Source organism: Kogia breviceps, chromosome 3 (genome assembly GCF_026419965.1).
Source record: "Kogia breviceps isolate mKogBre1 chromosome 3, mKogBre1 haplotype 1, whole genome shotgun sequence".
In the NCBI taxonomy this organism is placed as follows: domain Eukaryota; kingdom Metazoa; phylum Chordata; class Mammalia; order Artiodactyla; family Physeteridae; genus Kogia; species Kogia breviceps.
This window is the reverse complement of record NC_081312.1, coordinates 135,012,094-135,129,406: the sequence shown is the minus strand read 5'-3', so window position 1 is coordinate 135,129,406 and position 117,313 is coordinate 135,012,094. Positions and strand designations below refer to the sequence as shown.

General features: G+C 50.9%; 1 protein-coding gene across 1 annotated transcript; it reads left to right on the top strand.

Annotated features, from left to right (window-relative positions):
* The first annotated feature begins 31,772 nt into the window (after positions 1-31,772).
* SMAD6 (SMAD family member 6) lies at positions 31,773-107,459 on the top strand. Its single transcript, XM_059057758.2, has 4 exons — positions 31,773-33,690; positions 41,366-41,422; positions 45,160-45,237; positions 106,669-107,459. The coding sequence occupies exons 1-4, from the start codon at positions 32,883-32,885 to the stop codon at positions 107,208-107,210; spliced, it is 1,485 nt and encodes a 494-aa protein (XP_058913741.1). The 5' UTR covers positions 31,773-32,882; the 3' UTR covers positions 107,211-107,459.
* Positions 107,460-117,313: the final 9,854 nt, after the last annotated feature.

The window sequence follows — 117,313 nt, the reverse complement described above, 5'->3', positions numbered from 1 at the left end:
ATGCCGTGTGGCCAAAACACCCCCCCCACCCCCGCCGCCACACACACACCATGCTAATACTAATCCAAAGAAAACTGAAGTGGCTATGTTAATATCAAACAAAGTAGATATCAGAGCAAAACAAATACCAGGGATAAGGAAGTTCACTTCATAATGATAAAGAGGTCAATTCATCACAGTAACATAACAGTCTTAAATGTTTAGGCATCTAATAACCACATTTCAAAATACATGAAGCAAATCGTAGAACTGCAAAAGATAAAGACAAATCCACAGTTATAGACAGATACCAACACTCCTCTTTCAATAATTCATAGAACAAGTTGACAGAAAATCAGTGATATAGAATGATACAGAAGTTTTTAACAGCACTACCAACTAACTTGACCTAATTGAGATTTCTAAAACAATATATCCAACAACTGCAGAATACACATTCGTTTCAATACATACAGGACATTTATCCAGACACACCACACCCTGGGCCATTAAACAAGACTCAATGAATTTAAAATAATTCAAGTCCTACCAAGTACATTCTCTGATCACAGTGGAAGTACAGGTGACCCTTGGACAACAGGGATTTGAATTGTGCGAGTCCACTTATAAATGGATGTTTTTCTTTTCTTTCTTTTTTTTTTTTTTTTTGTGGTATGTGGGCCTCTCACTGTTGTGGCCTCTCCCATTGCGGAGCACAGGCTCTGGACGCGCAGGCTCAGCGGCCATGGCTCACGGGCCCAGCCGCTCCGCGGCATGTGGGATCTTCCCGGACCGAGGCACGAACCCGTGTCGCCTGCATCGGCAGGTGGATTCTCAATCACTGCGCCACCAGGGAAGCCCATAAATGGATGTTTTTCAATGGTAAATGCTAAAGTACTACATGATCTGTGGTCAGTTGAATCTGTGGATGCAGAATTGTGGATACAGAGGGCTGACTGTATACTTACATGTAGATTTTTGACTATGTAGAGGATTGTCACCCCTTATCCCTGCATTGTTCAAGGGTTAACTGTAATTAGAAATCAATAACAGAAAGATTTCTGGAAAATCCAATTATTAGAAACTAAGTAACATACTTCTAAATGAACCATGGGTCAAAGAAGAAAGCAAAGGTAAATTTAAAAGTATTTTGAGGGCTTCCCTGGTGGCACAGTGGTTGAGAATCTGCCTGCCAATGCAGGGGACATGGGTTCGAGCCCTGGTCTGGGAAAATCCCACATGCTGCAGAGCAACAAGGCCTGTGAGCCAGAACTACTGAGCCTGTGCCTCTGGAGCCTGCGCTCCGCAACAAGAGAGGCCGTGATAGTGAGAGGCCCACGCACCGCAATGAAGAATGGCCCCTGCTTGCTGCAACTAGAGAAAACCCTCACACAGAAACGAAGACCCAATGCAGCCAAAAATAAATAAATATATATATATATTTTTAAAAAGTATTTTGAACTGAATGTAAATGAAAACACAACATATCCAAATTTGTGGGATGTATCTAAGGCAGTATATAGAGGAAATTTCATAGCACTAAAATGCCTCTATTAGGAAGAAAATGCCCTCAATCTATTACCTCAGTGTTTACCTTAAAGAACTAGAAGAGAAGAACAAATGAAACTCAAAGTAGAAGAAGGAAAATAATAAGATTTAGAACAAAAACCAATGAAATAAACAGAAAAACAATAGATTAAAAATGATCAATACTAGAAATGAGCATCACAAATTCTACAGATATTAAAAGGATAATAAGGGAATGTTATGTACAATATGTGACAATACACTTGACAATTTAGATGAAATGGACAAATTTTTTTGAGAGACACAAACTTCCAAAACTCATTCAAGAAGAAATAGATAACCTTAATAGCCCAGTATGTATTAAAGACATTGAATTTGTAGTGAAAAACCTCAAAAAGAAAACTCTAGGCCCAGGTGGCTTCACTGATGAATTCTACCAGACATTTAAGGAAGAAAGCATATAAGTATCCACAAAATATCCTAGGAAACTGAAGAGGAGGGCTTACTTCCTAACCCATTCTATTAGGCCAGTATTACTGTCTTACGAAAACCCAAGACATTACAAGAAAAAAAACTACAGACCAATATTCCTCATGAACATAGATGTAAAAATTAATAGCAAAATTTTAGCAATTGAATGTAGCAATATATGGAAAGGATAATACATTATATCAAGGGCAGTTTAATCCCAGGAATGTAAGGTTGGTGTACTATTAAGAAATCAACGTAATTCACCATATTAACAGACTAAAAGTGAAAAATTATGTGATCATTTTAATAAGTGCAGAAAAAGCATTTGACAAAATCTGACATCCACTCCTGATAAAAACTTAAATAAATTCGGAATAGATGGGAACTTCTTATCCTGATAAAGGGCATCTATGAAAAATCCACAGCTAACATCTTAATAGTGAAAGACTGAATGCTTTCTCCCTAATCCAGGATGAGGCTGTCTGCTGTCACCATTTCTATTCACTATTGTACTAGAGGTTCTAGCTACTGTTGTCACTCAAGAAAAAGAAATAAAAAGCATCCATATTGGAAAGGGAGAATCCAGTTGGCTGCAGTGGACCACAGGCTTTTCTGGGTCTCTTGGGAGGGTGGCTGTGTGTGTATGTGTGTGTGTGTGTGTGTGTGTGTACGTACATATATGTGCAAGCAGTGTTGTGTTGGCACATGTAGCACCTTGCTTCTCTGAAATACCCCTCAAGACTGGGGAGCTAAAAAGCGAACACCAAGATTTGGCAGACTTGACCCAGGCAAACCCCACAGTCTTTCTTGGTCTATCGTTTTAAAAATAATTCAAATGGCTTTTCCTTAATTTTATTTATTTTATTTTATTGATTTTACCTAATAATATTTGTGCTATTTTAATAAAGAAGGCATATTTTAGGTAACTTATGCTCAACAAAGCATTATAGTGGGGGAGAAGGGTCATATTTATCTGATTTCCAGAACCGTGGCCACCTGGATGAGGTAAATACCCCACTGCGAGAAGCAAGGTTGCAGAATGCGCACAGACTCAGAGCACGTGCATGTGTAGGTTGCATGTGAGATGCTGGGGCAGCCACCTTACTTTTCAAGGCTCACTTTCCTGCACTTTAAAATGGGGATGTGAATCTCTTCATGGCCTCCCACTGGGGATTAGTGAGCGATTGATAACAGGTGGAAATGCTCTGAGGGGCGGCTCTCTTCCTGTCACGTGGTCCACTGCAAGCCCTCAGCTGACCCCCATGTGTCTCCTCTTTGTGGGTTGTGAGGGGCTTCTCTGAGGGAGGCCCACGCCCCCCGCCCCATCACTGGAGACTTTGAAGGAACTGGGGCTCAGGCTGTCCCGCTGTGCAGACTTTGGGGGCTGCTCCAATAGTTTTACAGATATTTAGGGATGAGAAGTTTTTTTTTCTACCCTGCCTGTGCTCCATAAATGGAAAAAGAAAGCCATGAGAGCATGTCGGTTTACATGTTTTGTTTTTTAAAAAAATTATTTGTTTATTTATTTATTTGGCTGCGTTGGGTCTTCGTTGCTGCGGGTGGGCTTTTCTCTAGTTGTGGCGAGTGGGGCCTACTCTTTTTTTTTTTTTTTTTTTGTGGTACGCGGGCCTCTCACTGTTGTGGCCTCTCCCGTTGCGGAGCACAGGCTCCGGACGCGCAGGCTTAGCGGCCACGGCTCACGGGCCCAGCTGCTCCACGGCATGTGGGATCCTCCCGGACCGGGGCACGAACCCGCGCCCCCTGCATCGGCAGGCGGACTCTCAACCACTGCGCCACCAGGGAAGCCCAGGGGCCTACTCTTCATTGCGGTGCACAAGCTTCGGGGATGAGAAGTTTCGAGGAACAATCTGAGAAACACCTGTGAGGTAGGCAGAATAAACCCCCCTCTCCCACAAAATGTCCATGTCCTGATCCCCAGGACCTGTGAATTTGTTGGGTTACAAGGAAATGGGGAATTAAGGTTGCAGATGGAATTATGGTTACTAGCAGCTAACTTTAAGGTGGGAAGATTATTCTCAATTATCTGGATGGGCCCAGTGTTGTCACAAGAGTCCTTACAAGGGGAGGAGGGAGGCAGAAGAGAGTCAGAGAAAGAGATACGAAGAAGGAAGCAGAGTCAGGGTGGTGCAATGCCAGGAGGACTGGGTCTGCTGTTGCTGGCTTTGAACACGGAGGAAGAGGACATAAGCCAAGGAATACAGGAGGCCTCTAGAAGCTAGGAAAGGTATGGAAGTGACTTCTCCCGCAGTGTGCCCAGAAGGAACACCTTGAGTTTAGAGACCCGTGTCAGACTCCTGACCTACTGTAACATAATAATTTGTGTTATTTGAAGCCACTAAGTTTGCAGCAATTTGTCATGGCAGCAACAGGAAACTAATATATCCCAGAAGCTTCTGCCCTGCCAGTTCTCTCCCCTGTACTGGAAACCCCAGCGGACTCAGAGGCACGGGCTCCATGTACCAGGCTTCAAGTCCACGAGGGCTCCGTGTGCTTACTCTGAGACCCTGTAGGCCTGTGGGTAATTGGGAAGAGATTTCTGGCCAGCCCATGGGGAGGCCAGCATTCTACTCAGGGCCCCAGTGGGGAGCAGGCCTGCCAGCTGCTGCATGGGGAAAAGAGCACTGGCTTTGGAGTCTGGGGGACCTGAATCCAAATCCTGAATTTGCCTTTTACTAAGTGTGTGACTGTGGGCAAGACACTTAACCTTCTGCTGCTTCAGTTTCCTTATCTGTAAAATGGGGAGAGTGGTACATGCCTTATAAGATTATTAGAAAGATTAAATGAGTTCACACTCATTTAAATGCTTAGAACAGTGCCTGACACCTAATAAAAGCTCAAAAAAATGTGAGTTATTGGGACTTTCCTTGTAGCGCAGTGGATAGGACTCTGTCCTCCCAATGCAGGGGGCCTGGGCTCGATCCCTGGTCAGGGAACTAGATCCCACACGCATGCCACAACTAAGGAGCCCACCTGCCACAACTAAGACCTGGTGCAACCAAAAAAAGAAAAAGAAAACGTGAGTTATTATTAGTATTATTTTTGTTCAGATGACTATGACATAGTTGCTGTCTTTAGGTGGTGAACAATCCAGTGGCAAGACACACTTGTGTGAGCTAACAAGGCAAGGATGGGATGGGGAACACAAAGGAGGGAGGGATCCTTTCTCTTGGGATCGGGGGTTCAGGAAAGGATAGAGGTCCACGGAGGCTTGAGCTGAGTTTCTCTATCTCACATCCACACTTCTGTTCCTTTAGTCATTCAACAAACCTTTATTGAATTCCTACTATGTCCCAGGCACTGTGCTGGGAGAGAGGGTTACAGCTGTGAATGAGACAAAGTCCTGCCTTCACACAGCAGACCTCACAATCTGATGGACAACTCAGATAACAGAGACCAAGAAAGAAATGCAGAATGTCAAGGGGACACAAATGCCATGATGAAAACCACAGAGGGTAAGCATTGATGGGAGGTTTGCACAGAAAGCTTTTTTATACTGGATGGTGAAGGGATGGGCAAACCATCTTATTCCATTAGAATGGAATAAGAGTTGAATCCCAGAGTTTCATGTCCTAGCTCTGCCACTACCATGAGGCCTTGAACAAGCCACTTCTCTCTATGCCTCAGTTTGCTCACCTGCACAACAGGGATAAGAATAGTATCTACCTATAGGGTTGTGGAGAGGATTAAATGAGTTAATACATGTGAAGTGCCTAGAAAGTGCCTGGCACGTTAGTAAGGGCGGCAAGTGTTTGCGTCTTCTCCTTCTACTTTTCCAGCAAAGGGAACAGCAAGGGTAAAGCCCGTGAGGTGGGAAAGGGCTTGTAATGTTCCAAGAAGAGCAAGAAGGTCAGGAGTAAACAAGGGAAGTGTGGCAAGGGATGGAGTTACGAAGGCAGGGGTATGGGTAGGCTGAGGCAGCTTCCTGCCGCCCCTCCACAGCCGGTCATCGTCCAGGTTCAAGTTTGTCGACCCCCTTACTGCTCAGAAGCCTGCCATGGCTCCCCAGTTGGCCCTCCATTTCCATGGCACCCAGCGCTCTGCACAGAAACGTTCCTTGGGTACCTCCTCCCGGTCCACCCGGCCTAGACCCTTGAGAGAGCACAGACATTTGGGGTTGGAAGACAGGCTCCACATAACGGGGTCTCTTAGAGCGAGCGAGTGACAGCTGGCACTGCCGACAGAATAAGAAGACTGTGCTTTCCTGTCTGCTCAGGACCGTCCTGCCTCTGCCCGGCATCGGCGCAGCCCTCCTAACCCCGCCCACCCAGGTCCTGCACCACGTAGCCCCGCCCACTTCTGGCCCCGCCTCCCCTCAGCCTCTTCCTACGCGGCTCCCGCTCCGCTGGTCTGGCTGAGTCAGGCTTAGGCGGCCGCCGGTATACTGACCCAGGACGGCTGGGACTGGAGACTGCGAGGAGGAACAGGAGAGGGAGAAAGGGGTGAGGCCAGGTCGGGGAAGGAGCGCTGGACCGGAAGCCAGACAACCGGGCTCCCCATGGGGGCATAATCTTGAAGGGCTCTGCTGTGTGGCCTAAGGGAACTTGCTGAACCTCTCTGGGCTGTATGCATTCGACGAAAATTTACTATAGACCAGGTGCCAGGTGCTGGGGATGTGGTAGTGAACAGGAGCCATGTGGTAATACAAGCCTTAGTGAAGAGTGTGATGGATCCCTGAATTGCTGCTTTCCATCCTACTGACTGGGTGACTTTGGGCAAGATACTCAGCTTCTCTATATTTCCCTAACCTCATCTGTAACTGGGGAGTAAAACACCCACCTCCTAGGGTTGTGAGGGTTAAATGACTGTATATTTAGAAAGTCCTAGAAGTTGTGCCTATTAAGCACTCTTATTAAGAGCATAACAAGCTTCATTATTAGCTGTTGTTATCTGCACCCTCTTGAAGTTTTTTCACTGACTTTTTAAATTCACTTTTTAATTTAAAATTTCCTTTTCATTATGAACTATTTCAGACATATAAGAAAGAGTAGAAACAGTGTCCGCATCACCCTATTTAAGAAATAAAGCATTATAAATACATTTCCTCTGCTCGACTTTAATCAGACCTTCATATCCCATGCCCTGGAAGCCTCCACCCCATCCTCTACACTGCTCACAGTTTGTGAGAGATCCAGATAATATACAAGTCAGATCCTGCCATAACCCTGCTTGAAAACCTCCACTTAAGAAAATAAAATCAAACACATCTGCTTGACATCCAGGCCCTTTGTTTCTGACCCGCCCCCACTGACCCTTCCTGTTTGAACTCTGCCGCCCAAAACCAGAATTCCCCTTAGCATTTCTTAAGTGTCCCTGCTCTTTGTATATGTCGGCCCCTCTGCTGGGGTTCCTGTGTATTCCTTCTTCTCTCCTTCACTCATTCCAGGAGAAGCAGCATCCTTTGGTCCCCCAAGGCTCCCTGAGCACTGTCCCACTGGGATGTATGTGTGTCTCCCCTAGGCTGTAAGCTCCTGGCAGCAGGTCCATGGCTGACGCATTTTCATCTGCTCCTAGTAAGGGCAAGGCATGCACTGGACACCACAGTTGTAGTTGAGTGTGTTTGGGGCACTGTGCTAGGGTTCAGTTGGGGTGGTCATCCAGTGACTCCAGCCCCATGCTTTTCATGGAGAACTTACGGTCCATCAGCTTTGAAACCTCTGGGGAAGAATCCAGAGGTCCTTATTAAATGGGGGCCTAGTTTTAAAGAAACTGCCTCACAGTGTGATTTCCTGCAGTGCCCAGCTTCCCCCTCCTAAGCCCCTTCCTACTCCTTCCCTCTTCTCCCTCAGTCCCTGTCTCTTCTCTCTGAGGACGAAGTGTTCCTCATGATGAGTGGATCATCCCCAAGGACGAAGATGTGAACTATTCAGTGACCATGTCATGGATCCAAGAGGCTTGTGTGTTTGGGGAAACCAAGTGGATGCCAAGCCTGGCTCCAGACAACCTAGGTTCTAGGAGCAAAGAGGAGATGCTTCCAGAGTGGGGACTCCTGGCCTGTTTTCAGAATATCAGGTGTATGTGCAATGCAGATTCTCTTCACAGAGAGAGGAGAGCCAAAGTCTCCATTGGAAGTAAATTGGTAAGTGTACTCTGACTCTAGGGAGGAAGCTGTGTGCTGAGCAGGGGTGTGGGGGTGGCGGGGAGAAGAGGGACACTTGCCTCTGTGGACTTTTTGAATTTTGTACTATGTTCACATCTGACCTATTTTTTTGTTTTTTAAATGAAAAAATATATTGGATGGTAATCAGAAGAGCTGGGTTGCAGTATTGCCCATACCAGTGACAAGCCCGTTCACCTTGGTCTCTCTGAGCCTCACTTTTTTTAACCACCCACTTCTCAAGCTCAAAGAGTAGGCACAAGGGAGACCTTTGTAAATTAGATGGGGCTGGGTGTACTTAATTATGATTTCCTCTTCACTCAGTTCATCTCAATAGATAACCACTGAGGCCTTCTCTATTGGTATAGTGTGTGGATCTCTGTACACAAGTTTGGGTGTGTATGTCTGGGCATGAGGGTCTGGGTCTGGGTCTGTGTGTGTGTCTGGACATGTCAGGGTGGGGTCTGAGGTGACTGTGAACTTGACCGTTACAGGGTCCCTGCCCCAAGGAGCTCCTAGTACATCAGGACAGGTGGCCAAGTGAACAACTTCCCCTGATGCTCCTGAACTCTGCTCAGGGCCAAATAAAGGGGTGAAAAGTGTGGGTACACAGAAAAGGCAACATGAATTCAAAGAGGGGGCCTTCGCCCTGGCTGTTCCCTTTGCTTGGAATGCTCTTCCTCGGAATCCTTAGGGTCGACCCCCTTATCTCCTTCAACTCTTTGAGCAAATATCACCTTCTCAAGGGGGACTACATGACCACCCCATTTAAACAGCAACTCCACCCCACACTCCCCAAACCCATCCCTTTTTTTTCTTTAACCAAAGCCCTATTTTCAATGATAGTAAAGTTATCTATAATAAAGCTTACTTAAAATGCCCTATGGTTTACTCATTTGTTTTGTTTAATTGTCTGTTTCCCCCCTCGCTTCCTTCATTAGAGTGAAAGCCCCGTGAGGGAAGGGACCCTGTTTGTTTAGTTCACTGCTGTCCCCCCCCAGTGCCTGGAAGAGTACTTGGTGCAGAGAAGACACTCAATAAGTATCCGTGAGTAAGGTGGTGATAGGTTGGGTGTTCGGGGGAGGTGGCAGAGGGGCCACGGTCTTGCCTGGGGCAGTAGCCGGAGGTCTGAGGCTACAACAGTGGACTAAAGGGCCACCTGGTGATGTGGGATCTGGTGAATATGTGTGTGGTGGAGGCGGGACACTCCGGTGAGCACAGGGAGAAGACATGGCCTGGAGGAAACTTGAGACATCTGGGGAGCCATTCTGTATGTCCCAACTTCCAGCTCAGTGTCCATCCCTTTCCTCTGTCACCCTGAGAATCAGAGCCTGTTGATGTGGGGGAGGGGAGGTTCGAGGGCCCAGCTGGTTTGTGGGGAAGGTGATGGTGGACCCATTCATGAGAATCAAAGGCCACCTGGAGTTCCCTTGGCTAGGAGAGGGCACCTGTTGGGGTGCAGGGGGTGCCTTTAGAAGGGAGAAGGCAGCAGAAGTCCCTGTGATGGTGATGGTGGTGGCTGGATTGTAGACTCAGTGAGAGCGGAGATGTTTCTGTGAGTGTTGGGGAACAGAGAGCAAGGTCCAGGTAGAGGGCACTCTCGGGACCAGGGGCTAGAGAAGAGCCTGAGCAGGGACCGAGGCCAGGTTGGGAAGGGTCTTGAAGGCCAGGCCAAGGAGTCAGGATAGAATCCTGGGAGCCCCAGGGGACACAAGAGGATCTGGAGCTGAGAGTAGGAGGTGACAAAGGAAGGAAGCTGTACTTGAGAAGACTTGCCATTCAGGGGCCTTTAGCAGTGTGAGGTGCCCAAAGGGGAGGAGGAGACATGCTCTCTGAGCCTCACAGAGAAGGGGGACAGAGTGGCCATTTTACTTTGGTAGTCCTTTCATTTACTCATTCACTTTATTAAGCACTTAATGTGTGCTGGACTCCATGCTGGAATCTGGGGATGCCCCAAGGAATCAGTCCTGAACTTTGACTCCATGCGAGGGAGAGGGTACCCCAGGAGAGATGTGACAGCTCCAGGGAGGCTATGGTTATGCCTAACTGGGAGACCAGAGAGGGATTCCAGGAAGAGGAGGAAGCTGAACTGAAGGAAGGTCAGGGGTTTGAAAGTCATCTGATCAGGAAGAGAGGACATTTTAATCAGGAGCTCCAAACCCGGGGTTTTAATGTGTACTATCTCATTTAGTTCACCCAGCAACTCTTGGAGGAGATAGCCAAGGCAGAGGAGGTGACTTACATTACAGATAAGGAGATAAAGATCTGGGGACCAAACCCTGAGAGGTTAAGTGCCCAGTTCCAGGTCAGCACCCTGAAAACAGCAGAGTTGGGACTGGAACGCAGGGCTGTTGGGCCCCCAGCCAAGTGCTCATCCTGTGGGTTCACAACCGCACTGGTTGTTTGGGAGTTCCATTCACTGTTGCTTGCCAGTGCTATGGGTGCTGTGGAGGAGCTGTCAGCCTGTCCCCAGCCCCCAGGATCTTGATCTGCCTCTGCCTGACCTCAGAAAGGATCCAGGACATGGGCCAGTGACCCAGTTCAGGCTCCTCTGTGGTTGGCTGTGGGCAGGCAGTGGCCAGGATGGAAAGGGATTTGTCAGACTTTGAGTCTGAGGGCTTGGGGCTGGTCCCAGCTGTGCCATGTCCTGACTGTGCAGCTTAGGCAAATCACTTCACCTCTCTGGGCCCTTCAGTTCCCTCCTCTGTCAAATGGGAATGATGTTCATACCAGTGTTCCCCACGTCCAGTCAGTGGAGAAACTGAGGACATAATGGGTATGACTGTCCCGGATAAAATTAGCTGTTATTATTTTAAGGGACTGAGGGTTGCCTGAACCACAAGAACGCTACTACACTGTGCCTATGCAAGGTGACTTTCTCTGAGCCCTTACCAAGCCCAGTGCTAAGTGCTTTATGTGCGTTAATTCTTTGACTGGAGTGTGGATTGGAAAACATGGGGAAAACTATCATCAATATGTATGGTCTGTAAAGACAACGATGATGAGGGAGGAGGAGGAGGATAAAGATATCTTGCAAAGCAATGTAATTAACAGAGTCAGCAGTCTTGGAGCTCCTGGGGGCTTTGCAGACTGTGTGTCCTGGCCCCTTGGCAACTCTGGGCCTTTGCTTCCTTCCTCTGAGTGGCTAACATCCTCAGAGCAAAGGCATCCAGCCCCCCAGCCCCTGGACGAGGTGTTTAGGCCCCAAGCCAGGACAGCCCCAAGATTCCTATTCTGGCACAGCTCGGCTGCAGCCCCAGGAGGGCAGCCAACAAGGGGCCCAGCAGCTTATCGCTGCGCAGTGACTCTCCAGCGGGCAGACTGTCTCCGCTGCCGCTGAGCCAAGCTGATAAAGAGGACAGACCCTTGTGTTTACAGTGGCTGGGAGAGTGGGGCCTCCTGGGGGCGGCCCCATCTCCTCTGGGAACAGACTGTCTGTTTGCTGAGATACCATCGCATTCCTACAGCCCCAGGATGGATGAGGGCGGGATGGGGTGTGGAGATGGGAGGGAGGAGGACATATGACAGCTGCTGGCCCTCTGTTCCCCTGGGGCCCACACTGAGAAGGCTGACACTGAGTCTTCCGGTGGGTCTATGGTTTCCTGGTCTGATTGTTAAGCACTTCATAAAGGTCAATGATAGCCAACATGGGCATTTCTCTCTACAGTTTATAAAGTATTTTCTCAACATATATCTTTTTGGTCTTCCAGATAACCTTCCATTTAGGTAGTTTGGGGTCATAAAGTTTCACAGAAGAAAGATGCCTAACAAGACTGGAGCAGAGGACCAATGACATGACCAGACATTGGGGCAGGAGCTCTGTATGACCCTCAGCTGACCAGGTCACCCCACAATAAAAGCCACCACTTACATAGCACTAGCTGTGTGGCAGTGACTATCAAAGCACTTGAGATATGTTAACTCATTTAATCTTCACAACAGCCCTTATGAGGTAGGTACTATCATTATACGTTTTACAGGTGAGGAAATTGAGGCAGACACAGGTTAAGTGACTTGCATAAGTCACACAGGCAGAAAGTGGGAGGGCTGGGATTTGAACCCTGGCAGTATGACTCCAGCATCTCCAATTTAACCACTGGACTACACTGCCAGCTTAAAGCCAGCTAATGATATGTATATGTCTCTACCCTGCTTACAAAGGCAGCAGGCGTTTACAACTGCGAAGGTGGCCTGGCCGAGGCAGGAACTGGCTTTGGAATTAGGCCTGTGTTCAACTTCCAGAACTGACATTAATGACCCCTGAGGCTCACCCTCGCTTCTCTGAGTCTCAGCTTCCTTCTGTGGAAAGTGGAAACAGGACCGGCCTTAGCAGTGGGTGTCAGAGATGTTGTATGTGAAGGGTCTGAGACATGGTAGATTTTTGTTAAATGACTACTCTTATTACTGTGACAGCTGAGGGGGGGAGGTGGCCTGCCCAAAGTTGAAACTTTAGCAGAGTATCATTTAAAAAGAGAGGCCCGGCCACTCAGCTATGGGAACACAGAGGAGGGGATTGGGTGGCTTCACAGGACGCACATATGGTTGGGACTCTGGCTTCAGAGTTGGACAGACTTGAGTTCAAATTCCAATATCCAGCCCTTACTTGCTGGGTAGACTTGTGGAATTGCTTAAGTTCTTTGAGTCTGTAAAATGAGACCACTAATAGACCCTTCCTTATAGGGTTGTAAAGAGTGGATGAGATTGTTCAGGAAAAGAAGTGGTGGGTGCACTGACAGCTACATGGTAAGTGCTCAATAAAGACTGCTGCCGTTATTGCTCCTGGGGGTGGGAGAGGGAGTGGTAGACAGAATAATGCTCCCCCGGACCAAAGATGTCCATGTCCTAATCCCTGGAACCTGTGACTGTGTAAGGTTACGTGGCACAGGGGAATTCACGTTGCTGGTGGAATTAAGGTTGCTAATCAGCTGACCTTGAGTTGGGGAGATTATCTTGGATTATCACGGTAGGGCCAATGTCATCGCAGGGGTGCTTATAAGTGGAGGAAGGAGGGAGAGAGAGTCATTGTCAGAGTGATGTGAGTGGCAAAGACTCCACCAGCCATTCTTGGCTTTGAAGATGGATGAAGGGGCCATGAACCAAGGAATGTGGGCTGCCTCTAGAAGCTGGAAAAGGCAAGAAAATGGATTCTCCCTTAGAGCTTCCAGAAGGTATGCAGCCCTGCCAGTGCTCTGATTTTAGCCCAGTGACACCTGTTCTGGTTCAGACGTCCTGAACTATAAGGTAATAAAATTTGAGTCGTTTTTAAGCCACTAAGTTTGTGCTAATTTGTTATAGCAGCAAAAGGAAACTGATACAGGATGTGAGTTGGTCCTTGAAGACTGGCAGGATGTAATAGGCAGAGGTGGGGCTAGGACACACAGGAAGAGGAAACTGTACAAACAGTGGCCTTTAGGCTAGAAAGCACAAGGCATTTTTGTGTTCAGTGGGAAAACCTGTGTGGTTCTTTGCAAAAACAGACACAATTCTCCATCCTAGTCCATATCCCCTTGGAAGTGTAACTAGGCAGCTCTCCCCATCAAGAGACAGAGTCTACTTCCCCATCCCTTGAATCTGCGCTTGGCCTTATGACTCGCTTTGATCCAACATATGCAGGTTCCAAGCCTGGGCCTCGAGAAGGCTTGCACACTTCTGGACTCACCTTGCTGTCCTTGGAACCCTGCCACCAGTTTATGACCAAGCCCAGGTGTGACAGGCAGCCCCTAAAATGGCTCCCAAGAATCTCCACCTCCTGGGATTAATGCCCTGTGTAATCCCACAGTGTTGGCTGGGCCTAGTGCCTCACTTCTAATGAGTAGAATACAGCAAAAGAGACGGGTTGGCACTTCTGCTATTAGGTTATGAAAAGACTGTGTGACTTCCATCTTGCTCTCCTTTTCTTACTCTCTTGCTGGCTTGCTTTGAGGGAATCCAGCCACCATGCTGTGAGTGCCCTGTGGAGGAGCCCACACGGCATGGATATGATGTCTCTGGTCAATAGCCAGCGAGGACCTGAGAGCAGCCAAAGTCACGTGAGTGAGCTGAGAAGCAGATCCTCCCCTATTTGAGCCTTGAGATGACTGAAGTCCTAGTTGATACCTTGCCTGTAGCCTTGTGAGAGGCCCTGGGTCAAAGACACCCAGCTAAGTGGCACTTGGATTCCTGACCCACAGAAACTGAGAAAATAAAGGTTTGTTGGTTTTAGCTGTGTAATTTGTTATGCCGCAACAGATAACTAATATACCACTAGGCTAGTCTGCTGGATTGAGTGACATCAGGCCCAGTCACTTCCTTTCACCCAGCCAACAGCCATACAACCACCAGGCATGTGAGCGAGGCTGTCCCAGATCAGCTAGCCCCCAGCCAACCTGTTTGCTGCTTGCAGACATGTGAGTGAGCCAAGCCAAGATCAGCCAACCCTGCTCCAGATCAGCAGAAGTTCTGCTGACCTTAGACTTGTTAGCAATAATAGACATTGTTGTTTTAAGCTACTGAGTCTTGGGGTGATTTTTTTTTTTTTTTTTTTTTTTTACCCCGCAGTAGCTGACTGATGTAACCTGTATTGCCAGTAGGTTATGGATGTAGTAGGAACTGAGGCTGAGAAGCTGGGTAGGGACCTGAATGAGGAGGGATTTGATGTTAATTTGCAGGCAACAGGAGCAGGTTTTTGAGCAGAAGATTAAGATGATCAGAGCTGTGGTTAAGGAAGTTTCCTGTGGCAGCAGGGAATGGTATGAATCGGAGGCAGGGGGTCATTAGGAGGCTGCTGTCAGTGAGCAGATGAGCAGCGATAGGCCTGAAATTGGGTAGGGGTGAGGAATGGGAGACAGAAGAGGTAGAATCAATGGAACCTGTTCTGGATTAGGTTGGGGGCAGGGCAATGGGAAAGTGGGAGTCAACACCCAGGTTTTGACCCTGGGTGACTGAATGGTTGGTGGTGCTATTGACAGAGATGGGGAAGTCAGCATGGGGAGTAAGGAGATGCATGCTATTTGGGATGAACAGAGGGTCAAGTGCTAAAAAGACCTTCTGGTAAGAGGCCCAGAGACAGTGATTCAATACTGCAAAGGGAGATTTATCCCCAGCCCAGTGTATCATCAGCTCTAAGGAAAGGTAGAGGATAGCACATTCAGACTGGGCAATCAGGAGAGGTGGATAAAGGTCTGTTTACAAAGGTGCATGAAGGGTTTGGTATTGTGAGAGGAGTAGTGAAGTAGCCTGAGGATAGCAATGGTGGGGAGCTGTTATCACCCCCTAGGACTGAGAAGACCCCAAGGGAGGGAGCAGGAACCAGAACCAGGAGAGTGTGTGCTGTGGAGAGGGCTGCATTGCAGGAGCTGTGGGCTTTGGTAGAAGATGCAGATGACCGAGAAAGGAGGACACAGGGGATTAAATACCCTGACTGCTCCCCCTTCCTGTTCTGGGAGCACTTTCTGGTGTCCATTATTGGCTGGGTCCAACCTGAAGTCAGAGAGCAAGGTTGCCTGGTGATGCAGCCCAGACACATCAACCTTCCAGGACACAGAGAAGGTGGAGAAGGGGAAGGATGAATGGAAGATATCCAGCCACCTATCATTTGAAATTTCTTTCTTTTTAAAAAAAATTTGTTGAAGTATAGCAAATGAAATTTCTCTACTTTAAGTCAATCAGTGACTCCATTCTGGCAAATGAAATTTGAGGGGAATCTGCTAGGGAATTTCTGGAGAAAGGTTCTTTACTTTTAGGAAGGAGACAAGAAGAGAGCTGTTTCTCACTGTGTCTGATGTGATGCCTGGAACTGCAGCGGCTATCTTGCAACTGTGAGGGAAACCAGTCTAAGGCAAAACTGACCTACAGAGGGTAGAAAAGAAAAGAGATGGAAAGAACTGGGCCCTTGATGACGTTGCAGAGCTGCTGTGAGAATCTGTTCTCTGTTTTTTTTTTAATGAAATAATAAAGATTCTTATTGTTTGAACCACTTTGAGTTGGCTTTCCAGTTACTTGCAGCCCAAGGCTTCCTAATAGACACAGCTGCCATCTACCATCTCCAAGCCTGTGTGCAAGCATTCTTGGCTCCCACAGACTGCAGGCCAAAACCCTCCTGTTTTTGTCTGCTGACCACAGGCTTATACTGTGTGCATCAGATTCAATAGAGTTTCAAATGCTTTTCTTTTTTTGTTAAATAAATCTTATTTATTTATTTATTTGGCTGCATTGGGTCTTCACTGCTGCGCGCAGGCTTTCTCTAGTTGCGGCAAGCAGGGGCTACTCTTCGTTGTGGTGCATGGGCTTCTCATTGCGGTGTCTTCTCTTGTTGTGGAGCACAGGCTTTAGGTGTGGGCTTCAGTAGTTGTGGCACGTGGGCTCAGTAGTTGTGGCTTGCAGGCTCTAGAGTGCAGGCTCAGTAGTTGTGGTACACGGGCTTAGTTGCTCCGCGGCATGTGGGATCTTCCCAGACCAGGGCTCAAACCTGTGTCCCCTACATTGGCAGGCGGATTCTTAACCACTGAGCCACTATGGAAGCCCTCAAATGCTTTTCAGTCTGTGATGAAAGAAATAGTCAGAAGTGGGGAATGGGCTGTTATCTGCTATGCTGCCCTGTGGCTACAGATGGCTCCTGGTGGTAGCAGTGAACACAGTAGAGAGACTTCCATGGAGGCAGGTGGTATAGGGTAGCTGGACGGCATAGGCCTTGCAGGTTGTCAGAACTGGCTTCAGGTCTAGGTCTGCTGCTTTCTAACTGTGTGACTTTGGGCAAGTTAATTAACCTCTCTGAGACTTGGTTTTCTCACTGGATGTGTTAAGGTTTGAATTAGATAAAAGGAAAACAGAAAACACTAATGCAAATCCTAGACCTGAGAGGCTGCCTTCAAAGGACTTCATCTCTCTCCCTTCCTATCCCTTTCCACCTCTGGATTGTATGTGAGGGAGGTTGGGAAGGGTCCAAAGGGATATTGGCAAGAGAAGCAACCCAATCAAAGGAAGCATGTGAGTTCCCAGATAGCAGTGACTTGACTTGCCACATAGAGGGCATCCCCCCCACCCCACACCCAGTGTTTGATGTATAAATGTATGAATGAATGAAAGAATAAATGAAAGAAAAAGAATGAGTAAGAGGGCTAAAAAAACGGGGAAATTTCAGCCACAGGAAAAAAGGTTGAAGGAGGGCTTCGTAAAGTTCCACTGATCAATATCTATGGTGCAGATGGCAGATCAGTCAGGATAAGCTAGATAATGCTGTGGTAACAAACATCCCCCAAATTCTAGTGGCTTTACAACAACCTTGTTTAGGTACTACATGGTGAGTTATCAGGGTGGTCTGTTCTTCAAAGTCACTCAACCATCCAGCTGTGTAGGAAGCTCCATGTTGCTATGCTTCCATAATGACAGTAGCAGGGAAAAGAGAATATGGCAAACCACACACTCACTGGCTTTTAAATCATCTGCCCAGAAGTGTTGGCCAAAGGAAGTTACATGGACACATTTGAGTTCAATTGGGTCAAGAAGTACAATCCTACTATGTTCCCAGAAATGAAAGAACTGACTGTTTATCAACAGTTTTAATACCTACCATCAATGGTATAGGCCAGAGCGGGGCTTGGGCTGAATGCAGCTCAGACATGATTTGTTTGGCCTGTTCAGTATTTTAAATAATTTTATAAGGTTTCCAACAGGTATGACATCAATCTATGCCATACACAAATCTGTATAATCTGGCTAAATTTGAAAAGTTGAACTATCTGGTAACAGTGAGCCCAGGTGTATTAATTAGGATTAAGTTGGGCAGATTATAACAGAAAATGTCAAAATAACAGTAGCTTAAATAAGATACATGTTTCTTTCTTATATAAAAGGAGCCAGGAGATAAGTAGGTAGCCCAGGACTGGGTAGGTAGATTCAAAAAGCCATCAGGGGCTTAGGCTTCTCTCTCGGCTCTGTTGTTTTCAGTGTATAGCTCCCATTTGCAAAGTTGCTTTGTGGCCCATGGTGGCTTCCAGGGCTCCAGCCATCACATTCACACTCTAGGCCAGAGAAGGAAAAGTTGAAGGCAAAAAAGGAGTCAGCTCTCTTTATGCAGCCTTCCCAGAATTCCTGCACAAAGCTTCTACTTACAACTTATTGTCTAGATAGTCACATGGCTATACCAAGGGCAAGGGAGGATAGACATAGTCATGTGACTATGCTCAAGCCAAAGTAGTCTTTTTCCCCAGGATGAAATTTGCCCAGCTAAAAATAAATCATCTTTCTGCTATTAAAGAGAAAGGGGAAGAATCGAGGTTGCCATTGGCACTTAACAACCTCTGCCAAGAGCCTGCAGTCCTGCTTGTTTGGAATGGAGTAGCAGATGCCTCACTCACACTGGGCCTGAGCTCATGAGTTTCCCACAGACCCCACCACTCCCTGATGCCTCTCCAGCACTCCATGTCAATTACTATTTATCACTGGGCTTGTGTTGACTTTTTTTTTTTCTTAGTGGAATTAAGAGGAGAAAGAAATATTTCCTATACTATGTCTCTGTTAAAAATCAAAAGAGAAAAAAATATACCAAGAGAATCATGTTCTTCAAGAAAAATGAGAGTGGAAGCATATTTCTCTGGGGAAGAGAAAAATAGTCTTAGCTGTGTATCATGCAAACAAGGTATATTGAAAAAAATGCAACTTAATACACTCTTTTGAAACAGCTGACTTGCTTTACTCACCACTGTGGCCTGGCAGGCGTTTTACTGGTTGTACAGCTCCCTGGGAAGACAGTGGGCCTGAGATCTTCCTGGTTCTGTACAGCTCACCACTCTTCCTGGGAGGAGAACAGCCCCATCTTGTCCAATGTCTCTTACCCCTTATTTGGAATGATCTCACCCTTCTTTGTATTCAGGACTTATTTTGAGCAAGTTCAAAACCGTCTTGCAAAGTTCAAGATCATTATGACAGGCAAAAATGCAGTGAAATAGCACACCACTGGCAGTTAATTACTAAAAATCCTCTAATAGCTGACATTATTATAAATTATACCATTATAACAGGGACAGTTGGGCTCTCTGTTTTTCTTGCCTTCCACTGGAATCCCAAACAATTCCGTCTTGCTGGGGAGAATGACCTGGATGCACTTGGAGGCAAGTTGGGAGTTTACATGGGCTACCTATGCTGACCACAGCAGCCTGTGGGCCTCTAAGGACACCCTGTTGCTGGGTGGGGATGAGGCAGCTGCCTGAATAGGCCTCAGAAACAACCCTTTTCCCATTCCTGCCTGCCTCCCCCACTGCTGTGGCTACAAGAGTCTCTTCCCCAATGGGCCTCCCAACTCCCTCTGCTCTGTTCCCCTGTTCTTCTCCCTGCCTAGGCCTACCTCAAAGAGGCCCTCTTCCAGGCAGCCTCCCCCGATTTTTCTTCCTAAAGCTCCAGGCACATGGTAGGTTAGTTCCCTTTTGTTTTTGTTCTTGAGTTGGGCACATAAAGTACACACCTTAAGTGTAAAACTTGGTGATTTTTTACCTATGTGCGCACTGTGTAACCCTCTCCCAAATCAAGATATGAAATGTTTCTGAGTTTCTCTCTTAACTCAGAAACGTTCCTGTGCATGAGAATCCCCTCTGGAGAATGTGAAAAATGCAGCCTCTGGCCTAACCCAGAGATGCTGATTCAGTGGGTCTTGGGTGGCCCAGGAGGGCAGATGAACAGCACTCAGGTCTTCAGGTGGAGGAGGTCTGCAGCCCACCCTTGGAGAAACGCACTCAGTGCTTGCTGGGGTAGGTCCCCTGTCTTCTTTGTTATCCCCCTGTCAGATGGAGGCATGTTCTGCTCCCTTCGTCTCAGGACCCAGCAAGGTTCTGGGCCGACAGTGGCATCCACAGGGGTGGATCCCGGCTGGTGCAGCCGGAAGCTAGGTGATTTGGGAGGCTGTCCCAGAGAAAAAGAATACTCTGTTGAGTGAGGGGCCTTGGAAGGACCTCCTACAAGTGAATTTTACCCTACTTTTTCAATCCACCTCTGGCAACCACTGAGAGTTCGTGGTCTTAGATGTTGTCAGGGTGAGACGTCATCAGCCGGACGGGACAGATCATTCCCCAGCTCACTCCTTCCATCCGCAGAAATGGCCACGGGGATGCTCAGCCTTGTTCCGGATTAGAATCACCTGGGGATGCTTAAAAAACAATACCCAGCCCCACATCAGATACTCTGATTTAATTGATCTGGGGTAGGGATTGAGCTTTAGTATTTTTTAAGCTCCCAGGTGATTCTAATGCACAGTCAAGGCCGAGAATACCTGAGCAGAGGCCTGGCTCTGAATTTTAATCTTTCTTTATCTGCTCCAGACTTATACTAAAAGTACATATATACTAAGAGTGTATAAAAGGCCAGGTGGCTGCACCTCCTCCCACCGCCTTCCTTCTGCCTTTTCTTCTGAAGGGGCCAGGACTCCTGGCTGGGGTTGGTGGCATCCACACCAGCCATGTCCCTGGGGCACCTTCACAGCACCCGCTTCATCCCGGGGACAAATCAACTAATAATATTGGGCATTTATTAAGCATCTAAGGTTATTTCTAATCCTCATGGCAATACTGCATTTTAGCAGGAGGGAGGGAAACAGAACTCAGGAAGCCTTAGTGATTGCCTTCAGAGACTCAGTGGGTAAATGCTGGAGCTGGGATCACACCCAGACCTTTAGGGCTCCAAAGCCTATGTGCATTTCCCTGGCCAGGCTGCTCCTGGAAGCAGTGCCTGTTTACTGAGCACCGGCCATGCCCAGGGCACAGGCCTGGGGCCCATTTATCCATTAGGCACAGCAGACACAGTGTCTAGGACCCACGGTAATTTTAGGGGGCCTACAAAATGCTTTAATTTTCATTTTGTTTGAAATCAGAAGAAAAGAAATAATGATAAACATACAACAATGAATCCAGCCTGGATTACACTTGTCCTTATGCCAATATACTTGTAAAATATATTATTTAATATTTTTTTATAGAAGAAGGGACCCATGAAGACAAAAGTTTCTAGGAACCATGGAATTTGCAATGCAGCCCTGCACACAGTCCTGGGCCCTGGAAGGCGCTGACCATTGTGTTCCCCCAGCCCTTCCCAGAGCACAGCCAGTGCTAGTGGGGATTGAGGCAAGAAATGTTTATTACACACCTCTGCATGCCGAGAACTCTGGGAAGTAAACAAGAGCAACAGGTGTGTCCTGGTCTGGCTGGGAAGAGACAATGTACACACAGGAAACCAAGAGCAAGGACAAGACAGGATGTTTTTTCCCAGTGTGGCCAGTTCTTACTTCTATCTCTACTTATTCATTTTGGCTGCGTTGGGTCTTGGTTGCTGCACGCGGGCTTTCTCTAGTTGTGGCAAGTGGGGGCTCCTCTTCATTGCAGTGCTCGGGCTTCTCATTGCGGTGGCTTCTCGTTGCAGAGCATGGGCTCTAGATACGTGGGCTTCTGTAGATGCAGCACGTGGGCTCAGTAGTTGTGGCTCGCGGGCTCTAGAGCGCAAGCTCAGTAGTTGTGGAGCATGGGCTTAGTTGCTCAGCAGCACGGGGGATCTTCCCGGACCAGGGCTCGAACCCGTGTCCCCTGCATTGGCAGGCGGACTCCCAACTACTGCGCCACCAGGGAAGTCCCTTCTATCTCTTATTTTTGTCATTTCATTTGTCACTTAGTTGTGTCCTGCTTTGCAGGTTATTGAACTGTTTCATCTATTTAATGCTTCAATCAACTATTCTTTTGTGGATTTTTTTCCTTTCTTCAACAAAAAATTACTATTTTAATAATATATTTGTTATTTTAAAATATTGGATTTAATTGTCCAATTTAATTGAATAGGTAATTCAGCCTGTGGTGCAGAAATTCAGAAGGTACTGAAGAAGGCTGAAGGCAGGGGAGAGAGGGAGGTTTCTTTTGTGCTGAACCTTTGGTCCTGTTTAGTTTGTGCCATGTGCAAGCATTACCTATCTAATAGAACGGCTGAAAACAAACAAGCAAACAAAACTCCAAACAGGTATGTGTTGAAAAGTCAATTTCCCACTTACCCAGTTTCCAGCTTCCCTGTCACTCCCACCACCCCAGAGACAACCAACTTTCCCAGCTTACCATGTGTCTTTCCAAAGACATTTTATGCATGTTCAAGCATATATGTTTTTTAAAACTTTTACCCAAATTGTAGCACACTGTACACGTTGTTAGTCACTTAAGGTTGTTTTTTCCAGTTTTCTATATATATAAACATATATATATGTTTTTGAGATTATTTCCCTTTATAGGTTATTATAAGATATTTAATATATTGATAGTTCCCTGTGCTATACAGTAAATCCTTGTTGCTCATCTACTTTATGTACAGTAGTTTGTATCTGTTAATCCCATACTCCTAATTTATCCCTCCCCCCTCCCTTTCCCCTTTGGTAACTATGTTTGTTTTCTATGTCTGTGAGTCGGTTTCTGTTTTGTATATAGATTCATTTGTCTTATTTTTTAGACTCCACATATAAGTGATATCATATCAAATTTGTCTTTCTCTGTCTGACTGCACTTAGTAACATATTCTCTAGGTCTATCCATGTTGATATAAATGGCAATATTTCTTTCTTTTTTATGGCTGAGTAATATTCTTGTGTGTGTGTGTGTGTGTGTGTGTATACATACATCACATCTTAAACCAGCCGTCTGTTGATGGGCACTTGGGTTGCTTCCATGTCTTGGCTATTGTAAATAGTGCTGCTATGAACATTGGGGTGCATGCATCTTTTTGAATTAGAGTTTTCATCTTTTCCAAATATATGCCCAGGGATTGCTGGGTCATATGGTAGCTCTATTTTTAGTTTTTTAAGGAACCTCCATACTGTCCTTCACAGTGTCTGTACCAATTTACATTCCTGCCAACAGCGTAGGATGGCTCCCTTTTCTCCAGACCCTCTCCAGCATTTATTATTTGTAGATTTTTTGATGAAAGCCATTTGATGATAGTCTCTTTGTGGTTTTGATTTGCATTTCTCTAATAATTTGCGACGCTGAGCATCTTTTCGTGTGCCTGTTGGCCATCTGGATGTCTTCTTTGGAGAAATGTGTATTTAGGTCTTCTGCCCATTTTTTCACTGAGTTGTTTGTCTTTAGTCACTTAATATCTTGATCTTTTCATACTGAGGGCTGCCTCATTCTTTTTCAACAGCTGGATGATATACCATAATTGATTTAACTAGATCCTCTGTTGATAAGTTTGTTTCCAATCTCTGTTATAAAGTAACCTCATGGAGCATAACTCCCCACTCTTCCAGTTGTGCATTAAGTAACTGTATATATACTTTTTTCACTATGTGCAAGCACATCTGTATAATGGAATCACAGCGTCAAGAGATGTGCGCATTGTGCAGGGAGGGGAAATTGGTACAACCTCCATGGGGAGGCCAATGTGGCCATATTTATCTAAATTAAATCCCTCCTCTCCAAACAATTTCTGGACCACCTCCTGGGTGCTGGGCTAGGGGTACAGAGGTGAGGAGCACTCAGGCTTTGCTCTTCGGGGGCTCTCAGATTGGGATAGATCACTTGCAGCCCTGGGAAGGAGGGCTGTACAGATAGATGCCAGGACAGTGCAAGGAAGACAGCCATGGGCCTGTCACTCGGGAGAGAGGAAAAAAATGTTTGCTGGGAAGAAAAGAAGGAAGGGCACTGCAGGTAGGTGAACCAGCATGTGCAAAGGCCCGGTGTCACAGGGGAACTTTGGGGTGTTCTGGGGAGCAGGCCTTCTCTTGTTCAGGGTCCATGTGGTGGGAGGGGAGATGAGATGGAACCTGCACCTAACAGGGCTGGGAAGTGACTCTGATCTGTTGGTCATGGGGCTCCATTGAAGGGTTCTCAATCTGGTAGCCTCATGGTGAGAGAAATGCTAGAAGCCTCTCTCTGGCCGTGGTATGGAGGAATGACTGAATGCCAACGTTTCTTCCAGTAAACCCCCAGTCCCTGAAGGACAGGCTCCCTGCACTAAAGGCCTTTAGCCCATAGCAAGTGTAGAAACAGGCAGTTGAATTATAGCCAAGAACCAAAATAAGCCATATTCCCTGGCATTGTCTCTGAAATGACGGCTCCTGTATTCCCCTGAAGGCTGAGGGTTGTGAGCTTCCTCCAGGAGGCCTGGGCTCAGGCCGAGGGTCAGGTCTGGGGTCATGGTCTGATGCTGCTTACAGTGACTGTGACATTCTTTATAAGTCTCTCATCTCTGTTCAAAAAAACTCCTCCATTTTGCATACTATTCCCTGATATTATCTAGATTAGCTTTAACATTAAAATAGGATGTATTACAAATATAATATAAAGTAAGTTTCTCGGGACTTCCCTGGTGGCGCAGTGGTTAAGAATCCGCCTGCCAATGCAGAGGACACGGGAAGATCCCACACGCTGCAGAGCAACTAAGCCCATGTGCCACAACTACTGAGCCTGTGCTCTAGAGCCCGTGAACGACAACTACTGAGCCTGCGTGCCACAACTACTGAAGCCCATGTGCTCTAGGGCCTGCACTCTGCAACAAAGAGAAGCCACTGCAATGTGGAGCCTGTGCACCACAACCAAGAGTAGCCCCCGCTCGCCGCAACTAGAGAAAGCCCGCACACAGCAACGAAGACCCAACGCAGCCAAAAATAAATAATTGTTTTAAAGTAAGTTTTTCTAACATCTTTGAGTCAAATTAGCCCTCCAGAAAAATCCTTTGATTTCGAGGGGTCCGCCCAGTTTGAGAAGGATGGATGCAGGCAATCCAGTTTCACTGCAGCAAAGCTACAGTCCTCACCCTGGTCTCTGTGGAACTGCCTTCGGCCCTCTTAACAACCAGGAGACTTGCTGCACTTCACTCATTCATGCCTCTGTTCATTCATTCACCTGGTATTTCTGAAACCAGAAATGTGCAGGGTGTTGCCCTCTCCTATGACATCCACAAGGAGCAGAATAACAGTAGCGGCTCTAAATGCTTTGCATATATGATCTCAATCAATACAATGACCCTTTGAGGTACGTACTATTGTTATTAAACCCATTTTACAGACGGGGAAACTGAAACTCAGAGAGGAGTTAAAGGTAAAGTGACAGAGGCCACCCTAGAAGCAGCAGAGCCAGGATTAAGACTAGGCAGTCTGACCCCAAGGCTGCCCTTTTACCTCCTGTACTGTGTACACTGCGCAGTTGGGATGAGAAGCCTTAAGCACTGGGATAAGAGGCAAAGAGCCCTGGGAGCTGGAAAACCTCAGATCAACTTCCGGCTCCCTCCAAGCGGCACTGTGATCTTGGGCAAATCACCCTCCTTTCCTGGTTCTAGAATCTGCCCTGGCCCCCCTCCCTGCCCTATTCTGCTTTGAGCTATTTAGGCTATTTAGATAGTGGAGGGTTAAGTGCAGCCCGAGGGGTGTGACCAATAGCATGGAGAAGGGAAGTTTCTCTCGATTCTCTGGAGCTGCTGAGTCCTACAGTGTTCCAGAACCTTACTCATTTAACTCCCACCACGGTCGAGCAGGTCCTTTTTTAAAAAAATTTTTAAATATTTATTTTTAAAATTTTGGCCGGGCAGCATGTGGGATCTTAGTTCCCAAACCAGTGATTGAACTCACACCCCCTGCATTGGAAGCGTGGAGTCTTAACCACCGGACTGCCAGACAAGTCCCCAGGCAGGTCCATTTTATTGATGAGGAAACTGAGTCTCCCTGAGGTTAAATAGTTGGTTGTTAGTTGAGTGGCTTAACCTGGTAACAACTAACTCCTTGCTTATTTCAAATAATAGCTCCCATTTACTGAGCACTTATTAGGTGCCAGACACTGGGCTAAGCATTTGAATCTTCAAAACAATCTCCCAATATTATTATTACCTGTTAAGTCTCAGGCTCCCCATAACCTGGGAATAATAATAGGCCCCTATTGGGAGTTGTTGTAGGAAATTAAGGAAGTTGCCCAAGGTCACACAGCTAAGAGGTAGCTGAACAGAATTTGCACCAAGGTCTGTTTAGTTCAATAAAGTGATGGTTAAGAACCATTACTCTGTGCTACCCAAGCACAGGCTGCCTGGAGTGGCAATAGTAAAATTGGCATTTGATTCATAGGGGCTATGGTAATAGGTCCCATAATTATAGACAGGACCAGGAAAAATCCTTGTCTCTGCGAGAATGTAGGAAAAAGCAAACAAAAAAGCCTACAAGTGGGTGAGGTTACGTATTGGTTAAACTGGTGTTCCCAACATTGCATGTATCCAGGTGGATATTAGGATAATTTCAGGTGATACACAGATAAACTTCCTATTTTATGTATTTATTTAAAAGTGGTAAATATAACTAGCACATCTGTGACTCCATGGCTATTACTGCTTATGACAAGGCTAAATAAAAGTGAACTGATTTTAAAAATGAAGTAAATAAGTGTCAATAACATGTCTACACTGTTCAGATGTTCTTTCGCACTCTCAAATATGTAATGCAAGTCATGCTGGTTCTATCTTCAATATGTCCAGGATCTGACCTCTTCTCCCCATGCCAGCATGGCCTCTCCTGGGTCACTGCAACAGTCTCCCAGCAGGCCCCACTCCCCGCCCTGCCCCTGCAGTCTGTTTTCCATATGGCAACTAGGGGGAGCCAGTTAAAACAGAAGGCAGATATGTCCCTCCCCCTCTCAGAACCTCCAGGGGCTCCCAGCTCAGAGGACAAGCCAAAGACCCACCAATGGCCTGTGTGACCCTATAATCTGCATGCCCCCTCCCCCCAGTATTTCTCCCATCTCATCACCTCTCATGGTCCTGGGACATGCCAGGCACACTACCACCTCAGGACCCTTGCACTTGCTGTTCTCTGATCCTGGAACATTCTTCCCCCAGATAGTGTCAGAGAGGTTCCCTTCACCATCAAGACCTTGCTCAAATGTCACCTTCCCAGAGAAGCATTCCCTGACCACTTTTTCTGAACCACATCTACCCTCTCCTGGCATTTCTGTCTCCTCTTCTCTGTTCCATTTTTAACCTTAGCATTTTTATCTTCCAAGATGCTGGATACCTGATTATTTTGTTTATGGTCTGTCTGTCCTCCCACTGGACTCCTTGAGCTCGGGAGTTTTTGTGTTTTGCTTACTGCAGGATCCCTAGCACCTAGAACACGCCTTGGCACCCAATAGGAGCTCAATGAGTACATGTCATGTGGGTGAATACAAAGTTCCATTAATGCCCATGTGCATTTTTCAAGAGAGAAAGGGTCCAAAGCACTCATCAAAGTCTCAGAAGGGTTGTCTACCACCAAAGGGTACCCCAGCTCCCCCATTTGGGACCAAGTTGGCCAATTAGATTTACTTTCTAAAGGGGCAGACAATACCACTTAGCCAGTTGGGCCTATAGTTTTTCTCCTGAGAGTTAATAAGTGAAGTCTTGGTTTATCCGTTAGTTTTCTGTGAAGTGGGCTAGGATGAGTCAGTCTCCCTGCCAGTTCATCTCACCATAGCAAGAGGTGGCCCAGACTCCCTCTATAATGCCTCTGTTCATAAGCAGTGGCCCCTAGAGCCTGCCTCTTTCCACCACCAAGAAGCAAGCTCTGCCTTGTATTATTTCTGCTGTTTCATGCCTTGTGAATTCCCAGCTAATGTGGAAATATCCCAAGGGCAAAAGACCATGTTTTCTTTTCTAGGGCCAGATATTCAGAAGATGAACATTCAACTCAAGCAGCCTGGGGTTAAAGTCCCATCTCTGCCACTTGTTGGCTGTGTGACCAAAGACAAATTACTTAACCTCTCTGTTTCCTTCCCTAAAAAATGGATTTTTTTAATAGTACTTTTTTTAAATGCATTCTCTTTTTTCTTTAATTAAATAAATTAATTAATGGCTGCGTTGGGTGTTCGTTGCTGTGCATGGGCTTTCTCTAGTCGTGGCAAGCGGGGGCTACTCTTTGTTGAGATGCGCCGGCTTCTCATTGTGGTGGCTTCTCTTGTTGCAGAGCACAGACTCTAGGCACGCGGGCTTCAGTAATTGTGGTATGTGGGCTTAATAATTGTGGCTCAAGGTCTCTAGAGCACAGGCTCAGTAGCTGTAGCACACGGGCTTAGTTGCTCCGCAGCATGTGGGATCTTCCCAGACCAGGGCCCGAACCTGTGTCCCCTGCATTGGCAGGCGGATTCTTAACCACTGCGCCACCAGGGAAGTCCCTTAAAAAATGGATTTTTTAAGAATAAGAACTTCCTCATTATGCTGATGGGGAGATTTGGTGAGATAGTGCATATAAGTGTTTGGTATGGGATGATGATGAGCATGGAGCTTGGTGAAGTGAGGGGTTTTAATCCAATCATGTCACAAATATTAAGTGCCTGCTATGTGACAGGTGTTATGCTAGGGACTGGGGAGAAGAAATGGGGCAGGTGCTGTCTTGTGTGAATTAGCTTCTTTGATGGTACAGACAGAGTGGCATCAAATGGCCTGTTTTTGACTCGCTCAGTGGGTCTGTGGGTGGCCTGTCCCTGACAGTTTCACCATCTCTAACCATGTAGGGCTTACATTCCAGAGGCAGAGGAGAATGGACACGGGGTTGCATGGGTTTATGAACTGTGAGAAAACACAGGGTACTTTGGAGGAATATTAGAATAATGGGGAGGGGGCAGATTTAAATCTCAGGGGTTAGAGTTATTTCTTTGTGAGTTACTTTGTGAATAACCTGGCTGCAGAGACCTGAGGAGCAGTAGCTGGGACCCTACCTTTCTCCTTTCCTGCACCCTGAGGGAATTTGAGATTGTTCTCCAGAGGGGCAGTTTAGGAGGGTGCCCTAGGCTGAAGCTCTGAGGCCCTGCCCTCTGGGCACTGCCACACACACCCTCTAGTGGTCACAACAAAGGCAGGCGCTAGGCTGGATGGGCCCTGGAATCCAAGGACAGTGGGACTGACTGTCACCCTCCTTCTCTTCCTGATACTATCTCCATTGAGACTTGGTCTTCCTGGAATGAGGGATGACTCTGGGACCTCATGTCACTTAACTTTGGTAACCAACTGTAGCATGATTCCTATTCCCATTTTACAGATGAGAACCCTGAGGCTTATAGAGGTGAGGGAGGTTAAGCAGGGTCAGTACTGAACTCAGGCCTACTAGACTCTGGTTTCCATGCTCTTCAGGTGTCATCCAGCTGGCACCTAATGGCACCCCACCCTCAATGCCACATCTCTGGGTGAGCAGAAGGCAAACTTTGTGCAAATTACTGCCCCAGGAAGAAGGCAGCCCTCCCCAGGAAGGTTCCTACTTCCGTCTCTCCTCGGCCTGAGGCCCCAAGCACAGGCCTGACATCCCTCAGGGTGCTCCACCCGGAACCCTGCAGAAAGGGATGCCCTGGTACCTTAGGGAGGTATGGGGGAATGGAGGGGGAAGGAGTCACAGTTCACAGATTTGCATCCAGGGGTGCTAAGCATTTGTGGAAGCCCTGAGGGGTAATCCATCCACCTGCTATCCTTTTCCTTTTACTTCCCCTCACACACACATACCCCCTACCCCCAGCCAAATTGGCTGGGTTCAAATCCAACCTCTGCCACTAACTACAAGCTTGTGCAAGTTACTTAAGGTCTTTGTGCCTCAGTGTTCTTTAATGTAAATTAGTGGTGAATAACTATGCCTACCCCCAAAGTGTTGTTACATGGAGTCTGGGGCCTCACCCCACAACACTTCGATTCAGCAGGTCCAATGGACCACATTTTGGAAAGCACTGTCCTGAAGGGTGTGCTCTGGCAACACTTTCTAGCTGTTGGGGTGTACATACTGGTTTATGCCTCTCTGGTTTTATTATCTTAGCAGTTTCAAGACTATCTTCATTTCAATGGCAAATTAAATGAGTAAGTTTCTGTTCCTCAGTTTCCTCATCTGTGAAATGGAGGTAATAGTACTATCAGGATTGTTGTGAGAATGACTAAAATCTTTGTAATGCTTGCTTGGAACATGGCCTTGCCCATAGTAAGCACAAGCTATTATTGTAATCCACAGCCAAACCAGCAGATACCCGGATGAAAGAAAACACTTTACATCACATTAAGTTTCTCCTTGCATTTTAAGACGCATTCATTTCCCCAGGGGTCAGAAGTGACTGAAAAGGGGCCACAAGATCCGTTGTCCTCTAGGCGTTGCTTACACAGGTGTTTTGTTCACTTGTGAAAATTCACCCTGTTTGTTTACGATTTGTGCCCTTAAAAGGCACTGTCTCCTAGGATCCTCTTGGTTCTGTGAAGAACGCAGGGCAGGCATCATCATCTCCGTTTTTCAAACGGAGGCCAAGACAGCTATTTTGATTGGGCCAAAGAAGGGGATGAGGGTTGCAAAGCTTTTAAGTCCGGCCCTCCATTCGCGAGAGTAACCGCCTCTCCCAGAGGGCGCGGAGCGAACAGTACCTGGCTCCAGGTATAGCTCAGCAAAGGGTTCTAAGTCCTTCCTGCAAACACCGGCCCTCCCCCAGCGCACACACAACTCGGGCCCACACGAGGACTAGCACCGCAGCACGCTCACAAGGCCAGTCCCACACGTGGGAACTCCCGAGGGAGACCCACGCGCCTGCAGCCCCTCGGCCCCGGCGGGGGGAATGGCGTCCAGCCCCGGGCCAATGAGAGTAACGGAATTTCTTTCATTCAGTGCGGGTCTGGTTCTTGCCCGGAAAGGGGCGGGACACCACGCCGGGGGCGGGGCCGCCGCGCGCCGGGGAGAGGGCGGTGCCCGCTCAGTGGCCCGGCCAATCGGCGCCGCGCCCGGGGTGGGAGGGGGGACCAGGCCTTTTTTCCCTCCGCGCGGGGCCAATCCTGACTTTACAAGCTTGAACTTTTGCCACCCTCGGACTAGCAAGAGCGCCCGAGGAGGTACCCCGCCGCGCCGGCTCCAGGGGCAAGAGCGGCCTTAACCCTTCCCTTGCCGGGCGGCCCACTGCTGCCTCCGCGCTCCCACCAGCTCGCCCCGGATCAGGCGGGACCCGGCCCCCCAACCCACCCCCATTGCCATGGTGAAATGTCGCTGGGGAAATCACGAGCCCTACCCACATCCCTCTCCGTGGTGCAGAGAATAAACTGGGGAAGGGAAGGGGGTGGAGGGAGTCGCCCAGCCCCGGGACGGCTGGCGGCCCGCCTAGCTCCGAGGTAAAGAGACTCGGCGACGAGAGAAGCCCGAGAGAAGACCTTTCCCGCCTCTACCCCACCCTCTGCAACTCCCTTACCTCGAGCAAGCCTAGAGTCCCGCTGCGCGAGGCATTCCACGCCCCCCGGTTGGCCCGGCGGCCAACCCCTGACTTTGCGCAGGGGGTGTGGAAACCTCGTGCTATCACGCTAGCTCCCGCTACTCCAACAAATCAGCCGCCCCCTACTCCCAAGAGACGCAAGCCAGGAAAGCACACACGCACACTCATTTTTATTAGCCTTCCCTGGGATGGGGGTTTGTACCAATTCTAAAGTGCAATGTGTTTTTGTAAGTTTGTGCACAAGCCAGGGAGAGGCAAAGCGCCCCGTTTGCGTCCGAATGTTAGTGGGTCCGCCGAGCCCTCGAGCAGCCCGCCTGTGGTTTGTGTAACCGCGTGTGTGTGTGTGTGTGTGTGTGTGTGTGTGCGAGCGCGCGCTCGCATCAGTCCCCGCGGCGCACGCGAGCCAGAGAGCAGGCCGTGGGCGCTGTCAGGCCCGGGGCGGGGGGACTGGGGCAAGCGTGGGGCGGGGGCCGGGGCTTGGCCCGCCCCGGGAGCCGGCCCCTCGGAGCCTCGGGCCCTGCAATGGGACGTGTTCTCCTTTAAGAGTTAAGAAACTTGAAACCTTGTTTGCGCAACAATCAGCGCCGCGGAGCCGCCAAAGTGTCTAGACTGGCATATGATGGGAGGCAGCCAATGACTCCGCGGCGCTCCTCCGGGGGCCCTCAGTGTGCGTTTGAGGAGAACAAAAAAGAGAGAGCCGAGCGGGGGAGCGAGCGAGGGAGACGAGCCGAGAGAAAGAGCCGCCGGGCGCTGCTTCGCCAGACCTCGCCGGGACCACGGGGCCACCGGGAGGCACTTTTTGTGGAGGGGGGAGGGGGGCGACCTCTGCAGCCGCAGCGTCCGGGGCGTCCGAGCGCAGCGTGGGGCGGGCTACGACCTCTCCCTCGGTGGATTGCATTTTTAATTAAGGATTCCCAGCAGCTCTTTGGGATTTTTACAGTTTCCACTCATGTGTTGACACCCGCGTTCAGGAGAAATTCGCTCCAAGTGCATCTAGCGCCTGGGACTTGAGACGGAGTTGGCTTTTCGTGCATGCAATTACAGGGATTTTGGTTTTGTTTGGGGTTTCTTTTTCTTTCTTTCCTTTTTTTCTTTTTCTTATTTTCTTTCTGCAGGGAGTAAGAAGGAAGCCGAGGGTATCAACAAGCCTGCCTTTCGGATCCTGCAGGAAAAGCCCATGTAGTTAAGTGCTTGGGTTTTAAAGGCAGGGCTTCCCAGACACATTTGGGGGGTTCGGCGCGAGCGCTTTGTGCTCATGGACCAGCCGCGTAACTTTTGAAGGCTCTCCGGCCCATGCGGGGTCTTGCTGGCGGCGCGCAGCCTGCAGTCGCTCTAAAGCGCCGGGGCTGGAGTTGCTGAGCTGCCCGGGCGCCGGGGTCCATGTAGTAGCGGGCCGAGCGCGGACTGCGGCTCGGCGTGAGCGCGTTCCCCGCCGTCCCGCCCTGGCGAGCTCCCTCATGTTGCAGCCCTGCGGCGCCCCTTCGACGACAGGCTGTGCGCGGTCTGCACGGCGCCCGGCAGCAGAGCTTCATGTGGGGCTGCGGCCCGCGCAGCCGGCGCCTCGCTGAGGAAACGGACCCCCGGTAACCGGAGACCGCCTCCCCCCCACCCCCGGCGCCAAAGGATATCGTATGTTCAGGTCCAAACGCTCGGGGCTGGTGCGGCGACTTTGGCGAAGTCGTGTGGTCCCCGACCGGGAGGAAGGCAGCGGCGGCGGCGGCGACGAGGATGGGAGCGTGGGCAGCCGAGCTGAGCCGGCCCCGCGGGCACGAGAAGGCGGAGGCTGCGGCCGCCTGGAAGTCCGCCCGGTAGCCCTGAGGCGGCCCCGGGACGCGGTGGGACAGCGAGGCGCCCAGGGTGCTGGGAGGCGCCGGCGCGCAGGGGCCCCCCCGAGGCCCATGTCGGAGCCGGGGACCGGCTCTGGGGGCTCCCCGCTGGACGTGGCGGAGCCGGGAGGCCGGGGCTGGCTGCCCGAAAGTGACTGCGAGACGGTGACCTGCTGTCTTTTCTCGGAGCGGGACGCCGCCGGCGCGCCCCGGGACGCCGGCGACCCCCTGGCCGGGGCGGCCCTGGAGCCGGCGGGCGGCGGGCGGAGTCGCGAAGCCCGCTCGCGGCTGCTGCTGCTCGAGCAGGAGCTCAAGACGGTCACGTACTCGCTGCTGAAGCGGCTCAAGGAGCGCTCGCTGGACACGCTGCTGGAGGCGGTGGAGTCCCGCGGCGGCGTGCCGGGCGGCTGCGTGCTGGTGCCGCGCGCCGACCTCCGCCTGGGCGGCCAGCCCGCGCCGCCGCAGCTGCTCCTCGGCCGCCTCTTCCGCTGGCCCGACCTGCAGCACGCCGTGGAGCTCAAGCCCCTGTGCGGCTGCCACAGCTTCGCCGCCGCCGCCGACGGCCCCACCGTGTGCTGCAACCCCTACCACTTCAGCCGGCTCTGCGGGCCAGGTGAGCGTGCCGCGCCCGGCGGGCCCTCGGGGTTCCCCTCCCGCCCCCTTCCACGGCCTCCTGTCTCTTTTTGACACCTCTGGCGGGCGGGCGGAGCCGCGGGTGCTCCCCCGGGTGCCCCTGGAGCGTGGGAGCTCCCAGTGGAGGCGCCTCACGCTGGCAGGAAAGCCGGGGAGTGGGGATGTGGGCGCACACATCAAATGGGAACTTCATCTTAAGGCTCCGGCAAACTCAGAAGGGTGCGCGTTGGAGTTTTCTCTGTGCAGCTTCAGGGACCTGAGGCAGCCTCCGGCTTTCCAGACGGTGGAAGAGAAGGGCAGGTCTAGGAGAGGCCAAAGGCTTGAGCGCCACCCCCACACCAAGTCCATTTACCCCAGTCCATGCCCGGACCTGTAGCATTTGTGTGCATATGCCTATACCTACGGTATATTATGCTTTGTCGTATCCAGGTACATATATGTCGTGAAATTGGGTGCAGGCAATTCATGGCTAGAGTCCAAAGTGTCCAAAGTGTTTGTAAACTGTCCCACTTGTTCCCGTCTACACTTTGGAGCAAAGCTTTTGCGGGGTAACACTTCTCAGAGTGGAGACCACCCTCTTGCCTCTTGATTGTTGCCAGCATCCCTTGGGTGTCAAATGCCAGAGCCTTCTGTCATCATCATTCTCAATCCTGCGTCTAGCTTTTCTAGAGAGCTGAGGGTCCTGGAGGTGTCTAGGTACGGAAGGAAGCTGGATATTTTAGTACTTTTGAGAACTACCCCCCTTCTTTGTCCTCTTCTTGGGATTTTTCTGCACACACCACCTACCTAGTCCTGCTTACCTGAGCAGTACCTGGGTGCTGTAGCAAAGGTGAGGACAGAAGGAGACTCCAGGCAGGCCAGAAGCTTGCATCCTCACCCCCCCACCCCCCGCCCCCTTCCCTTGCACTGCAGGGATCACACATTTTTAGCCTGTAGCATCTTCTGGGTGTATGCATCTTAGGTGGCACTGGGGGTTCTGCAGGGATGGGACTCTCAGAGGGTTATAGACTGTTGGGCCTGGGCAGGCTCTGAGTTCCTCTGGCCTAGCTCCTCTGGAGAGAGGCAGCACCCAGCCTGGGGGCATTTAAGAGGGTCAGATCACACAGGTCTCCTGACTCCCAGTGTGGAAGGGGAGGGTGGGGCTAGAAGTATGGATTTGTCTTAGTTGTGTTGGTGTCTGGGGTGGTGGCTGGAGGGGAAGGACGGTGCCTCAGTGGTGGTTCCTGAAGAGAGAGCACTGATGGGGGCTGGGGTGGGGAGAGGCAGTATTGATCTGGCTGCCCTGCGCCCCGCATGGTCACTCTAGGCCTGATTCTCAGGGGCTTTGGGCAGTCGCTGGCCTGTGGCCCTCTGCGGGCTTTCTGTGCTCCTTGTTCCTCTTTGACAGCTTTCCCTGGAAGTGGCTTTCTCCACTCTTCCACCCTGGCTCCTCCCTGCCTCTGAGGAGGAGGGCCCTGTTTATGGTTGCCCTGTCCCTGGTCCCGTTTTCAGGGGGAGAGAATTGGTGGGGGCCCCTCTGCTCTTCTAGAAGGCCCCGCTGGGCATTTTCTCTCTCACCACATCAGTCTGCTAGCGAATATTTGTTGAGCACTTACTCTGTGCCAGGCACCATGCTGGGTGCTGTAGTGGGGAGAGTGGAAATCTGAGTAGGATCCATGCCCTCAAGAAACAGAATCTTCGGGTTGTGGCTGGGGGAGAGTTGGGACAGAGATGGGGGAAGCAGGGCCAGGCCAGAGGGTCTGAACTCTCAGAGCACTGTGGGGTGTGCATGTAACAGGAGCACCTCTCGGAGCCTCAGAGCTGTAACCTGGAGTGGGACCTTGGAGGATGGATGGGTAAGGGGAGGTGGGTGTTGAGGGGGAGGAGGAGAGGGCCCGCTGAGAGTCAGGGTACCAGGCAAGCTCAGGTGTGAGGGTGGGAAGGGGTGAGGTAAAGAAAACTGGAGACAGGTAGGACCCACCCTGCCCGTACTCCTTGGATAAGTCAGCTTGGGTCTTGGTTTGAGTTTGGTGGCCTTGAGCAGTTTTAAGTTAATGGACAAACTGCAGTGGAATGGTTCCGACCCATAGACTTGGTCCTAGGCTCTGCCCTGCCGGTATCGACAACTTGACTTTGGAGGAGTAACCTCTCCTCTTAGTCTCTCTGTGGGTCAGTGGGGGCGGCTTGAGAAACGTTCTCCACCTCAAATTCCAGACTAAGCATTGGCACTTGACTCCTCTCCTCCTCCCAGAAGGAGGCGCTGTTGCAGGGACTGTGCCTGTTCTCCTGCTACTTCGTTAACCGAAGCCCCGCCCCCCACACCCCGTTCAAGCCACCCCGGGGGCCATTGGGAGGACTGGTGGTCAGGGAAGAGTTTCCGGTAGGTACCAGGCTGACCCTCTTGCTCCATTCCCTGCATGATGGCTTGAGCTGCCAGGACTGAGGACTGGGGGCGCCCTTTGCCATCCACCCCACCGCTGCCTCCTGGCCGCCAGCCTGGCTCCCGGAGCTGGGCGGGTGCATAGCTGGAGCTCAGCCGTGCGCGTCCTGATAAGGAGACTGCTCCTTCCAGGGCTCTGAGGGAGAGGGCTGGGGCACTGGGGCAGGTACACCCATAGAGAGTACGCTGGAACACCCAGCGGGCCAACTGAGGGACACCACCGGCCCCCCAGTGCACCCCTGGCCCCCACAGGGATCCCTAGTGAGACGGCCCCTTTCTGGGCAGTGCGGCCCCTGCTGCTCAGAGCAAACCCTGCTCCATCTTTCAACTTGCTTTGGGGCATTGGGGCCAAGTCCCCTCCTTGGACCTCTTTTCTCATCTATAAAGAAAGGGAGTGGTGAACAGAATCTCTGAGGGTCTGCTGGGAGGATTCCAGGTGACACAGGCCTGCCCTCTCCCCCATGCTTGTCTCAGAAAGTGGGGTCTGTGTGCCTAGTTCTGCTCTGGGCTTCCCGCTCCCGTGGGAGTCAGGCCCTAGCTTTCCCTCCCTCTGGTATATCTTTCTGTCCCTGGAAAAGCCAGTTCGCTGAGCTTGGTGCCTATGTGGACGGAAATGTGGAGAAATACTTTAATCACAGTTCTAACCTGTGTTTATAGAGCTCCTTTCTCCCAAAAGTATCCATTAACTTTGGAATAAATCTCCTGCTCTTTGCTTCACCACTTTTTTTTTTTCTGTAATTATATTCAGTAAATTACTATTATCCAAATTGCACCAGGGAAAGAGAGACAGAGCAAGAGAGAACTTCTAAACGACTGGAGGAGGCCGCCTAGGAAAACACAGGGTTCCCAGGCCAGGACTATAGGAATTAGAATGGGCTAGAAAGTTTTCCTTTTATTTGGCCTGGCATTATCCCTTTGAAATGAGATCAATTTCAAGTTGGGCTTCCAAGCCCCCGCCCCGCCCCTCTGGCGGCCCCTCTGGCGGCCCCTCGGCCCTGCCCGCCCTGCTCCTCCAAGCTCCTCCTTGGAGGTGAGGAAGGGGTGATAATGTGCAGTTTGCCTCTTGCTGGCGCCAGCCTGCCGCGCTGTTTATCTGGCTGCCGGGGGAATCTGGGCAATTAGGCTCTGCTGGCCTTAAAGCACCAGGAGCTTCTCTTCTGCGTTTCCCACCCTGGGGCTTGGGGTTGAGCCTTCAGGTCCTGGGGCTGGAGGGGACAGGCACCCAGGAGGGCACCCCTTGGGAGGGTGAAAGCTGGGAGGCCCAGGGAGGTGCATGGACCTTTCCTAAGCAAGATGCTAGGCTGCACAGTTGGGGGTGGAAGGTAATGTCTTCAACTGAAAGGTTACCAGGCAGTGGGAGAGGCTGTGAACTCTTCTGGCTTTAGAATTAGGGTCTAGATCTCGAAAGGCTAAGTACCCCCTGGGGGCTAACCAGAGCCTCATGTCTGCTGAGCTAAGTTGAGCTGCATTGGGCTGAGTGCTAGCCTTCTGGTACCCTCGGCCCCTGGCTGACTGCTCTCAGTTCTGAAGGGAGTTGGAGGAGATTCCTGAAGTTGATGCCTGAGGCTGGCTGTCTGGGGGGGCTGGAGTTTCTGATCTCTCTTTCTCTCTCCCCCACTCCCTCCCTCCCTCCCTCCCGCCCTATGATCATTTCTTTCTGAGGGGACTGCAGGGCTCTAAGAGTTCTCCCCTTAAAGGTTAGAGTGCATAAGTTATTATTTAGAAATCAACACAACTTTTCTAAGTCTAAGACAGCTTCTAAGACGGGAGTGTGGACAGAGGGCCTGGAGGCAGCCCACACTTTCTTTTCTGACCTTTTGTCCCACCTGAGTTCATGTCCTGGGGCTCCATCCTCCCAGATCTGTGGAGGGAGGGTGGATGTGTTAGAGTGAGGCCGAGGTACCAGTAAAAGGTTTCTCAGTATTGTTCATAGCAGCGTTATTCCTGAGAGCCAAAAGGTGGAAACAGTCCGAATGTCCCTTAGCTAACAGATGGATAAACAAAATGTGTGATATAGCCACCCAGTGGAATATCATTCAGCCATAAACAAGAATGAAGTACGATAGAAGTGACAGCATGGAAGAGCCTGGAAACCAGTATACTAAGTGAAAGAAGCCAGACACAAAAGGCCTTCTGTTATAGGAATCCATTTGTGTGAAACGTCCAGAATAGGCAAACCCCCGAGGATAGACAGTAGATTTGTGGTTGCCTGAGGTTTGGGAGTTGGGGGAATAGGGACTGACTGTGAATGGGGCAGGGTTCCTTTTGGGGTGATGAAAATGTTCTGTAATTAGTTGGTGGTATTGGTCTCACAGCTCTGAATGTGCTAAGAACCACTGAATTGTATATTTTAAAAGAGTAGATCTTAGGGTATGTGAATGATAACTCTGTTGTTTTTTTTAAAAAAGTAACTTGATGTTGGTCCTGAACTGGCCTCCCCCTTTGTTCAGCTGAAGTAGAATAACATCTCCTGCCTCCCTGTGTGGCCTTGGGTGGGCCCTTTACCTGCCTCCACCCCACTTGCCCCATCAGTTAAAATAAGAAATTGAGTTGGGGGGGACCTCTGACATTCTAAATCCCCATGTCTTGGCGTGCAGTCTCTTTTTTACTTGCCTAGGATGGAAGTTAGTGATGTGCTTCCAGTCTCTGTGCAGATCGTTTTGCTGGAACGAAGTGGGGTGTGGGTGCTAGTAAAGTCCCTCCTGAAAGCTTTGCAGTTCCTCACTGGCTGGTGTGTCTGATGTCCCAAGTCTGTAGATTTGCTTTCTGTCTCACTCATGCATTAGAGCCCCAGCCCAGGTGTGGGCATGGGTGGTGGGTGTCACTCAAGGCCCAGGTGGCTCCTGTGAGGGAGATCTTCATGAGCTCCCCCCCACCCCCTTTACAGGTCCCAGGTAAGCAGCCCCAGGCCGAGATGCTGGGGTTGATTACAGTGGCTTGACTCCAGCTTGCACAGCCCATTGCTGCCAGGTTTCACTTTGGGGGACAGATCTGGGGGCAGATGTCCAGAGCTCCCTACTATGTATGGCCTGGGCCTCAGCCAATTAGATGTTGTTTGCAAGAGGAACCCAGACACAGGAGTTGCAGACCTTCTGATAAGTTAGTGGGGTAGTGGAAAGGACGTGAGGCTGGGGGTCAGGATACCTGGTCTCCGGTTCTGCCTCTACACCAGCTCCCTGTGTGGCCCTCAAGGAGTCACTTCTACTTTTTAGGCCTCAGTCTTCTCCTCAGTAGAGTGGGAGCACTGGCTTCAGTTCTTTTTCCCTGTGGAGCGCTAGCCCTACCTGTATTTTGCCTCTTGTCCTGAGAGTCTGGTCTCTAGCCCCTCCAAGACTGGTGGATAAGGGGGCTCCTCCTGAAGGCAAATAGCCCCCCTCCTTGAGTCTTATTTGAGGTCTCCTTTGGGTCACCCTTTTGGCCCCATAGGTCCTCTTTCTCCACACTTTTGTCCACTGATGCCCCCAACTTTACCATTATCCTTGTCACCATTGTCTTTGTCCACATCTGTTTACTGAACACTTTCTGTGCATATGACGTACCAGACCCAGCTGGGATGAAGGGGTAGAAGATAGGGTGCCTCTTGACTGCCTGTCTCGTTGGGGTGTAGAGCAGAGTCAGACCTGGGCTCAAATCCCAGCTCCACCATGATTGGCTGGGGAACAATGGGCAAGTCAGTCTTCTCATCTGTGAAATGGGAATGATAATGGTCATCTTATTTATTTTTAAGAAAGGAGGAAATGAAAATAGGCACCCAATGAGCATGACTAACCACTCTGTACCTAAGGTCCAAAAGAATAAAATACAGTGAATGAAATTGAAAGGTCCCAGCACAGAGAGAGACACAGGGTACACATTCAGGAAATGTTTGCTTCGCTCCCAGTGGCTAATCCATGATTCATTTTCCTTCTCCCTAACTCCAGTCCACAAAAGATTCCCTGTTTTTAGACTGCAGCGCCTTCACTTTGTTGAAGTCATTTCTAGCTGGAAAAGCCGGGGTGGGGAAGAGGTGAAGCTGCCTGCTCCTGCGACTAATTGTGCCTTATTATAATTGTGAAAAACACTTATTACCCCTTGTGTCATTCCTGATACCTGCCTAATAATAGTTATTACCACTTTACTACCACTGAGAGTTTGTTTTAGTTTGTGATTTGATGGCCTTTAGTTTCTTTTAAGGAAAATGAAGGGTCATTTCATTCGTGCAAATTGTAACTTAGTTAAGCAAATTGTTACTTCCCAGAAAGCAAGAGGCCTAAGGAATTCTTCTGAAGACAAAGTATATGTTTTTAAGGACAAGTATTTTAGGCAAATGAAAGGAAACCCAAAGAAAAATACCATAGACAATAAAGAATCGCAGAGGGTCTGAGCTGGAAGGCCACGGAGATTGTGTGTTCCACCGCTTCTCTTTACAGAGGGGGAGACTGAGGCCAAGAGCTGGCAGTGACTGGTTTAAGGTCTCGCATCCGGGGAGCTGGATTTGGCTTTCTGGGTTCCAACCAATCATGTCCTCCTCCTTGCCCTGAAGGTCGTTTGCTCTAATGTAGTTTGTTTGAAAGGGAGCTCCTATGTCTATGTGGGCCTCTGCAGTCAGTCAGTTCTGACTAGAGTTGCCAAACTTAGTAAAGAAAATTACAGAATGCCCTGTTAAATTTGAATTTCACGTAAACAACACATAATATTTTAGTATAAGTATGTCCCAGATATTGCAAGGGACATACTTATGCTAAAAGTTTATGCCATGCATATCCAAAATTCAACTTTAACCGAACATCCTGTATTTTAACAGGCCACCTTAGCTCTGAATTTCCCTGTACCCCTGTTTCTTTCATTAGAATAATAATAGTTACTGTTTGTGGAGGTATTTTTCTGCAGTACCAAGAGCTTGTACTGAGCATTTTACATACATTATTATTTCCTTTTGCCCTCCTGGCAAACCTGGGAGGTCTCTATGATTATTGTCCCCATTTTAGAGCTGAGGAAACAGGCTCAGAGAGGTGAGGTAACTTGCCTGAGGTCACACAGCCAAAGGTGACAGAGCAGGGATTGAGCCCAGGTCTGTACCCCAAGTTTGTGGCTTTCCCTGTTGGGCAGTGCTGTTTCAGGGGACTGGGGCAGCAGAGGTGCTGGGTTCCTGGGAGCTGGGTTTATTATTTGAGGAAACCAATAATCAAAAGCATGTAGAACCCCTATGTGTGAACTCTCCCATCCCAGCAGTGACACGTTGTCTCCTGTCTTCCAGAATCACCGCCACCCCCCTACTCTCGGCTGTCTCCTCGCGATGAGTACAAGCCACTGGGTAAGTGTGTCCTCCTTCTGACCTTTGGGGAGGTGCCTCCTACCCAGGCTCCCACAGGGCCCTGCCTCAATGCTGAAGGGCCAGAGAAGGAGGGGAGGGAGGGATCACCAGCCTGGTTGCCTTTGAAATGGGGTGGGTGAAGTTTTACAAACACACCCCCAGTTGGGCCAGAGCCGAACCAGCCTTTGCAGTGCCTTTGCAGCGCCTTTGCAGCGGGCTATTTACATCTTGAAATTCCTCGCTCATCATTAACCTCTCTGTGACCTTTAACCATGGGCCTGTGGGAGACGAATGGGTTTCAGCTTCAACATCTTGTTGATGCTGGTGGGTTGATGTTTCTGTCTCTTTTCCTCTCCTTCCCTCCCAGCCTTACATGGTTCTCCTTTGGTGTGTGTTAATTAGCACTATGACAGATAGGCTGAGCATGATCACTGATCACTGTTGAGAGTAGCTATATGTTCCCCCTCCCCCTCTTTTAAGCCAAGAAGTTCACCTGGGCAGAAACAACAGCTGGAACGTTTAGAAAGCAAGTGTCTTGGTACACCAAGCCCCTGGCGTGGAGGGTACCCCTCAGTGGTAGTGTCATTGTTGGCAGGCCCATTCAGAGGTAGAACGTGTTTTCTGTAAAGCCTTGGGGCTAAATGAGCAGCCCCTATGCTGGGGTAGATGCATGTGGTTTTAAAAGTAGAAATGGCTCATTTCCTGGCCCTCCTGGTTCCTCCAGTGGAGAATCCCAGTGGTGGGGTGAGTATGGCCTGAATAGTACCGGGAGAGTGACTTTGTGACCGTGCCACTACCGTGGGTAGCTGCCACGGGACTCGAGCTTTAAAAGTCAGATGGCGTGGCACTGATGCTAACACATTCCACCAGTGACCACAAAAAGTGGGTTTTGTTTTGTTTTTGGTAAAGGCCTCTTCCCGGTAGCATGTGTCAGCATCATCTGGGAGGTCACTTCGAAGTGTCATAACCTCTCAGGCATCCAGGCCCTTTCCTTCCAGGCCCCCCTGTGGAGACAGGAGTGCCCACCGGGTCCCTTCAGGAGTTTGTCCTCCTCAGTCTGGGAGGACAGAGGCTGTCCCATGACCATGTATGAGTCAGTGGCTTAACGATGGCAACTTCCTCGTTGTTTTTCCTGAAGTACGGTCATAGCGTGGATGGAGGAGCTTCATTTAGTTCTCCGGGGAACTGGAGCGGTTATCTGGTGGTACCCTGTCACTTGGTAGACAAGGAATCGGGCCGAAGGTCGGGGAGAACCGCCCAGCCGATGAGCAGTGGGGCTGAGGCGGGAACCCAGAGCAGCCCCTGTTCAGCTCAGAGGTTCCCCATCCTTCCCTCCCAGGCCCATCTCAGCATTTTTTAAGTTAACATAATTGCACTAGTCGCTTAGAAGATCCCTCATTCTAGTAGAGGAAAAGGAAAACCCTCAAACATTCTTAGGAAATGTAGCACCTGAGCTTGAATGTCAAGGATCGTTGCTCCAAGGAATCGTGGGTCAGCCAGTGATAAAGCCACAAAAATCAGGACTGCATCCAGCGGGGCAAAGTGACCATTTGGAAATCAGCAGGTGTCCCGGTTATTTTACAAATGGGACAACTGCGACAGAGAAAGAGGAAGTGATACTTGCTGGTGGTCATACAGCTCAAGGGTCCGAAAACGACAGCCCGCCATTTGTTTTTGTGTGGCTCTTGAGCTAAGAATGGTTTTTACTTTTTAAAATGGTTAAGAAAAAAGAAACCACCAAAAGCAGAATCATGTCTTTTGTGACATGTGAAAACTATATGAAATTCAAATTTCAGAGTCCGTAACAAAGTTCTGCTGGAACCCAGCTGTATTGTCTGTGGCCACTTCGCAGGACAGCAGCAGAGGTGGATAGTTGCAGTGGAGATTGTAGGGCTCACAAAGCTGAAAATATTCACTAGGGCGCCCTTTGCAGGCGAAGCTGGTGAGCCCTGATTTTGCTGAGTAAGAGTGGAGGTGGGACTTGAACCTGGGGCTCCAGCTTCCACATGGGGTTCCTCCTTGGGGCTCGAGCAGTGACCAAGGTTGGGAGTGTTCTTTTTCTACAACAGCCTCGTAGGGCCTCACTAGAAGCACTAGATGTGAAGGTTTGGAGAGTGCATGGCAGGGACTTATAGCTGCGAAGAATGGAAAACACCCATCACCCCCACTCCTGGAACGTTCATAAAACTGTCTGTGTTGGCTCCACAGCGGTTCACTAAAAAACAGGATTCAGCCTGGGGTGTTGCTACTTCGAACAATAAGTGGCAGCAAGACTTGGGGCCTGAACACTTTGGGAAGATTAGGTCTGAAAAGCAAAGAGGTTCCCACTTAGGCGTTGAGGTTATTATCTTCTTTTAAAGAGATTTTCCATCTGTCCCTATTTTCCTCCAAACACATTTGACCAGCAGATAACTTTTTCAGGCCCCGATAAATAGTCCAAGTTATTTTTTGTATTATTTTCTTTTCCTTACATTGTTAGTTTTTCATAAACAAAAAGTCAGTTCACTTCTCAGCCACTGTGATCACATGAAACCAAAAAAACAAAATAAAACCCAGAACACCCAGTCAGCATCTGGCAAGTGGGAAACGAGAAAGAAAAAAAAAAAAGAAAAAGGCCAAATTGTTTAACGTTTCATCTTCCCGCTTCCCCAAGCCACGTGGTAGAAGGAAAAAATTCCTACAGGATCGAATGGAATTCTAGCTAGCTAGGGCCTAGGCTAACGGTTTTTGTGCCAGGGTTCCCCAGCTTGGAGTGGCTCTCCTGAGCCAGGTGGGACCAGCCGAGCCACATCTGGGTTGTGCTGGGTGAGAAGATGAAAGATACTACAAGCCTCACAGAAAGAACATGACTTCCAACTCCTGGACAGACCTGTCCCTTAACGGGGACAGCACCCCGTTGCTGGTAGCAGAGGCAGAGGCCCAGGAAAAACTTTCCAAGTCGGCCTGCCCCTCAAGGCATCGGCTTGTCCTGCTAATAGCTCAGCGTTCAAGAGAAAACAGTGCAAAAGAATTTCCCTTCCCCATCTAAGTGCACTGCAGACAGGGGAAAACAAATAGCACACACCATGTGAGGTACTTAAAACTATTTAAACAACAATAAATGCCTTTTTAAAAAAAAAGAAAAAAATAGTCTAGACATTGAAAGTTGCTCTGGGAGTGGGTTTGGATGTGAGGGTGGGGGAGGGGAGAGAGAAAAAAGCTAATCCGGGAGCAAATGCTTGAGCCCTTAATTAGAGGGGTGTAAGCGGGACAGAGTGAGGATGGCTGGTAACTTGTTAAAACAGAGTTTCCCCAGCTCCAGAGGGAGGAAGGAAGGAAGGAAGGAAGCAAGAAGGAACAACTTCAAGAATTTTAATGGTTGTAATTAAGTACAGCAGCTATGAATTGTTTAGGGGCTTAATTTAACCTTACCCAAGAAGGCTCCAAGTTACTACTTGTTCGGTCCCCTGAACTTGGGTTATTTCTGTGACCAGAGCAATTGAAACTTTTTCAGGTGCCAGGGCTGCAGCAGTCAGCATTTTATAGAAGAGTTCCAGGGTTGGCTGGCCTGGTCTCATGCAATCGTGGGATGGGGAGTGGTAGAAGAAAGTTGCGAGGGACATGCTGCCCTTTGCAAGCGCTTGCATGCGTGTGTGTGTGTGTGTGTGTGTGTGTGTACACGCACACACACACGCTCGAGAAAGAAGAGAGGAACACCCCACAGCCAACTTAAGTTCTCTTTCTCTTTCCTCCTGTAGATCTATCTGATTCCACATTGTCTTACACTGAAACGGAGGCCACCAACTCCCTCATCACGGCTCCGGGTGAATTCTCAGGTTGGCATTTCTTTTTTCCCTGCATGTTGCCATTGTGTTGAACTTTATAGGAGGGGGACCGGTGGCAGGGGCCTGACGGAGGTCTTGTTGATGTGCCCCCTCCTTTTCTTTTCCCTGGGCCTCCTACCCCTCGAGGAGAAGACTGCCAGGGTCTTCACCACTGGTGTTCTTGGGGTTAAGAACAATCTGTATGAATGAGGCCTAAGGATGAGAACTTTTCAAGTGCCTGGCGATCCATGCTCTAACCAGTTTTCTCTTGTGGACATGATAAAAACCCAGCCCAGCTCTCCATCCTGATTTTGCAAGGGATCCTCTCCCCAGGCTGCTGAGAGGCAGCAAAATAGACATGTTTGTTTACATGTGTCTTCTTGGGTTTCTCCTTCTGTCCCTGCTCTGGGGAAGGACTGATGCGCAGGGTCAGAAGAGGGGGAAGTAGAGTGGGTAGAACGGTCATGGAGGAGAGTCTAGCAAGCGAGGAGTTTTCCAGAGGCTGGTGGTTTCCGTGTCTCTCCCTGAGCCCTGGGTGCTGGGCTGGGAAGCAGAGAGAACCCTGATTTGGAGCCTCCCCTACTTCCCACATTTAAGACTTGGCCATAGGGACCCTCACATTCTGGGGAATACCTAAATCAAGCTTTCCTTGAGAAATGACATGTTGGTGGTGACCCGGGGGCTTCGAGGGCCCGGAGGGGCTCAAGTGCCGAGGTCGATGGGGCCTTTCGGGAGCATGGTGGGTAGGGTGCGCTGTGAGGACAGCTGGGGCTTGTGGCCTGGCTCTGTGCTGCGTTGGGTGACAGCCCCTCGGGCGGGAGATGCTTCCTCAGCAGGCATGGCTGGATCTCTTTGAGAAGGCCTCTGTTTGCCTGCATCTGAGCTGTCCTCCCCAGACCCCACACCCTGCCATAATGGCATCAAGAGTCATTGCAGCTATCTATTGAACGTTTACTTTGGGCCACATCCTATACTTGGGCCCCTTTAGAATCATCATCTCAGAACAGCAGTAAAGTGACTTGCCCAGGATGACGTAGGAGCAGAGCCATTTGCCACTGTGTCACTGTGCTTCTGACCACTGTTCTGTCCCCCACTTCTCTGCAAGGGCTGGATGTACCTCCAGTGAACTTATTTCACACAAAGCTCTGTCATTCCTGCCATACTCTCCCCACGACTCTATGGGTGTCACAGTGTTGGCTGCTCAGGGCTGCCTGGCCAGTCCCCGTGTCCAGAGCCCTCCCCCATCCGTTCCATGTTCCACCACAGCCGTGGAAGATCACAAGAGTATGTCTGTTTTGAAGATAGAGAAACTAGAAACCAGAGCAGGAAGTGACTTGCCCAGGGGTACAGTAGAGCTTATGGCACAGCTGGTGCTGGGGTCTAGGTCTTCTGGGTCCCACTTGCCTTCTGGTCTCTGGTGGCCCCTCTAATTGGCCCACTTTGTTTTCATCCCTGCCTTTCGGCCCTACTTGTTAAAATGTCTTTCCCTGAAAGACCTAACGAGATGAACACAAGAAGTGGACGTTTTAATCCATTCTTCTTCCTCTGTGCCTATGTGGTTGGAAGCCACATATAATTTTGAAGCAAGAGGCTTAAAAGTATTTCTGAATGCATGATTCCATGTCCCTGCCAACCGTCAGAGTGTATTTAATTTAGATGGATTGCGCTGGCGTTGGTTGTATGGACAGATGGGTAGTTTTTCATCATCCCTTCCCCTCATTGTTAATGGCGGAAACTGCCGTGTGTGGAGGTGCCTTACAGGTTCATGGTATGTTCTCAGATGTGATCTCTTTTGATCTCTGTCATCCCAGAGCTGGCCTGGTGTGTGACACAGGCTGGAAAGAGCAGACCCCAGAGCACCTGCAGGAGGCCCTCCCTACATCCGGTTCCCAGGAGAGAGCACGCTCTGGAGGCTGGAAGGTCTCCGGAGACCCTGAGGCCATTAGGTTGGGCTGCCTTTGGGGCCCAGTGGGCCTGTGTTTGGGATTCCCACCCAGCTATGCCAGAGCGACCTTTGGTACTGACTGGTGAGAAGGCCCTGATGTGATGCTCTTTACCGTGAATGAGGATTGCATGGTTCTCATGAGAAAATCTGGCATCCATTGCCTTGGGATTCTAAGGGACTGAAGGAACTGGGGAGGAAGTTTGGGATTTCCTTTTGGGGGTTGATTGGTCTGGGTTGCAGGTGGTCTCTGTAGGCGTTCCCCATTGTGGCCATCCAGGCCCCTCCCAGGGACGGCGTGGGTCTCCTCCCACTCTGCGGGCTCACAGTTCAGCTTTTCTAGCTTACTTGTGCCGTGGGGATCCCAAGACTGATGGGTTGGCCCTGCCCCTGCCTCCTGGATGCGTGTAGAGCTGGGGCTGTGGGTGGCTGTCACCTTGGAGGACAGACTCAGGGAGGGAGGCCCTGCAGGGTGAGAAGAAGGCCCAGAGGGGTCTCAGTGGATGGTGAAGCAAGATTCATCCTGCAAAGATGGGAGGCAGGGCGGGAGGTGAGGTCAGAAAGGTGAAGAGCACAGGCAGGTAGAATGCGTTGGGACAGACCAGGCATTTAATGCTCAAGGACAGATGGTAAGGATGCTGATGCTGACATTTATTTATTTAATGTTGACATTCACTACTTAGCACTTTGCTAACTGCTGGTCATTCTTCATCTCGCTGACTCCCTGTCACAACCCAGTGAGACACATTTGATTCCCCCTGTTTCAGAGGTGAGGAAACTGAGGCTCATGGCCAGGCCAGCTGCCGAAGTTCCCAGACTGTAAGTGGCAGGCTTGGGGTGGGAGACTGAGCGGTGTGACTGTGCAGCCTTCCACAGCAAGGATCCCCATCCTCCTCCCTGAGCCGCACCTGGCAAGGTGGAGTGATCAAAAGGAGGCCAGGGACAGCCTGTCCTGACTGAAGTACTAGGGACAGGGCTGGGGCCTGGCAAGAGGCACAGGGCTCTTTGCTCCTCCGTGTCCCCACCGGGTGAACCTTGCCGACCTCCCGGAGACCACCCCTAGCCCCCTCTGTCTCCCTGCATCCTGGGGGGGTGGGGGGTGGGCAGCGCTGTCCCTGAGAGCCTGGCCTCTCTCAGCATCTTGGGATGGGTGTTGCTGGAGTAGGGTGTCTGCAGCTCCGGGACGGAGGCTGCCCTTGTTTGTCTTGCACAATGACAATCCCAGCACCCGACCTGAGGGTGCTGGCTATTTTTATCCAGCGCCAAGGTCTCTGCTTCACTTTCCTGTCCTGTTGCTGAGGCCACTTTAGGGAAAATGGGGGGATTTTGAGGCTTAGTCACAGCCAGGGCAGTTGAGGATGCATCGGTGGGCAGGGTTGGGGGGCCGCAGGGCAGGAGACTGTCTTGTTTCAGCCTTCTGCTGAATGCTTGACACCTTCTCATCGGATCTCTACGTCAGCTCCAAATGTCGACACGTGATCCCCACTAAACAGACAAGAAAACTGAAGCTCACGGGGGGCAAGTGACTCACCAGGATCACCCAGTAGAGAGCCAGAACGTGGAGCTTCCACTAAGTAAAGACCCTTACACCTGGAGTCTTCAGTGGGATTTGGAAAAATTGAAAGCCTAGAAGTCCCTTTTTGGGGAGCCTTCACTTCAGGTCCTCGACACTCTGGTTTCCTTGCCTAACTGCTGCTCCTTGACTATCTAAGGGGCATCCTCTTCCTCTCTGCAACATCTCCACACACACCCCCCATTCCCTTTATTTTGATTTAGTTTGCGGAGGAAAGCAAGATTAGCTGGTTAAATTCATACTAAGGTGTGAGTGGCTGGTGGGCACTCTTCTTGGCAAATTAAAGGCAGGATATCCGATAATTCAAAGAAATTGCAGGATCAAAGGCCACATGGGAAGGACCTCTCTGAGGGCTGGGTTCTCTTGGCTCCAGGCTAGAAGAACAGAATGAGCGTGACATAAGGAGCTTTTTGCCCTGGATGAGGTAGGAGGAGCTAGGCCAGGCTTAGTACTGGGTGCTGAGTGAGCTCTGGGAGTTGACCAGGGCCTGAGGTGATGGGCTGCATTTGGAAGCCAGGCCTGCCTGACTCTAGTGCTGTGGAGCTGGAGCATGGAGCACTGGGCGGACTTCTGTAGGAACCAGTAACTCCTCTCTAGTATCCTATTCTAGTGCCTATTGGATAACCATTCAAGTGCTTTATTAAGCACCCACTGTATGCAAGACGTGGTGTAAGCTGCCTGTCATGGGGACCAGACAGTCCCTTTGTCTGACTTTGGTTGTGTGTACCAGTATCTCAGTCCTTGGAGCATGCTGGTTTCTTTAGAGTGTCAGTGAGGGCGAGCCCCTCACTTTGAAGAGAAGGCCCGGGAAGAAAAGGAGCTACTCAGGACAGCGTGGAGAGTTTGGGGCTCAGCTGGATGTGGGTATCTTTCCTCCACCAGCCAAGCTCTCAGCTCCTCAAGGGCACAGATCATTCTCCAGGATTCATGCATTCTGTAGATTGGCAGAGTTTGAGAACAGAGGCTCAGAGAGGTTAGGAGAGCAGCTGAGGGCCGCACAGCAAGCATAGGAGGTGGAGCCAGGCCATAACCTAGATGGGTCCATGCTGCCCACCCACCTGCCACCTTTCCTCTCAGTGGTCCCTGAGGAGGTTCCCCTTTGTGGTCAGTGCTGTCTGATGTGTGTCAGTGCTCACAGAAGCCAGGAGAGGAGTGAGTTATGCAGTATCATTTCCTGCTGCTTCCCGATTCTAGGGCCCAAGCTTGCTCGCCTCAGAGGCCCTGGTCCAGACCGACCCTAGAGCTCCTCATTCTCCGAGGTCCTCAATTCAGCTCCGTCAGTGTGTGCTGAGCCTCTCTAGCAAGGTGGGCTGAAGAGCATGGGCTGTGCACCATTGGGCCCTGGGTTCAAGTCCCGGCTCTGCCATTTCCTAGTTGTGGGGCTTTGGGGCAGCCGCTTAACCACTCCCACCCTTGGTCTTCTCACCTGTAAAATGAGGATGAAAATAACAACGTGTCACCTTATGATGAGGGTGAAATGAGATGATGCCAAGTGAATCAGCCAAGGCTTGGCACACGTGTGGTAGGTGTGGCTATTATGGTGTGCCAGGCACTGTGCTTGGGCTGGAAGCACAGAGATAAAAATTAACATCATTTCTGCCCTCAAGGTACTCACAGACAGGTGAAGACACAAATAATAATAATGAGAAGTGGAATAAGAGGCAGTAAAGAGAAAGAAGGGCTTAGTGACTGACTCTTGGTATGGTGGGGAGGTGACCCAGGAAGACTCCCTGGAGGAGGTGATATCCAAGTTGGGTATTATAGAATGAATAGGAATCTACCAAAGAGGCAAGGTTTGTGGGGGGTGGGAGATGCGGTTCAGGTAGAAGGAATATCAAGTGCAGAGGCCTGGAAGTTTGAAAACAACCTGATATTGAGAAACCAAAGGAGGGTAGAGGGGGTGGGAAGCGAAGTACCTGACGTTAGTGGGAGAGGAGGCATGAGGAGGCCAAGACCTGGGTAATATTTTTTAAAAAATACTTTCTGCTATAATATACAGAGTACACAGATAAGTGGCCAGCTTGGTGAATTTTTACCAACTGATCGCACCTTGGTGACAGGCAGGTCCCAGATAACATTGCTGTCACGTGACTGTGCTCAGTCCCAACATGTGACAGTGCTCAGAGCCTGTGGGTCTAGGGGTGCCACGTGTTGAGTGACTGGTTTAGAAGAGAGAGTGGGAGGGCAGGAGGATTGAGCTTTAGCTGAAAAGAGGGTTCCATTTGGCTTTGGAGAGCAGGAAGGACATTTTACCCGGAGTTTGGGGCAGATGGTGCCCTGGCACTACTCGCCTTGAACCGAGGTAGCTCCCCAAGGGTTAAGAGGTGGCCTTGGATGTGGCCCACTCCTGCTCTGCCTACCCACTGGGTCAGGCTCCAGCTTGGAAATTTGTGGATGGGTTGCAGGACTAACGCTGGGCTCTTGGCACCAGCTTACCATTTCCAATTCCGAAATAGCCCCAGACTCCTTGCCTCCTCTTGGGGCGGGGGTGGGGAGAGGACACACTCACCTCTGGTTCCTTGCCTCGTATCTCTGCCATGTGTTTTTGTTTTTGTTTTAGCTTTGGTCAAAAAAAAACCGAAAAAACAAAAAACAAAACCTTCTTCCCTCCCTAAAACCTCCCAGGTATCTCACTGGGGGACCTGTTCTTCCTGGGCTGGTTGTTTGGAGCTGGAGGAGAGGTGGTGAGGGGGTCAAGGGCAGGAATGACAGAGGACCGGGCATTTGTGGAAGGAGGCCTGGCCAACTTGGTTTGCCAAGAAGCACGTAGGGTGGTGAGCAGCGCACCTACATGGGTTCCAGGCTTGGCCTTGCCCTTTACCCTATGGTGTGACCTCAGGTAAGCTCCTCACTCCCTAGTCTCAGTCTGCTCAGCTGTACATTGGGGCCATTGGGCCACTGATCTCAGGGGCCCCCTGATGCTTATGTGTTCCAGGCGGAGGGTACCAGCTCCCAGGCCTTGAGGGGTTGTACAGAGAGCTGGGGCTTCTGGCCTGCAGCATCTTAGCTTCTCATCATTGTCTCAAAGCCAAACTACAGCCTGGGACAAGGCCATGCGGAGGGAGGGTGGGGTTTGGTGTACTGCCCCCTACCCCGGCAGCCTTGGTCCCAGAGTATGAAAACTTGGGGACTAGAGTGAGGGTACACTTAACCCATGACAAATCCGAGGCCCAGAGAAGGCGACTGATTCACCAGAGATCACACAGCTTTTGCATCTTCTGGGGTCCCTGACAAAGGATCCCAGGGCTGGTGTGTTTCCTGACTGTAGGCTTTGGGGTGACAAGTCAGTGTACTGAACATGTATTACGAGCCTACTGCATGCCAGTGCAGCTGCTACACAGTGAAGAAAGCCAGGACCTTCCCCTTTAGGAGCTGATGGTCTAGGAGGAGAGGTAGACAACAAGCAAAGAATGGTGAATGATTTTGCTGAGTGCTGTGGAGATGTGGGCAAGCCTTAGCACCAGCACAGAAACAAGAGCAGGGGACTCTGTTGGGGTGGGAATGAAGTGTTCAGGGAAGCTTCAAGGAGAAAGTGATTCTGAGTTGGGTTTTGTAGGATGACTAGGAGTTCACCAGGAGGACAACAGGATATAGATTGCCTGTCAGATAGAAGGAATGAATAGCTTGTGCAGAAGCAGAGAGGTATGCAAATAGCACTGTGTGTTGTGAGTTTATTTGTGGCTAGAAGGTTAATGCGTGAGAGATGGGGAATAGGGTAAGATGAATCCAGAGATGTTGTCCTAAATCTGGAGGAATGGACTGGAACCGAGAGGTAGTGGGTACTGGACCCAGAGGACCTCTGGACCTTGCCTAGCATCCAGCACAGGGCCTAGCCAATAGCCGGAGGTCATCGTGGGATAAATGAATGAATGAATGGATTTTTGCCTGGGACAAAGAGATCTAGAAAAGAGAGAGAACACATAAAAATAAAGACAGATCATAACACATTTAATAATCAGATTTATGAAACCTCCCAACAACTCTATGAAGTAGCCACTTTTATTAGCCAAATTAAAGGAGAAGTAACTGTGTCTCAGAGAGTTTAAGTAACTTCCTAAGGTCTCCCAGCTAGAAAGCAGTGAAACTGGGATCAGACCCAGGCAGTCTGGCCCCTGTTGGGTTCCCCAGGGTCTGGCGAGGTACCCTCTCTGTCCCCTGGAAGATACAGTACTCCAATGCTTCTTGCTCTTCTGGGGCTTTTGTGTTCCTGGGTACCTGAGATTCGGCATGAACGACTGTCACTGTGTCCTAGAGAGACTCTGCTCGTCGGATGGTTGCTGGATGAATATATGAGTAAATCAGTGAGATGGTGGACGGGCTTCTGAGTGGAGGCTGCTGGGCTGAGGGGGAGCCCTGTGCCCGTCCAGGGCTGTGTGCCTCTGAGCTGGAGGCAGATGGCCCCTACCCCTCACTCTGCCTCGGGTGGCCTGCATCACCGGGGGAACCAGCAGGTTTTCTGAGGAGACCTGAAATTCCAGAAAATGCACTTGGTTGCATCCAGCCTAATCACAACCATCTGTCTGCCGGGCCCATGGCTCGCCCTCCTCCTGTCCCCACTGGCACGCTTTCCCCGGGTGTCTGTAACAATTGGGAGCTGCGCTCGAAAGTTTCCTTGTCAGGGTAGAGCACCTGTTGCCAAGAGCTCCTTCTTTGATGCAGAAAATATATCCCGAAGGTACTTTGTCAGATGTTTTTATATTAAGCATTCTCCCTCCGTGGCCCTTGGCTGCCAAGGGAAGCGGAGATGCATCGCTTTTCCAGTTGTCCTTTGTGGAAAGAATTCCTGGTGTTCACGGGCCCTTCGCCTATGCCCTCCCCTCCTCCCTCCCACTCCCCCGCCCCCAGTCAGGGCCTGGCACCCCCAGCCTGAGAGGGTAAGGCCTGGGGGCCTGGCACCTCTGCAAAGCAGGGGGTGCCCTGGCCCAAGGGAGGGAAACTACCCTCACCCCGTGGTAGAAGTCTCTGGAAAAACAGAGGTCTCATGTCTGGAGCAGACATCAAAGGCACTGTCCCAGACTGAAAGGTGAATCATCGCCGAGGCTTTAATTGATCTTTAAAAGGAGAGGGGGAGACTCAGAGATAGGAGCCTGGAAGCCGTTTTAATCTGAGTTGTCCAGGGTAGTGCCAGATCTGGACAGAGCAGGGAGGAGCGGGGCTGCCAGGCCTTCTGTGCCAGGTGGGGGAGAAGGTGGAGAGGTGGGCTCCGTCACACAGTCACACAGCCTGAAATCGGGAAGGGAAGGGGCAGAGCCAGGAGCTGCATGGCTCCTGAGCAGCCCCGGGGAAGCAGCGAAGTTGGGGGAGGAGGCTTTGCTGGGGCAGACGTGGTGAGTGGGGTGTGTTGGGAGAGGGATGGGGGCAGAGTGCAGCTTCTCTGGCTCCAGCTCCAGCCTCTTGGGGTGAAATGGGGCACCCAGCAGGCTGTTCGTGTCAGGGTGTGTGTGCCCAGCAAGTCCCAGACTGTGTCCCCGCCCACATTCTACCCACATTCCCCAGCCCTCCTTTCCACCGCCTTAACGTCCGGCACTGAGGGGACACGCTTCCCAGCCCCGTGTTAGGTCCCAGCCTTCCGCTCAGCAGCTGTGTGGTCTTCCGCAAAGTGCACATCTGCTCTGGTCAGGTTCTGCCCTGTTGAGCCCAGAGCTACCCACAGGGTTACAGCAAAAGAGGGGACGGTGTTTCCAAGACAAGGCTGCTCTCAGAGGGCAGACGTTGGGAATGGGGTTTGGTGGGCTTGGCTGTGAGGGCAGGGCCTGGGTCATCCCCACCTAGCGCCCAGCTCAGGGCCTGGCGTGCGGTAGATGCTGGGATTGTTTTGTGATTCACAGAAGGCCCCCCACCCCCCCAAAGAGTTTAAAAACAAAACGGAACAGATTTCACAGAGTGGCTATGGCTTCTCCACATCCCTGGACCCTCAGCTCATGTTGTCTGTCTCGAGTCCAAGGAGACCCTATTTGGTTTGGGGGGAGCCTTGTTTCTGGGGCCTCTGCTGCTATTTGACCTGGGAGAGGAGCCGAGGAGGGCACGAGAGGGTCCAGGTGCTTGGGGAGACACAGACCCCATCTCCTCCAACCTGGCTGCCCAGCTGTGTCTTAGCTCCCTGCCCTCTTCCTCACAGGGCAAAGCCAGACAGAGCCCTGGGGGCTTCCTTTGAGTTGAAAGTTAGTGACACAGCTGGCCCGGGGGCCCAGGAGACCCGGCTCCCAGTCCTGGCTCTGTCCCACATCTCTTGGTGGTCCCAACCCGCTTCCACTCGGCTTCTTTATCTGTAAAGTGGGTCAGTTGGTCTCACTCATTGGTTCTCAATCCTCTTTGCACGTTAGAGTCCCCTGAAGAGTTTTTAAAAAGCTCAGGCCCTACTCTAGAAATGGTTGGGGAGAGACTGGGCATCATGGTTTTAAAAATTCCCCAGGTGATTCTAACGTGCAACCAGGGCTAAGAACGCAGATCCAAAGGGACCTAGAAGGGATCTAGAGCATGTGGGCCCGCTTCCCCTCAAGGCAGGTGCCTTAACTTGATCACCTCTGGGATGGGCGTGCCTGGCATCGTAAAGCAGCTGGATCCGTTTGTTGGCTGCCCGGCTCTAGTCCCATCAGCTACCACTCGTGTTCTGGGGGTTAGTGGTGGGAGAGCACCAGTGAGGTCACGTCTGACCCTCCCTCTGAAAGTCACCAGGTGCCTACTCAACACAGCCTGGTGAAGTGGCAGTTGTGACCTCCAGTTTTCAGGGAAGAAAACTGAGTCTGGGAGGTGGTTAAAGTGATGCTCAGAGACACTCAGCTAAAGGCAAGCGTCTGACCGGTGCCTCCATGAGAAGATTGCCGTTTTCATCTTGTGCAGGAAAGTGGGCTCTCTGTGGTTGCTCAGGAAAGCGGGGGACAGCTCCACCTGAGCCCTGAGTCCCTCTCCTTGCCCTGATGCCTCCCTTGGGTCTGAACAGCTTTACTAAAAAAATAAAATAAGCCACTTATCCCTGCCCAGGTCTGCTTCTAGACCTTGGAGTAGGATGTGGATTGAGGAATATGAATGACACTGGATGCTCGTGAACTCAAGAGGGCAATGGTGAAAAGCCCAGGCCTTGGAGCCAGACAGACCTGTGATTTAAATCACTTAGCCTCGGGCTTCCCTGGTGGCTCAGTGATTAAGAATCCATACCTGCCAATGCAGGGGACACGGGTTCGAGCCCTGATCCGGGAAGATCCCACATGCCACGGAGCAACTAAGCCCGTGCGCCACAACTACTGAGTCTGTGCTCTGGAGCCCGCAAGCCACAACTACTGACCCGTGTGCCACAGCTACTGAGCCCACACGCCACAGCTACTGAGCCCACACGCCACAGCTACTGAAGACTGCACGCTTACAGTCTGTGCTCCACAACAAGAGAAGCCACCACAATGAGAAGCCCGCACACCGCAATGAAGAGTAGCCCCCGCTTGCCGCAACTAGAGAAAGCCTGCACACAGCAACGAAGACCCAACACAGTCAAAAATAAATTAATTAATTAAAAAAAAAAAATCACTCAGCCTCCCTTTTGCAGCCTTGCCTCACTCCACTTCTGACAAGTGGGCTGGGCAGCACCTCATGGATGCCATGGAGATCCCATATGTACCATAGGTAGCAAGGTAGCTGAGGCACATTGAATTTTCTGTAAGTGGTAATTAAGTGAATTGGTAACCACGTATTAGCATGAGGGATAGGATTGTGTGAAGCGGGTACCCAAGGAAAGTCCTTCCCAAGAAACTTAGAATCTAGCTGGGAAGATTGGGGAAAAAAACACTTCCTAGAGAGGCAGGGAAAATGCTGTTTCCTAAGTGCACAGTGTGGGGCTGGGAGACAGCTGCTTTCCGGGGTGGCTGCAGGGCATGCTGGGAGGGGGGTGGGTCAGGAGTCAGGGGGTGTGTTACCAGGAGGGGGAAAGGGCACCCCAGGCCCAGGGACATGCTGGGCAAAGGCAAGGCCATGTGATGATGCTTGCTCTGGGAAGGGGAGCAATCCTGGCAGGGCAGTAAGAAGTGAGGCCCAAGGGGAAGGCCTTGAATGACATTTCAAGGAAGGCCACACTTTTCTCTATGGTGGGCCATGGCTGTACATCCCAGAAATACTTTTGATTGCTAGGCGCTTTAGAGAATAGATTTGCATGGCTCTATCTTGACTTGGAACACTGTTGACTAGTTTTCCTCTTTCTGGAGTTGGTATAAACAGAAGCATACACTGAGGGCTCTTCCTTTTTCTTTTTTCTTTTTTTATTGAGATATAATTGGCATATAGCATTGTATTAGTTTTAGGTGTACAAGGTAATGATTTGATATATATGTGTGTATATATTGTGAAATGATTACCATATAAATTTTAGTTACCATCCGTCACCTCACATAGTGACAAATGTTGTTTTTCTTGTGATGAGAACTTCTAAGATTATTCTTAGGAACTTTCAAATATATAACACTGTAATGTTAACTACAGTCACCAGGCTGTACATTACATCTCCAGGACTCACTTACCTTATAGCTGGAAGTTTGGACCTTTTGACCCCCTTCATCCACTCTTCCCCACCCCCACCTTTGGCAACCACCAATCCTGTGGGCTCTTCTTCAACATAGCAGGATGTTTGTGAGGCTCACCCGTACTATTGTGAATATCTGTGATCACTCATTCATTGCCAGGTAATACGCTATGGGCACAAACATGGTTCTCCTAGGCTAATGTATCCGTTTTACTCCTGATGGGCACTTGGGCAGTTTCCAGTTTCTGGCTCCTACTGGTGATGTTACTAAGAAATATTCTTGGACAAGCCTTTCTGCGGACATAGGGAGATGCTTCTCTTGGGTATATACCTGGGAGTGGCATTGCTGGGCTCTCCATCAAACAGCTTTATTCCACGCTTTACCAGACTGTCGTCCAAGACCATGACAGTCAGAAACACTTTTAAGGGGGTTTTGGTTCATCCCACCCATTTTACAGATGAGACCAGAGAGGGACAGTGCTGGTCCTGGGCCCCACCGCTCCCAGGTGGCAGAGCCTGGTCCAGACCTGGGGTCTCCCCACTCCGTGCCCAGGCCTCTGCCCACATGGAGGTGGTGCTCAGCCCACCACTCAGACATCTGACTTCAGGCCCCATTGCCCACGTCCCCCCTTCCCCCCAGGCAGGATTCTGGGTCCATATGCTTTCTGAAGACCCTGGGCACTGCACTCTGAGAAAACAAAAAGGAGAAAAGAGTGAAAGGAAACCAAACATTGGAAAAGAAGTGTGTTTCCAATAAACTGGGCCTTTCACCAGTAGCCAAAACATTACATTCCTGTACCCCGGGAGCAGCCGTTCGGGTCTGCCTCTCCGGGCTGTAAATCTTGTGGGCGCTGGGTTGGGACTTTCGCCTCGTCCGGGGACACACAGATGGGCAGTGTCCTTGGGGGCTTTGGATCCCTGGGCTGGAGGGTTGGGGAACATGTCACTTTTTCAGTGGGCTGGCTTGGCCACTGCAGGGCCCCTGACAGCTGGGTAGCCGGGCCTTTCTGAGGGAGCAGTGTGTGAGTTACTGTAAGAGATTTTCCTCCCCTACCCGCCCCCTCCCTTACTTGGGTGCTTTGATGGGTTGGAGGTGTTTATAGGCTTGATTCATGACCGAGTTACCAGGGTTTTCCACGGAAATAACTTATTAAAGGGGCCGAGCACACAGCGACATTGAAGTCTGGAGAGGGGCGCGCATCAAAGGCGCCCGTGGCCCGGAGCTCCGCTCCAGACGCGGCCAGGAGGGGCAGGGAGGGAGCGGACCTGGGCTGCGGGAAAAACACTTGGGCTAAAGCAAACACTCCCCAGACAAACCCAAATTCAGGTTCCTGGAAAAAAGTGGGGAGAAAGTGAAAAGCCCAGCATCCCAGAGCAGCCCTTCATCGGACCCTTTGGCCCAGATGTGGGGACACATGTGGGTGCCTGGCTGACGCATGATACCCGGACCTCCCCTTGGCCCAGGGCTGGTCCTTGGGAGGAAATGCCTTTTGCCAGGGATGGGTGGGGGAGAAGTTTGGGGTAGAGGGGTTTTCTGGTTCTTCCCCTTTCCTATGGCGCCTCTCCTTTGATTTAATTATGTCTGGTTTGTCCTTTAAGGCTCAGTAAAATCCTTCCGTTTCCAGGAATTACGTAGTCCAGAGTGGCTTCTCTCCTTTCTGAACTTTCAGTAGTTTTCATCTGTACATCACTCTCTTGCTGTGGGTTGATTTTGCACTGAGTCTGTCTGCTGTCCCCAGCCAGACTGTGAATGCCTTCTGGGCAGGGCCTGGGCCTGCCTCTGCCCCTCAGGGAAACTGGTGGTCCTGGTGCCTGGCATCACACACCTCATGCAGGAGGACGTGGATTGAGGTCATTCCCTGCAACTCAGTCCTTGCTCTTTGACAATAATAATAACAATAGCAGTAGGAGAAGTAATAATAATGGCTAAAATTTGAGTACTACAAAACGTGTGTTTTTATTCCTTAAGCTCATTCAGTCCCAATAAGGTAGGTTCTGTTATTACTTGCCCTCATTTTACAGATGAGAAAACTGAGGCTTAGATGGGAGAAGCAATTTGCCCAGGGGTAACAAGCTAATAAGTGGCAGAGCTGAGGTCTGAACACACATCCACCTGACTGCAGAGCTTGTGTCCTCGGACAAGTTACTTTACCCCTCTGGGCCAGAATTACCGTCACATTTATCTGACTGGTTGGAGAAACAAGACGAACCCTCATGAGACTGCATGCGGTTTGTTTGGTTTGGTTTTTTAAGATACCATCTACATACAGTAAAACTGTTTGAAAGCGGACTGTCCTGTGAATTTTGACAGTTATGTAACAGTATTACATAATCAAGATACAGAACATTTTCATCACCCCCCAAAAGTTCCTTGATGCCCCTTTGTGGTCAACCCTTACCCCATTACCCAGCTGCTGGCAACCTCCCATGTGTTTTCTCTCTCTCTAGTTTTGCCTTTTCCAGAACATCCTACAAATGTAATCATGTAGCAAGTAGCCTTTTGTACCTTTTTCTTTAACTCAGAATAATGCTTTGAGATTCATTCATGGTGTCGCATGGATGGACATTTGGGTTATTTCCACTGTTTTTGGCTATAAACATTTGTGTTCAGGTTTTTGTGCGAACGTAAGTTTTCAATTCACTTGAGTAAATACAGGAGTGGGATTATTGGGTGTAGGGCTGAAGGTATGTTTAACTTTATAAAAAATTGGCCAAAATGTTTTCCAAAGTTTGTACCATTCAGCCATCTCACCAGCAGTGTATGAGAGCTCCAGTCACTCCACATCCTCACCAGCCCTTGGTATGGTCAGTTTGTTTTTGAGTTATTCTAATAGATGTGTAGTGGTATCTCATTGTGGTTTTAATTCACATTTTCCTAATGACTAGTGATGTTGAACTTCTTTTCATGTGCTTATTTGCCATCTTTATCTGTGGTGAAGTATCTGTTCAGATCTTTGCACATTTTTTATATTGGGTTGATTGCTTTTGTATTGTTTTGAGAATTCTTTATATATTGGTTATAAATCCTTTAAAAGGTATGTGTTTTGTAAATGTTTTCTCCCAGTTTGTGGCTTTTCTTTTCCTTTTCATAATGGAGTATTTTGAAGAACAGAAGTTTTTATTTTTGCTGAAGTCCAGTCGGTCATTTGTTTCTTTCATGTTTTTGTGCCATATGAAGAACCTGCCCTACCTAAGGTAACAAAGATTTTCTTCTCTCTGTTTTCTTCTAAAAGTTTTATAGTTTTTGGTTTTACATTTAGGTTTATAGTCCATGTTGAGTTAATTGTTGTTCAAGGTGTGGGATAAGGGCCTAGTTTCTTTTTACTTCCCTTTTTTTTTCTCACTTGTGGAGGTACAATTGTTCTAGTAACATTTATTGAAAAGACTACCCTTTCTCTTTACCCAAATTATGTTGGCCCCTTTGTCAAAAACCAATTGATCATTTATGTGTGTTCTCTTTCTGAACCCTGTTCTGTTTCATTGTCTGTCCTTTGACCAATAATGCACTGTCTTAATTATTGTAGCTTCATAGTAAGTTTTGAAATTGGGTAGCATGAGTCCTCCAGCTTCATTCTTTTTTTAGAGTTGTTTTGGCTATTCCAAGCATTTGCATTTCCATATTAATTTTAGAATCAGCTATTGATTTCTACAAAATCCTGCTGGGATTTTGACTGGGATTCCATCGAATCTATAGATCAGTTTGGGCAGAATTGACATCTTGAAAATATTGTCTTCCAGTCAATGAATAGGGTATACCTCTCCATGTATTTGGGTATTTGACTGGTCTCATTGGTGTTTTGTAGTTTTCGGAATACGGATCATGCACATGATTGTTAAATTTATACCAGCGTAGTTCACATTTCAGGGTACTGTTATAAATTGTAAAACATTTTCCAGTTATTCATTACTAATATTTAGAAATACAGTTAACTTTTATATATTGACCTGGTATGCATAGGATTTAATGGCTTTGGTGCTTGGTGCTGGGTGCCAGGTTTCAGAGGAAGAGTTGCAAAGTGGGGAATATTTTTCTCCTGGACTCTCAGCAACATCACCTCTGCCCCCATGATATTCCCTGAGGTAGTCAAGTGTGAATTTATCCTACCAAGACAGATGTGACATTTTGGGCGAGTTGCCTCAGACTTCGGGTGTCAGCTTCCTGTCTGTAAAATGGAAGGCAGTGGAGACAGCTGGATCGGATGACCTGGTGAGATCCTTTCCAGCTTTGAGCCTGCTGTTCACAGAAACCACAGGGTGGGAGATTGGCAAGAGAGCTGAGTCCTTACCTCAGAGAACCCTCTCCTATTTCGCAGAATGGAGGGGGCAGGGGACTTGCCTGGGGTTGCCCAGTAGCTGATGAGAGGACAGGTCTCCTCTTCCCAGACCCAGGCCCTCATCCCTGATTTGGACAGGGAAAGACAGCCCAGTGTGGTGACGGGGAGGTGACTCCACCTTTGGGAAGGAGGGCGAGTCTGGTGAGTCAGCTATCAGTGCCAGCCGCCAAGAGGCCCCTGGGAGCTGTGACCCTCAGAAGGGGCCAGTTCATGTTTGGCTGTTTTCAATGTTTAAAAGCACCATGCTTGGAAATGAGGGTTTTGGCTGACCTCGCCCTGAGTGTGCAATTTAAAGGCCTTTGTAACTCTTTGGTTTGGAACCGGGTCCGGGCATGGCGAAGGGAAAACACTGGAGCCCGTGAGTACTCGTTCCAGTTGCCCTGCCTCTGGGAGAGGAAAGCAGCCTCCTTCCCTTCGTCACTGCACACAGCCCAGGAACCTAACGGGTACAAGCAGGGAGGAAAGGACAATGGAGGAGAAGAGCGTCCTCGGCCATAGAGGCCCTAGCCTGACCTGGATGTAACAGTGCTAGGAGCAGCTCAGCACCTTATCCCCATCAGCTTTGATTTTCATGGCACCTCTCTTGAGTTCTCGTCCCTTTTTTAAAAAAAATTAATTAATTAATTTATGGCTGTGTTGGGTCTTCGTTTCTGTGCGAGGGCTTTCTCTAGTTTTGGCAAGCGGGGGCCACTCTTCATCGCGGTGCGTGGGCATCTCACTATCGCAGCCTCTCTTGTTGCGGAGCACGGGCTCCAGACGCGCAGGCTCAGTAATTGTGGCTCACGGTCCCAGTTGCTCCGCGGCATGTGGGATCTTCCCAGACCAGGGCTTGAACCCGTGTCCCCTGCATTAGCAGGCAGATTCTCAACCACTGCACCACCAGGGAAGCCCCTCATCCCATTTTTACAGATGAAGAAACTGAGGCTCAGAGAGGTTTCAGAACTTACCTGCCAGGGTCACACAGGGAGCGAGTGAAGGAGCTGTGACTTGAACCCAAGTTTTCTCTGAACCCAGAAGCTGGTGTGAGGCGAGGGGCTGCAAATGGGCACAAGGTTTCCGCTGGGGTGATGGAGAAGATCTAGAACTAGATAGTGGTGTTGGCTGCATAGCATTGTGAGTGTTCTTAATGCCACTGAATTGTATGTTTAAAAATGGCTAAAATGGTTAACTTTTATTATGTGTATTTTACCACAGTTAAAAAAACAAACAAATCCTGGTGTGCCTTTCTCCCCATCCGTGCAGCTTCCTGCATAGCAGACTCCTTGGCATGGCAGAGTGTGGACCCTTGCTGCTGTGCCTCCTGGTTGGTGGGACCGCCCAGGGTCCAGGTAGAAGGGCAAGTAGGGGCTCTGGCCAGCAGATAGCCATGGCTGGGTTGGCCTTAACATGCCATCCCCTTCTTTAAGAATAGAGAGATGCTTAAACCCTGGCAACATCCCCAAGAGGGTGCTGGGACACTGTCCCAGAGCTCTTGATCCACACAAAAGAGGTGGGATCTGGGGTGACCGTGGTCTGCTGGCCACCAAATCCACGCCATAGTCCAGGGCTGGGCTGGAGCCAGAGTAGATGGCCTGGTGCCCGCCTGGTTGGCCTCTGGTCTCTGTCCCTTGGCACTGCTGGGAGTTATGACTCTTCCCCCACAAGGGCCTTCCCCTTTGGGAGGGAAATCAGGGAAGGAAGTCAGAACCTTAACTGCTCACATTTTTTTTTAGAGATGCATAATGAAGGATGTAGGGGGAAATGATGGGAGATACTTTAGCCAAAACAAACAAGCAAATAAGTAAAAGGGGCTAAATGTAGCAACTTAATAATTGTTGAATCTGAGTGAGAGTTAGCTTAGGTTGGGGGGCTCTGAGAAACAGAGCCTGAGATGGGGATTTGGACACATGCAGCTTATTGATAAGGAGGGCTTGTTCTCGGGAGAAGGGAGCGAGGGAAGCAAAATGGGACAGCAAGGATGTGGGCTTAGCTGGAGTTCAGGCTCAGTCTGGTCCACGGGGAGCTTTGGAGCGGGAACTGCACCCCAGAGTTGGTCACACCTTGAGGCAAGGGGTCAGCCTTTTGTTTCTGTTTCAGTTACTCATTGGCTGTGGGTGGGCGTGCGTGTGAATGCATACACACACACACACACACACACACACACACGCACACACACACGCATGCGCGCATGCACGCGCACACACTGGGAGAGGGGACTATAATCCCCTGACCAGGACAATTCTTCCAGTAAGGGGCACCTGTGAACCATTAGCAGCCCAAACCTCCCAGTAGCTGGGGACAAAGGGGCCTGGGAGGGGCATGTAACACCATCCACTCCATGGGTATATGGGAGTTTATTGTTACTATTCTTTCTACTTCTGTTGTATGCTTGAAATTTTTCGTAATGGGAAAAGAATCTCTACGGAGACAAGGTTCTGAGAAGGAAGAAAAGGATAACTTTCACCCAGTGAGTGCTGGGTTTATGCTCAGCATATCACCGCTTTCTTTCACCTGGGTTATTTCCCTGGTGCAAATGGAGGAGTTGATTTGGGACATACTTGTACTAAAAGTTATTCGTGGTTTATCTGAAATTCAGATTTTTAAAAAAAAAAATAAATTTATTTATTTATTTTTGGCTGTGTTGGGTCTTCGTTTCTGTGCGAGGGCTTTCTCTAGTTTTGGCAAGCGGGGGCCACTCTTCATCGCGGTGCGTGGGCCTCTCACTATCACAGCCTCTCTTGTTGCGGAGCACAGGCTCCAGACGCACAGGCTCAGTAGCTGTGGCTCACAGGCCCAGTTGCTCCGCAGCATGTGGGATCTTCCCACACCAGGGCTCGAACCCGTGTCCCCTGCATTAGCAGGCAGATTCTCAACCACTGCACCACCAGGGAAGCCCCTGAAATTCAGATTTTAAGTGGGCACCTTGTATTGTTATTTTACCTGACAACCCTACCTAGGCATATATCTTGTAAGTGGTGGAGCTATGATTCATACTCAAGTGGGGCAGCCACCAAAGCTTACATTTTTCATCCCGGACGGGTACAGCACTAACAAAAGTTTTTGGAGGCAGTATCTTGCTAGGGCCTCAAAAAGGTCTTGCCTGACAGCAGAGCCCAGTTAGAATCAATCAGGACAGCTTTAAAAAATATTGATGCCTGGGCCGCACTGCTTTCATTATTCACAAATGCGGAAAGGAATACACGAGACCAAGAGGGAACCTTGGTCTGGTACCTGGAAAGTACCCAGGGTCCCTGCCCTGGCTGGGGCCCAGGAATATGCTGGGGTGAGGCAGGGAGTCTGGGTCCCCATTCATCACCTCCCCAATTCAGTATCCTCCCACGGCTCCCTGCCACCTGCAGGCGGAAGTTCAGCCTGGCACACAGGCCCTACCCCAAGCTACCAGCACGCTAGGCTCTTTCACAGCCCCCAAGCCTTCGCTGCTCCCTCTACTTGGAATGCACTGCCAGGCGGTTTTTGTCGACCTGGCCAACTCCTCCGATTCCTTGCAAAGGTCCAACTCATGTCACTTCCTCTCTGGAGCCTGCCCTGGCCACTATGGCAGAACTGGTCATCCCTTCCTTCGACTCATGGCACAGACTCAGTGATAGCAGTTCACATCTTAGCAGGGATGAATGAGGGGTCTTCTGGTCCCTTTCACTGCTAGCTCGGTACTTCTCCATGTCCGGGGGTAGTGCCTGGCATGGGGAGGAACTTGGTAAGTGGGTATTGAATTGAAGGGAGAAGGAAGGATTTTGTAGAGGGAGTGGGGTTCCATCTTTCTTCCTTACCCCGTTGTCCCCTTGGAGGGTCCCCCTGTCCTGTCCCTCCTCTTGGCTAGTACCTAAGTTCGTTTGCCTGGAGCCTGGGCCCCACGTAGGCCAAAGGTAAACAGGTTTAAATGACCTGAAGGAGGAAAAAAAAAAGAAAAATGCAAACGAGCCAGGAAGTTGCGCAGTGCCAGCTCTGGGTAGGTGGAAAAAGGCCCCTATGGCAAACCTGGAGCCTTGGAGCCAGGCCCCAGCCAGCCTGGGCTGAGCCTTCGCTTCCCAGAACTCCACTCTGGATAAACACGGAAGTGAGGAGCACAGCCTCCCCACTTTTGAGATGGGCCGTGGCCCTGAAGGGGGCTAAGGAGCTGGGGAGGTAGAGGGGGAGCCAGGACCCCACTTAGGAGAGGGAGCCCTAAGGCACTTGCTCTTTTGGCATTAAAAGAATGGCTTAAAAAAAGAAATTGTTGTGAAATACACAGAATAGAAAATTTACCATTTTAACCATTTTTAAGTGTCCCATTCAGTGGCATCAAATACATTCACATTGTTATGTTACCATCACCATCCCTTTGTCTCACAAAAGGAGAATGGCTTTTTAAAGCCTTGTGTTAAATTCTGTTGAAAATACACACTGAGAGGCTATTTTCACTACACTGGCTGGGGACACATATAAATAAAACAGCCAGTGGCCTTTAGGGAGCTCTCTTTCTTGTGGGACAGATAGGACCAAGGATCCAAGGGAGGTGGGCAAAAGAGAGTGGTGAGGGCATGGATGAACGTGTGTGGCAGGGCGGACATTGCTGGTCTCAGACTCCGAATGGGATACTAGGTGATGGTGCATACGGACCACTCATGTCATACTCATGAAAATTGGGGGTGGAGGTGCATGAAAACGAGCCTCACGATAATCCAGGAAGTTCAGAAATAGAAAAAAGATTACCCTCACACAATTGCCATGCTGTGTTTCCCCTCTGTCCTTCAGTGTCTTGTCTCCTGGGTATATTTTCACGCCATCTCGGTGTAGTGGCAAAGAAGAGAACATTTTCCTTTCTGCCCTTCTTACCTGATGTCATCTTAGAACCACTTTTCCAGTGTTGCACACCGCCGTCCCACCCAAGGCTTCCAAATGTTTGTGAACAACGCTGCTTTCTCCAGGGAGCAGTTCTGCCATTTTCTCCTGCGAGGGGTAGGGTGGGGTGAGGGTGCTGGCTCCATTTGGGACCAGAGAACAGGTTCAGGTGGAGAGACTGAAATGTAGAAGGAGTAGCCCAGGCACTTCAGCAGCTTGTGGGGCACCCACTTTTTTGAGGAAGGTCGTGGACAGTGCACGCCGGGACTATTTATGCAGCATCTTTTTTTTTTTTTTTAACATCTTTATTGGAGTATAATTGCTTTACAATGGTGTGTCAGTTTCTGCTTTACAACAGAGTGAATCAGTTATACATATACATATATCCCCATATCTCCTCCCTCTTGCGTCTCCCTCCCTCCCACCCTCCCTATCCCACCCCTCTAGGTGGTCACAAACCACCTATATGCAGCATCTTTGAGTCCATGCATTGCACTCGCAGGCATCTCTCTCTTGGTCCTGTATCACCTGTGGGGGGAGCCAAGGCCCTTGCCTAGCTGCACACAGAACCCAGGTGTGGATTGCTCAACCCGGCAGCCTTCCGGACACTAGAGGTGGCCGGGGAACATGTGGCATTATGTGTCCCTCTTCCCAGGGCTTGGATTCTCACTCCCAGGGCCTCCAGGAGGAGAGAGCCTCAGCCAGGCCTGTCTGTCTCCCAGAGCAGCTCCCTCATCCTCTGCACAGAGGGATGGGGGACAGGAGGTTGGGGGTCAGCAGTGGTGTTGTTTGGGTTCACTTAAAACACACCCATTTGCTTTTGTTTTTCAAAGAAGCATATGGCTCATTAATGGAAAATGTGGAAAGCATAGAAAAGCGCAAAGAGGTAATCCTCCCCCGCCAGAGATAACCACTGGGAACATTTTGGCTTATTCTGTTTAAATTGTTTTTCTGTTAAAAAAATACAACTTTGTATCCTGCCTTTCCCCCCCTCAGCATTAGTAAATATTTCCGTGCATAGTTAACACTTTTCGTAAACATTGTGTTTTTTTTTTTGATGGCTGCCTTCGATTCCAGCCTATGGATCTCCCAGGGCTGATTCACTCGATCATATGCTGGACACCTGGCCTCCCAGGTGGGAAGATGAACCCCATGAGTGTGGAGGGCCCTTGCTCCTTACCCCACCGCTTCTCTGGGTTGTGTTGCTCCCTGCCTGAGCTTGGCCCAGGGAGGTGGACACTCCCCGGGGGGTGGTGCTGACCACCCCCTCCTTTGAGCTTCGGCAGCCCTGAGCACGAATAGTGTGGCTCTCCCAGGTCACCTTCTTGGAAGCCTTCTCAGGCCACCCCAGCTTGGGGTGGCCAGTGGTTGTTTAACCTCCTTTGTCAACTCCCAGGAAGGAGGATACTTTGCACATCCTGCCTAGATTGTGTGTGCTTACAGGGTGGCCATCGCCCCTGCCACATCTGCCCTCTTTCTTCTTTTTTTTTTTTTGGATGCATCGCGCAGCATGTGGGATCTTAGTTCCCTGACCAGGGATCGAACCTGTGCCCCCTGCAGTGGAAGTGCAGAGTTTTAACCACTGGACCACCAGGGAAGTCCCTTGGTCTCTTTTCTTGCTTGCTTCGCAAAGTACTGGCTTTAGAGGAGGCCTTAGTATGCACTAGCTATGTACTTGGGGGCAAGTTCCTTAACCCCTCTGAGTCTTGGTTTCTTCATCTGTAAACGCTGAGTCTTGGTTTATTCATCTGTAAACGCGAGTGGTAATAAGGTCCTGTTTGCCTTGTTGTTGTGTAAATGAAAAGAGATCACATATGCCAGGTGCCTGGTATTGTCCGGGGGGCCTGCTGGGCCTGCTGGGTGCCTGATAAGTGTTGGGGTTGTTTTGAGTGACACCTTGAGGTTGTACTGTCCTGCTGTCTCCCCACTAACCCGCAGGAGTGAGCAGCCCAGTGGGGAATGGTTGACCTCGACTGTGATTGACTCAGCTACAGTTGAATGAACTACCTTAGTTCCCTTTTCTTCTGCCCACACTTTGGTTGGGGAAACTGAGGCCACCCTGAAATTCCGCCTACACTCCATGATTCTTGGCAGATCCCCTGAGGGTGGCTTAGGAAACGTCTTTGAAGATTCAGGAACACACTGGATACATCCGTTGGTGAGCCAGGGAAATTAGCAGTAACAAGCTCATTTTGATAGCAATGAGCTGAGTCTCCCTCCAGCTGCCAGACATTTACAGGGCTGGCTGGGTGCCGGTGGCCAGAGGCCTCCAATGGCCCTCACCCCTCTGCCTTCCAGCTGGAAATAATTCGTATTTAAAAAATAACAAAAATTAAAAAAAAAAATCTATCTCCTCTGGCCTTTTGGTTCCTTTGGGTCCAGGTGGGGAGATGGTGGATGCCTTTGCCCTGTGAACTCTGTATGGGACAGTCAGACAGGAAAGGATCCTGCACAGGGTCCTCTGCAGCCCCAATGTCTGTGGTCTCAGCGCCCCACAGGGTGTCCAGCCAGCCCTTTGGGCAGTAATTGGTAGTCCCAAGAATGGGACTCGGCCATGATGCTCTTGCTGGTTGACCCTTCCCCCAGGGGAAGGAGGGACCAGTGGGCTCTTTGCACCCTCCTTGATGCAGCTGGTGGTTTCTCAGGTCGCGCCTGGCATTTCTGACCCTGTCCACCGTTGGTGCCCCTTCTGGAGCCACAGCCTTACTTAAGGAAAGTCCAGTGGGTCGGTGGACATGGCCTTTCCTCTGGGCTGCCCACTCGGCTCTCTGGCCTGAGACCTGGCTCTGCTTCTGGCCTTGGGTGGGTGTGTTTACTGAGTTCTTGCCTGAGTCCTCAGCGCTGAAATTCTTTTCCCTGGAGCCCCCACACTTGGAAGTTCTGCATTCCAGAGCGGCTGCCCCTCCACGGTCAGCATGTGGTAGACCACACTTGACTGTGTGACTTTTCCTTCTGTGGGCCTCAGTTTCCACATCGGGACATAATCATGCCCTGCCCTTCCATGAGTCACTCCTGCCTTGGCTGTTGCAGCTGCCCAGAGAAGGCTGAGCGAACGGATGGATGCACCCGCCAGCCAGAGACCCTGCAGGGCCTATTCCTGTGGGATTCTGAGAGTCCCCTGCAGTGTGCAGTGAGAATGTAGCAGCTGAGAGTTTGCTTTCTTAGAAGCGTTGGTGGCTCTGTGGTGGCACAGGTTTTGCCCAGCTTCCCACCCAACCCCCCGCTCCCAGCCAATCCCACAAGGTTGACATGGGCTGCATTTCTCTTGGGGTGGCTGGCGGTGGGGCTTGGTGAGCAGAGGCCTCTGGGCTGGCATGGAGTCAGTTTCTGCATCTGTAAAGTGGGTATCTACCTGAAAGGGCTTTTGTGAGTGTGGAATGGGGAGGATGTACGACACCTGTGCAGGTATTGTCTTTCTAGCTATCAATGTCACTGATGTCCTTGTTAGATGAGCAAAGGAGGCTCCTACAGACATTAGATGGCCCAAGCCCCACCCCAATAGCATTTCCTCTTTCTTCCTTTTTTAAAGTAATACATGATTAATGCAGAACATTTAAAAAACAAGAAAAGCACTAAGGAAAAACAAATTACCCTTAACTCTACCATGCTGAAAGGAAATTATTATTATTTAACTAGCTTGGAATATTATTTTTCATGTCATCCTCTGTCTTAGCAAAAAATGGGAAGTAGAAATCTGCTGAATATATATACATACTGCCAAATGAAAAGAAGGGAGTTATTAAAAGTATATGTAGCTGTTTGTAGTGCTCTGTTTTGCTCTTAGCAATATTGAGAACAGTTGCTTAATTCAGCACATATTCAGTGTGCTTTTTAATGTCTGCTTAGCATTCCATTTCATGGATGTGCCATATTTACTTACCAGTCTCCCGGGGCCTGGACATTTAGGTTGTTGCAGTGATTGTTTTTTAAAATTCAGGAACATTGCCTCCTGGTAAGCGTCCTTGTACATACGTATTTGTGCCCATTGCTGGGTATTTCCTTAGGATAAATTCCTAGAAGTGGGACTGCCAGGTCAAAGGCCGTGCACATTTAAGGTCAGAGTGCTCTCCGGAAAGGCTGTATCCGTTTTCTCTCCCAGCAGCGGTGGAGGAGAGGGCCCGGATCTTGTAACTCACAACCCTTTGCTATTTCCAAACCACTAGCCCAGAAAGAGTTGAAAAAAAAAAAAAAAAAAACCCACCGTGCTGGGAGCGACTTCCTGCCAGAGGAAGGGAGGCATTTGGTAAATAGTCCACTCCCAGTTTTTGAGTGGATGCTCTGTGGCCTGTCTCTGGCCGGGCCATTTGGGAGCAGAGAAAAGAGCCAAGACCTGGTCCATGTCTCAGGTGGCTTCCCATCCACCTGGATGGGGAAGATGATGACCACCTGAAAGGCCACAGGAGCGTGAGCACAGGACGTGTGACAAGTTCAGGCTAAGGGCAGGGCCGCAGTGCCTTGGCCGCCCTCGGCGTCTGGTTCGGGACTCACGTGGACTAGACCTACCGTTAATGTTTGTTGAATAACAAAAAGCGGCTTGTTACCAGCGGAAGCTGATATGAGCTCTTTGAAGTAGGGTTTGAATCTTGTTCACAGCTGGCTACACCCCGAACCTAGAACCATGTCCCTTCTCTATAAAACACCGGCTGGGTGAACCAAGGCTCCAGGGGACAAGCGAATCCAAGAACATGGTGGAGGATTGGTCCAGATCTCCACAAGAAAACGGATGAGCCGTCCATCCCCCACCCCTCTCGTAGGTGCTGGAAAGTGCTGGACAGGGAGTCTGGGTGCCAGTTTCATGCCCCTGATCCTGTGTGACTGGGGGCAGTTGCCTCACTGACTGAGCCTCAGTTTCTTTTTTTTTTTTTTCCGGTATGCGGGCCTCACACTTTTGTGGCCTCTCCCGTTGCGAAGCGCAGGCTCCGGAAGCACAGGCCCAGTGGCCATGGCTCACGGGCCCAGCCGCTCCGCGGCATGTGGGATCCTCCCGGACCGGGGCACGAACCTGTGTCCCCTGCATTGGCAGGAGGATTCTCAACCACTGCGCCACCAGGGAAGCCCTGAGCCTCAGTTTCTTGAGGGACTAGACTTTGTTCTCGGGGCCCCCTTCTGGCTCTCAGGCCAGGAATCTGGGTGCCCCTGGTCAGGATGGTGGCGAGGAGGGTGTCAGTTGGCAAGACTCTTGCCCCACACGTCCAGCAAAATGGGTGGTCCCCAGGTGACCTCTGGATGGATGGCACCTGCTGCCCAACCCTGGTCCCTGCCTCTGCCTCCCACCCCACCGGTCTGAGGGCCCTCGAGGTAGCTGGTGGCACTCCCCTGGGGAGGGGATATGGAAATAAGATGACCAGGCCCTTCCCCATTGTGCCCCCCCCCATTTTGAATAAGGCTGTGGATTGTTTATTTGGAGAAGAGAGGCCCCAGCCAAACATCCTGCTTTTCAAGTCAGAAGCTCCAGCCCCAGGGCGTCCAGCCCCACCACTGACCCGGGAGGCCCCTCTTGCAGCACCCAGGCTGGCCCTGTGCCCCTCAACTTGACTCCCTCATGCCCTCCCCACCTCTCATCTCCCTTCCTGGGCCCCCGCAATAAAATAGTTTTTGGTAACTCCCTTTTCCCTCCTGTTCTGTTCCCTTCCACTCCTTTCCCTAAACTTCCCCTTTACTCAGGCTAAGAGAAGGGCTTCCTACTCCAGGAGGGCACTTTTATTTTGGCAAAACACTTTCCCATCTTGAACTTGAATCTTCAAGGTCGGAGTGCTGAATTCATTTTATTGGTGAGGACACTAAGAAAAGCGAAGCCCCTTGCTCAGGGCATATGGCCTGTCGGCGGCCTAGCGCAAGACAGAGAGTCAGGCTGGGAAAGCTGGGACGACTCCAGCCCAGCCTCTGCCTCCAGCTTGCTGTGTGACGTTGGACAAGTCTCATTCCCTCTCTGGACCTCAGCTTGCTCATACACAGCGTGAGTGGATGGTCTCTTGAGTTCTTTTCCACCTCTGCTTCTCTGTCTCTAGGTTGAGGATCATGTGACATCAGGTGGGGAGGCCCCTTGCAGTGCCTCCGGGGCCTTGTGGCACCCCTGCCCCTCCCTTGCGCCCCACTTCCTGCAGCCAGTTTGGAGCCAGAGACAAAGGCGTGCTCCAGGCGGAAGGTGCAGCCAGTGGGGATGTGTGCTGGTGCCTGGCTGGCGGGCCCTGATAAGAGGCCGAGGCTCCCGGTGAATCAGCTGGAGGTGCTGGAGGTGGGGGGAGATAGGGCAGGCTGGCACCGGTCTCGCCAGCCTCTGCCCACACCCTCTGGGGCCTCAGACAGGTGAAGGTTTCAGGGCACATGCAGAGAGACAGGGACCCCAGCAGCTGTGCAACTGTGATGACTCTTGTCCTATTATGTGTTTGCAAGCCTGGGGGTTTTCTGGCCCCAACAAACCTGGGATCTTCCAAAGGCCACGTGACCCCGGGGCTCTCTCCTGGTCGTGGGACAACGTGTGGGATGGGACGTGTGTGATTTCTGGAAGTTAAAGGTCTCCCTTTCCGGCGAGCCAGCTCTTTGTTCCACATCCTCAAGGACCCTGACTTCAGCCTATTGTTCCTGCTGCTGACACAGAGGCTCCAAGTTCCTCTCTGGACTTGTGCTGGGGTGGGGGGTTCCTGGTGTTGGCGGTGGGTGGCTGGGGGTTGGGATCTGCACGTACCTGCTTATGAAAAGTCATCCGCTCGTTCAGGGAAAACGTCATTTGGGGACACCCTCTGGCTGTGTGGGAGGCTGAGACAGAGACTGCCAGGCTTTTATGTCTTGAGTTTTGTCAAACTGAGGCTCGGCCACTTCTGGCTGTGGCTGATTTCATGCCCTTGGTGGGCGTGATAATTAAACTGCTCAGGTAACCAGTCAAGGACGAGGTTCAGTTTGACTCTAGCTGACGGAGGCAGTGCAGAGAGGGCTCACTTCCAGATGTGAACGGTTACGATGACCCGCTAGTGAATCCAGCAAGTCCCCCCAGTGTGGCTTCATGGGACATTGGAGTCAGACTTCAGTGTGAAGAACTGAATTCTCTCCAGAGTTGGGAGGATGATCTCAGAATGCAAAGACATTGGCTCTGCAGGGTTAATTTCATTTTAACGCGTAAGGAAGGGAAAGGGGTATTTAAGCTACTTTTGGGGAATGCTGTGCAGTTGGATGTTTATTGTGTCAGTTATTTGTATAACAGGCCTAATAGAAAATTCCTTCTGGCCTGATTTTCCACTTACAAAGAACAACCCATTTGATCAGTAGATCTTGCACGAGAGGATCCAGCCAGGAGGACAGAGCTTCTTAGCTCCACTTGGCAGTTGGGGAGACTGAGGCTTGGCAGGAGTTGCACAGTTTGCTGTCAGGATGTGGATGGGCCCTGCGCCTCTGGCTGCCAAGGCCTGACCCTTGCCACCATACCTGCCCTTCACTTGAGAGCCTCATCTGCCCCTGCTAACAAGCTCGTCCTTGATTTGGGCCCCTTTGGTCAGTGGGAAGTTCTGGCCAGACTCCTCAGCGGCCCCGTGGGGAACCCAGCCTGCCGATCCCAGCTGGTCTTTGAGGGTCCCTGGCCCCATCTTCTTGGATCTCCCTTGGGAGTAGAGAGGTTTCATGGCGCGGGGCTGGAGATGCCTCTGTTGACAGAGCCCACTGGGCCAATGGTACCTCCTCATCTGTCCACCAGCATGGCTTCTTCACCTGAAGATTATTCACAGATACAGTAGTTCTTAATTCCAGATTAGCTTTCCCTTGCCACCCTGGTTTCCCCCGTAGTCGTGTATACTTAGTGAAAGTTGAAAAGTGAGCAGCGTAAATTTGATAGAGGTTGAACAAAACACCCCACCTGAGAATGCACGGCAAACAGAGGTGACCTGCGGATCATCAGACATGGGGTATGTCTGTGGAGGCTACTTCTGCAGCCACCATTTCCTCAAAGGGCAGACTGCAGCCACCTGTCCTGTGTAGGAGCCACCCACTCACACTTTTCACCCCTGAAGAGATGGCCTAAAGTTTCCCCCTGAGAGCCCCTTGGTTCCCCCACCTCTCCCCTCCCACAGGGCGGTGTTTGCGGGGGAGCACACACAGCTGCCCCCATATCCTAACTTGCCCCGCTGCAGCCAGCTGCCCCCTGCCCGAATCATGAATCCTGCCTGGGCTCCATAAATCACCCTAAGAGCACATTCCTTGGGGGATTTGTAAAATAATCAAAATATTTGGGGAAAAGACCTTAAGATTACTTATGGCTATTAGTGGGATCCATATATTTTGGCACCAAGCATGGCCTAATTGAAAAAATATGTGTGCTTGGTGATTTCTTTCTTTCCATCTTTTTTTTTTTTTTCTTTTCATAAGGAGTAGGCCCAGAGAGAAGAGTGGTTAGGGAAAAAAAGCAGGGAGGAATTGAATATCAAAAGGGTTTGTGTGGAGGAGCTGTTTACAGAATTATGGAAAATATAATGCTAAATGGAAAGTAAGCCCTGCCTATATAGTCCAGAATTATTAATAGAACGGAGTTACCAGGCACATAATGAACCTTTTAAGAGACCTGGGACAACTTTCCCCGTTGCAAAACAAGTTTCCTTCGAATAGCACCATTCACGGAGCTAAGGGCATTGGGTTACAACAATAAATAAAAATGAACAGTGCCCTGAGAAATTCAAGGAATGCACCAACGATTCAGTGATTTAGTATGAGAAAACACTACTTAAACATTTAATTGAATCGCATACTTTCATCTTTAAAACGCAAGCATTTGAACTGCCACCTGAATCTTTCTCTTTGCTTCATTAGATGGCAAGTCTCCTTGGGGGAGGGGTCACGCTCCCACCCCCTCACCAGGTTTTGCCTCTTCCCTGCTTCGCCCTAACTCACTCGGGAAAAGGAGACAGGACAGGAGTTTCCCTGCAAAGCTATAGGGAGAGGCCTGTGTGGGATGTGCTTTTCCAAAAGCTTTACTTGCGGGGACTTGGTCTTCGCTTTGGAGCCCTGGGTCAGTCACCGCCCCTCCCGGAGACTCAGTTTCGCCTCTGTTTAATGAGGGGCTTGGATTAGAGCCTCTTATTGGAGGTCTTTGTCACAGTACACGTGCCTGATGGCCAGTCTGATTCAGCGGGCTCCCCAGCTGCTCACTTCGTGCCTTCCTGGTTAAAAATTCCTGGGATAGAAGCTCCTGAGGGCCCTTCCAGGTCTAGGAAACCAGAGGGCAGGGACGCAGTGACCACTGGGCACCTCTTGGGACCAGGCCTGCTGGACGCTGCCTCACTCAATCCTCTTGGGTCTAGATACTTCACGAGTTTAATTGTGGGAGGTGGGCTGGGCTGATACCTGCCCCAGGCCAAGTCCTGGAGTCCAGTCTGTGTGTGGACAGTGGTTCTGAGATGCCGGGACAGCAGAACCGGCCAGGGCCTGCTGACAGATTGGGTCTGGCGTCCAAGAGAGCGAGGGGAGACCATGGGTCTGCGGCACATCTTCCAGACTTGGCTGGGTGCTGTCATTCGAGGTTAGTGTGTACACATGGGACACACATACGGGTACTTCCTCAAATGTTCACTGCGGCCCGGGCGCCTGGTCTTTCCGTAAAGATTAACCAGTGGCCCTTTACTGATTCTCTGCCTCGTCCAGGGCACGCTCTGAGCTGCCCTGGCGGGGACACAGAGGACTTCTCTCAACCCTGCCCTTGAGGAGCCTGTAATCTGTTTTCACACTAAGACAGGAGAGCCACGTGACCTTGGGTAAGTCAGCTGTCAGTAAGACTCATGACCTTTATCTAGACACCTAGGAAAACCCCCTGGTACCACATTCTTCTTTTTGTGTGAACAGCTTCACAAACTGTTTTATGTCTTATTTCCCAGCTAGACTGGGGCCTTCTCTGGACAAGGACGAGTGTTCCATGTGATGAGCCAGTGAATGAGCCATCTCATGTTCATTTCTCTCGATTTAGGGGCACCTCCCCACAGCTCGGCCTGGCGCCTCCTGTAGGTGCACAAAGCAGAGGAGACCCAACTCTGGTTCCCACAGAACTTCCCGTCTCTTTAGGAACTTGGGCCTGGGAACAGCTACTGTAGCTATGATTTGTTTGGGGCCAAGGCAAGGTTTTCTTAGTTTGGGGGTTCCCAGAGCAGACCCTGAGACAGAAATTCAATTGCACGGTTTACTGGGGCAGGGGGTTGACCCAAGAAACAGCAGTGGAGTGTGGAGAAGGGACAGGGGGTGCGGAGGCCAGGGCAGGGAGTGTTATATGAAGCCAGTTGCCTCTGTGGGTAAGAGCAGAATCCTGCTAGGGACTTTGGGAAACAATGTGGGGCTCACCTCAAAGTTATCCCAGCCGAGGGGAGAGGGAGCTGGGGCATCAGTCCACCACTTCTTGGGTGTTCATTCCTGGTGCTTCCAGCTCTCAAGCAGAGTAAGGCCCCAGCAACCTCTCAGGCACGTCCTGGGACAAGAGCAGGTGCTGGCATTTAGAAGCTGGGTCGTGCCCTGAACTGGTGCAGGCTGAGGGGACGTGGGCAGAATAACAGCAGTGTTTGTTGGACACCCTCCATGTGTCAGGCCACCGGTGGCCCCAAGACCCCACCCTTGGCCTAAGTTTGTTCTCAGCAAAGGAGAGCCCGACAAGCCCCTGCCCTTTGGAGAGGAAGTGCTGAGACAGGCCCTGTGTTTGAGGTTCTGTGGGTGAAAATGCTCTGCGCCTTGTTGAGTTCTGTTCTGCGGGGGGTCGGAGGATGATGGTGGTGATTATAGCTCTGCATGGAGGCCTCAGACCATCTTACTCCAGAATCAGAAGACAGGGCCAGTCGGTACCCTATGGCCTTGGGGAAGCCACTGAACCCACCTTGCCCACTTACCGTGAGCCTTAAATGGTAGCCAAGTACAGTGCTCAGCCTGCTGCCTGGCACAAAGATACTCAAGAAAAGGTCACTCCCACTTGCATCCCTCACAGGCTGTTAGCACGTGCCTTTCTGCAGCCCTTCCAACACGCTGTGCGGTGGCCGGCGGGAAGGGTTCTGTCACTGCCTCTTTCACGATAGGAAACTGAGGCTCATAAGAACTAAGACCGAACCCGGGCCTCCTGATCCCCCTGGGCCCCACTGTTTTCCTGACATGACAGGTGTGTGTCAAGGTCAAAGCAAATCACAAAGCCAGCCTGGGAGCGGGGAGGAGATAGGCTGGCCACGTGCTCTGGCTGTACTCACCTGTCTTGAGCAGGTCTTGGCATCAAGATATTCAAGGCTCCCTGGGACTCGAGCCCCTGATTTGTGCATGCTGCATCCTCAGCGCCTTGATCGTGCTGGGCATAGAGCAGGTTATTAGTGCCAGAGAGGCTTTGGCGGTCAGCCAGCCCAAACCTTTGTTTTTTTGGGAAGAGGAAACGGTCCCAGAGACACCATGACTTCCCCGAGTCACAGTGACTTCTTGACGACCAGACTGCAGCCAGGTCCCAGGTGGCTGGCATGCTTTCTTCCTACTCCTTCCATAGGAAGTTGCTATGTAAGGTATGTTTTATTATAGTTGCTTATAAACATAATAAATATCCCTTACATTTAATAGTGCCTTTAAAAAAATGCAGCTTACAACCCAGCTTTTCACTTGCTCCTTAGGAAACCCATTGAGGGGCAAACAGGCATTGCCCATTCTCAAGCTGCAGTAACTGAGGCTTGGGAAGCTTACTGGGGTCTTGAGATCCCCAGGGCAGTGATCTTTCAGCCATACACAGATTTTAGTGGGTCAGGACGGCCAGGGGCAGTGTCGGAAGTCTTGACTGTGAGGTGCCCTCCCTGCCTTCTGACAGACCATAGACATTTTGGGGTGGAGGGCTTCTGGGAGAGAGCCCTGGGCTGGTGCCCGGAAGACTGGGCTTCAAGGCCACCTCTTGCTTGGCTTGCTGTATCACTACAGGGAGTCACATCACCTCTGTGCTTTGAGTTCTTTCACTAGGCTAGATGGTCACATCACCCTGCCAGCTCTAGCCTCTTCCCTTAATGCTCACAGTCTGATGGAAGCAGACACTGAATTTAAAAATTACATACAGAAATTTTTTTTTTTTTTTTGGTGGTGCGTGGGCCTCTCACCGTTGTGGCCTCTCCCGTTGCAGAGCACAAGCTCCGGACGCACAGGCTCAGCAGCCATGGTTCACGGGCCCAGCCGCTCCGCGGCATGTGGGATCTTCCCAGACCGGGGCACGAACCCGTGTCCCCTGCATTGGCAGGCGGACTCTCAACCACTGTGCCACCAGGGAAGCCCCCAGAAATCTTTTTTATAAAGATGTGAACAGCTGGCTCTGGGATCCCAGTGGGGGTTGCCTAGGCAAGTGTGGGAAGGCTTCATGGAGGAGGTGACCTTTAGCCCTGGCAGGGTACAGTGAGGGACATTCCAGGGAGAAGGTACAGGGGGATGACAGTAGCACTCGCCAAACATGTACCACATGCACTGAGCTTTACATGTATGATCTTGTTGAATTCTCACAACAGGCCGCCCTGGGAAGGTTGTTTAATTATTTTCACTTGGCAGATGAGGTCATTGGGTGCCAGAGAGGGGAGGTAGCTTATCTGGGGCCACATGAAGCAGGTTTTAAAGCCCCTCATTTTCCTTCCACCTCTCCAAAGCCTCCCATGTCACTGCCACAAAGGCCCCGAGGCCCAATCAGACTTTCCCATCACTTTCAGGATCTGAGATCTGCAAAAGGTGCTGAGGCTGAGTGGTGCCGTAAGACAATGTGCCCAGGCTTGGAGTGGCAATGCCAGTGCCCACCTCAGTGCCAGCAGTTTCATCCCCCAGCCTGCCCATGTATCATCCCAGCTGTGGGATCTGGGCACAGTTGGGCCTTCTGTGAGTCAGGGGTCTCCAAGGAGCCCCCAGGGTTCCTCCCTGCTCCCAGACCCCTCAGCACTGCCCCTTGGGCACCATCTCTCCACTTCTGCCCTCCTCCTGCCTTAGCTCCCTCAGGAGGCCTCCGACCTCCATCAGGGGCAAGCGAGTATGGCCACGGTGGCCTCCGCATGCCTGCCCCCCTCCCAGCTCTCTGGGTGGCCTTTTTTAAGGATCCTTTCTCATGGGTGTGAAACATCAGGACTCACTCAGCTCAAGATTTCATTGTGCAGATGGGGTAGCTGAGGCTCTGAGAAGGGAAGTGACTTGCTCAAAGTCACACTGCGTTAGGGGCTGGGCCAGACCTCCTGGTGATCCCTGGTGGGGAGTGACTGTGGTGGACCCTGCAGCCCTCCGCCATGATAGGATGGCTAATGAGATCCAGTATGTGCTTCTCGCCTGACACAACTCAGGCCCCCCACCCCAAAGAGCCTTATGAACTTGAGAAGGAAACTTAGCATTTTTTTCTCCTCTTGCTGCAAGGGTTTCGTTAGTCTTTTGGAGAACTGTGGGGACGTGTCTTGCTGAGGGAAAGAGCCCCAGCCAGGTGATGCTGAGGCTCCATTTCCTCACCCAGCTTCCTGGCACTGCCTGCCTTCACCATCAGAGGGCCTGAAAGGCAGCATGTGGGGTGCTTGGGGATTGAAGCTCTGGGGTCAAATGTCAGCCCCACCACGCTCACCGTGGGTGGTCACAGGCTCATTTGTCCTCCCCTGTAAGAGTGGGGATAATGGGAGTCCTACCTCAGGGGCCTGAGTTAATAACAGGCATGTAGGAAGTGCTCCATGAATGGGCGATATTGTTATCTGGTCCTGGGAGACAAGGGGGCATTTCTCATCCCTCCTCTCTCTCCATCTGACTCTTGTGTTCTCTGGACTTGCTCAGTCACTTTTTTTTTTTTTTTTTTTTTTTGGCGGTACGCGGGCCTCTCACTGTTGTGGCCTCTCCCGTTGCGGAGCTCAGGCTCCGGACGCGCAGGCTCAGTGGCCATGGCTCACGGGCCCAGCCGCTCTGCGGCATGTGGGATCTTCCCGGACTGGGGCACGAACTCGTGTCCCCTGCATCGGCAGGCGGACTCTCACCACTGCGCCACCAGGGAAGCCCCAGCTCAGTCACTCTTACAGAGTGGCCTCTTGCTTGTGCTCTCTTTAAATCAAGGCAGGGGTCGCACTCACACTCACACTTGCAAAAAGGTCAGAGTTTGCCCGGCTCCAGGTGACACTGCCTGGGGAGTTGGCTCATTGCACTGCTGAAAGACTTGGCTGCCGTTTGCAATATGCAGGGGTCCATACTCATTTCCTCCCTATCTTACACTGGCACAAAAACACACACACACACAGTTCACCCAAACCCTCGTGTGAAGTACAACCGGTGGTACTTGGTATGAGCTCAATAAATGCATGTGCCCGTTTTATTTTCTGTCCATCAGTGATGATGTTACCAGGTAGGTATCTTTTGTGCTAGGCATTATAGGGGTGCGCAGAGTAAGTGCCTGCTAGCTGTTCAGCACAGAGTTGGGCATTTTAATAGAGTGTCTCCCATAATCCTTATAACCATTGGGGGTAGGAGGAGTATACTTCATCATAATCCCCATTTTGTAGGTGGGTTCACTGAGGCTTAGAGAAAAGGCACATGTGAACTTAAGGTAACAGCGCAGGGGTTAAAAGTCCATTTAATGATACAAATGCACTTGTTTACAAAACAGCAGTAGACTCAATTTATGGTTACCAAAAGTGAAGGGGTGGAGAGGGATAAATTGGGAATTTGGGATTAACAGATACACACTAGTATATGTAAAACAGATAAACAACCACGACCTAATGTATAGCACAGGGAAGTATATTCAATATCTTGTAATAACCTATAATGGAAAAGAATCTGGAAAAGAGTATGTGTATATATATGAGTCACTTTGCTGTACACCTGAAACATTGTAAATCAACTATACTTCAATTTTAAAAAAACTCATGTTAAAAAAAAATGATCTCATTTAAAAAAAAAAGTCTATTTAAGACAAGAGGGTGCAAAGGACAAGATGAGCCTTATGGCTGTCTTCAGAGCAGCAGTGAGGAGCTGGGGGAGGGAAGGGGGAGCTCTGTGGTTTGGGGGTGCAGTGTGTCTCACCTCATCAAAGAGGTAACACTTCACCTGGAGCTAGAGATAGGCTGCTTTGTTCTTGTCCCAAGTCCCCCGTCTGCTGTTTGCCTGCTGTGTGACCTTAGGCAAGTCCCTTTCCCTCTCTGGGCCTATAAGGACTGCATATTCATTCAGTCTGTCTTTGGATTTTCTGGAAACTCCGGCAGCCAATCAAACGTGTTCAGAAAGGGGCTGTCTCTGTTGGTTCCAGTGCTGTCCTTACTCTTCAAAAACTCCTTAGGACTGTGGAGGTCATGGCCCAGCTCTGAGGGTGACCATGTTGAGGAGTCACCACCAGGCTGGGAAGCTGTCAGAAATTTGTTTGCTCACAGGAAGGTCCCAAGCATGCCCTCATGGATTCATAGGCCTCGTCAGCATGCCTGCAGGGCCACACTTCCCAGAGGCCCCACCCTCCGTGAAATAACAAACCGTGGTCACTGACTGTTGCTGAGTCTCAGTTCCCCTTTTTGTACCAGGAGAGGAGAGGAGACAGCTTGGATCTGTGCTTTTCAAACTTTTTCAGGTACTGCTCCAAAGCATGAGGAATGGAGTAGCTGTACCTTTACTATTTTAGATCCTGGGATTAACAGTAAGATTCTATATGGGGGGGAAAGGGGCAGGGGGTATTCCATTGCTAAATAAGAGAACAAATGTTAAGAACCAAGTAGATGATTTCTTCTGGCTCAAGCCTCTTGTGATGAGAATATTATTATGCTAAGGTCATCCTTGGATGATGCCCCAGGGCCATGAAATTGCCACTGCAGCCTTCTGCTTACCTGTAGAAATGGCCCTACCTGGGCTCCAGGTGGAAGAGCCCATAGCATGTCCCTGGGCTTTGTGGGTACTCTGTGGCTTACAAGGTGCTCACCACTCATCTCCCAGCACTAGCCTGGGCAGGGCAGCTGCTGTTACCACCCCATTTTAGGGATGAGGAACTGAGGCTCAGGGCAGGAGGAGTCTGCCCGAGGTGAGGGGCTGGGTGAGTGGCAGGGCCGTCGCAGTGGGGTCCGGGTGGTAACCTCCCCCTCCCCTGGGCAGGGCTGGGCTTGGCCTCCACCTCTGCATGGGGCTCCCAGCCAGGGGAACCCACAGTGGGGTTAAACAGAAAGGCCTCCTGGAGGAAGGAAAAGATTCCCAGAGTTCTGTGCTTCAAGCCATTTTGGTAAAAAAAAACCTAATTAGAGGTGACAATGGTGACTTTGTCTGTGTGCTCACTTTTTCCTCCCTCTTCCCCACACCTCCCCCTTCTCTCTGTCCCTCATTTGTTATGTCCATGGGAAAACTAGGTAATGTTATAATTACTGAAAATATTGTGGGTCCTTGGAAGCTAGGGGGAGGGGCATGCCTGGGCGTGCAGGAGGCCCTTTTTTCCAAAAAAAAAAGAAATTTTTTTTTTTTTTTAGGCTTTATTTTATTTTTTTCCTTTCGTTTGGAAATGGAGCCCTTTGCAGTCATGCTGTCACAGTTAAAATAAGGTTTAAATTACAGGCCAGCCCGTGGCTTTTCCCCTTTCTTTCAGAATTTTTGCCAACTTGCAATTTACTTAATGAAATCCTGCTATTCCGTTTAACGGGGATATTTTTTGCAGATGTTGATTTAACTTAGCTTTGCAAAATATGTGAACTGTACCGTTTCTTTTCCTATTTTTAACGGTTTCAGGATTCTAGTTCAGCAACTCCACCGGCGCTGCCATGCCAGCAGTGGTATTTACTCCCATCCTTGAAAATATTTGTTTTCCATTGCTCTGTTTGCCCTCCCCTCCATCCCACATACCCACAAAGGGGAGGGGTCCCATACACAGCAGATTCTTCCAGAGGAGGCTCAATCAGGTTTAGTAATGGATGGAATTGAACTGAAGGGACATCAGAGTTTCTTATAGTCCAACCCCCTTGTTTTGAGGGAATGGAGGCTCAGAGTGGGGAAGTGACTTGCCTAAAGTCACACAGCAAATTAGGAGCATAGTGACTTGAGGCATCAGCTGGGTTCTCTGGACAGAGGTGAGAGTGGGGAGCAGGGGGTTCTTGCCTTGTGGCTATTTTGGCTGATTCTTCTCCCTAGGAAGAGACCCACCACCACCACCCCAGCCCCAGGAGCTTTGGTCTTGACCTTCATGTGCTGGGAGGGAAGTTCTGCTTCATGTCTCCCTGAGGCACTGTGGCTAGTGGAGAAAAACCCCCACCAAGAGTTCTGAGACTTGGAGTTGTGGGGAAGGGCTTCTGCTGCTTGACTGTCTTCCGTGACCTGGGTAAATTGCTTCCTCTCCCCGAGCCACAGTTTCACCATCTGTACAGTGTAGGTGAGAGTCCTCGTCTCCTCTACTGTTGTCAGGATCTAATGGAGGAGGTCGGTGTGAGAAGGTCTGGCCTGAAGCCCAGCAGGTGTTCAGGGAATGCTTTTATAACATCCTCACACACTGCCAACTCTGGTCCCCATGGGAAGACACGGGAGGAGAGGTTTGACATGCGAGTGAACCTGGTGTCTGTGGGTACCAGGATCCGGGTCAGACATAGCAGGATGCACCCCTTCCCTTCGATGGGGGACCTCCTTCAGCCACCCTTTCTTTAATGACAGGGACGCCCATGGAGTCAAGAGAGAGCAGGCAGAGGCCCAGACTGGCATGGGACTTGCCAGGGGCAGAGTCTGAATCCGGATCATCACTCCTGGTGGCTCCCGATGTACGGTCCAGCCCCCTGAGGATGGGTCTTTGCCTGAGTCCCCAGGTTGGGGGCTGGTGCATCTTGATCCCAGCTCCTTTCAGGGCCTCGCCCCCAGTCTCTTGGAGGGTTCACCTGGCTCTAGTGTTCTGGAGTGTGCTGGAGGGGGCTAGAGGAAATTCTGGAGGTGGGGCCAGCTGGGATCACGGGGTCGCGGTGTGGGGGGAGCGGTTCAGTGCTGGAGGGCGCTGAGCTGGGCTTTCCCCATCACTGCATTCCGCACACACGCCCTGGATGCTGGAATGGCCACTGAGCTGCGAAGGAAGTGCTGGCAGGACAACAGAGCCGAGGGCAGGCAGAACGCGATGGGCCCGGGCACTGGGGATCGGGCCCTCTGTAGACGTGGAGATGACCGGGCTGGGGCCAGGGAGGGAGGGACAGCCACCTTGGCAGGCCGGGTGACCTCAAGGAGCAGTTTCCCATGGCTCTGAGGGGCTGGTTTCTGGTTAAGCTGACGGAGAGGGCCAGGGACCCTCCTTGAAGCCTACTCCACATTATACAAACCCCGTTTATATAAAGTTATTGCCTTTGTGTATGTCTGCGGGTGGAGGTGGTGGGAGGGAAGTGTGACTGGAACTTTTGTTGCCTGAAGAATTCATCACACGGATCCTTCTGTAGTCATGACCGTTGGTTCCTTAACACTCTCCTTTTTATTACTAAATATAAAGTAGCATGTCATCACACAGTCAGTATAGTTATAGTCTCTTTATATAACATTCGAAATATACTGGTAAAGCAGAAGTCTCCCTTTCTTCCCCATTCCACTTTCCTCCTGAGAGTTAACTACTCTTTTTTTTTTTGCCACGCTGGGTCCTCGTTGCTGCGCACAGGCTTTCTCTAGTCCCGGCGAGCAGGGGCTACTCTTCGTTGCGGTGTGCTGGCTTCTCACTGCAGTGGCTTCTCTTGTTGCGGAGCACGGGCTATAGGCACATGGGCTTCAGTAGTTACAGCACGCAGGCTCAGTAGTTGTGGCATGCGGGCCCCAGAGTGCGCGAGCTTCAGCAGTTGCTCTGCATGGGCTCAGTAGTTGTGGCTCGTGAGCTCTAGAGCACGGGCTCAGTAGTTGTGGCGCACGGGCTTAGTTGCTCCACAGCATGTGGGATCTTCCCGGACCAGGGCTCAAACCCGTGTCCTCTGCAGTGTCAGGCGGATTCTTAACCACTGGACCACCAGGGAAGTCCAGCTAACTACTCTTAAGCTGAGCAGGATGAAAACAGCAATGAAACAGAGTAGATTATTTTTTAATCACGGCAAGTCCGAACGCTGGTGACAATAAACTTCACAAAAGCTCTCAGACTGTTTTTATAAACCCAGCTACATGCTGGATTTTCAGGAGAGACACATCTAAACAAAATCATATAGGCAGGTTGAAACTGAAGAGAACTGGTGGGAAACATACACTAAGTCAGTGCTAAACAGAGAGAAAGTAAGTGCAGCAGTATTAATATGAGGTAATATAATTCCAGACAAAAGGGCATTAGAAGGAACAAAGAGGCAAATTTTACAAAGATCAAGGGTTGGCAGACTTTTCCGTAAAGGGCCTGATAAATATTTTGGGCTTTGCAGGCTCTTCAGTCTCTGTTCCACTGCTCAACTCTGCCGTTGTGGCATACACAGACAACATATGACACAATGCCTGTGACTGTGTTCTAGTAAAACGATAGTGCCCGGAACAAGTGGCGGGCCACATTTGGCGTTTGCTGACGCCTGACATAGATCAAAGCTAAATTATTGTATCTCAGGGATATATAATAATCAAGGATCTTTATACACCTAACAACATAGCTTTGAAATATCTAAATGAAAAGACAGATAGAAATAAAAAGGGAATTTGACAAACCCCCAGGAGAATGGGACTTTAAAACACAGTGCTTTCAGAAGCTGACAGATCCAGTAGACAGAGAATTTTATGAACAACACTGCAAATATGTTGCAATATGTGTATTTGTGTATTTACAGGTGCTTGTGCCATTGTACCATGCCAGGTCCCTATTCACCCCTTGGATTTTTTGAACTAGAGTGGTCTGTCTTGTCTCTAAACGGGCTGGACAAATCAAGATGAGGTAAAAAAAAAAGCTCTGCATCTTCAGCATTGGGTGCTTCCTGTAGTCCTAGAGTTCCCACTTATAATGTCCACCTGTCTCTCAGTATTCATCACACCCAGTTATAGGCGGGGTCCCCACCCTGAATGAGCTAGTGGTCTGTGGGGTGTAGGGATGTATGCCCGTGAAACAGCGGAGAACCAGTCAGGCCATGACCCTCCTTGCCCCCCACCTTCCTGTGACTACCCATGCCCACAACACACCCCAGGTGCTCAGCCATAGTCAACCCCTATAGACTCTCTTTTCTCCACGAGCCCTTCTGTGTCCTGTGATCTGGCCTTAGGAGACTGCTTTCGCCTTGACTTCTGCCCGTGTGCCTTCGCCCAGGCCATCCCTCAGCCCTGGAGCGCCTGGCCGTCCTCCCCACCCCTTTCCACCCCTCTGGGGTACTAGTCAGCATTCTCCTTCCCTAGGAGGATTTGGTGGCCCGACCTTCTTTGCCTCGCTGCCCCTCATTTACGATGTTCTTGGTGGTCCTGTCCTCTCTTGCCCTGGCTTGGAGCTCCAAGGGCAGAGGTGTGCCTGGTCCCCTGGCCCCGCAGGAGACCGGCGTTGTGCCCTATGGGAGCTCTGGGCAGTGCTTGTGCGTGGAAGGGAGCATCTGTGGAGAGAGCGCCTCCCTGCCTGCCGCACGCCCCCCAGGAGCGGAGGTTGCACTGCCTGTTTGTGAATCCCAGCACCACCCCTTACCAGTGGGTGACCTTGGATGGGTCAGGAGGCCTCAGTTTCCTCCTTGTCCATCAAATGGGCAATTAATAATGTTTACACCGCAGGGTTGTTGTGGGAAATAGGTGCCTGGCACATGGTGAGCTGGCAGGACATGTCAGCTCCTAGCACAGTCGTTCCCTGTCCCACGATTCTTTGTCCTGGCTGCTCTTGATCCCATTTCACATATGGGGAACCCAAGGCCCAGAGAGACTAAGGCCATTCGTCCCTAATACACAGCTAGGAAGTGGCAGAGCTGGGATTTGAGCCGAGGCCCTTGATGCTGGATCCCATGAGGAGGTGCATGCTGTCCCAAGGGCCTGTCCTCAGACACGCCCAGGTGCACTGAGTCAGGGCCATCTGCGGTGGCTCCAGAGTGTCGCCTTCCCTGCTGGTCTCCCAGCCTGGCGCTGGGACCGCCACGTCCATGTAATGCTAGGAAGTCAATTTGGTTTGGTCTCCTTCCTGCCCCTGTCATCCCTCCCTCGGGGAAGCGAGCTCTCTCACTACTGTGCCAGGCTTCTGAACCCTCTGCTCGTGGGATAGTGACATATCAGCCAGAAAAGAGGCCTCTTAAATCTTGTGAAAAACATAGATTCCTGGGCTCCACCCAGGACCCATGAATCAGAATCTCCAGGGGTGGGGCCTGGGAATCTGGACATAAGGGCCCAAAGCAGGGGAAACACTGGCTCTTTTAACCCTTTTGTTTTTCGGTTGACGAAGCCGGCCTTCGGAGAGGTGTCTGCGTTGCAGGGAGGCCCAGTGAGCCTGAAAAGCCCTCTCTGGACTCTTACCTGAGTCACAGCTGCTGCCCCTTCCCAGCAGTGTCTCCCTGCCCCATCCCCCAGCCTCGAATCTCTAGGAACCCTGTACTATGGAAGTGGTTGCAAATGGGTGTGCGGAGACCTTCTGGAAACTCAGGCCTCTGCTCGGAGACTTCCTGTGTCTTACAATGTTATCTTCAGAATAGGAAACTTTGCCCCATTTTTGCAACGCACATCCTTTGCCTGAGAGTCTGTGGTGGTGCCGGCCAGCCGGGGCGGGTCACTTCTCAGGCAGAGGCGGGGAGTTGTTCTGACAGCCATGCGAGGAAGGACTCTCTCCCTGCAACTCACAAGAACAAACAAACAGACCCTTTTGCAAAAATAATTCATGTTGGCCAGACTCATCAGGAGTATTTGTTCCTTGTGCCCAGTGGTATTGATAGAACCAAGTCATTCCTTAGAGACCAGAGCGCTAGCTGTGAGGCCCGGCTCTGCTGCTGCCTAACCTCCAGCAAGTGATTGCTGCTCTCTGAGCCTCAGTTTCCTCTTCTGTAAAGGGAGGAGGTTGGGCTGAATAAGTTCTAACGCTGACAATGAGCAGCTCCCCAAGAACCCTTTAGATTCCCCTACTTCCTCCAAGTTTCTCTTTGAAATAAGCATGCTTTTGCTGTTAGACAGTATGTTCCAGAGCACCCTATAATTTTCCGAGTTTCCACCAATCCAAGACTGGTATGGCCTCCCCCACCCTCAACTCTCAGACATTCACGTGACCCACCAGGGCGGTAGGTGGCTTTCCCAAGTGACAGGTTCCATTTTGCATTGGGAGCAGGGAAATGCCCCTCAGAACTCACAGGAAGTGGGGCTTTTTCTGCAGGCTTGCAGTTAGTTACACGCCCGGTCTAGTGCTCACCTCCTGTGGGCCAGCTGCAAAGCATGTTTATGCTGTTTCTTTTATTCCCCTCAGACTGGAGTCTTAGGGAGGGCTCTTTTGGTTTGAGGGAAAAAACATGTGTGTGTAGCCCACTAAATAGCTTGGAACTGACCAGAAGGAGCGATGTTTACAGAAGCAAGAGCCTCTCTGATTTCCTTTGACATCGCTGTTATTCTCTCCCGCCTCCAGCAGGCCCCTTGCCGCAGAATTGATTATTCCTTCTTCCAGGGAGTCCGGGTTGGTGCACCCCCACACACAGTAGGCATTTAGTGAGCGTGAGAGAGGAGCCCTACCTCGTAAGCAAATGCTGCTCTTGCCTCTCCGTGGCACTTCTGTTGGCTGGACCCCAAACCCACAATGAGTGGTTCTTGAAAACATCCTTCCCACTCTTTCCCCTCAGGGAATTTGCTTTCAGGGTTTCAGGGTGGGGCCCTTACATGTTCCAGGCCTGGGCAGGGCAGCTCCCATGGCTGGGTGGGAGCGGTCAGGAGGGGCACCTTGGGAAGATAGAGATGGTCAGACTGGCGTGAGTGACCTACTAGGATGTGCTTTTTCAGTGGGTGTTTATAAGTAAGTGAGTCGGTCTGCCTGTTTTAAGGTAAAGGCCGTGAGGAGGGAGAGGGTTAAACCAAGTGGATGCCCAGATTCCAAACATAGGGGTGCAGCTCCTTCTGGTCAACCTGCGGGTCAACTACAGAACCCATGGTGTCTGTGGCAGGACGTCCATCTGGGGGCAGATGCATGCGTATGGCAGGTTTCAGCCTTCATATTTTTGTTGGTCTTACCTGATAGCAGTATGTGAAGCCCAAGGAGGGGGGTGCAAAGGAATCGGTAGGGAGAGGGAGAAAAAGCATCCGCCAGCACACCTGGCTTCCCTGCCCCACAAGACACAAGATGAGTCTTCCCCACAGGGCATAGCAGAGAGGCCCCTGCTAGCCTAGGGAGCACCTCTGAGGCGGGCTCCATCACCCAGTGGGTACCACAGGGTCTGGTGATCCAGAAGATGTCTGGAATGCGCAGAGGGCAGGAGCCGCAGAGCGGTGGTCTCGGGGTGGGAGTGGGGCTCTGCTGGGCAGCTCTGGAACTAGGAGATGGAAGGTGCAGGGAGAAGGACCATCTTCCAACCTCGAGGCTGAGCCTGAGGTCGGTGCCACTTGGAGGGGCTCTGCCTTCCTCTGGGCTCCGCAGGCAGGCGGTCTCCGGGGTAGCGCCGGGACAGGGGCACCCGGGGAGGCTGGCGGCTCCGTGTCTCCTTGGCACAGCTCCAGCCCCCACGTGCCCAGAGACACAGGCGGCTGCTCCTGACTCGGTGGCCTTGCGGACCCGCCTGGCCGGAATCTGCCTTTCGCCTGTCAGCGCCGCCTCCCCAACTTGGCAGGGCCATCTCCTCGAGCTGGAGCAGCCCCCGGTGTTTCCAGCTTGGCCCTCTGCCCGCCTCTCTGGGGCCTCACAGTCTGTCCTCCCGGGCCAGGACCAACACACCCTCTCAGCTTGACGGCTTCCCGGCCTTGCCCGGGCCTCTTCCTGCCACCCCAGACTCCCTGGGACCGCAGGTCCCCTCACCTTGCCTGCTTCTCAGAAAACATCAGTGACCACCACAGCCCGCCCCCGGAGGTGAAATGCACTTCCTCCCAGGGAGAAAACATGGGGCCTGGCTCATTAGACATCACCAAGGAGGCCATAAACATCCCGAGTTCCCCTACTGCAGTTGACGCCTGAGGGGTTTCCACATGGGATGGGGCCCCTCCCCACCCTCTCTCACGTGGAAACTCCCCAGTTGGCTGGGTCCCCTGGCCATAAGCCCTAGGAGATGCTGCTTCTTTCAGATGGGCACGGAAATAACTGGGTGGCATGTTGGCCTGCGGGAGCCAAGGGCTACCTCTCCTTCCTGGATGGCCGCTGAGGGACCTGGGGGTGCTGGAGGTACAGTCGCCCAAGTGGCCTCCTTTCTACTTGCACAGAAAGGGAACACTGACAACTCAGGGACTCACCAATTCAGGCGATTGGATGGTGGCTGATTGGAAAGGTTACTGTCTAGAAACCAAATTTTGTGATGTTCGAATACCATAGACGGTGATGCTAACCGGATAATGTTTCCCGTTAGAGGTCATTTGGAGATCTGCTTTAGTGCACAGATAAGAGCGATTTGTAATTGGTATGCCAGTTGTTTATACAGTGCTAGTAGGATAAACAGTTCTCCTGAACCTTATTTATATTTTGCATTTGTTTATCAAAACTTTTTTTTTTAACTTCAACCCAGCTGCTTTCGGAATTATTACAAACTCTGGATTTATGGGTCCTAATGAATGGTACTTTATGTATGTGCATGATAATTTTCTTGCATGCTTTAACCAAGAGCCTCAGTGCTCAGGGTAAGGGAAGCCAAAAGTGTCCCTTCCTCCCCAGAATGTCAATGTTATAGGAAGGCTTAGGGGACAAATCGTTTGTTTTATCTGATCGGAAGCAGACATGTCATGGAGTAGAAAGCATGATATTTCAAAGAGCTTTCCTAGACTACACCCTAAGGGATTAAGTCCCCGGAGCTTGACTGGGACACACTGGGACACTGTGGGTGAGGTTGACATACTGTGGGGTGTGTGTGGGGCCAGTGGGGGATGGAGGAGAGGAGGTGACCAAAGGATACTTGACAGCAATTTCCAGCAACAACAGATATTTATCCCTTTTTATGACCCGATATGTTCCCTCTATCATTTTTGTCTTTCACCGGTCTTACAGTTTACCTTTGACATTCATCCCAGTAGCACTGGTGTCAACCCTTCAGCATTACTTCTAATCAGGAATTAATGGTCCCACTTGGCCCAAGGCTTCGGCACTGATCTCAGGAGAGCCATGGTCTGATTTCATAATTGGACCTCACTGTCACAGGGGGCTACCTTTCACACCAAGGTTGGTCACCTTTCTCTGTTTGATCCCCACATTTCTTGGGGTATGTGTCCATGCCAAGACCTCCCAAAGACTTGACCCAGACAAAGAGAGGCTCACACTTCCATCCTCTTCCTCACGCCCAAAGTCGCCTGAACCACTTGAATAAACCTGAACTCGGCTGTAGCCTCTCCTGCCCTCTACTCACCCAGCTCCCTATCAGTTTTCTTCATCCAGTGAGGATAAAGCGAGCAGGTGAAGTCAGCGGCAGCACCTTCCCCTGCCCAGCCTCTGGATTGCCTCTTATCTTGTTTTAAGTCTTGCTGTCTCTCTTTCTGGCTAGTGAGAATTCTCAGAGGGGAGAGCTCCCTAGCTACCGCCTTCCTACACACGCACACACGCACACACGCAGCGGCTTGCGTGTTATGGGAGGGGATGTGGTCCCATTTCCACCTGAGCAACTGAGGCACGCTTTGCTTTTGCACACAGGTAGGGCTGGCTCTGTGGGAGTTGGGAAAGGGGACTTCTGGGTGTTTGGGTTTTCTCCTGTTATTTTTAACTCTGGTTTTAAACGTCCTTTCTTGGCAGCTATGGCCACAAGATAGGGCTGGGATGTTGTGAGACGCTTGATGTAACTGAAAGGGCCTGGCCTGTGAGTTCCTGACCGAGGAGGAAGTGGTTAGGTGGCCAAGAATGCAACCTGCTCCTCCCAGATTAATTAATAATTGAGCGCTGGCCCCCGGCCAGGCAGAGCCAGCCACGAGAGATACAGTGAACCAAGAGTGGTTAAGGACAGTGGGGGAAGGAAGAGTTTGACTTGGCCTGTGGCTAAAAGGGAAATTCACAATGGCCATGATTTATGGGCTGAATTACTTCAGGTCCTCCTTAGTGGGCCCAACTTGGGCATGTGCTCCAGGAAAGCAGCCGCTGGTGGCCTGCAGGGCCATTTGTGCCCACAGGGAAGGGAGGCAGTAGAGGTGGGGGGGGGTGCGGGGCGCAGTGGGGCAGGCACCAGCCTCGGCGGAGGAGGTGCAGGTCTCAAGTGGAGGAGATGGCTGGGAGAGAGACTGCACTATCTGGTGGAACTAGTATAGGCTAGAAATTGAGTGCCCCTTGGGTCACACTCTGCAAGGAGGGATGGAAGGAAGAGTGGGTGTGGAGTCTGGCTCCCCTGGGTTCAAATTCTGGCTAATTGGCTTTGTGACCTTGGGCAGGGGACTTAACCTCCATTTCCTCCTCTGTAAGATTCTATCCACCTCCTAGGATTGTTCTCGGGGTTAAATGAGACGGGGTATGTGGACGGACAGTGGCCAATAGCAGCTGGATTCCCATAGGCTGACGGGAGACGAGGCCTCAGTAGCAACCCAGCGATGGCAGGATCATTACTTAGCAAAGCTCTGCTAATGTTTGCTGAGCCCATGCATGCCAGGTGTGCGCTGCTTGCTAACTAAGGTAGACACGATTATTCAGTTCCCTTCCCCAAGAGCCCCTTCAGGCTTCCCCATGATTCAGGAAAGGCACTCCTTCCTCCCTTTATCACACAGGTCCCTGTGGCTGCAAACGGCCCTCAGGACGGGGAGGCAGTTCTAGAAGGCACTTGGGCATTGCCATTGGTTGGGTTCTGCCCATAGGTCTCCCTGGTCCCCTTGTCTTTCCTAGAAGACAATTAAGGATTATAAACTGGCTCATGGCAAACATGCCTTGTGCCCCTCTTGGCGGAAAAGTTAGCCTTGGGAATAGGAGACCAAACAGAAGCACAGTTGACAGTTGTGACAATTGCACTCACATTATTGCTGCATTGACTTGAGTTGTGCAGCGTGTGCCCATGTGTACCTGGACACAGACTAAAGAATTACTCTGAGAAACTGTTACTGAACTGATGACTCATTTTCCCAAGATGCTTGGCCGGGGGTGAGCGGGGGTGGGGCACCGCACAGACAGTGGAAGGAGCACCTTTGGCCTCCCAAGCCGTGGATGAGCCCTCGTCCTTCTTCGTTAACCCCCTGTGGGCAGTCACCCAACCTGTCTGAGCTTTATTATTCCATAACCTAAAATGGGCTTGGAGAATTGGAAAACCCTTCACAGTTAGAAACAGTATTCTACCATCACTATCAATGGGGGTAGAGACACGTTCTTGGCTTGGGCTACAGGGGCTGTGAGAACCAAGCTTGGCTTCCTTCTGCTTTGGAAATGGGTCTTGGAATTGGGGCTGAGGCATGGGGCGCAAGTCTGTGGGGCTGGGTCCATCCGCTGGCCTGATGTGATGGACAGACCGCCTGGTGCGCTCCCTTCTCTGCACCTCTAGCCCCATATCAAACAAGCCATCCCATTCCAGGCAGCTTGCAGCTTGGGCACGGATGGTGCCGAGCAGCTTCAGCTACTTCAGTTTTACTCAGTAGCACAACCACAGACTGGAGGCCTGCTTGCCTCCTCCGGGGTGAGCTTCTGCCAAGCCCTAGGTCATCTTGCAACACTTTTGCAGGGAACCTTTAAAGCTCATGTTACTGTGCTCTTTAAGCAGATATTAGTATTTAATTGGGGCTTAATGGTTTCTCCAGTCAATATTAGCTTTTTGCTTATTATAAAGCACTCTTGTTTGTTCCAGAAATGTATGTACCAGGCAACCCTCACTTAAAGAAAATCCAGTATGTAGGACCCTGTGTTCACTAAAGAGGTGTGGATCATGTACCTTTGTGTTACAAAAGGATTTTTTTTTTAAAGGAGGTTGCAATTTTTTAATTAATTAACTTATTATTTATTTATGGCTGTGTTGGGTCTTCGTTTCTGTGCGAGGGCTTTCTCTAGTTGTGGCAAGCGGGGGCCACTCTTCATCGCGGTGCGCGGGCCTCTCACTGTCGCGGCCTCTCTTGTTGCCGAGCACAGGCTCCAGATGCGCAGGCTCAGTAACTGTGGCTCACAGGCCCAGTTGCTCCGCGGCACGTGAGATCTTCCCAGACCAGGGCTCGAACCCGTGTCCCCTGCATTGGCAGGCAGATTCTCAACCACTGCGCCACCAGGGAAGCCCCACAAAAGGATATTTTTAAAGGAAGGATTTAATGCAAGGGTTTAATTTGAATGCCCCCACCCTGGGACTTTAATTTGGGGGTGTTTATCCCAAAGTGCATCTTTAATGTAAATAAGGCAGGTGTATTTGACTTGCAAAGGTCACATGATACTGGCTCGTTTTTAAACAACACCAGGCTGATGTTAGATGAGGCTTATTTTTGAGAACTTTGCAAATAAGAAAACCAGCTCCCCGTCCTATTCTTTGGCTCTTCCATTGACAGCCATGCTCCCTGTTCATTCACCCTCATAGACTTAGCAAGTGGGAGATATTAAATCCACCCCCATTGCCAGACAACTGTAGGCTTTAGGCGATTTTTTTTTTTGAGCCACTGAAACATGTGTGGCACATAGCGAGCTCATCTGGCATTCCATTGGTGGGGCTGCATCATGAGGATCAGCAAGTAGGGATGTTGCTTCTCCCTCCCCTGCTCAGTGTCCTGGCTTCTGAGCCTCAGTGGTGTCATCTGTTCAATGGGAACGGTACAGCTGCTGCATCTTTTTCAGACCTGGGAAAAACCCGATGATTTCCCAAGTGCCCTCCCAGCTCTTGGATGTGAAATTCCATTCAGCGTCCATTGTTCACAGTGCCCTGGTCCGGTGGCAGGGTGCCAGGTCTCAGGGGAGAAGGGGCAGAGATGAGTGACGCCTCATGCCAGGCCAGCCAGCTTGCAGGTGGGTGCGGTTCAGACACACGCCCTCCTGATGATGGCATCAAAGAGTGTCATGGACGAGGGGCCGTGCAGTTCAGACATGGGGACTGAGGAAGGCTTTTCAAAGGAGGTGACATCGGGGTCTTGATGGTTGAGTAAGAGTCTGACAAACTTTGGGGAAGGGAGGAGGAAACTCATGTTCATCAAGTGCCAGTTACCGTTGTTAGGCCCATCATGAACCTGCCCCCTGCCCTTGACCCCTTTGAGTGAATTATTATGCTGGGTGTCCAGTGTGTGCCCCACTCAGGGCCCATGCTCAGAAGGGGCCTCAGCTCAACTTAAGGCTATGCTTTCACCACTGAAATCCTGAATACTTTTTGAACAAGGAGCCCTGCATTTTCACTTTGCACTGGGCCCCCCAAATTCTGTAGCTGGTCCCGGCCCTCAGAGACGTAGTCGCCTGCCCACAGTAAACCAGCTGTTAAGATCTGCACTAGTTCACCTCTCTGCTGCCTGTGGTCTCAGGGAATCTTCCAGATCAAGGGAGAGTGGGATGGACAAAGTACACACAGAGCGGGGTGTTCAAAGCACAGGGAACTAAGGGATCCCAGTAGCAGGGGTGCCTCCCCTGATTACCCCCTGGGATGTTTCTGTACCAGGTCAGGTTCCTGCCCTGCAGAGCTGCTGAGACAGGCTGATTGAGAGCAGTTTTAAGGTACTTTGCTTTTATGGCTTTACATTGGGTCCAAGTAGAAGTTTAAGGCAGGAGGTTTGCCAATAAAACTCAAATTGTATTTGGGAAATAAAAGAGAAATGGAGGTGTCCTGAATTCCCCCAGCTCTGGTAGCCTGCAGGGCAGGAAAGTACCCCCAAATGGGCTTCCTTGAAGCACACCGCCAACTGCCACAGATTGCGCCCCCCAACGCACCTCTGACACATGCCCAGGCTGTCCCCATCTGAACCCCCAAAGGGCCAATTTTCTTCAACAGGGAAGTCAAGGTTGGGCTGAGTCAGTGAACTTTGGCACTTGAAGCCTAAGGTGTGAAAACCCATACTCCGCCAAGACAGGAACCCAGAAGAGCAGCCAGGGGCCTGGTTCTTGTGTGAATTCAGGAGTTTGGCCATCGGCAGGGCAGACTCACAGCCAGAGAGGATTGGGGGGCCCCTTCCCTTCTCATAACCGCCTTCTCTTTCCTGGGGACTGAGGTACCCAGCTTCATTATCGTGCACAGTGTGTTTTTAGAATCTTTCCAGGGGCAATATGAAAAGCCAGGCTTTCCCATCCCAGGGGGTCTCTGGCTAAGAAAACAAACAAACACACTCAGAGTCTGACTTTGTGATAAAACAAAAGAAGACCTGGAATGGGAGCAAAGTTCAGAGGCTTTGCTGCAGAAACTGGTTCCTTCTGGAAAATGTGGGGCTGATTTTATAAGCCGCTTATCGCTGGCTCTCCCTTCCCCTTGAAGACAGATGCTTTTCACCGTCCTTACCTCCAGGGCACAGGGAACCAGAATTCTCCCACCCGGACTTGGTTCCCTGTTAGAAGTCTGAGTGGTTCCCCTGCCCTGCCTCCTTGGGGTCTTCTCTTTCCTGGCTTAGGGTGTTGGGCTTTCCTTTAGGAGCATGGGGCCAGGCCAGGCAGGCACACCAGTGTTGCTGGGGTAGAGTCTGAATGCTCAGCTCTGACGGAGAGTGATCTGATGGTGGCTGCAGTGTGGCTCTCAGAAGCTGGAAACACTCTCAGAGTGTATTTAAGAAGGGAGCTTGGACCACAGAGCACCGAGGTCTGGGGAGAAAAGCCACTGCTCACTGGGCCCAGGGAACCTGGAACAATCTTGCCAGGGAGGCAGGGCTAGCAGGATGCTGATAGAAGTCATAGGTCCTGGTAGGTGCCAGGGAAGCTACCTGTGGAGGAGACTGAGCAGGCCTGTGTGTATTAGGGCCCAGGTGAAAGCTTGTTTTATGTCAGGGTTGCAAGAGGAGTTTGACTACTGCACAAGATAGATGAATGGAACCCTTCTCCACCTCAGCCCAGGCCGCCACTTTGTTCAACCAGAGACCTGGGGCCGACCAGGCTAGGGTCAGGGCGCCAAGGCCAGAAGAAAGGCCTTCCTGCCGGGCCCAGCAGGCCTCTCTCTAGAGAAGGCCAGTTACGACTCAGCTGGCAGGCCACTGACTGTCCTCATATTCACATCCCTCTAAACCCCTCAGGGTGGGGGTTCCATGGACTCCCCAAAAGAGCAGAGGGGGCAGATGAGGCAGCACGAAGGGCACAGCAGAGAGGAGCTGTGCTCAGAGGCCATCGGTCAGGGTTCCCGTGCTGCATTGCTGTGTGGCCTCTGTCCCTGGGATCTGTCCTCTGAGAATGGAGGTGATTCTGCTTCCTGGACTTGGTGCAGAGCACAGAGCACCCGGCAGCTCCCACTCTCCAGTTACTCAGCCAGGGTCAGCAGCCCTTTCCCAAGGTCACCCTTCATTATTGCAGTGCATTTAGAAAATGCTCATTGTGTTGAGGAGGGGTGGTGGGAGTGCATGGGAGAAACGGTACTTAAAAACCAAAAAAGTGTATGTGTTTGCAGGGCTGCATAGGGGACCATAGATAGCTGTTCCATGGCATGGTTTCTGAAAACCCCCAGTCTTCCTAGAAGGTGGGCAGCGTGTGGTGGGGTCCCCACATTGCCACATCCAAGGGTCACTTTTAACATCCAGTCTTTATAGAGTCTCCTCCACGTGTCAGCTTGGAGTGGACACGGGTGGGTTACTATAGCACAGTCCCTGTGCCATTACCCGGCAGGCCTCTGGAGGTTGCAGCCCACAGGTTGCAACCATGAGAGAGTAATGCAAAGCCCCCTGTCTCTAGATAGATGTGAGCTTGAATCCCAGCTTTGCAACTTCCTAGCTGAGGACTGTGGACACACTACCTGACATTCAGGCCTCAGCTGCATCTTAAAATGGGAATTACTGAGAGGATTGACAGTATGTTGAGATACTGCATTTAAAGTGCTTCATACTCTGCTTGGCACTTGGTAAAGGTTCATTAAATGTTGGCTGGTAAATCATCATCATGACTATTATTACTACTACTGGCTGGCTTATTTTATTGTTATTATTACTACTACTACTAGTACTCCTCCTCTTATTTCCCCTTGGTTCTCAATTCCATTGGCACATTGCAGGTATTATTATTACCTAATATGAATACCCTTATGAACTATACAGGCTAAGTCAGTCTATTAAATAATTTATACAAATAACGTATAGAGATAAGATGGTGGTAATAATACTAGTAAAAAATAATAGCTGTTACTTATGGAGTGCTTATTTTGAACCAGGGATTATTCAATGCACTTGAAATTAATCCCAGCAGCCCGAGGCAGTAAACTCTGATTGCATCCCCATTTTACAGATTAGGAAGCTGAGGCCCAGGGGGTGAAGTCACTTACCCAAGATTTCACCACTAGTGAGTGGCAGAGCTAAGATTCACATGCAGGCAGCTTTGCTTCCGGGCCCTGTGCAGGAGACACCCAACTGGTCCTAGCCACTGTATTGCGAACTTTCTTTCTTTTTTCTTTTTTTTAAATTAAGGGTACTTTTATTTATTTATTTATTTATTTATTTTTGGCTGTGTTGGGTCTTCGTTTCTGTGCGAGGGCTTTCTCTAGTTGTGGCAAGCGGGGGTCACTCTTCATCGCGGTGCATGGGCCTCTCACTGTCGCGGCCTCTCTCGTTGCGGAGCACAGGCTCCAGACGCGCAGGCTCAGTAGTTGTGGCTCACGGGCCCAGTTGCTCCGCGGCATGAGGGATCTTCCCAGACCAGGGCCCGAACCCGTGTCCCCCGCATTAGCAGGCAGATTCTCAACAACTGCGCCACCAGGAAAGCCCCTGTATTGCGAATTTTCCCTGTAACCTTGGCAAGTTCCCTTCCCTCTTTGGGCCTCAGTGTTTGCATCTGCAGAATCATGAATTTTGGCCACATGGATCACGCATTTCCTGGCCTCCCTCCTCCCCTTGCTGTCGTTCTCCTTTTGCACCACACAGAACACGTGCACACACACACAGCACAGAGAGGCTGGTCGACTGTCTGGAAAGTGGTGGCAAAGCACAGTCCTTGGCCCCAGAGACCAGCGGCTGAAAGAGCCCCCAAGGTGGACCCCGTGCAGTCAGTGGCGGTGGCTAGACCGCCCGTGATGTAATGACCGATTAGGAACTTCCTCTTGGAAGCCTGGCTTCCTCCGGGGGCCAAAGGTGCTGGAGCTGAGGTGGGGGTGGGGAGGGGCCGGTGGGAGCGAATAAGAGGAAACTCCTGTCAGCTGGGCCCTGCTTTTGGAAAGCGTTCAGCGGAGAGGCTTGTTCTAAGCTGTTGACCATTAACATGGCCCTGTGCACATTCCTTCTCTGCTTTTACTGCCGGATCCCAGTGGATAAAGGACTGGTCTCCCCCTCCCTTAACAGAGAAAAAAAAAAAAAGAGCTTCTAATTAATGCTGTATCTCTGGACTTGTTGAAAAACCTGAAGCCATTTCTGTAGCTTAAAATGACAAAGGAAGGTTAAGTGGAAACTTCTTTTTCCCTCTTTAGTTTGATAACAAAAACTACTTATCTAATGGGCAAACAAGGCTTTTAAAGGGGTGTTAGGTTAACCAGATGCAGGGCCACATAATTATTCCCAGGCCTAGGAGCCTCAGATGAAAAAGCTGCTGGTTGGATGGGAACTTAAAGCCACAGGCATGACATGGGACAGAAGAAAGGAGTTTTCCAGGAGGGTAGGAGGCCCCAGTGGGGCCCTGTGCAAAGGGGATTGGAAAAGCCAGCCCTAGGCTCCTCTCTGGCTCTGCCACCAACTTGCTGGGTGACCCTGGGCAAGTCACTTAACTTCTCTGGGTCTCCCTTCCCAGCTCTCGATGGGGTCTGCCCATGTTTCATCACTCATTGGGGTGTGGCTGGGCCGGCCCCAAGAGAGTCAGGGAGGCTGCTAAGGCCCAAGGGGGTGTGAAGAAGCAGCAAAAGCTTTGAACGTGGAGGAGCGTGAGCGGCCCAGCCAGGCCCTGGAGACTGGGGGACTCAGGGTCCAGCTTCCTGCGAATGCTCTGAGCCTCCACATCCAGCTTCCTTAGAGTCTAAGGGATCGGAGACTTTAATCTGGGCATGTCTCTGGTTTGCCTCCCAGGATGGGTGAGTCCAAGGCGGTCTGGCCCAGTGGAAAGGGGGGAATCACAAGGAAAACAAGCTGCATTGCGTATGCTCAGGCTTTTGGAGCGTGCGACCCGGGGGGAGCACACAGGAACGTTCCTGCCCTTTGTTTTGACAGAAAACTGCTGATTCAAAGAAGCTAAAGGCTTGCTTGGGATTTCAGCTCTCCCCGCCTCCCCCACACGCAGTTGGCCCCCTTGGTGCCCCAGCACCCCGACAGAATTACACGTTGGGCTCGAAGCACCCTTGCTGGGCAGAGAGGCCAAGAGGAAGGAACACCAGCCGTCGGAGGGGCCGGCTTCAGTGCAGAGGAGAGAGGACCTACTGTCGGGCCAGTCTCCTCCTGCCTGCCGCAGGCATCACCACCCTCTGGTGGCAGGAATGTGGGTGCCACCGGGCGGCCAGGCCACCCCTGTCCGGCCTGGAAACACAGGGCTCGTCCCTTGGGCCACCTGGGAGCCCTGCTGGGACCACTCCAGGATGGCCACAGAGGGCTGGCCTAGAAGCACATTTCCACTATCTTCGTTGTAATTCTTTCAAGGCACCATACGTACAATGAAATGCACAGCTCTCTAGTGCATAGGTTATGATTTTTGACAATGTCTAAACCCAAGTTCCCACTGTACCAATCAAGATATCAAACATTTCCAGCACCCAAGAAAGTTCCCTCATCCCCTCTCCCCAGAAGCAATCCCTGTTCTGATTTCTGTCATTGTTTTATCTACTCAAGAATTTCGTATCAATGGAAACAAACAGCACATCTTCTGTGTCTGGCTTCTTTCACTCAGCCGGATGCATCTGAGATTCACCCACATTGTAGTGTGTTTCAGTAGTTTGTTCGTTTTTATTGGTGAGTCGTATTCCACTGTATGGATGAGCCTTATTTTTGTCTATCCATTATCATAGTCTGTTTGGGCTGCTATAATAACGATACCATAAATTGGTGGCTTAAATAATGCATATTTATTTCTCACAGTTCTGGAGTCTGGCAAGTCCAAGATCAAGGGGCCGGTAGATCTGGTGTCTAGTGAGAGCCATTTCCTGGTTCATAAATGGCTGTATTCTTGCTGTGTCCTCACACGGTGGAATGAGGGAGCTCTCTGGGGTCTCTTTTAAAGGGCACTAATCCCGTTCATGACCTAATCACTTCCCAAAGACCCTACCTTCTAATACTGTCACATTGGGGGTTATAAGATTTCCAACATGAATTTGGGGCGGTGGGGGGGCACACGCAAACATTTAGTCCCTAACATCCATCCTCCTATTGATGGACATCTGAGCTGCTTTCCAAGTTTGGGTGATTACGAGTAGAGCTGCTGTGAACATGCATGAAATCACAGAAATGCAGAGCTCATTGTTCAGAAAGGAAGACAGGCCAGGAGAAGGGAGATGGCTTGCCTGATCAGGGCCAGGAGGCTGGACACTGGGCTGCAGGCCTCCTGACCCCCGGCCTGGTGCCGCTCCACCAGATCTGCCCCAGACATCGCGCCAGACTGCGCCTCTCCTCTCCCCCTCCCCCTGGAACCCTTCCAGCTGGGACCCAGAGTCTGGCTGGGAACTAGGCCAGGCCTTGAGCAGGGGGTAGCGAGCAGGAGTTTCGGTCAGAGCGCGGTCATCTTTGATGTTGTTCACTCGGGTCTGACTCCGCGGTATTTATTTGCAATTAAGGAGCTGGTTCCTAATTAGGCTGATGGTGGGACCACAGCCCTGGAGCCACGAGAAGCAAAAGATCTTCTGCAAGAGACTGTCCCCTCGCGGCCTGAGTGGCAGCCCAGGCCGCGGACGAGAGGTGTGGTGGGTCGGGTGGGGCTCTGCGTCTGTGAGGAGTGGAGAGGTGACCCTGGGTTTGGGGGTGCCGGCCTTCTCACAGAGGGAGGGTCAGCTTGTTCTGAATACACACATGGCATGAGATCTGAATACGTACGTGTGTGTGTGTGTGTGTGTGTGTGTGTGTAAATAGAACCCCAGGAGCACTCATCTGTGTCCCCCACGTTCAGTTATTCATTGCTTCACCCTTCATTCCTTCGCTTACTGAGCATCTCTTTGCATCCCAGGTACCGGGCTGGGAGCTAAACCTTAATATTTGTAAAGTGCTTTACCTTACCGTTTGCAAAGGGCATTGCCGTCCATTGTCCTGTTGTAACTTCCCGTGCTGGTGACCCTGGGTCATGACCCGCGACACCAGTAAAGAGCCCTGGACTTGGAAGGGTTAGGCCAGCGCTGGGACGGATAAACAGACAGCTGCTTCTTTCTGCTCCCAATTGATCTGCTGCCAGAGTTGCCAGAAAATCCAAAGATGGACTGTGCAAATGAGGCGCTCGGTTATGAATAAGTCCGTTTTACAAATGGGGAGACTGAGGCTTGGGTACATTCAGTGGCTTGTTCATGGCCACATATCCAGTCAGTGGTGAGAGCTTAGGTCTGTCTCACTAGGAAACCTTTTGGATCATGTGACAAGCATTAGGTTAGAATCTGGGGTCTCTAGTTCTGGTCCCACTTCTGCCACCCACTGCTGTGTGTCCTTGGGCAAGTCACCCGGTATCCCGGTGGGTGCCACCTTGGAGGCATAAGGACATTGGACTCAACTGATGGTTCCCACAGGCCAGCCTCAAGACTAAGTTTTCATTGGCCCATGGTGAAAGAAATAAGAAAATTTCTTATAATCTAAATGTATTAATTTAAAATTTTCTGATTTAGGTCCTGCCTATTTTGTGAGTATCAAATTACTTTTTTTGTGTGTTAGTGATAGTAGATGGGCTTGGGGTTTTTAATAAGTCTGTATGTGACAAAATAAAACCGTGGTAACCTTATGACATTCCCAACCCCTCCATTAAACAGTGTATTGGTTTGTGAAAGCCCAAAGCATCGGGGCTCCCTGGATGAGATGATGCCGGGGGGATCCTCCAGCTCTGGAGCCCAGAGAGCTTAAGAGCTAGGTGGGGACAGGGAGGCCCCAAGCATGGTGATGGGTTCACCTGCCAGCCTGCTCTCTCAGGATCAGACCTGAGACCCTAGTCCTTGCCCAGCACCCCCTTGGGCCTGAGGGCATCGGCCCCACCTGCTGGGCAGGATTCCTGTGGGAGGTAGGGGTGACGTCAGCGTGCCAACACTTGGGATCTATTTTATTTCCTTCCTTCGTCCCTTGCAGGTGTTCCAAGAGCACCCTGGGGGGATACATGCAGACTTGGGACAGATGCAGAAAGGACTAAGACCCACCCCTTCCTCCTTGAGAGTTGAGGCCAGCCAGGGGCACAGACACCTGCTCAGGCCAAGGAAGGCACTGCATTTAAGGCTCTAGGTGCACAGGAGGGAGAGGTCAGAGAGGGCTTCTCAGAGGTGGCAGGCCATCCCCTGGAATTTGGAAGACCTGGCCTGGAGCCCAGGCCTGATGAGTTGTTCCCCAGTCTGCTCAACCAAAGAGGCCACGGAAAGTGAGGCCTGGCCCAGGCAGTGTCCCTGAGTGCCACGAATGGGGCAGGCTGGGCCCTAGGGCAGCTCCGGGGCGGGGGGGGGGGCGGTGAGGGGTCCCACAGGGTCCCATCCCCCTGCGAGGAGCGCTGACTGGGGCAAGGCCAGGGACACAGGTGTTGATGAGATGGGGGTAGAGAGAGGGTGAGGGCGCATTTGGCTCAGCTGGGGTGGGAGGTGCTGAGAGGAGGGGGACAGGAAGGCCCACTTGGCCTTGAATTGAAAGCCTTTTAGGAGCTGGGAGGGAGGAATTACCCCACCTCCTCAATCCCATTACCCCCACTCCCTGACTGTTAAACTGCTTCTTTGCCTTTGACAACAGAGTGGCTCCCTCCTGGGGCAGAGCTGCCACTTTATGACTAGGGTGGCCCTCTCTGAGCTTATCTGTAGAGGGGATGGCAGTACTCCCTCACTCAGTGGGACTGAGTGAGTCTTCAGGGAATGAAGACCTTTCATTTCTGGGGCGGGCACTGACTCACCGGCTTGTGGGTGAGCAACTCTAGGACTCACAGACCACGAGAGCAGTCATGGTTACAAACGGGGTGAGGTTTCGATAAGGGGGGCATTTGCTTGCTGCATGGGTTTTGGGGGGTGTCTGCCCGGAGTATGGAGAAGAGCTGCCCTCGGGAGTGTGGCCTGGCACTGATGCTGGCTCCAGCACTCACTAGTGTGTGCCCTTGACCGGTTATGGCACCTCCCTGGGCCTCAGTTACCACACCTGTGAACTGGGGTGATAACAGGTGCAACCAAGGCCGTTGTGAAGAAGGCGCCTGGCTCGTGGAAGGCACTCAGGGATGCCTGTTGTCTGTCTTGTTACCCGACACTCTCCAGGCATAGCTTCTTTGCTTCCCCGCCTCTCTTTGCCTAGTGCACTAATGGAGTTCTTGTTGCTTGGTGAGAAGATTGGTGTTGGAGTTTCAAGGCCAGGCTGGGATGGTGCTGCTCTCCTGGCTCTTGGAAACTCTCAGACCAGTGCTGGCTGGCTGGATGGATGGATGGATGGAGAAAGGGGCAATGGCTTGGGGTATTCCTAGCTGTCCACCTGCTGGGGCTGGCCTAGTGCCCGCAGCTGTGTCACCTACCACGGGCTAGAGCTGTCACTCTGCCCACTGGCTAAGGGGCAAGTCAGCTGAGGGCAGGGAGCAGGGCCTCTTTCCCCCATCCCGACCATCAGCTAGAACCACGAGGGGCCTGAATGGGGACTGTGAGACAAAATGAGATGCCCTCAGGGGCTGGCCTGGGACCTGTGGCTGGGATCTCAGTGCCAGGCAGAGGGCAAGGGGTATGCCCTTTGGGACTGTGCCCAGCCCCAGGCCATAGCAGAGCAGGCAGCCCACAGGAGGCCCCTCAGGTGGACATTTTCCTGCTAGGTGGGCCTCCCAGCACATAAGAGAATGTCAGGAGCCCTGTCACCCGGCTACTCTGGGGCTTCTAGGAGGGGCTGGGCTGAAGGCAGACAGAGCTGACCTCACCCAGGCTCCTGAATGAGGTTGTTGGCAGTGCTTTCTCCCTCAGGTTTGATTGGACTTTGATCTGTTTCTTCTGGAGAAGCCGAGCCATAAAGGGCCTCAGTGTGTCCTCATCAGGCCTCCAGCAGACCTTCTCCCTCTGCAAAAGCCCCAGCCAGGGGCCTGTGTGGGAACACATAACCCCACCGGGCAGTCATGGGTGCCCACCTGCTTGTCAGAGCCCTGAGCTCAAAGGAGAGACCAGATGTCAAAACGCTTCAGGATCTGAGAAGCCGGCCATACTTGAGAGCAGCGAGGAGGGGGCTGCCCTTCAAGATGGGTCCCTTGCCTATACCTGGTATTAGGCCTGGTCTCAGAAAATTGTTAAATTCATGCAGACATGTAGAGATTCCCCAAGCTGGTGTGCGGAGGGATCCCAGTCATCATCCAGGCCACCCCTTTGCCGTCTGTGGGGAAACTGAGGCCCGGAGAGGAGCTGCTGGCAAACTGGAGCCCTTGAGGAGCGATTTCCTTTTGCACTTAGAGACCCTCTGCTTCTCTGTCTCACAGAGGCGGCTACAGTTCTGGTGAAAAGCTGCACTTCCTGCCCAGAGAGCCAACATGAGGGGCCGGGGGTGGGGGTTACTGCGAGACCCTGCGTAACGCTCCAGGCTGAGGCTGGGCGCCGTCGGGCAGCCGCGATTCCAATTCTGGGCCGGAAGAGATCCTGGGGGCCACATTCCCCAGCGCACCACGCCTTCCTATGCCTGAGCCCCCTCTGAGGGGCGGTTTATGCCCTCTGATAGCTTCACCCCACTCTGTTCAGGTTGAGGCTTGGACTGACCGGGTTCAAATCCCGGTGCTGCCACTCGCCGGCTGAGTGGCCTTGGGCAGGCTGCTGGTGGCTGCCAAAGTCTCGGACGCTCATCTGTAAAATGAGAAGGTGGCCTCACAGTTATGGGAGGACCCAGTGAGTCACGTGCGGAGTGAGGAGTGCAGAGCACAGCACCCGGAACAACGTAGGTGCTCACCATTCAGTCCCTCCCTTGGGTGTGTGGGTGTGTGTCCCTCTCCTGCTGGCTTGTAAAATTCTACAGGCAGGAGCCGGGTGTGGTTTGTGTTTGGGTACCCACGGGCGCCTGGCACAGTAGGTGCCTTGCCTTCATGTGTGTCTGGGGGTGGGGTGGGCGATGAGGTCCTGCTGTGGGTTAAATCTGAGGACAGCCTGGCCCGCAGTTCTGCTCCCCATGCCTGTTGGGCACCAGAGACCCCACTCAAACCCCACCGGCCAGGCGGCAGTGCCACTTCCGCTGCCCTGGAATAACACCCGCGTGCCCTGTGCTTGCCCCGCAGACGCCAGCATGTCTCCGGATGCCACCAAGCCGAGCCACTGGTGCAGCGTGGCCTACTGGGAGCACCGGACACGGGTGGGCCGCCTCTACGCGGTGTATGACCAGGCCGTCAGCATCTTCTACGACCTACCTCAGGGCAGCGGCTTCTGCCTGGGCCAGCTCAACCTGGAGCAGCGCAGTGAGTCAGTGCGGCGCACGCGCAGCAAGATCGGCTTCGGCATCCTGCTCAGCAAGGAGCCGGACGGCGTGTGGGCCTACAACCGCGGCGAGCACCCCATCTTCGTCAACTCCCCCACGCTGGACGCGCCCGGCGGCCGCGCCCTGGTGGTCCGCAAGGTGCCCCCTGGCTACTCCATCAAGGTGTTTGACTTCGAGCGCTCCGGCCTGCTCCAGCATGGGCCCGAGCCCGATGCCGCCGACGGCCCCTACGACCCCAACAGCGTCCGCATCAGCTTCGCCAAGGGCTGGGGTCCCTGCTACTCCCGGCAGTTCATCACCTCCTGCCCCTGCTGGCTTGAGATCCTCCTCAACAACCACAGATAGCGGCCCGCCACCCGCCCCGCCAACGGGGGCCCCGTGCCCAGAGACACAGCCCCCACGGACGACCCCCCCCAGATATCATCTACCTAGATTTAATATAAAGTTTTATATATTATATGGAAATATATATTATACTTGTAATTATGGAGTCATTTTTACAATGTAATTATTTATGTATGGTGCAATGTGTGTATATGGACAAAACAAGAAAGACGCACTTTGGCTTATAATACAGATATATTTTCTTTCTTCTCCTCCTTCCTCTTCTTTATGGTTTTTTTTGTTGTTGTTGTTTGTTTTTTTTTTTTTAAGAAAATGATACAGCAGAGCTAGGTGGAAGAGCCTGGGTTTGGTGTATGGTTTTTGAAATATTAACTCCCAGACAAAAAGCTAATACCAGTCACTCGTTGATAATAAAGTATTCGCATTATAGTTTTCTTTTTTTTTTTTTTAAGCTGTCTTCTTTTTAACAAAGAGGAACATGCAGGGCTTCTGTGGGTTTCTGACCCATCAGGCATCCCGAAACTTGATTTCAATCTTTTTCTGGTTAAAGAGTAGAGGGAATTACATTGAAAAGGGAGGAAGGACATATGTTTGCTCTTAAGGCCAGAGAAGGTTCTGTTGTTCCTTCCCACCCCTGGCTGTAGTGTGTCCGCAGGATTCAGGGGGAGGAGGGAGAGTACATGGGCCATCCATCCTAGGTAAGCTCTTCCAGTCTGATGGGGGAGGCTCATGCTCTGGCCTAGAGAAACTCTCAGCCTGATGGGAAAGACTTGGGTCCATGCTTCTCATCTCTGAGCTGTCTGCAAGCTAGAAAACATTAATTCTCACCACTTTGGGGAAATGGCCTGTGGAAGAAAGACTGAGATGGTGGGTCTTGAACCCACCTACCACCTCACAGAAGCCACCTGAGCCCCAGGGTGAAACTCCTTTTAGGACCTAGATAAGCTACCCTCCCATCCCCCAACCAAGTAGCTCAGAACCTGCCCATCTGGAACTGTAGTCATGATTGATACAAAGGCAGGTGGTTTTTTTCTACTCTATAAAAGGGAAAAGTTAAGGTTCTGGAAGGGTAAATGACTAGCTCATGAGACAGATCAAGGTTAGAAGTTAACCAGAGCCATATCAATTAAATCAGTTTCCTCTCTTGAGAAAACTCAAAAAAGAAGGCCTTCTTGGCCAAGTAACTAAGGGGAATGTTACATTGTATATCTTCTTTCTTGGAGATTTACATTAGCCTATTAAATGCTCTGAGAAGTCCTGTGTGTTATCTATTGCTGCGTAATAAATGATCCTAAAACTTGGCAGCTTGAAACAACTCACATTTATTATCACACAGTTTCTGTGTTCAGGAATGCAGGAGCAGCTTAGCTGGGTGGATCTGGTTCAGGGTCTCGTGAGGCTGCAATCAAGCTGTCTGCCAGGGCTGTAGTCATCTGAGGCTTAACTGGGGCTGGAGGACCCACTTCCAAGCTCGCTCACGTGGCTGTTGGCTGGAGGCCTCAGTTCCTTGCCACGTAGGCCTCTCCATTGGACTACTCATGACATGGCAACGGATCCAAAAGAGAGAGACCAAGTGTGAAGCTGCTGTCTTTCCTAACCTTATCTCGAAAGCGTCGTGCCATCACTTCTGCGGTATTCTGTTGATCACACAAACCGTTCTTGCTATAGTGTGTGTTGGGGGGTAGGAGTGGGGGGACCACACAAGAGTGTGACTGCCAGGAGTTAGGAATCATGGCCACCACATCCTCCAAGAACTCTCTATTTCACTTGGTTTCCCAAAGTTATATGCCAGTGGACTCCTTCCCCACCCCTGCTAATTGTGTCCCCATACCCAGGCCAGCCAGCCCAGACCCTTTCACTCCACTCTGCCACCCTCAGACCCGAAGTTCCTTGGAGGCCCTACTACTTCTGCTGTGTCCCCACTATCCAGGCCTTGGTCCTCCTGGGGCGCAGTGAGCACAGCTGGAGTGTGCTGTGTGAGGATGGGCTATAGGAGTCACTGTATCTGTCTTCTTTCCAAGTCAGTGACAACTGACACTAACTCACTGTTTGTGAGTCCTTCCTACTTGTGAAGTGACTTTGATGCATCCTGTCTTCACAAGAACCTCCGCGGGGGTGTTCTCTGCCATTCTCCTTTTCCAGATAGAGGAATGGATGCTTACACAAATGCTGTCATTTGCCCAAGCTCCTTGGGGGGGAAAGGAACAAACCCCTGTCTCAGATGTTGGTTGGGTGTCCTCTTATGTGCTGGTTATGATCGGCTTTGCTGGAGTGGGCCTTGGGGACTGTCCCTTGGGGACGGTCTGTGAGCCTGAAGGGCTGAACTCTGGGGGCCCAGGGGCCTCAACCTTGTAGCAATCTTGCTCCAAGGCCTGCCCTGTCCTGAGGCTGAGGACCTCCCTAAGGTCCTTGGGTGGCCTCGAGTGTTAGGGAGAAGGCCTGGTGGCTGCCTTTCTTTGTGGGGGTCTGAGACTCCACTTCTAGCCCCTCAGTTCACACAGGGAAACCAAGTCCCAGACAGAACAGACTGAGTTGCTGAGGGCACAAGTGATGCTAGGACCTGCTGTCTAACCCCCTTCCCGGTTGTGGTGCTGGCAGAAACTCTGTGGTTTCCCCCAGACCACCCAGGGATCCAGTGACTCAGGCTCCAAAGAAGACACTTTCTAAACAAGGCCCCGTCTCTGGAGAGTGTCGTGGGAGCCTGGTCCCTGCAGGCCATGGGAAGCGAGGTGGGTGGGGCTTACTGCCCCCAAACCCAAGCCCAGGCCTGGGGTGAGGGCGGAGAGGGAATGGATTTCCTTCTGTTGACTAGGTTCTTTGAGAGGCCTTAGTCCCTCCATTGCTCCTTCCTCTCAGCTTCACAGCCCACCCCCATGTCCAATCCCTTCCCTACTTGGTCTCTGGGAATGTCTGGGGGTAGGGGCTGTGGAGGGATGGATCTATGAGTGAGGGAAGCACAGCTGGGAGAGGGAGTGCCTGGAGATCTTGTGTTCATGCTTCAGGTGAGAAAACCCAAGGCTCAGAGAGGACCATTGAGGAGCCCAAGGTCACACAGCAAGTACAGGGCAGAGCTGAGCCTAACACCCATGTCTCAAGACTCTTGGTCTGGCTGCTTCCTCTGTGTCTGGGCATAGATTCCCCCAGTGCTCTGGAGGGCATGCACATACCTCTATTCACCTCTGTGAACTCCCCCCAGCCCCCGCCACCTGTCCTGGAAGCTCCCGTTCCACACACACATTTCAGGGGACTTCGTTGTTCTGGCTGCCTCTGGCTGCAGCTGCCTGTTCTAATCTAGACTCTGCTACTTACCAGATAGGTGATCTGAGGCAAGTTATATACTTAATCTCTCTGGGCCTGAGTTGCCTCATTGGAATAACAGTTAAGAGTATTTGGGACTTCGCTGGCGGTCCAGTGGTTAGCACTTCACCTTCCAAAGCATGGAGTGCGGTTCGATCCCTGGTCAGGGAGCTAAGATCCCACATGCCTTGCGGCCAAAAAGCCAAAACATAAAAAACAGAAGCAATATTGTAACGAAGTCGATAAAGACTTTAAAAATGGTCCACATCAAAAAAAAAAAAAAAATCTAAAAAAAAACCCCCAAAACACAGTAAGAGTGTTTACATCCTAGGGTGGTCAGGAGGATTAACTGAATTAATGCCTGTGAAGCACTCACAACTGGCAAGTATTAAGCTGTCAGCAAGTGCTCCCTAGTATTATCTGGAAGGTAGCTCAGGTTGGTGAAGAAAGCTTGGGTTGGGGTCTCAGCAGGTATGAGGACTCAAATCCAGATCTCCTAAGTCACTGTTGCCTTGGGCCATCAGCTGACCTGTGTGAACCCCTGACAGCTGCTGTGGCCCCTTACTGGGCTTCCATCCCTCTCCCACCTCCTCCAATCCACTGTTCACCCAGAGTCATGGTCTGCACCCAAATCTGACAGTGTGGGTGCCACTGTCAGATCTGTCAGTCCTCCGAGTGACAGTGACCTCTCTGGTGACTGCCTATGCTCCCTCCTGCCCAATCCAAGATCTGCCCACGCCGCTGTCCCCTCTCTCCTGCCTGGGAGTCTCCTAGAAGCCAGAGATGTCTTATGTCCCTTTGGCCCCCCTGGCCCTGGTCCAGCCCAGTGCCGGGCACAGAGGATAGGCTCCCTGGATGTTTGTGGAATGAAAGGGTCATGGAGGTAATAGATGTGGGTGTGTTTTATAAACTCTAAAGGAATGAGCAGTCATCCAGAAGGGGGTGTGTTTATTAGTATCATGTGTCCCCATGACAACCCCAGCTGGCTTCTCCTCACAGGCCCCTAAGAACCCTCATCTCCTCCTCTAGCCTCAGGCTCCAGGTCCTATAGTCTTATTCTACCCTCCTGGGGATGTGGTAGCAAGAATTCCTGATTTGGGAGGGAGCGTGTTCCTTTGATGATTTAGAACACAGACTCAGAGAACGGCTAAGCTGGGAGGGCCCTTAGAGGACATCTAGTTCCATCACTGTCATAGAACTGAGGCTCAGAGAGGGCAGGGTGGTGACCAGGGTCACACACCAAGGCAGTGGCCAATGGGGGCCAAACCCTTGACTTGGGGCTCCTTCCAGAGCTGATTTCTCAGAGATGCTGCAAAGGCTCCTGTGAAGACAGGATCTGCCTGAGCAAAGCAGTCGAGAGGCAAGAAGGGTAGGGGCACAGATCATTTTTTGGTTTTGTTTGCTTTTAATTGTGGTTAAAAAATATATTTATATATATATATGGCATAAAATTGACCAGTTTAATCATTTTTAAGGGTACAACTCAGTGGCATTAAGTACATTTGCATTGTTGTACAACTGTCACCACCATCCATCCCTGGAACTTTTTCATCTTCCCTATGCTTTTGTTGTTGGTGGTGTTATTGTGGTAAAATACACATAACATAAAATTGGACATTTTAACCATTTTTCAGTGTGCGGATCTGTGGCATTAAGTGCATTCTCATTGTCATGTTCCCTATGCTTTTTAATAAAAGGCACATGGAGGCAAAGTTTTACAATTCTTCACCCCGGGATCGTGAGGCCTTTGCTGACTTCTGGCAACCTGGATAACCCAGGGGAAGTTGTGTGTCACCTTGGCCTGGTCGGGGGGTTGGTGGAGAATGCTGGGGAAGGGGGTGTCCAGTCTAGGCTGACTGTCACCCGGGATAAAGGCTAGAACAGCCTCTCAGCCTTGCTGTTTTCAATGCAGGTCACAGCGAGGCCAGTGGAGTATAGATGAAATGCCTAGAATTTCTGAGAGTGAGACTTGGGAGCTCATGTGATGAGTAGAGGACACACATGGTTTTTAATGTGACCTCCTTGGACTCCCTGGGGGCACCGTGGGAGACCTGGCTGAGTGATGCTGGGAGAGAGCCCTCTTACTGGGCTTTAACTTCCCTTCAAAAATGAAAGGTCTAAACCAGATGGCTTGATGGTGCCTTTTGAGGGAGCCCAGGGGCTCTAGAGAGCCCCTGATGCTCACTCCAAAATTTAGGGTGGACTTTCCTATTAGATCTGCTGAGAGGAGCTGAGACAATTGCTAGTAACAGAACCATTACTTTGTTTAGCAATAATCATAACAGTTATCATTTACTGAGGGACTTGTTATGTACTAGGCACTTTGTATCATCTCATTTAATCCTTATTTCTGTTTTATAGATGAGGCTCAGCAGAGTTAAGTAAGTTGCCCAAGGTCACACAGCTACGAATTATCAGATGGAGGGTTCCCACCCATATTTCTCTGGTTCCAGAGCTGGTGTTCCTACCCACTCCCACCCCCAGTCCTGCTAATGAATGGCAGCAGTTCTGAACTTGACTTTCCTTGCCTGCTGAGCACACAAGCTTTGGAGGCAACTCCCAGGTCTCCAGGCCCAGCTCTGCCTCCAGCTAAGTGACCTTGGGTAAGTTACCTAAGGTCTCTGAGCCTCAGTTTCCTTATTTGTTCAAGTGGACACCTCCTAGGATAGTTAGGAAGATGAAATGAAATGGGTTTATATTTGTATAGCAGTTAGAATAGGGCCTGCTTGTAGTCACATTTAGCATTTGTTGAATTTTTAAAATACTGTGTTTATTGCCAGCTTTTTGAGGTCAGTTTTGTTTGAACCAGCAAATTAATTGGAAATGTTTATTTGTAATAGTTTCACTTTCTATTTCTCATCTTTGAGCAGTGAACAAAATGGAGCTTTAGGAATGCCTAGAAAAACACACATAAACAACACTGCATACATGCATGCAGTCTAAGATGTGCTTTCCTTAACATTTCAACAGAAACACATCTCTTCATAAGTTTTCGTAGAGAAGGGGAAAAGAACTCTTCTCCATAGGCCATAGAATGTTGGCCAAGTTCCTTAAATTGTCTAAAATGGGCAGCATATTGGTGCTTTCTAAGTGTGTGTATTGGAAGCAGACCCTTTGGCAATGGTGACCCCACTCCCACCCCTGCTCCCTCATCCCTTTCCCCGTCCACCCATGGAGGGAGGATGGTTGCTGTTCCTGGACCTGACGACAACTATTTTGACTCTTTAAGAATCCCCTGCTTTGTGTTGCCCAATATATAATGTCAATACATGTCAGAAACCACATCAGATCCCCAGAAAGCCGAGTGGCGCCTTGGTGACAGGCCTTGGCTGGCTCCTAGGCTCTCCTCACTCTGGGGCTCCAGGGGGTTGAGGTCTGACCCTTGGGGCCACTTGGCCCCATCCGGGCCTACAGCCAGGATCTCTGCCAGGCCCTGGCTGTGCTGAGGGGTGTCCCTGCCACGACTCACAGGGAAGAAGAACCAGCTTGAGCCACACAAGGTTTTAAATTGAGGAATTGTCAGTTTGTATATTTGGGATCCCATTCTGTCTGATTCTGAGCCTGGAGATTCCAGGGGTGCCCCGCTAGGGAGCAGGCAATGTCATCCAACACCTTCTGTGACAGTTTCTAGGCTTCAGGGGTGGGCTCCCAAGTGACCGGGAGAAGCCAAAGGCCTTTGAGGTGAGTCTCTTCTGGAATGTGCCATGGCTGGGGAGAGAGGGGACACAGAGCCACTGAAAATCATCTTTGAACAAGAGATTTTGCCACCTTCTCCATCAAGCCTTATGCTCGAGCTGCTGCTGCTGCTGAGGATGCAGGGCCAGCTTTGGAGAAAAGTGAAAGCGTGTGGATGTTTGAATCTTGGCTCCACCATTTTCCAGTCTCTGTGAACCCAGTCTTTTCATGTGTTTCCTCTGGGCTGTGATTTTCTCATATGTAAAATGCAGATGATATCCTCTACCACATATGAGAAAGTTTGTAGTGTTGGGCAACAACTCTCCATGGTCTCTCTGAGAATCTTGCAAGCAAAGGCACTGACTGCCTTCTAGACTCTCTTCAAGGATATATGATAGCCAACAGACTTAGAAGACAGAGTTCGTGTCTCCCTCTTGTGCAAAGCACAGCCATTTTACTGCCCATTATAAAAGATTTGGGTTCCCTAAGCTCAGGATTCCTCTCCTATAAAGCACCCCACTGAGTGTGAAGGTGTTGCTTGTCTCTCTTTGCACCACAAGAAAACCAGTACTGCTCACATTGCCAGGGGTGCTGTGAGTAATAAAAGTCTGTTGTCTCTGACCCAGGGGTCTCGTGTCTTCCACCAGCATCCAGGAAACGGGGCAAGCTAACTTATTGTCCTACAAATAGGCTAAAATCTCAGATCCTTCATAGATCTTGACAGTGATGAGAATGGGATGTTGAGAGAGACATGGCTTTCCAAAAGAGGAAAAAGGAGGGGCTGGCAAGCCAATTAATGGGATTTTGAGGGAAGTCCATGGAAATCAGTAGCAAATAGGTTGACCAAGTTGTATGGCCAAGTGGGCAATAGATGGCCCTCTATTTTATGGCCTTTTTTTTTTTTTTTTAATTTATTTATTTATTTATTTTTGCTGTGTTGGGTCTTTGTTTCTATGCGAGGGCTTTCTCCAGTTGTGGCGAGCAGGGGCCACTCTTCATCGCTGTGCGCGGGCCTCTCACTGTTGCGGCCTCTCGTTGCGGAGCACAGGCTCCAGACACGCAAGCTCAGTAGTTGTGGCTCACGGGCCCAGTTGCTCCGCGGCATGTGGGATCCTCCCAGACCAGGGCTCGAACCCGTGTCCCCTGCATCGGCAGGCAGACTCTCAACCACTGCACCACCAGGGAAGCCCTTTATGGCCTTTTAATGAGGAGGAATTGGGGAGGCGGTTGCAGGCTGAGTACTAGGAAGAAGGTTCAAAGACAGCTGCCAACACACTGCCCTGGTCGTGGCTAACTCTCCAAGTGGTGGGACTTCCTCGTCAATCTAGTGCTCAGCCTCCATTCTTCCCCATTGAAAACAACCACCACTAGGATTTCTCCTGTGTGGGCTGAGGTCACTCTTGCCTTTCAGATAGCAGTTAGGGAGATGGGCACTTATGCCAAGAAAGGAGGGAAATTCACCACTGCTATGGGGAGAAACCAGCGGGATTCTTAGAACTTTGGCTCGTTCACTTGGAGACAAGAGGGTGGGACAGCTCACACTCGCCAGGGAAGAATGATGACTCAGCCCCTCATGCAGTCTGTCGTACCAACTTTAGATCCAGGCAGAGATGACAGTCAAAGGTCTGTGAGTCCCTAGCTGCTCTAAGGAAGTTTTGACCTTCCTGGGGAAATTTCCCCGAGACAGACAAACTCCCAGAGGAAACCATAGGTGGAGGATGGACTGGTATCAGGGCTCTTACTGCTGCAGGTTGGGTGTGCCCCAATGGTGTCTACTGGGCGGCTGCAGCTACTCTGCCTCAGTGGGCAGATCTCAAGACTGTTCTCACAGCTCCAGCCAACACTGCTCTTGACGGGAGCTTGCTATCGTTTTACTGTCTCTTAGATTTAGCCAATGACCTACCTGTTTCATCTACTGCTCGGAAAACTACAAGCTGGCAGATTCGAGATACCTCTCTATAGGGTCACAAACTGTCACGACAAATTGAGGCCACTGATTGAACTTTGTGGGTCACTCCTGCAGACGCCTACGGGAAAGGTCTCTTCTCTGATGAGACCGACTGGCAAGCCTGCCCTACCCAGCCTGCCCCCACTGCTGCCCGGACCTATCATCCTAGGAGACATGACTACCCGCAGGGGCCTGAGCAAGTAAAGGATGCCACGTCCCTACACTGCACACCGACCTGTGACTGCTGCCCAAAGTTGACCTGGCTGTCTCGCGGTGGGCACGGGTCCTGACTGCTTTTGGGAGATTGACTGCCCTGGACCTTTGACCCTGTCTTGGGGCTGTGGGTGGGTGCCTCCCTGCTGCTGACACATTTTCAGGTTATGGTGTTGCTGTTCCAGTCTGATCAGCCAATTCCGGCCACAACGTCGTGGCACCTGAAACTGATCTGGGTCATGTTTTCAGCTTTCGGGACCATTTACAGTTTAATAATGGTGCAACTGTATTGCAGAAGGCACTTGAGGGTGGGCTGATGGTCAAGGTGTTCATGACTGTCCCTGCTCCCTGCCATCCATACGGATGGTCTTGCCGAGTCAACATTCCCAACTTTATCTCCCTCCCCTCCACTTGGTCCATACACCTGAGTAAGACAGTTTGGTCTTTGATTGTGGCTGCCCCCAGAAAGGGATCATCCACTCTGGGCCACCTCCTGGGTGATAACCAGGATGAAAAGGGTGGGGGGTTTATATCGAGATTCTGCCCTAACCATTCCTGGGCTGGCTACTTCTTACTTTCCCTGAAAGCCCAGCCTAGTTAATGCAACCTACGCTTGGTAGTCTGACCAAAGGGGATTCAAATGGAATTGGGGTTAAATTTTATTAAAATGCCCTGTCACTCGCGTACCTGGCCCTTATGGGAGAAAGGTCTGGGTACAAGTAGGGGATGAGTGGGGAAAAGGTGAAAGTATAGACACTGGCAGAGAACACACAGGTTTTCTGGCAGTGGAGGAAGATCAGCAACCCAGCACCTGGGAAGGGAACACCTTGGACATCAGGATCTCCTTCACGATGGACAGCACCCCGTATAGCCCTCCCACACTGATACACATGCCTTAAATTTACTGCTCGGTTAGCCATCTTCTGCCAGCTAGCTCTGACCGTAATTTGATCGCCATTTCCCTTAACCT

Excerpts from the sequence above, each read along its gene's own strand:
- SMAD6 (XM_059057758.2), top strand. The coding sequence starts at position 32,883 with ATGTTCAGGTCCAAACGCTCGGGGCTGGTGCGGCGACTTTGGCGAAGT. Across the intron at positions 33,691-41,365 it reads CAGCCGGCTCTGCGGGCCAG|AATCACCGCCACCCCCCTAC; the intron begins GTGAGCGTGCCG and ends CCTGTCTTCCAG. Across the intron at positions 41,423-45,159 it reads CGATGAGTACAAGCCACTGG|ATCTATCTGATTCCACATTG; the intron begins GTAAGTGTGTCC and ends TTCCTCCTGTAG.